This window comes from Neomonachus schauinslandi, chromosome 6, assembly GCF_002201575.2.
Source record: "Neomonachus schauinslandi chromosome 6, ASM220157v2, whole genome shotgun sequence".
NCBI classification, from domain to species: domain Eukaryota; kingdom Metazoa; phylum Chordata; class Mammalia; order Carnivora; family Phocidae; genus Neomonachus; species Neomonachus schauinslandi.
Genome location: NC_058408.1, coordinates 98,898,666 through 99,039,836, shown reverse-complemented (window position 1 = coordinate 99,039,836; position 141,171 = coordinate 98,898,666). Strand labels below are relative to the sequence as shown.

Below are 141,171 nucleotides of genomic sequence, written 5' to 3'. Positions count from 1 at the left end.
CAAATATACAATGATTTGAAATTTTTTATTTCAGATAGCTACAAAGGACCCTTTAAACCCAATTAAACAAGATGTGAAAAAAGGAAAACTCCGTTACGTTGCAAATTTGTTCCCTTATAAAGGATATATCTGGAACTATGGTGCCATCCCCCAGGTATGTCTCTGTGTGATTGCTCAAAATGTACTTTTTATCTTATAAAAAATTAACCTACTGCTATTAGTGAAAAATATTTAAACACATGCAGAAAGTTTTTGCTATAGTAGATTTTAAAAACATAAGAGTAATTAATTTAATACTGCCTCGAACAACTTATTTTCAAGATAAACTAAAAGATAAATGTTTACAATGTTTAAATTCACATTTGAAAGTTTGTTCTTTTCTGAAATCTTTATTTTTCTATATGGTCTGGTTATAAACCACGCACATGGTTCCTTTGCAGAATGAGGGGCAAACCTATTATGGAGAGCCTGTATAGCCTCGTGGTTGAAAGCACTGATGTTTGGCACCACATCCCAAGTCTGCCATTTGCTAGCTCACCTAACTTGCCTTTCTTCCTTGCCGACACCTTCTTCCTTCCCGACACCTATCTCCCCAAGATATTACTAGCACTTAGCTCTAATGGCTGTTGAACCTAACACATGTAAGCTTTTATGTTGAGAGTCCTGATTTCTTCTTAATGCCAGTCTTTTTTGTGGTAAAGTAGTAAGTGGGGTTCTGTTTTCCTAAACAGCCAACACTTTGAGGAGGGAGGATATCCGCATTGTTTACCAACTTATCCCCAGCACCATGCCAGTGTGTATAGTGGGTTCTTATTTAATATTTGAATGAAGAGTCACTAGAATCATGTCTATTATGAGTAAATGATGGATATTTAATTCCGGTTTAGCAGGCTAATGCCTGTGGTACCTAAGATTTTTACATGAAATATTCAATTTTACTTTTTTCCCTGTTGATAAATTGTTTGTTTCTATTAACCATTAAGTCTATTAAGTGGAATCTACTGTGAAACAATCTGTAAGTTACCAAAACATAGATCAAACTCCTCGAGCTTGTTAGGTAATCACAGAGTCGTTTGTCTGCCTTAATTACAGCACTTCACTTTGTACTTCAGTTGATTTAGTAGTTAGCCTCAAAATATTATCCCTTTGGGAAAACACTGCTGAAAGACTTACTCTTCTGGAGGTTGGATTTGGCTTTGTTGCATCCAGTCTTCCTTTATGCCCCTTCACTTTTATGTTTTTGCCTTTACTCCAGCTGAGTAGGCAAACAAATCTGGTAATTAAGTTCTAGACTGGGGGAGAACTAGAACAATAGCTACATTTTTAAACTTGCAGTCGAGCACAGGCCAGCTGTTCCTTTGTGAGATGCTTTACAAGGACTCAGGAAATAAAGCCAGCAATTGAAAGCTCCAGAAAATCCTGATTAAACTTTTCAGTCGTGGGCGCCTGGGTGGCTCAGATGGTTAAGCTTCTGCCTTCGGCTCAGGTCACGATCCCAGGGTTCTGGGATCGAGTCCCGCATCCGACTCCCTGCTCAGCGGGGAGCCTGCTTCTCCCTCTGCCTCTCTCTCTCTCTCTCTCTCTCTCTCTCTGTCTCTCATGAATAAATAAATAAAACCTTTAAAAAAAACCCAAAAAAACAACTTTTCAGTCTTGGCTCCTGGGCAGTGATGACACTTTTGCCACCAGAACATTTCATTTCCATTTTAGTACTATTGTCTACCTACCTTTGTTTTGGAAATTCATTCTAAGGAAAATCTAGTTAGTAGGAGATAGTGAGCATGAAGAGTTCATCAAACGCACTTTACTTTTAATGTATTTTTTATGTAAATATTTGGTTTTGCATTTGTGTTTGCATGTTGTCTCAGCTATTAGGTGGTTGGTTTTTGTTTGTTTTGTACAGGATCGTTATTGGGAGTGTGGCTGGCTCAGTCAGTAGAGCATGCGACTCTTGATCTCAGGGTAGGGAGTTCGAGCCCCCCACATTGGGTGTAGAGATTACTAAAAATAAAATAAATAAATAAATAAACTTTAAAAAAGAAAGAAGATCATTCTCTGTTTTAAAGCTTAAAGTTAGTTTAATATATGTAACATAGCATATTTAGCATAATAGAGCCCCAGCATTTAATGACAATTACTGTGTCTACTGAAGATTCTTAGATGTGAATAAAGAATTTCTTAAAGATGAGAAGAAAATAGCTGAAGATTCATATTTTTGCAGAAAGACTCATGGGATGGGACCTTTTAATGTCAAACACAATCCACGTTGTCAGTAGCATGTATAGGAGTGATATACTCTCAGCCTTATTATTGTTATTACTCTTTAGACTTGGGAAGACCCAGGACACAATGACAAACACACTGGCTGTTGTGGTGACAATGACCCCATTGATGTGTGTGAAATTGGAAGTAAGGTAATGGGCTCTGAAATATTTTTCTGTAGTGTCAAGATGAAGGTCATGAGGTGTACAAAGTTCATCCTTTAAAAAATACTGTGAATAAAATATATGAGTATTAGCAAAATAATGATGTTTCTTTGATAAGTTAAAAGCTTCTAGTTCATCTAAGCATTTGTATAATTTGTGCATTGAAACCTAGTCTAGAAAAGTGTGTCTATCTGCATGTGTGACTGTACATACATGTGGGAGACGTAGGTGTGTTCTGCATTGCTTCAGAATGCAGATGACGAGTCAGTAGGTGAAGAGTACTTTCATCTCAATGGAGGGCAAACCTTGCCTAATGATTGGGAGCCGTCAGTGAATTGGCCTATGCAAGATAACCTGATGAGCTGGAATTTCTTTATCATCGTCAGAATTTCTTTATCAAGTAGGGCTGCTCTAAGATTATGACTATAGTTATATTTCTTTATGATCTTTCTCAGGCTCAGGGAAATGTTAACTGAAAAGAAAAATGTCATTCATGTTTTTAACTCATAGAGTTAAGTCATATTGTATGATTTGCCTAATTCAGTCATTTCTACAAAGTAAAAAGCAAAGAGAGCACATTTATTTATTTATTTATTTATTTATTTTTTATTTAAATTCTAGTTAGTTAACATATCGTGCAGTATTGGTTTCGGGAGTAGAATTCAGTGATTCATCACTTACATACAACACCCGGTGCTCATCATAACAAGTGCCCTCCTTAATACCCATCACCCATCTAACCCATCCTCCACCCACCTACTCCAGCAACCCTCAGTTTGTTCTCTGTCACTAAAAGTCTCTTATGGTTTGTTTCCCTCTCTCCTTTTTTTCTTTTACCCCTTCCCATATGTTCATCTGTTTTCTTTCTTGAATTCCACATAAGAGTGAGATCATACGGTATTTGTCTTTCTCTGACTGACTTATTTCAAGAAAACACATTTAAGTATGAGTTTGAAACATTATGGAGGATTTATTCTTTGGCACAATGAGTGACAGTTCAAAAAATATGAATTGTCCTGAACCATGCTACTGCTTTTCTTAGGGCCTATAAGTAATAAGGGTACCTATTTTCAATTTTGATGGGACTGACAGGGATTTGCTTGCTTAGCTTTTTTTTAAAAATTGCTCAAAGGAACAATCTTAAGGTAAGTTTGCAGGAACTTGGCATTTTCCGTATTTCCTGTTATCTGCCAAGTAAAACTTTTCTTCCAAAGGTTCATTCTGTAGTATTGTCCTAACTGTGGTTATTGACTCTCAGGTATGTGCAAGAGGTGAAATAATTAGGGTGAAAGTTCTGGGCGTACTGGCTATGATCGATGAAGGGGAAACTGACTGGAAAGTCATTGCCATTAATGTGGATGATCCTGATGCAGCCAATTACAATGGTAAGGAAATCTGAAGATCTGATCTATATCTAAATCTTATGCACCACCAAACTTAACCTATAATGACAGAATTGCCTTCAGTAAGCAATAAGGAATAAGCCCATGCCCTCAAACTGTTCAAGAATGGAGAAGCAAAACATTGGACCAAAGCATTGTTACTTCACATAGTGAACTTCCTAGTAATTAACTAGTAATTAAACTTTCTCCTTCATTCCAGGAAAGAAAAAAACTGGTAGTTTGTGTTGACTATTTTCTCTCTTTCTTCTATACATACTAGCATTCACTTGCTCTATTGATTTATTTAAAAATATTCTTTATTGAGATATGATCTGCATACCATAGAATTTGCTGTTTTAAAGTATACAATTCTATGATTTTTCATATATTCACTCAGTTGTGCAACTATCACCACTATCTCATTCCAGAACATGTTCTCCACCCTAAGAGGAAGCCCCATAGCCATTAGCAGTCACTGCCTGTTCCCACTTCCCACTGTCCCTGGCAACCATGAATCTATTGTGTGTCTTTATGGACTTGCCTGTTCTGAACATTTTGCACAAGTGGGATCCTCTGATAATGTGTCTGTCTGGCTTCTTTCATGTAGCATCATGTTTTCAAGGCTTATTTACATCATAACACGTATCAGGACTTCATTCCCCACCTCCACTTAACACAAAATTCACTGTTTTAACAATTTTAAAGTGTACAGTTTGGTGGCATTTAATACGTTCACAAGGTTGCGTGACCATCACCACTGTCTAGTTTCAGGACATTTCATCACTCCAAAGGAAAACACTACCTCTAAATGGTCACTCCCTAGTCCCTGCTCTTCCCAGGCCCTGGCAACCACTAATCTGCTGTCTGTCTCCATGGATTTCCCTATCCTGGATATTTCATATACGTGGAATTTCATGTACATGGGGCTTTTTGTGTCTGGTTTCTTTTACTTAGCATAATGCCTAGGTGCATCCATGTTATAGCACGTATCAGCAGTTCTTCCTTTTTATGGCTGAATTCTATCCATTGCATGGATCTATGCCACATTTTGTTTATCCATTCATCTGTTGATAGACATTTGGGTTGTTTTTGGCTGTTAGGAATAATGCTGCTGCTATGAACATTCCTGAACAAGTTTATGTGGACATATGCTTTTAATCCTCTCGGATACAGATACATAAGAATGGAGCTGCTGAGTCATATGGGGACTCATGTTTAGCCTTTTCTGGAATGGCCAAACTCTTCCAAAGCAGCTGCACCATTTTACAGTCCTGCCACTGGCCATCAGTGTTCCGATTTCTCTACTTCCTTGCCCACTTGTTACCTTTTTTTTTATTATTATTATAGCCATTGTAGTGGTATGTTTTATTGTCGGGTTTAAGAGTTCTTTATGTATTCTGGATACTAGACCTTCAAGATACATGATTTACCTGTATTTTCTTCCATTTTGTAGATTGTCCTTTAATTTTCTTAATGAAAGCACTCAAGTTTTCCATTTTTGTGTAGTCTAATTTATCAATTTTTTTTCTGTTTCTTCTACTTTTGGTGTCATATCTAAGAAACCATTACCTCTAGTCCAAAGGTCACAAAGGTTTACACTTAACGTTTCTTTCTAAGAGTTTTATAAATTTAGCTCTCACATTTAGGTCCTTGATCTGTTTTATGTTAATTTTTGTATATGGTATAAAATGGGAGGTCAGCATCATTCTTTTGGATATGGACATCTACTTGTCCCAGCACCATTTGTTGAAAAGACTATTCTTTTCCCCCATTGAATTGTGTTGGCATTATTATTAAGAATCAGTTGGCCATAAATGATGGGTTAGTGCTATAATTTGATTGTCTGAGTCCTTTTTGAAAAAGAAATGTTTATACCTTGTAACTCTGTCTTGTTATCATGACTATTTTTATATTAATCATGACTCTAGTTAATGATCGAATCCATTTTAGTTATTGAATTGGTCTTCTTTTGCCTGTCTGAAATGGGTCTCACTGGACTAAAATCAAGGTGTCAGCAGGATTGTGTTCTTTCTGGAGGCTCTAAGGAGAAATATTTTTCCTTGCATTTTCTAGCTTCTAAAGGCTGCCCACATTCCTTGATTCATGTCCCCACTTAAAAGCCAGCAATTCCAAGGCAAGTCTTTATCACGTCTTCTTCCCTGACTCTTCTGCCTTCCTCTTCCACATAAAGACCTTGAAGATTAAACGCAGCCAGATAACCCAGGATTATCTCCCAGTTTCAAGATCAGCTGATTAGTAACCTTAATTCCATCTTCAACCTTCATTCCCTCTTCCCATGTAACATGACATACTCGCAGGTTCTGGGAATTAGGATGTGGACAGTCCTCTGCTTACCGCGAATTGTGACACTGTAATGGTGGATATATGATACTATGCGCTTTTCAAAAACCTATAGAATTTTATAGTAGCGGAATAAAGCCACACCCCTTCCAAAGTTGTCTTCCTCCTAATCCCCGGAAACTCTGAATAGGTTACTTTACATGGCAGATGGACTTTCAGATGTGATTATTAAGGTTAGGTCCTTGAGATGGAGTCAGTATCCTGGATTATCCAGATGGGCCCCATTTAATCCCATGAGTCCTTGAAAGCAGAGAACTTTTCTCAGCTGTAGCCAGAAGGAGATGTGATAGCAGAAGAAGAGTCAGAGAGAGTCAGAAAGAGAGAAGGATAAAGAGAGCCTGACTTTTTGTTTCAGATAGTTCCGTATCGTTAAAATATTGTACAGTGAGAATGCATTCATTCCATTTGTTTATACCCCTTGACAATGATTCTCGTGATCACTGTGTCCATTTTCACGTGTGCTGCTTACATAAGAGCACAGGCACTAAGTGGCATGCTCTGGCCACACTTAGGGAAGCCACACCTATCAGTACGTCAGCGGCATTTTGCTAGGGTGTCATTTCCCTGCGGTAGAGGCTATTCGAAGCCTGAAAACTTTCTCTGGGTGGCTGGCCCCATGGTGCAGGTGGTGTGCAGCTTTCCCGCAATGTCACCCCAAGACAGTGTCTGTCTGCCATCCATCACTGGAGTTCCTAGATGGAGAGAGCTCTCGACTGGCCACAACTTTGGGAGAGATACACACAGAGCCCTGGAAGAGGACCGCAGCAACCGGGTTGGACACATTGATCCTCTTTGTCATTGTGGGGCCCACGATAGCCAGATTGCCTTGTTGCTTTATGGGAACCGGTGAACGTGAGCCTGGGGTTCATGCACGCTGCACCACCACTGCTGCCTGGCTGAGTAGGAAAGCCAAACCCAGGAGGGAACGGCGTAGAACTGGTGCTGTTTGGTAGGATCTTGATGTGGCATTAGGAGGCAGACCGCTCTGTAGCTCTGCAGACCACTGGCTTTGTCTTTGTGTACACAGCATGCAAGATGAGGAACAAAAGTTGACTGGGTTCTTTTTTTCCTACCTTTTCTTTTCTGGGTCTGGTGTTCAGGGTTCCCCAGTCTAGATCCAGCATACCTTTCAAGGTCCTGTTCACAATTACAGAGTTGATCAGCTCCTATAGTTTTCCAGGCTGTGGTATAATACAAAAATACATTTGGTCTTTGTCTCTAGTTCCTGGTAAAGAACTTCCTGGAATTTCCTGATTTCCTGAGTGTTTCTGAGTGTATTTTGTTATTCATAATGAGCCTTTCTCGTCAAACCTGAGTTTATGCTAATGAGGTGACTTAGGTGGGGCTCCTAGCTAGCCTCAGATTGGGGCTGGTCATCAAAGACCAAGTGATTAGAGGGTAGGAATTTTCAGGCCCACCCACTGGCCTCTGGGACTGGGAGGGGAGACTGGAGATTGAGCTCTCCAAGCCTCTGGAATGATGACATTTGGAGCACTTAGGAGTTGGTGAACACGTGGGAGGTGCCGAGAGAATGGCACACCCACCCTGAGCGCGCCTGGAAGCTCTGCACGCCCTCCCCACCGCCCCCAACACCTGCCCTGTGCATGTCTTCCATTTGGCTGTTCCTGAGTTGTATACTTTATAATAAACCAGTAAACAGAAGGAAAGGGTTTTCCTGAGTTCTGGGAGTCATTCTAGCAAATAAACCTGAGGAGGGAGTCCTGGGAGCCCTCGAGGCCACTGGTGTCTGAAGTGGGGTCATTCTTGTGGGACTGAGAGCCCTTTCACTTGTGGGAACTGAACGCTGGCCCCAGGTACAGGTCATCAGTTGGACTGAATTGGACACCCAGTTGCTGTTGGTACCTGGAGAACTAGAGAGTTGGTTGTTGGTGTTGGAAAATGCCCACACTTGCATTTCAGATTTCTGGATTTTCAAATTTTGGCATCAGGTGAGACGTTCTGTGTTAATTATAAGTTCCTTGAAATTTGTCAGTGTTTAAACATTTCCCAGTTCACTTCGTAAACTTTCAATACTTTTGGTGGTACTATGATAACAGAATGCATGATATTCTTTTTTTTTTTTTTTTAAAGATTTTATTTATTTATTTGAGAGAGAGAGAATGAGAGACAGAGAGCACGAGAGGGAAGAGGGCAGAGGGAGAAGCAGACCCCCCGCCGAGCAGGGAGCCCGATGCGGGACTCGATCCCGGGACTCCAGGATCATGACCTGAGCCGAAGGCAGTCGCTTAACCAACTGAGCCACCCAGGCGCCCCCAGAATGCATGATATTCTTTAACTGCACAGATTATAAATTAGACTTAAGCAAACTTATTTTATAAAATTTAAATGCGCTTCTGTTGTTGAATGTACTCCTCCTTCCAATAATACTTTTCTTGGTTGGTTTTTTAACCCTTGTTTCTTCTGTTTGCTTGCATCGAACAGCAGCTTGGTCATTTAAAGTTTAGCTTGAGGACTTTGAGGCTAGGCATTGTTGATGGTTATACAGAAACCTTGAAAAGTTTTAAACATTTTTTAAATTTTAAAATTTTAATTTTTTAAACAAATTTTTAAAAAGATTTTATATATTTTGAGAGAGCGCACGTGACAGCCAGCGCGAGTGGGGGGAGGGGCAGGGGAGAGAGAGAATCTCAAGCAGACTCCCTTGCTGAGCGCAGAGCCCTACGAGGGGCTGAATCCCACGACCCTGAGACCATGACCTGAGCCGAAATCAAGAGTCAGACGCTTAAAAAAAAAAGAGAGAGAGTCAGACACTTGAGGCGCCTGAGTAGCTCAGTCGGTTGGGTGTCTGTCTTTGGCACAGGTCGTGATCCTGGGGTCCTGGGATTGAGCCCCATGTTGGGCTCCCTGCTCAGTGGGGGAGACTGCTTCTCCCTCTGCCTGCTGCTCTGCCTACTTGTGCGCTCACTCTCTGTCAAATAAATAAATAAAATCTTAAAAAAAAAAAGTCAGACACTTAACTGACTGAGCCACCGAGATGCCCTGAAATGTTTTTTTAAACAGGACACTTTTCTGTTGGCCAGAACTAGAGCATTGTGATATAGAATGCCTATCCTATAGAGCGAGAAGTCTAGTCTCATTTCATATATCACACCCATCAATGGATTTCAGTGTAATCCATTTTTCTTGTCTCTGGTAATTGGGGTGTGTACCTCTGAATATAGCCTCAGGCTGTCTTTTTTAGTATCTCCTGCCCTTCTCATAGACGTTACCCAACCTTGCCAAACTAGTTCTTTCATTATGTAGCCCCCAGTCATTTCTCCCTCCTCTCCTCCAATAGAAATTATTGTATTAATTGTTCCCTTAATAAAGTCATGGATGATTTCCTTTTCATGTGTATGTGCTCTCTTTTCAACAAGGTGGTTAGCTCTGTTATCTTTTACTTTCTTGATAATCCATTCCATAGCTCTCTCAAGGTATGTACTTGAGATTTTTATTGCATGAATAATTACATATGCATCTTACAATCTGCTTATTCTCTTCTTAGATATTAATGATGTCAAGCGGCTGAAACCTGGCTACCTGGAAGCTACTGTGGACTGGTTTAGAAGGTACAAGGTTCCTGAAGGAAAACCGGAAAACCAGTTTGCTTTCAATGCAGAATTTAAAGATAAGGTAATGCGTCATTTAGAAGTGTAGCTTTAATGGGGCGCCTGGGTGGCTCAGTCGTTGAGCATCTCTGCCTTCGGCTCAGGTCATGATCCCAGGGTCCTGGGATTGAGCCCCGCATCGGGCTCCCTGCTCCGCGGGAAGCCTGCTTCTCTCTCTCCCACTCCCCCTGCTTGTGTTCCCTGTCTCGCTGTGTCTCTCTCTGTCAAATAAATAAATAAATAAATCTTTAAAAAAAAAAAAAAGAGAAGTGTAGCTTTAAGCCTGTTTGTATTGAAACTAATTTAACTAGATTGGGTTTTTTGTTGTTTTTTTTTTTAACTATATTGTTACCATTTAAAGACTATACAATCATAAAACAAATGTTTAAAGACATAAGTAAGACAGCCTTGATACTCATTTAGTCATTTAAATTTTCTCTTCCATTTTTGACACAAGGAAGTGAATTCAGAAAAGACAAAGTTATCAGTCTTTGGGAAAATGTTGATAATAAGGAAAGAACACTTACCTGTCATTGTAATGCATATCTCTTCCAATTACAGGATTTTGCAATTGATATTATTAAAAGCACTCATGACCATTGGAGAGCATTAGTGACAAAGAAAACCGATGGAAAGGGAATCAGTTGGTAAGCAGTAACTCTTCTCTGCATGTTTAACACAAAAAGCAGACCAGTTTGCTCCAAAGGTTTTAATGACATAAGCACACATTCCCTTAGAAAAGAGAGAACTGGTTTTGTCAGTCAGTGCTAAAGGGAGTGGGAAGGTAGATAGGTAAGCAACTGAGAAGTACTCATAAGATACTCTCTGAACAAGTACAAACTAAAACTATAAAGGGGGCAGTGAGATCAGAGCTTTGTGAGGGTAACTGGAAAGGCTTCCTAACATCGGGGTGCTCAGAATGTAGTGAGTAAAATAATTTTGAGTGCAAGAGTTTTTCTCTGATATAAATATAGAAGATGCATTGCAGCTTAACCAGTATCTACCATGCACACAAAATTTATTACTGCTAATAATTATAGCTTATATTTATCGAGCAGTTAAATATCTGCCAAGCATGTAACAGAGATGCAGGGGGGTTGCCTGGGTGGCTCAGTCGGTTAAACGGCCAACTCTGGATTTCTGCTCAGGTCATGATCTTGGGGTGGTGAGATCAAGCCCTGCATCAGGCTCTGCACTCAGCAGGGAAACAGAAGAAAAAGTGAGCAGTTAGACATTTGTGTGAAAATGTACAATACTGTTTTCCTGAAAGTTTGATATTGAAGAAGAAAGTCAAATCACTCAGTCCTTTAGAGTTTGGTAGACGCAAACATTTTTTATAACAAAGTATTTATAAGTTTATAACAAAGTATTACGGATGAATGGTTTTGGACCCACTGGCTGTTTAGGAAGAAAACAGGCTAGATCCCTATCTGGCTCCATATACTCCTTGCCAGAGATGCACCCTGGCAACCATCACCATGTTCTGGCTGTTCTGTTTTGTTTTTAAGAGGTGCTGTGACCAGGCAGGTGCTCTAGGAGCACCCCTCAGAAGCAGCTCAGCACATTTTCTTACAGTTAGCTTCTCTACACCCTTATGTTAATTGGGTGCAGTCTGTTGGTGTTTGAGTTTACAGCCTTTGTCTTACATCAGTATTTAATGCCAGACACATAAATTTTGATGTGGAAAATTCTAGAAAAAGTAGAAGTGAATTTCTTTTTCTTTTTTTAAGATTTTATTTATTTGAGAAAGAGCATGAGCAGAGGGAGAAGCAGGCTCCCCCCTGAGCAGGGAAGCCTGACAAGGGGCTCCATCCCAGGACCCTGAGATCCATCTCCTGAGCCAAACGTGGCCCGCTTAACTGACTGAGCCACCCAGGCGCCCCTAAGTGAATTTCTTTATTAGCAGGAAAGGCCTTTCCAAACAGAGCATAAACTCAAAATCCATACAAGAAAGGTTTACTTGTGATATTTTTATGTATCAGGAGACAATTTTTCCCCGTTCTTTTTTTTTTTTTAAACAAAATACAATGAAGGGCTAAATTCTTTAATATATAAATAGCTTGTTCAAGTTGGTAAGATAAAGATTAAAGGTAGGAGAAGGAAATTTACATAAAAGAAGCTGCATAGTCTCACTCATAATTTAAAATGCAATTCAGCAAGATAATGATATCACCCATTACATTTGCAAACATTAAAAAAAAAAATCAGATGATAGCGAGGGATACCAAGAACATACATATGTAGCTGTTGAGCGTATAAATGGGTATACCTTTGTGAAGGGCAATTTGACAGGATCCAGTAGAAAAATTAAAATTGCATGTATTTCTTCACACCACCACTGCTAGGAATATATCCACAGTTCACCAAGATCCATGTATAAGGATGTTCATTATGTCATTTATAATAGCAAAATGTTAGGAAAAAAATGTAATGGTTAAGTACATCTATATACTAGAACATTTACCAGTGTATGTATGGCACATTACAAGATTATCTATATATATTGATATGGAAGGATACCAAAAATTAAGGGAAAAAAGCAAAGTTCCAAGTAGTATATTTAATATGATCCTATTTATGCAAGATAAACACCCCCCCCACACACACATAATACCAGCATCTATATATTTATATCTAAATTTTTTTTTGGGGGGGGGGAAGAACTATAAATTATAATTGCCTTTGAAGACAACCATCTGGAGAGGAGAGGAAGGCTTTCATTTTATGACTTTCTGAATTTTCTAACTATATGTGTGTGTGTGTGTGTGTATTATATTCATTTTTTTAAATGTCAAAAGTTATCTGGGCAGTAAGATTTTTTTCTGAGTATGGGAAAACCCTAATGTATGAAAATAATTCTCAGGCATCTTCTGTTCTGTGAGTCAGGATAATGTCCTATAAAGTGAAAACACTGTCTTTCCACAAACAGAAGAAAAAGTGAGCAGTTATACATTTGTGTGAAAATGCACAATCGTAAGACATTGCTTTTAAGTTCTCAATTTTTGTGGTGTCTTATTTCTATAGAAATGACCTTAATGCATGTTAAGTAACAGATAACTACAGATATTTCCTTTTTCATTTTAGTAGACTATCTCTTATCATACCCATGTTATACTAGTACTATAATAATTTATATATAGGAAATTTTGAACTATGGATAAACAAAAACAAAGCCTATATATATATATATATTTTAAAGATTTTTATTTATTTATTTGAGAGAGAGAATGAGAGACAGAGAGCATGAGAGGGAGGAAGGTCAGAGGGAGAAGCAGACTCCCTGCCGAGCAGGGAGCCCGATGCGGGACTCGATCCCGGGACTCCAGGATCATGACCTGAGCCGAAGGCAGTCGCTCAACCAACTGAGCCACCCAGGCGCCCCAAAGCCTATATTTTTAAAAAGTCCTCCTTATCAGTTTTTCCATAGATATTCCTATTAACATTTAGAGTGTTTTTGTTTTTTTTTACAGTCCTCGTGTGTATGTGTAATACTTTTAAAAATAATTAGGATTATATTGCATGTATAATTTGTTTTATGATTTTTAAGTTTTTAATTTATTTTTTAAAAAGATTTTTATTTATTTATTTGACAGAGAGAGAGAGAGCACAAGCAGGGGGAACGGCAGGCAGAGGGAGGGGGAGAAGCAGGCTTCCCACTGAGCAGAGAGCCCGACTCAGGGCTTGATCCCAGGACGCTGGGATCATGACCTGAGCCAAAGGCAGATGCTTAACCTACTGAGCCACCAGGTGCCCCATGTTTTATGATTTTTTAAACATCTAACACTATAAGTATTTCCTCATATCATTAAAAATATTTTTATAATATTATGTAACATTCCATCTCTGTATAATATCCCACCTCCTAGATACACCATTTTTAATCATCCCCATTGCTGGACATTTTGGTTACTTTCAGCTTTTCATTCTTATCAATGGTGAGATGGCATATATTGAACATTTATAGATCATTGTTTAAATCTGTTTGAATTCTGAGAGGTAGAACTTCTCTATCAAAGCACATGGATTTTTTAGAAGGTTTGGACACAGCTTATCAGCATATTTTCCAGAAATGTTTCTCCAAGAACCAAGTGTTGCTCCCACTAGGACAGTTTATCTCAGATGCTTCACCAGCACTGACAGGAACTGATAGGATTTTTTGCTTTTGTCTAATTTGGAAAGATAGGTTTCTCATTTTAATTTGCATTTCTTAGTTATTTCAGTGAGAATTACAGGGCATTCAGTCTTAGATTTCTAAATTTGAACTTGCTTAGGTACTTGAATAAAATTGGCAACAAGAATAACTATACCTTGGCAAAATAAAGAGAATATTTAATATAGGTGAGAAAGCTTTCCACTGAATCAAACTTGAATTTCATCTGATTTACCATCTTCAGCTTTCAAAAAATTATTTTTCATTGGGGTATAATTGACATAATATTATGTTAGTTTCAGGTATATAGTGTAATGATTCGATGTATTTATTGCAAAATGATCACCATAAGTCCAATTAACATCCATCACCACACAGTTAACAACATTTTTTTTTCTTGATATGAGAACTTTCAAGATCCACTTTCCTAGCTACTTTCAAATTTGCAATATGGTATTATTAACTCTAGTTACCGTGCTTGTACATTACATACACGACTTAGTTGTAACTGAAAATTGGCACCTTTGACCGCCTTCACCATCCACCCTTCACCTCACCTCAGGTAACCACCAATATGTTCTCTATATCCATGAACTTGGTTTTGTTTTGTTTTGTTTTTAGATTCCATATGTAAGTGAGATCATATGATACTTCTCTTTTTCTGTGTGACTTACTTCATTTAGCATAATGCCCTCAAGTTCCAGCTATGTTGTCACAAATGGCAAGATTTCATTCTCTTTTATGGCTAATATTCCATTGTGTATATATACTACATTTACTACATTTCTTTATCCATTCATTCATTGGTGAATCACAAACCTTTAGGTTGTGTCCATGTCTTGTTGTAAATCAGGCTGCAGTGAACATGAGGGTGCATGTATGTTTTCTATTTCATGTTTTTGCTTTCTTCAGGTGAATACTTGAAGTGGAATTGCTGGATCATAGGGTAGTTCTTTTTTTAATTTTTTGAGGACCCTTCCTACTGTTTTCTGTAGCGGCTGCTCCAGTTTGCATTTCCACCAACAGTGCACAAGGGCTTCATTGTTTTCTACATCCTACTGACATTTGTTATTTCTTACCTTGTTGATAATAGCCATTCTAACAGGTGTGAGGTGACATCTCACTGTGGTTTTGATTTGCATTTCCCTGATGATGAGTGATGTTGATCACCTTTTCATGTACCTGTTGGTCATCTGTAGGTCTTCTTTGGAAAATTTCCTATCCAATCCTCTTACCCATTTTTTAATCAGATTGTTTGCTATTGTTGTATGAGTTCTTTATATATTTTAGATCTTAACCCCTTATCAGATATATGCTTTGCAGATATTTTCTCCCATTTAGTAGGTTGCCTTTTCATTTTGTTGATGATTCCCTTTGCTGTGCAGAAGCTTTTTAGTTTGATATGGTCCCACTTGTTTATTTTTGCTTTTGCCTTTGCCTTTTGGATAAATCCAAAAATTTATCCCCAAGACTGATGTCAAGGAGCTTACTGCCTATGTTTTCTTCTAGGAGTTTTATGGTTTCAGGTCTTATATTCAAGTCTCACCTATTTTGATTTAATATTTGTGTATAATGTAAGATAGTGGTCCAGTTTCATTCTTTTGCGTTTGGCTGTCCAGTTTTTCCAACACCGTTTATTGAAGAGACTGTCCTTTTCTCATTGTATATTCTTGGCTTCTTTATTGTAAATTAATTGACCTTATATGAATGGGTTTTATTTCTGGGCTCTCTATCCTGTTCCTTTGATCTGTGTATCTGTTTTTATGCCAATACCATACTGTTCTGATTACTGTGGCGTGAAATCAGGAAGTATGAGGCCTCCAGCTTTGCTTTTATTTCTCAAAATTGTTTTGGCTATTCAGGGTCTTTTGTGGCTTCACACAAATTTTAGGTTTGTCCTGTTTCTGTGAAAAAATGCCACTGAATTTTGATAGGGATTGAATCTGTGGATTGCTTTGGGTAGTATGAATATTTTGACCATATTAATTCTTCCAGTCCATGACCGTGGACTATCTTTCCATTTATGTCTTCCTCAATCTCTTTTTATTAGTGTCTTACAGTTTTCAGTGTATACATCTTTCCCACCCAAATTGGGGTGCCTGGCTGGCTGGCTCAGAGCATGTGGCTCTTCATCTCGGGGTCGTGAATTTGAGCCCCACGTTGGACATGGAGATTACTTTAAAAAAAAATTTATTCCTAGGTATTTTCTTTTTGATGTAACTGTAAATGTTATTGTTTTCTTTAGTTTTTCTTTCTCATAGTTTATTATTAGTGTATGGAAAATACAACAGATTTTTGTATATATTGATTTTGTATCCTACAACTTGAGTAAACTTGAGATTCAGGTAAACCAAACTTGAATCTCATCTGGCCTACCATCTCTATCTGTTGCCCTTTAACTATGAAGAGACAAGTTTTGTTACTGTGACTCATGACTACTTTTGTTTTATTTAATAGCATGAATACTACAGTGTCTGAGAGCCCCTTCAAGTGTGATCCCGATGCTGCCAAAGCTATTGTGGATGCTGTACGTAAAAGTTTTCCTTGAAAAAGAACATACTTGGTGGCTAAAAAAAAAAATGATGCCAATGGGGAGGGAAAGTACTTCTTTCAACAAATATTGGAGTTCCCCTATGCATGTTATTGTGTGAAGTCTTGAAATTACAAACCATGAACACACAGAAGTGGACATTTGACTGAAGGGAGAAGCTGAGAAGGGGCCTAGTCAACTCTAAATGGGGAAATAGTACAATTGTAACTATCAAAATGATTCCAGAAGGTAGTGACTAATCCAAATCCTGTGTGCCTATCATAAGCCCTTCTTCCAAAAGAATTAATGGGAACTTACTTGACTTGGTTATAGCAAGGACTAAGAAAGTGGTCAGGTTTCAGGCACCATGCAGGAGTGGTTCATAACCCCTAGAAGACTTTCTTGTGAGGTAGTAAACTATTCATGAAAGAAATAATTTTGCCTTTGTATTATTTTTAATTATTTGATTTGGGTTAACCAAAAGACTGAAATAGATAATCTTAAATTATTCTCATTCACTATATTAAATAAGGAAAAGAAAATGAAGTCTGACTTTTTATTGCCTTGTAAGTGTGCTGTAGTCCAAGGAAAAAGAATAATTTAACAATGAAGCCAGTACATTTAGATTTATCTTTATATATGAATCCTGACAAAGTTGAGGTGAATAAGAAAAGTTGGAAGGGAAAAACCACTGGTTAACAATCATAACTTTTCAATGAGAACACTCTGCCTACTTTTTATGTATATGTGTGTGTATATATAAATTCATTATATATGCATCAATCAGTTATTTCAAACAACATTTCTTTTTATTTATCCTCCTGTGTGCAATCAAAAACTAAGGGCCTGAATTTGTTTTTTGGCAGTAGAGTGAACCTTGCCTTGTTCCTATATATTATAAATTATTTTTAGAACCTAAAAATTGGGGAAGTTACCATCTGTTCATATTCTTTTAAGATTTTTGTGTTGGTATACTTTTTTAGATTATTTTTTTTTCTGGAATTAGACTAATACATTTTAATATTTTATTTTAGTTACCACCACCATGCGAATCTGCCTGCACAGTACCAACAGATGGTAAGATCTATATTCTAGTAAAATTACACTAAACATTGTGTGTATGTGTGGGAAAATTATAGCTGTATCTACAGATTTATCTTACACACCACATCCACAGAGAAAGAGAAGGAAGGGAAGAAGAAACATTTTTAGAGTTCCATAATGTCTGTGGGAAGAAAGATGGCTGTTAATGCCACCCTTCACGCCAACCCCCATCACAGCAGTTTCCAAACCATGACCCGCTCTTCTCCTCTGGGTTCCGGGTAGATGCCTCATGGATGGTGGAGCAGGTGGGGCTCTGGATCCCCCCTCTGGCCACCAGCTGCTTCACCCAGAAAACAGCTTTCTCCCCCTTTACATTTAGAATTCTCTGTAAGGTTCTTCTGGTGAGAATCACATGTTTATTGATTAGTATCAAGAGTGAGAAAGCCCAGAAGAAAACACTGTGATAAATTACCTGTTTTTGCTGTAGTGAAACTTCAGGTGTAAGTTTGTTTTAAGGTAATCTATGGTAGGATACATTAAAGCAAGTATGGTATTCTTTGTTATATTTTGGGTGTATCTTGATTCTTTTTTTATTATTTTTAATTTTGATTCTTAATAAGAGATTCTAATTTGGTTTTCTTTTCTCTGAATGCAGTGGATAAGTGGTTCCATCACCAGAAAAACTAATGAATATTCTGTGGAATACAAGCTGATGTTGCTGCATCTTATTCATCTGGAGTATTAGATGCAAAAGTAGTAGCTTTTCAAAGCTTTAAATTCATAGAACTAATCTAACTAAAGCAAATTCTGCTGCGACCAGTATATCCAGAATGTTCTGCATCTAAAAGCATTTTTCATATCTCAACTAAGATAACTGCTAGTACATGTTTCAATATCAAAGCAGTTGTTGTAATTTGGAAATCATTTGTGAATAAATGTGCAAGACGAATGCATGTTGGATGTATATGTTTACCATGTGTTAGAAAATAAAATTATTTTGCTGAAACTTCATTTATAATATTTTTACTTTACTCTGAAGCCTGACGTTACCAAGTGGGCATGGGTGCTGTTTGGTGTTTGTTTTCTATCAATGATCTTATAATTCAATTTCATAATTATTAGACTAAAACTGACTTTATTTTTAGGAACCCGAGAATGAAATCCCTTATGTTTAGTCTTGATGCTATATTCTTACTAATTCCTAGCTCATGCTCTCTCTCGTTCTCTCTCTCTCTCAAATAAATCTTTAAAAAAATTTTTTTTTTATTTATTTGAGAGAGCAAACAGAGTACAAGTAGGGGGGAAGGGCAGAGGGAGAGGGAGATGCAGACTCCCTGCTGAGCAGGGAGCCCGATGCAGGGCTTGAGATCATGACCTGTGAGCTGAAGGCATACGCTTAACTGACTGAGCCACCCAGGTGCCCCAAAACACTGAACAGTGCTGACAACACATCCCGTGTTATCCATGGGTCCGTAGGCTTTGTTTTGTTTTTCCAGTCTATTTTCTCTCTGTTTCAGACTGGGTGAGTTGTGTTTTTCTGTCCTAGAGTTCATGGAGCCTGTCCTCTGTCATCTCCACCTACCCAGCAGGTGTTATTATGGAACTGTTAAGTTACTGTATTATTAGTTCTATAGTTTCCATTCGGTTCTTTCTTAAAATTTCTATTTCTTTGCCAAGGTTTTCTATTTTTTAATTTATTTCAAGGGAATTTCTAATTGACGATCTTAACTGCAGTTTTAAGATGGCTACTTTAAAATCCTTGTCAAGATCATCACTGTTGGCGTCCATTATCTTTTTTCACTCAAGTTGTGATTTTCTTCGTTCACGGTATGATGGGTTAGTTGTGTCCTAGACATTTTGTCTATTATGGTCCTATGTAAATCCTGTATTTCAGCAGGCATCCCCACTGAGGGCTAGTGCATGGGGCTCGGCTTACTTTGTGGACCGTGGTTTCAATGGCGGCTTAATTTTCCGCACTTCGCACTGTTACTCTGGTATGTTTGGTTTTCTCTAGTGCCTTTGGGGCTTCTGTTGGTTCCTGCAGGTGCTGCCTCAAGGTGCTGGTGGGCATCTTTTGGTCGAGGGAGGGTGTGTGGGTCCCCCAACTGGTCCTCCCCGCCCACCCTACTGAGCTAGTGCCCTGGGTGGGAGAGAGTCTTGCTTTAGGCTGCAGGGATAAAGAGGCTTCCTGGACTAGTCCACCTGCAATAGCTAGGTTTCTCCCTCGGGCTCAGCCCGCCCACCCACCCAGGAAACTCTAGGGGGAGAGAGGGAGTCTGTCTGGAAGGAGAATACCTCCGTGGTGGCTTATTCCTGGCTGGACTCCCAGTGATCCCCCTTGTCAGCTGGTGTCATGCCACCAGACTCCCATTCTCGAAGGGGGAGGAATGAGCCTATCTGGGCTGCCTTCCATTGCTAGGTCAAGGGTTGGGAAGGACCCTCCCATGGGTGGTAGGACACACATGCCCCTGCCACTGTTCTGCTCTCTGGTCCTGGTCCCAAACCAGCTTGCCTTCTGGATCACCTTTCAGAGTTTTCCTTTGGTTGTCTCTTGCCATTTCCAGGGTTTGTAGCTGTGCTTAGCCATGAAGAGCGGGCAAAAATGGGTCTATGCCATCTTGTCTGGACCAGAATCAGAAATGTCAGCATTCAGATTTTAGAATATTTCTTACTCCCTTTGTAAGTCTATTTTTAAACATTGCCTCAGTCACAGTCGTATGTGATTTCTGAAGGTGATTTATTTGTCAGGATGAGAAATAGATTTTGTAATGAAAGATTATACAATGTGCAGCACTTCCTAAGAACTGGTCCAATAGTCAGGATCAGTCATCAAGGTTTTTGCTACGTTTCAATGCAGTAAATGATTGTATTTTTCCCCGTGGACTTGGAAGTCAAATCTGACTCTATCACCATGGTTAAATTACTTAACCTACTTGAGCTTTAGTTTTTCCATCTGTAAGATGGTCATGAAGCCATCCTCACAGGGTGGAAGGAATGTAGGTGAAGGACTTCCCCGGTGCCAGGGTCATAGCAGAGGCTCAATGGAGGCTGATTGTTCATAATTGTAATCTCAACAACAGTGAGTGTGATCAGTGCATTTTTCCAGGTAAGAGAATCTGAAACATTGGCCCAGCTGTGTAAAGGGTCTGATGGAGAACTCCCATTGGAAATCCAATCCATCTTTACCATCACGGAGCCTAGGTGTGCGTGGAATGTAGCTGTAAAGCAGTTACGTCCTACTGATCCGCATATTTGCTCTGCAAGGGCTTAAATTGTGCTTTTGCACAGAATGTTCTTTACATTGAGAAAGAACTGCCCCTACTGCTTTCTGGGAGTCTGGGCAGAAGGGAATTTGCTTCTACATGGACAAGAATGCTGTGCAAATCGCTCCATAGTAGGCAAGTATTTATTAAAGAATTTGGCAACTGGAGTCCGTTGCCACAGAGTTCATTGTTCCCTCTGTTGGTCTTTGGAATCTTTCCTTTCGTTATTACAAAACCTTTAAACTAACAGAAAATATTCACCAGAAGTAAGATTAAGCAATGAAAATCACAAGGTTATGTGGCAATCTGAATTTAAAAAGGAGCCTGAGATCAATCTGGCAGTCTCTGTCAAAATTTTAAACTCACACTTACCCTTTGAGTCAGCAATTCTGCTCTGAGAATTCATTCCAGTTGACAAAAGAATAGTCAACCAAGCGCACAGGGTATGGAAGCTTTGTTTAGTGCAGCAAAACCTGGAAAAATATCTAATTGTCCAGTTGAGAAGTGGCTAAATATGTTCTCAGTACCATGTAGCGGTTAAAGAATAAAGTCACTGCATGGGCTGATAGGGAAAAGATACTCAGAATATCCGAGTGATAGTTGTACTCTAGCAGCCAACTGTGGCTGGCGGGCCAAATCCCGCCTGCTGCCCGGCTGGCAACCAAAGCAGCCCTGGAACACAGCCACGCCCATTCATTTGCGAATTGTTGTGGCTGCCTTCAAGCTACAATGGACAGTTTGGTAGTTGGGACAGAGACCATATGGCCAGCAAAGCCGAAAATATTTACTGTTCAACATGTTACTGAAAACATTTGCCAATCCCTGCTCTATCCTGTGATCCTATTTGTGTTTTTCACAAAGTGAGCATGGGGGAAAAGAGATGTATTAGTGGATATGCTTGTAAGGGCACAGACAATTTCTGGAAACAAAACCAACCACAGTTAACAAGGATTATCTCAGGGGGTGGGAACGTAGAGATAAGCGTGGAAGAAGCAGGGTCCGCAAGCAGCCTCTCTCCCTGTGGTCCTTGAGCCACCAGCACTGAATCACCTGAGATAGTTATAAAAAATAAGTAAATACATACAATATATATAATATACGTATTATATATGATAGATAACATACATAACATGATAGATACAGACAACACTTTATATTTATTTTATTATATATATATACATATATATCCTACTGAATTAGAACTGGGAGGGGCTAGGCCCTGAAATCTAATTTTGAACCAGTTCCCCTCAGGTAATTCTAACATACCTCGATGTTTGAAACCATTGCTCTAGTCATAAATCTCCCAAATTAGCGAAAGAGTTCTCGGCAAGTTGTAATACAATCAGCGTGCGATAATCAGCAAACAATTACCACAGCAACAGTAGCAACAAAAATTGCTCCCATTTGGGGGGCACCTGGCTGGCTCAATCAATAGAGCATGTGTCTTGATCTCAGGGTTGTGAGTTTGAGCCCCACATTGGGTGCAGAGATTACTTAAAAAAAATTTTTTTTTAAATAGCTCCCATTTGTGAGTACTTACGAAATAAGTATCAGGCCCTGTTCTATATGCTTTATGTACTTCATCACATTTAATTCCCTCGCAACATGGAACTAGGGAGGCCACGTGACCTGCCTGAGGCCTCTAAGCGCCTTGGGCCCAGCCCTTTTGGAAGGGCTGGGAATGTGACACCATCCCAGCCCCATGGCTCTCCCCAGTGCCAAGGTGGTCTCCTCTTTCACCTGGCAAGCCACATAATACTGGCTGCACTTTGTCAGGGGGTCTCAAGAGACTCACGGGCTGGGTCACCTTCCATGCACAACTTCCATTCTTGGGAAATAAGGGGCTTGACCTGAGTGCCCCGGAAGGCCTCTTCCAGCTGATACCCGCACCTCCACCTTAGAGCAGTAGTGTGGATGTTCCAGCGGGGTGTGCGGCTCCTCACTGCTGGCCCCGTGCACCTGGGGCCATCCTGCCCTGGCCTGCCCCCCTGCTCCCTCCCTGCGGAGGCCGATGGCATTGCTGTCCCGCATTCCTGCTTCAAGTCTACCTCCCTAGCATCCCTGTCTCTCCTCCTAGCTCGTTAAAATACATGGCGAGCACGGAGCTGGGATCCCTAAACAGCCTGCCAGCTCCTCACAGGCAGAGGCCACGTTTATGCCTTGTCACCCAGCACAGCACTGAGTCCATAGTGGGAGTTCAGGAACACCCTGATGCTTCTTGGAACGCCTTTGCAAACAGAAACATAATGGTGTCGTTGTACAACTCCAGTTGGTAGCCAGCAGCTGGTGCCTGCCCGCTTCCACAGAGGGTCTGAGAGGGCACCATCGTGGAGTGATGCATGGCCTTCCACACGGAGGCTCCGGCAGCCCCCGGGGACACAGCCTGTGCCCAGGGGCCCTAAAGCCACAGCGCAGACTCTGCGCAGGGACGTGCGGCTTCAATTGTACTGGAGGGTGAATAATCACAAGGTTACTCATAGGTTCAAAGACACAGACATGCTGTGGTTTTTGAATGTGGGCTTTCCAGGCATTTTGAAGAGAAACATGCTATTGCAGGGCAATTTGCTATCTGTGGCTTCCATCCTAGGGCTTTGGCACCAGATCCCTGGAGCCAAAGTTGATTCTCCTCTGGTGTTGGAGTAAATTCAGAGGCAGTTCGTGGAGCACTGTAGGAAAGAGCTCCGTGCCGCCAGTCCTGAGTCCTGAGTTGTGGCTCTGGCTCTGTGTGACATCGGGCAGATCTTTTTACTTCTCAGTGTCCGCATTTTGTGTAATAAAGTAGTCCACTCCTACCTTGAGCATCTATTTTAACATGGCAGATATCCTGTCTTTATGACTCTGCTATAGTCCTGTGCAGCAGGGAAGAGGTGGGGACAAAGTTTCTCTCTGTGACTGGCACTGGGCTGAGAGCTGGGGTGACAGAAAACTACAATTTCACACTCTTTGCCGTCAAGAAGTTCCCTGGTACGGTGGTACACTAAAAAAATGATCGTAGACATGGAGAAATTGGACCTCCTCATACACTGCTGGTGGGAATGCAAAATGGCGCAGCCACCTTGGAAAACAGGCAGTTTCTCAAGAAGTTCAACATAGTGTTACCAGATCACCTAGCAATTCCACCCCTAGGCATATACCAAGAGAGATGTGTCCATACAAAATTTGTACCTATGTTCATAGCAGCATTATTCATGATAGCCAAAAAGTGTAAATACCCCAAACGTCCATCAACTGATGAGTGGGTAAGTAAAATGTGGTATAACCACGAAGTAGGTATTATTCAGCCACGAAAAGGAACGAACTCCGGGCACATGCTACAACTTGGATGAACCTAGAAAACAGGGTGCTGAGTGAGAGAAGCCATACACAAAGGCCATGTTTTGTATGAGTCCATTACATGAAAGTCTAGAATAGAAAAATCCATCGGGGGCGCCTGGGTGGCTCAGTTGGTTAAGCGACTGCCTTCGGCTCAGGTCATGATCCTGGAGTCCCAGGATCGAGTCCCACATCGGGCTCCCTGCTCAGCGGGGAGTCTGCTTCTCCCTCTGACCCTCCCCCCTCTCATGTGCGCTCTCTCTCTCAAATAAATAAATAAAATCTTAAAAAAAAAAAAGAAAAAAAAGAAAAATCCATCGGGACAGAAAGTACACTAGTGCTTGCCAGAGGCTGGAGTGAGGGGGAGTGGGGCTAATGGGTATGGGGTTTCTTCGGGGGATGGTGAAAATATTCTAAAATTGGGGTGATGACTGCCCAACTCTATGCACATACTGAACATCACTGAATTGTACACTGCAAATGGGTGAATTTTATTATACGTGAATTACATCTCAATAAAGCCATCATGAAAAAAACAAAAATCAGTGTAAACCAACCTCAGAGGTGCTTTAATGGTAGAAAAGAAGTCGAGGGACAATACGAGAAGGGACCACCTGGAAAAGGCTGACTAGGGGGAGTTTGCTTGACCTGGGTCTTGAGCAACAAGGCACAGAAGAGATGGAAAGGTGTTCCAGACAGACGGAACAGCCCGTGCAAAGGAAGGGATCCTAAGGCTGAAGAGGATGTTGATGATAATATTCAACTTTTAATCAATGTTTGGATTGTGCCAGCAAACTAAAATTATATAATCTTATTTAATCTTCCTAAAAGTCATTAGTTCATCCACTCTGTCAGTTATTGAACAAACTTCATCAGACACATCCTATATGCCAGGATCTGTACTAGCCACCAGAGACGCCATAATGAGGTAGACACTATCATTATCCATTTTAGGCATATTAAGATTACATAAGTTATCCGAAGTTACAGAATGAGTTAAGTGGAGGAACCGGGATTCAAACCCAGGCAGTCTGATTCCAGAGCCCATTTTCAAAAAACGTTCTTTTATACATCCCTATAAATAGTAATCATTTAGCATAAATATATAAATACCATCACGTATTTCTCCCTTCCTCTCCCTCTTATTCTCTCTCTCTCTTTCCATCTTTTTCTTTTCCCAGTTTGGTTGAGAGAACATGGACAGATAACACTGTAAGTTTCAGGTGTACAGTATGTTGATGAGATACACTTACGCAGTATAAAATGATCACCATCGCTGCGTCAGCTCACACCTCCATCACGTCACCTCACATGATCACCATTTCTTTTTTGTGGTGAGAACATTTAAGATCTACTCTCTTAGCAACTTTCAAGTATAAAATACAGTGTTATTAACTATAATCACCATGCTCTACCTTAGATCCCCAGAACGTATTTATCTTTTTTTTTTTTTTAAAGATTTTATTTATTTGAGGGGCGCCTGGGTGGCTCAGTCGGTTAAGCGGCTGCCTTCGGCTCAGGTCATGATCCCAGGGTCCTGGGATCGAGTCCCGCATCGGGCTCCCTGCTCAGTAGGGAGCCTGCTTCTCCCTCTCCCTCTGCCTGCCTCTCTGCCTACTTGTACTCTCTCTCTCTAATAAATAAATAAAAATCTTTTAAAAAAAAAAATTTTAAAAATAAAAAAAAAGATTTTATTTATTTGAGAGCGAGAATGAGAGACAGCATGAGAGGGAGGAGGGTCAGAGGGAGAAGCAGACTCCCTGCCGAGCAGGGAGCCCGATGCGGGACTCGATCCCAGGACTCCAGGATCATGACCTGAGCCGAAGGCAGTCGCTTAACCAACTGAGCCACCCAGGCGCCCAGAACGTATTTATCTTATAACTGGAAGTTTGTACCCTTTGACCAGTATCTCCCTATTTCCCCACCCCTCTGCCCCTGGTAACCACCACTCTACTCTGTTTCTAGGAGTTTGGCTCTTTTGGATTCTATATATGAGTGATATCATACAGTATTTATCTTTTTCTGGTTTATTTCACTCAGCATAATATCTCCAATTCATCCATGTTGTCACAAGTAGCAGGATTTCCTTCTTTCTCATGGCTGACGAATATTTCACTGTGTATACATATCACATCTTCTTTATCCATTCAACAATTGATGGGCACTTAGGTGGTTTCCATATCTTGGCTATTGTGAATAATGCTGCAGTGAACATGGGATTGCAGATATCTCTTTAAGATTGTGTTTTTATCTTCTTTGGATACACCAGAAATGGAATAGCTGGATCATATGATAGTTCTATTTTTTATTTTTTGAGGAACCTCCATATTGTTTTCATTCCCACCAACAGTGTACAAGGGTGCCCTTCTCTCCATATCCTCGCCAACACTTGTTATCTCTTGTCTTTTTGATAATATCCATCTAAAAATGGATAAAATCCATTCTACTAATCTCATTATGGTTTTACATTTCCCTGACGACTAGTGATGTTGTACCTGTTGGCCATCTGTATATCTTCTTTGGAATCATGTCTGTTCAGATCCACTGCCCATTTTTTAATCAGACTGGTTTTTTGCTATTGAGTTGTATGAGTTCTTTATATATTTTAATCCCTTATCGGATATATGATTGGCAAATATTTCTCCCATTCCATAGGCTGCCTTTTAATTTTATTTTTGTGTATTCCCTGCCCCAGCCCTAGAATCAGCCATTTCTCCAAGGAGCTTTGGTTCCTTTTATTGGAGAATGGTATTAGAAGCCAAGATCTGGGTGCTAGGTGTGCTCACTGCTACTGAGTTGCTGTTGCTTCTAGGTCCTCTCAGCTGACAAAGCAAGGAAATACATGTGTGTATACCAACCTGTGTATATACATATATCTATAAATATTTCCATGTACAGCCATCTGTGTCTATATTAAGCTAAACATGAGTTCATCCTGATGCCTCCAACTCTAAACCTGCTCTTCCAAAGCCAGAACCTACACCTGGAAAGCGTCCTTCAAAGAAGGGAAAGAAGGGACCCAAAGAGAAAAAAGGGAAAGCCAATCCTGGCGAGGATGGGAATAACCCTGCAGAAAATGGAGATGCCCAAACGGACCAGGCACAGAAAGCTGAAGATGTGGGAGGTTCTGTGCTCACTTCAGCAGCACATACACTAAAATTGGAACGGAAGACAGAGAAGATTAGCATGGCCCCTGCACAAGGATGACAAGCAAATTCTGAAAACGCTGGAGGCACCAAATGAAACATGTGCATTAAAAAAAATTTTTTTAGAGGCACCTGGCCGTCTCAGTCAGAGGAGCATGCGACTCTTGATCTCGGGTTCTGAGTCTGAGCCCCACATTAGGTGTAGACATTAGTTAAATAAAACTTAAAAAATCTTTTTTAATGTGGTAAAATACGTGTATTTTACCACTTAAAAATTTATCATTTTTTTTTAAAGATTTTATTTATTCATTTGAGACACAGAGATATAGAGAGAGAGCATGAGAAAAATTTATCATCTTAACCATTTTTTAAGCGTACAGTTCAATAATGTTAAGTACATTCACAATGTTAAGGAAAAGATCTCCAGAATTTTTTTTATCTTGCAAAACTTAAACTTTGTAATCATTAAACAACTCCCCATTCCCCCTCCCACAAGCCCCTGGCAACTACCATTCTATTTTCTGTCTCTATGAATATGACTACTCCAGGTACCTCATATATAAATGGAATCATACAGTATTTACCTTTTTGTGACTAGCTTATTTCAGTTAGCATGTCCTCAAGATTCATTCATGTTGTAGCATGTGTCTGATTTCCTTCCCCTTTTTTTTTTTTTTTAATTTATTTTATCTGAGAGAGAGAATGGGAGACAGAGCATGCGAGGGGGGAGGGTCAGAGGGAGAAGCAGACTCCCCGCTGAGCAGGGAGTCCGATGCGGGACTCGATCCCGGGTCTCCAGGATCATGACCTGAGCTGAAGGCAGTTGCTTAACCAACTGAGCCACCCAGGCGCCCCAGATTTCCTTCCCTTTTAAGGCTGAACAATATCCATTGTTTGTACATACCACATTTTATTTATTCATTTATCTGTTGATGGACACCTGGGTTACTTTCACCTTTTGACTGCGTTCATAATGCTCCTGTGAACATGGGTGTACAAAAATCTCTTTGAGACGTGCTTTCAATTCTTTGGGATATATACCAAAGAAATGGAATTGCTAGATCAGATAGTAATTCTATTTTTTTAAAATATTTTATTTATTTATTTATTTATGAGAGCGAGCGAGCGAGCACAAGCAGGGGGAGCGGCAAGCAGAGGGAGAAGCAGGCTCCCCGTGGAGCAAGGAGCCCGATGTGGGACTCGATCCCAGGACCCTGAGATCATGACCTGAGTCGAAGGCAGATGCTAAACTGACTGAGCCACCCAGGCATCCTGGTAATTCTATTTCCAACTTTGTGAGCTACCCGCATGCTGTTTTCTACAGTGGCCGCACCATTTTGCATTCCCACCAGCAGTGCCCAAGGGTTCCGATATCTCCACCTCCTTGCCAACACTTATTTTCTGTTTCTGTTTTGTTTTTTTGTTTTTAATTTTTTTTCCCAAAGATTTCATTTATTTGACAGAGAGATAGAGAGAGAGCACAAGTAGGCAGAGAGGCAGGCAGAGGGAGAGAGAGAAGCAGACTCTCCACCGAGCAGGGAGCCCGACGCGGGGCTCGATCCCAGGACCCTGGGATCATGACCTGAGCCAAAGGCAGCCGCTTAACCGACTGAGCCACCCAGGCGCCCCTCTGTTTTGTTTTTCAGTCTAGCCATCCTAATGGGTGAGATGGTATCTTATGTCAGTTTGATTTGCATTTATCTGATGATTAACGATGTTGGGCATCTTTTCATGTTTCTTGGCCATTTACAGATCTGTTCAAGCCCTTTGCCCATTTTTGTTTTCTTTTTGAGAGTGCTATATTTGATTGGAATGAAATGATATTATGTAAAATCACTGGTACAAAGATAAGGCATTATTCTTAATACAAACAGGACAAAAAAGGCTTGAAAATCTCCGTCACAGTGTATATGCCTTGATCTAGTTTTTCGGGGAGTTGAAGATAATTTCACTGAAGAACCAGGGAGCTCTGATTTGCCTTTTTTTCCCTGAGTCATCTTGGAAAGAGTAAGGGAAGGGGCATTTTTGCTTATCAGGTTCCTCAACTCTTACTAGGATATAACAAGGGATGAAGAAAGTAATATACCATTCAGAAGGACATGGAGTTTATTTGGAATAAAAATACAATAGAAAAAAATAGTTCTCTTTTAGTGATTTTTCTGACTCCAAAACCCATTCAGTTTTGGAAGGATTCCCTGGCCAGGGGGAAATCTAAGGTAAAACTTATGTTTGTGTAACTATAATGACCAAGTCAATTAGAACCTAGATATACAGAAATTTACAAAAACATATTTCAGGAAAGGACTTCAAGTTAAATGCCCTTTCCCACTCCTTTGTAAACTGGGGAACATACAGTTACTTTAAGAAGTAAATGTTTTTCTAATTGCCTCTAGATGATGTCAAAGGGGAAACATTTGGAAATTTTAACACTTCATCTCCTCAAATTTTAAAATAAGATTGCTTTTTGGGGTGCCTGTTTGGCTTAGTCAGTGAAGTGTCTGACTCTTGATTTCAGCTCAGGTCATGATCTCAGGGTCTGAGATGAGCCCTGCATCCAGGCTCTGCGCTGAGCCCACTTAATATTCTCTCTCTCCCTCTACCCCTCCTCTTTCCCGCTCTAAAAAAATAAATAAATAAAATAAAATAAAATAAAATAAAATAAAATAGACTGCTTTTCAGGATGATTTTTCTAATCAACATTATATGAAATCCTCCAGATGACAAAGATCAAATGTTTATTTTCTCAAGATTTGAACCAATGTTTAAATGTTGACACAGATGGTATTCCAGTTTTTACCACTGAGCAGAAAAGAATATTAATTTTCATCATCTATGCCTTTTTGGATCCCCGGTCTCTCCTCTCCTTCACAGCCACATTTCTAATGGCATTGTCCAGGGTCATTGCCCCATTTCTTCCTCTCCTTGTCTCTCGTTAGGTCATTCCAGTCCAGCACCCATTCCCCAAAACTGCATTTATCAGGCTCACGTGTTATCTCCATGTTGACAATTCCAAGAGATGCTGGGATGGTTTATTTTACATATCAACTTGACTGGACTAAGGGATGCCCAGGTAGGTGGTAAAATATTTCTGGGTGTGTCTGTGAGAGTGTTTCTGGAAGAGATTAGCATTTGATTCACTAGACTGAGTAAAGAGATCTGTCCTCACCAATGTGGGTGGGCATCACCCAATCCCTTGAGGATTCAAATAGGCCAAAAATGCAAAGGAAGGGCAAATTCTCTTTCTCTCTTCTTGAGCTGGGTCATCCACCTTTCCTACCCTCAGACATCAGAGCTCCTGCTTCTAGGGCCTTCAGACACCAGGGCATACACCAGCAGCCCCCTAATTCTCACTCCAAGGCCTTCAGGCTTGGACTGAATCATACCACCAACTTTCCTGGTTCTCCAGCTTGCAGATGGCAGATCTGGGATATCTTGGCTTCCATAACCATGTCAGCCAAGTCCTCTAATAAATCTCCTCATATATATGTATTTATGTGTGTATACACACACACACACATATCCATATATATATGTATATGTATGTGTGTATATATATATATACTACTGGTTCTGTTTCTCTGGAGAGCCATGACTGACACATGTCTTTCAATCTCTATTTTAGCTTCTGAGTCCTGTCTACCTAATAGTATTGAGCATGTGTAGGGGAGTAAGAACAGAGTGGGGAGAATTACATAAAATTCCTCTGTTTCTATTATTGGTTTATTATCCTAAAAGACCCATTTATATTTCTTTCCTGTGAATTGTCTGGTCCTATTCTTTGCCTATATTTCTAAAAATTTTTTTGAGATTTATTTATTTTGGAGAGAGACTGTGTGTGTCAGCAGGGGGAGGGGCAGATGGAGAGGGAGAGAGGGAGAATTCCAAGCAGACTCGAACCAAGTACAGAGCCCGATGCAGGGCTTGATCCCGCGACCCCAGATTATGACCTGAGCCCAAACCAAGAGTCAAACGCTCAACCGACAGAGCCGCCAAGGTGCCCCTCCTTGCCTATCTTTCTAACAAGTTAGTATTTTTCATACTAACCTTTCACTTGTGATGTGATTATGCGTATTTTTTCCCAACTTGCTGTCTTTTGGGTTTATGGTGTCATCACTGTTATGTCAGCATTATATGTCATATAAAACTTTCCTATTTTTCTGTAGTTGAATGTGTCAACCTTTTCTTTTTTCAGTTAGGAATTACAGGTTTACTTTCTTATTTTGATGAAAACATAACAGACAAAAAACAAACAAACAAAAAAACCAAAACAACCAGACACATCAATATAGAAAACCCCGAAAAGAAAACACGTGGTTACGTATGAAAGCAAGGCTGGGCTCAAACAGCCTTCGGGTCAAATACAACTAAATGTTTTGCTTAAGTGTTTAGGCAATATTTTTGTTTGTTTGTTTGTTTTTAAGTAGGCTCCATGCCCAGCATGGAGCCCAACGTGAGGCTTAAACTCATGACCCTGAGATTAAGACCTGAGCTGAGATCAAGAGTTGGATGCTTAACTGACTGAGCCACCCAGGCACCCCTAGGTTTTCGTTTTGTTTTGTTTTTGACTACCTATTGTCCCAACCCTTTTAGTATTTATTTTTAAACATATAATTGAAACATTTATTTAAAACATACTCTGGAAAAATTGCTTACATGTACAACATCCTTCTTTCACTCATTTTAGAGTTGGGTACCCTGTGGCCTGGGGCATCTGTCAACTTGCTCAAGGCTGCCCACTTGGTAAAGAGAGTTTGCAGCTCTCCTGATAATTTTCCTATGTGCTCCGTCCTTCCTCCTGAGCCCCCCCAAGCCATCCTTGTGGTTTGGGACCCCCCACCCTGACCTCTTGCAGCCAGCCTTCTATCAGGGCCAGTAATCCAATGCAACAGCTTGTGCTAGGGCAGCCCCATGCCTCCAGGGTACACACACTGGGGGGTCCAAGCCCTATGGACACAGTTCTCCTGGTTTACCCAGAGCTGGGGAGGAGCCTCAGACCATGGCTTTCTGTGTCTGGACAAGATTCAAACTCAATGCAGAAGACCCACAGAATTAAAAGAGGGGGGAAAGTAGTGAGCTTGTCCATCCAGCTCCCTCTGAGTATTACTGCAGTTGCCAGATGCCACTTAAATCTTATTTCTGCACATATTTGGGTCTATTTCTGTATTTTGTTCTAATTGGTTTGTTTGGCTTTTCATGCACTAGTACCAAAGTGCTTTCTTTAAAGACTTTATTTAGGGGCGCCTGGGTGGCTCAGCTGTTAAGCATCTGCCTTCGGCTCAGGTCATGATCCCAGGGTCCTGGGATCCAGCCCCACATGGAGGCCCGCATGGAGGCCCGCATGGAGCCCCGCATGGAGCCCCACATCGAGCCCCGCATCGGGTTCCCTGCTCGGCAGGAAGCCTGCTTCTCCCCCTGCTTGTGTTCCCTCTCTCTCTGTGTCTCTGTCAAATAAATAAATAAAATCTTTAAAAAAAAGATTTTATTTATTTATGAGAGAGAGAGAGTGAACGAGCAGGGGGGAGGGGCAGAGGGACAAGCAGACTCCCCGCTGAGCAGGGAGCCCCGATGTGGGGCTCCATCCCAGGACCTCCATCCCAGGACGCTGGGATCATGACCTGAGCCGAAGGCAGACGCCCAACGACTGAGCGACCCAGGCGCCCCCAAACAGGGTAGTTTAAAACACACACACAAAACCTATTAATCCTACTAGTTTTTTTATGGGAATTATGTTAAATTTATAATTGTACTTAAGGAGAACTGAAATGTTTATGATATTGGGTCTTACTATCCAAAAACATTCATCTTATCACTTGACTTAGTTTTCCTATCTGTAAACTAGGAGTAATAATACCAATCTCGTAGGGCTGTCTTCAGAATTAAATGAGAAAATGCTTGGGAAGGACGGCAGAGTAGGAGCCAACGTGCTGCTCTGCCACTTCCTAGCCTGTGAGCTTGGGCTATTCTGAACCTTGGTTCTCTCATTTGCAAAACGGGGAAAATAACAGTATCCGCTTCGTAAGGGCTGTAATCAAGGCCAAATACGGGGAGGCATGCATGCAAAATACTCAGTGCACTGCCTGGAACGTAAGTGCTCAATGAATATTAGCTGTTCTTCCAAAACATAGGCTATCCCAGCAAACTGTGACTGGAAGCAAAGGCTTTCCGGGATCCACCCTAGGTGGAGGGCTGTTGGGGCAACTCTTCTGTCCGAGGACCTACCTAGCCACCTGTCGCCGCTCCGGATTTTGCCAGATCGTCTGCGACGGCAGTCGGACTAGAAGCGGCGATCCCGAGCGTCCAGGTGCACTGCGAAACTTCCAGGCTCCTGCCCTGCCCCCGGAGCCGCGGCGCTGCCACGTCTCGCGCGTCGTGCTCTCCGTACCGGAGGGAGCGGAGCCAAGTCTGGCCCGCCCCCGGGATCGCTCTGCGCGCCTGAGGCCCACCCCTCCGCGGCCCGAGTCGTCGGTAGGCGGCCCCGGCGTTTCAGAGCGCCGTGACGCTGCGAGGGGGCGGGGGCAAGCGCGCGCCCGGAAGTCCCGGGGGAGGGGGTGTTACGCATATCCGGCGAATAGCTGGCGGTCCCGGGTGCTGCTGGGCTGTGTGCTGTGAGGGAGGGTCGAAGCCGCCAGCCGCCGCCGGAGGAGGACCCTTGGCCGTGAGTCGGGGAGCTGCTGCGAAGGAAGGAGCCGAGGGGCCGGTGGGGCTGGGGCGGACGGCGAGGAGGGTCGGGGCGGAGGCCGGCTCAGGCGGGGTTGCTGTGTGTGGGGGGGGGGGGGGAAGTGCCACGCGGGGGGTTCTGTGGGGCCTCGGGGCTGGTTCTGGGTGGGGACGGGCCGACTTGGCCGGTCTGCTCCGTTCCCTGACAGCCCTTGGGGTATCGGGTCGATCTGCATTCCTTCGGGGGTCCCGCAGCTGCTGGGCGGGATAACAGTTTTCTTGTCTGTACTGTGCGCTCAGGTTTGCGGAACGGTTTCACATCCCGTCTCGGATGAGCCTCACAGCCGTTGGGCGGGTGGGAGTCCTTGATGACTATCCTTGGTTTGCATCCTGGGGAATAAGGCTCGCGAGGCAGTGAATTGGCCAAGGCCCGGCAGATAGCAAGAGGAATGTTCGAACCGGATCCCTTGACTCCCAGTCCAGTGCGGACCCCCCTCCCTGACTTTCAGCTCTGTGTTATCGTCAGATGCCCTGAGTCGAACCCCGTATTTTCTTTTTCCACCTTCTTTTCCTCCCTCTCTTCGTGTGCATTTGGTATAGAGTAGTGTTTTCTTCGTGATTCTAGCCTAGAGGTCAGGAGTGCACTTGTGAGGGTTGGCACTATAAATTGTCTCTGTTAGTATCTCCCTTGCTCTTGTCTTTTCTCCTTTACCTCGATCTTTCTGCTTAGGTCGTGACAGGGTACCTGTGGTGCTTTGCCTGGGGGCTTGCTTGACCTTTGATATTTACCCTGCAGCTAAGCATAGTTTCTTAGCTAAAAACCAGCAGCCTGCTATCCCAGATGTGTCCCAGGAATGGTGTCTCAAAGTTGTAATGAGTATGCGTAAGAAATAATGAGAATGTAGAGAGAGTAATGCATATATTACTGGCTAATGGTCAGTATTGGCTAGTGCTCCTCTTTTTTATTTACTTCATTCTGATGTCATTCCTGAAATTTGCAAATTTTAGTTTGGGGTACATTGGCAGTGCTTTTGTGGTAGTTTAGAGTTCTTAAATTTTAGGGTACACTAATTGGCCACAAGATGCCATAAGGTGGTAGAGTGGATCAAGCATAGGAAATAAATAGAATGCTAGTTATTAAAATACCGCTCAGAAGACATGATAAGTTGTAAGGAAGAAAACTTTAGAAGATTATCATCTGTTTAGCTGGTGGGTTAAGGAAGTTTTATGTTTCTTTAAAAGCAGTTTTGTGATTTGGATTTGAATTTTATGTAATATTAACAGGAAGAGCTTTGGCTTCGGCATTTAAAAAGGAAGGTTTCAGTTTTGGCACTGACACTTTTTTAGCTGAGCAGTTTTGGTTAAGCCAGCTGACCTAGGAGTGTCAGCATCCTTTCCTTGTTGAAAACTAAGGACTCCTGCCCAGTAGGGTTTGTGTGAGGTTGAAATGAGATGTATGTGCAGGCATATATAAACTGTAAAACTACTCATGAGGGGTACAAATTCTAAGATCTTAAGGATGGAGGATCCACTGAAGCCATTTCCTTAACTTTGGGTAGCAATACAGTGCAACACTTTGGGTCCGATAATGGTTTTTATTATTTTTTTTAACATCACCTGAAGAGTTTCTTGAAGCACTTTTCCATAGATCATTTTGGAGGGACTTTTAAAGCAAGAATGTCAGGGGGAGATAAATTGGAAAAATCAAACTAATTCAGTTACCATGAGAAATTCCTTAAAGGGGGGTTTTCCCATTGTCACCTTTGGAGAATTCATTGAGTTTGGAAGAATTCTAAAACGATGTGGTAAAACTCCACAAAGAGTCTATAATAAAGTATTGACTGTAACCCTGTGTAGTACAAATGAATATGTAACGGTGGGTTTTAAAGGAGTGATCAGAGTAGGAGTGATCTTAAAGAGAGGTTCTCTGTAAAGGTGAGCCTCACTTCTCCAAGTTGTAGGCTGAGAAAAGTAGGGAAAGATGACTGGTTTGGGGGAATTGCAGAGAAGAGGCACATTGTTCTTTTACTTATCTACAGAGGAAACCTAAAAACAGGAGCTTTGTAAGTGTATTTAAGTCATTAAACTTCTTAAAGTCCCGACTAAGTTACCAAATTATTTAACATGCTAAATTTGGTCTCTTCCAAAATATATATTAAGATTTTATTTATTTATTTGAGAGAGAGAGAGTACAAAGCAGGGGGAGTGGCAGAGGGAGAGGGAGAAACAGACTCACTGCTGAGCAGGGACCCCGATGGGGGGCTCCATCCCAGGACCCCAGGATTATGACCCAAGCCGAAGTCAGACGCTTAACCGACTGAGCCACCTGGGCGCCCCTGCCAAAATATATTTTAATATTACTGAAAAGGGCAAAAAACCCCCCCATAGTTAGTATTTTTTTTATAAAAGCTTTTGCCTTAGCCTCTACTTTCACCCAAACTCCCAAGCCTCATTTGGCCTTCCATGTTAAGAGCCATAGAAAATAAGCATTAGGCAGTCCCTAAGGTTTATAGGTAAGGCCTTATTTTTTTTTAAAGATGTTATTTATTTAATTGAGAGAGAGAGAGCACACATGCCCACAAGCAGGGGGGAGGGGCAGCAGGGAGTCCAATGCAGGACTCTCAGGACTCAATCCCAGGACCCTGGAGTCACGATCTGAGCCAAAGTCAGATGCTTAACCGACTGAGCCACCCAGCTGCCCAGGCCTGATTTAAAAAAAAAAAATTCAGGGCGCCTGGGTGGTTCAGTCGATTTGAGCGTCTGCCTTCAGCTCGGGTCATGATCAGGGTCTTGGGATCAAGCCCCACATCAGGCTCTCTGCTCAGGAGGGAGTCTGCTTCTCCCTCTCCCTCTTCCTCTGTGCTCTCTCTCCCTCTCTCTCAAATAAATAAATAAATAAATAAAATCCTTAAAAAAACAAAACAAAACTCAGTCACTGGATAGAAAAAAAAATAATATATATATATATATGTTTCAGTTTATTTAGTTACTTATTTAAGTAGTCTCTACCCTTAATGTGGGGCTCAAAATCACGATCCTAAGATCAAGAGTCACAGGTTCCTCTGACTGAGCCAGCCAGGAGCCCTCAAATTAACATGTATTGCCTCAACTTTTCAACTTCTTTATCTAGCATTCTTTGAGGAAAGAATATAGGTGGGGGGCGCCTGGGTGGCTCAGTCGTTAAGCATCTGCCTTCGGCTCAGGTCATGATCCCAGGGTCCTGGGATCGAGCCCCACATCGGGCTCCCTGCTCCGCGGGAAGCCTGCTTCTCCCTCTCACTCCCCCTGCTTGTGTTCCCTCTATCGCTGTGTCTGTCACATAAATAAATAAAATCTTAAAAAAAAAAAAAAAAAAGAATATAGGTGGGGAATATATAAGAATATATAAGGTCACTAGTAAAAGTAACAAAAGTAAACTTTTGTTTACTTTTTAAAACAAAAGTTCATGGAAGTTGTATTTGATAGCAGTTGGTCACATCTAGTGTAGCCTTGTGTTCACATGCTCTTGCTGATGGAGAGGAGTGAAAGTGGGGGATCTTTCTTTTTTTTTTTCCCCCACCAAATCTGAGATATTGACGCAAAAGTTCAGTGACCAGAAAATGCTGAACCTGAGAAACTTTGACACCACCACTGGCTTTAGATCTTACCCTCTTAACTCCTTTCAGAGTCCTCTTGCTCATTACCAGTGTATGTAGACCTTTCAGTAGCTTTGGGTCATCTTTTGTTTTGTCTAGGCTTATGGAAAACAGTAGGAAAAGTGGTCTTATAATATTAGTACTAATTAGTGTGTGTACTTGGCTAGGAACCTACTTCTATGCCCTGAACAAGTATTCTTATTTTAAGAAAATCCCTGTTTGTAAAATGGGTTAGGTCTTGGTTACTCACATTATGAAAAGATTCTCTTATTTCTTCATGGTTCTCCATAATAGTGATATCATTTCTTTTTATAAGTCAACACACAAATCTGCAAGAGGGGTTAAATAAGTATTGTTAAGAAACATAGCATTAGTGGGGCGCTTGGGTGGCACAGTCAATTAAGCTTCTGAATCTTCGTTCAGCTCCGGGTCATGAGCTCGGGGCTCCCTGCTCAGTGGGGAGTCTGCTTGAGATTCTGTTGCTCCCTCTGCCCTTCCTTCCTCCTGTGAGCTCTTTCTTTCTCAAATAAATAAATAGATCTTTAAAAAAATAATAGTCATTGGTAAGTGGGGCAGGGCAAATTATGTCAGCCATTAGGATTTTGGTGACTTTTTTAGAGCTGTTTACAAGGAGGGGTTAATATGCTTTTCATTCTTATTTTCTGCTTAGTGTATCGATGTGACATTTTGATCTAGATTATTGATGGGACTGATTTCGTAGAGGTTTTGCTAACTGGTATCGACAGCAGCCATGTATCTAGGGAATGTGAATGAGCAGCTGCCTATTGAGGAGAAAGTTACACAGTAAAAGAGGAAAGTATATCTTTAATTCCTAGTCCTTGGAGTATCATAGATTGAAAACTGATAGAAAATCGGGAGTTTGTGCAGATCTGAGTACCCCAGAGACTTCCCTCCGGGGTGTAGAACCCTTTATTTTCTTACGCCTGAAAACATGGGACAATAAACATCAGGGCTACCGAATAAGGGTTAACTTCTCCAGAGCTGTACTAGCATTCAGAAAGCTAATGTTTGCTGCTTTCATATTTTCTACAGGTAGTAAGCATTAATAATGTCTTTCATCTTTGAATGGATCTACAATGGCTTCAGCAGTGTGCTCCAGTTCCTAGGTAAAGCCATTTCCTTGAAATATATCATAGGTTTCGGACTTTGTACATTTCCTCCAACAATCTAAATACAAGCAGCCTTTGGTAAGTAGAAAGCAAAATTATGTTAAATTTTTTTTCTTTTTTAGGACTCTACAAGAAATCTGGAAAACTTGTATTTTTGGGTTTGGACAATGCAGGCAAAACCACTCTTCTACACATGCTCAAAGATGACCGATTGGGCCAACATGTTCCAACATTACATCCGAGTAGGTTTGAAAATACCAGGTGACCTTTTGATATTTGAAGATCAATGTCACGGTTTGGGGATGAATCCCCAGTTGTTTCATTTCTTGAGGTCTCAAAATACAGCTCACTTGAGAAAAATTCCCTGTGGGACACTCAGGTCATATACCCCTAAATCTAACCCTCTGGGACTCTGTCAGTATCTATTCTCACTAGTCCTGTAAGGGGACACATCTCCCATGTCTTCTTCTGAGAAGCAGTAGACACTTTGGAGAAAAAGAAACTTGGCTTCTTAGAATAATTTAAGAAATGTTTTCACCTTTGTATCCTTTTCTTTCCAAGGTAAAAGCTTCATTAAGTTTTGCATGTGTATTGGCTTACAGTACTGGGAGCTGGGCCTTGTTGGATGGAAGAGTTTATGTCTTTTTTCTGTTTTGACAATTTTTCAGCATCAGAAGAGCTTACAATTGCTGGAATGACATTTACAACTTTTGATCTTGGTGGGCATGAGCAAGGTAAGAGATGATTCAGTAGAAGACTGGTATTGACGTATGGTTCTTTTTATACCCTCTTTTTTTTTTAAGCCTTGTGATATTTTTACCTTTTAAATGGTGATTAAATTATGATTGAGATCTTATCACTTAAAATTGTTAAGTAAAACTTGTCAAAAGTTGCATAAATACAGAGAACTCCACTCCTTTATACCTTTTGCCCCAATTTATTAGTCTCTATGTAAGACATATTAAGTTATCAAACCTAGGAAGTTTTATTTTTATCTACTCTGTAGTGTATATTTCTCTTTTTGTCAATTGTCTCCATAATCTCCTTTATAGCATTTTTTCTCTTGAACAAGATCTAGTACAATATCAAATTTAATCATGTCTCTTTTATATCCCTTAGTCAATGGAGTGTAAGTATGTAGAAAATCATTATTATTTGTAAGTAATTTCAAATTTGTCAAAAGTTGCAAAAATAATACAGTGATATACTTGTGACCACTCTGATCTATTTTGTATACTCTATCCATATGGAGCGGTTGGTAGAACATTTCCTTCTCCCTTATTGTTCTTGTAGTACCTTTTGCCGAATGCAGGCCATGTCCATTTGGTTTCTAGATTCCTATCAGGTATCTTGTGTGGGTTTTGGAGATACATAGAATGGGGCATCTTTTTCTGATGGACACTTAACTTCACATTTGGCAAGACTTGAGGCTTAGGAGTAAAACATTTAAGATGTGAAAATAAATATTCTGCAAAGTAGGAAAAAGAAATTATTGAAATTTTGTGAGATTTATTCATTTGTTATTAAATTGAGTTGAGAATTCTCCTTTTGGAGCATTCATTATATTAGGTTGAATCTAATACAGCTTTTTAAAAGCGTAGTTAAAAGAACAGAATATTGGTAATTTTAATTTTTTAGCCAAGTAAGTTTAACCAAAAATCTAAGGAGTGATCCAAATGATTTTATAGTCAGTGATTTCATTAATATATAATTACATTTATTTTAGTCTCTTAATATTTATATCCCACAAAATCATATGTAGTATAATCACAATCACATAAAATACCTGTATAGAAAAAAGATTGAATGAATATATAGGAAAACATTAGCAGTAGGTTTGTTTCTGTGGAGGATTATAGATGATCTTGTATCTTTTTTTTTCTATAATGAGCTTGTATTGTTTTCATTTGGGTAGGAATGGGTGTATGGTGGCTTTTCTGCTTCTTTCAGAAGGATTTGTAACTGTTCACAAATTTAAATTCAGAGAGAATACAATTATAAGAACTGAACTGAGACCATTTGGCAAATGCAGCAGGAAAGATGTTTTTAGACCTCTGAACTGAGATTTAATGTATTACTTGGTGTGATAAATTTAGCTTTCAGGTTTTGATAGATTAAGAAGGGGGGGAATATGTTACATGTAGTTTTGTTTGAGGAAAATTTAATTAACAGAATTACTTTATCGTAATAACTTAGCCACCATTTTACAGAAATTACTAAAATGCTATATATTTGGAGATTTCCTTTTTTTAAAAAAAAACTTAAAAATTTTAACTTATAAAAGTAGGCCAGGCTCATGGTGCCTGGCTGGTTCAGTCAGCAAAGCATGCAACTCTTGATCTCAGGGTCATGAGTTCGAGCCCCACGTTGGGTGTAGAGATAACTTTAAAAAAAGGTAGTTCAGGCTCCATGTAACAAATTGAATACACACTCAGCATATGAATATGGAAGGTAAAAGGTGGAAGTTCCCCCAGCCTCTCCTTCCCCATCCCACTCTTTAGAGGTAACCATTATTAACTGTTTGATGTAGAGATGCTTTGTTATTCATCCCAGTGAAAGTAACTGGGAAGAAGTAGAAATGAATGGCTTAGAAATTATAATACAATTAAAGTATTGCTTCCCAAACCGTTACCACTTCATGGCATAAACAAAAAAATAAATAAAATTTATAAGGCCTCCTGGGTTAAATATGGGGGACTGAGGTAATTGCCTGGCAACTTCAACCATCTGTCAGGCCCAATCTCCCGAGGATGGACGGAGCGGGTGTGTCAGTACACGTACACATTGGTTAGTTAGGAACTGACTTGGAACTAATGGTTTGTGGACAGGTAATTTGCATCTTGATGAATTTGGCTTTAGGGGTGAGGTAGGTCATTTAACTGAGTAGAAGTGACTGAGTGTCAGACAGTAGGGAGTGGTGGAAACTTTGCCAAATGGAAAAGCCTAGACTTCCTCTAAAGGGGTAGCTACCACTCAGTTCCAGCTGATTAGTGACATGTAGGTAGGTATGTGGGATTGCCAGATGTTGCATTTTTTCCGAAAATCACGCAGAAAACCTTGATTTTTTAAATTGAAAAAATCAGATTCAGTTCATACACCATTAGTGTATACCTTTGTTCTGATTTAATACTGGTTAGGACTTGGGGAATCTATATGGAATTGAATGCTATTGAAACCTAGCCAAGGTTTGCCCATTTTAGGGCAAAAAAAAAAAATAGATACATTTTTCAAAATATGTATTATTATTTTTTGATTAATGCAACTACAAACTTTGTCTTTTAGCACGTCGGGTTTGGAAAAATTACCTCCCAGCAATTAATGGGATTGTCTTTCTGGTCGACTGTGCAGATCATCCTCGCCTCATGGAATCCAAAGTTGAGCTAAATGTACGATTATATTTTTTCTTTTCTTGGTCTCTGTTTCTTTTAAGGAATACAGGTCAGTAGCGCTAATACTTCAGCATTCCAGTTACCATTTGATGAAAGTCCTAGTTACAGTAAGAAAGTGTTTTAAAATCTAAGGCCTTGCTTTTCAGTGTCCTGAGGAAACTCAGCTTGAACTCCAGAAAACTAACTTTGTTTATATCTATCATAGGGTGACTATCCAGTTTGCTCCCACACTCCCCCGTATGTGCCTGTTGCCCCAGCATAGTGAATGCCTTTTTCCTTCACATATCATGGATGGTCCCTGTTTTTTGAAGCATTGGGAGAGTGAAACCTTAAGAGAGAGATTAAGGGTTCTTTATGTGTTTGAATCTGGGTTCTCACTCTGTGCCTGCCCACCCTCGCACTGAATGACTTCGTAGACCTTAGTTAGCAGTCTGTTCTCAGTCTTCAGTTCGGGTCACAGGCAGCATTTGATACTGTCAGGTTTTCTCCTTTCTCAACATTGCATTTTCTTGGCTTCACAGTTCTTGTCATGTTGCCTTTGTTAATCCTTACTGGGTCACCCTGCACCTCTTCTTTTTGATTTGTGACTGTCTCTGTGCATTCTTGTTCCTGGCGATTTGAACCTGTGCCACGTTTATTTGTGAGTTTGTGAGTATGTTTCTTGAATCTATAGCTCTGGTCTCATGTAGAATCGCTTATAGGGCATTCCTTCCCTTACTTGACCTCTTGGCATTGGCATTCTCTCTTTTCGTTGAATTCCCATTTGCATTCTTGGGTTTGGTATACTCTCTCTGGCTAATACTTCTCAGATTCTTTCACAAGCACCCATTCCCCTGCTTAAATCTTGGTGTTCCCTAGGGTCTGTACTGTATCCTAGGCTAGTCCAGGCTACTCTCATTCCTTCATCTGCCACCCACATGCCAGTGACTCCCATATGGATTTCTCTTGTTTAAACCTCTCTTGAGCTCCAGCCTCATACATAGTACTATCTACTAAAGAACTCCACCTACCAATTCCAGTCTCCCAGAATGGAACTATTCCCCACCATCTACCTGGACATGTGGTCCAGATCCTGTGAATGACTGTAGATTTCACTACCACCCTGCCACATTCTATAATGCTAGAAGGAACTTTTCAGACTTATCATTGGCCTACTTAATATCCTTTAATAGATCTCTATCACCTTCTGGATAAAATCCACAAATCCTTTGCATAGCAAAGACTTTGCATAAAGTCTTCCCTGATCTTTCCTGTTTATTTTTCCAGCTTCTTTTCTCTTTATTGCGTACCTTGAACTACATTCCAAACAATAGAGAACAACTTGTCCTTCCTTCAGTATGCACAAGTGGCTGTCCCTGCCTGGCTTTCTCATCGGACCCCCACCCACTTTTGCTGGTAAATTAAAAAATGTCCTTTCAGAGATCCCGGAGTTCAGCCATGACCTCTTTTAGGAAGCTTTCCCTGACCTCTTGGACTTAGACTTGCCACTTTATCAATGTCTGTGGTCTTTACTGGTTTTCTTGTAGGTCTCTTCATCAGATTGTGAACTTAGAAGGGACCTACTTTTGTTTCTTTTTGAAACCCTTGCACTTAGCAAAGCATCAGACATACAGTAGGCATCTGGTTAGTATTTAATCAATGAATGACATCCTTACTCTGATTTTATCTAACATTTCCTGGAACCTAAGATGGTCAAAAGTATGTTCCCCTTTATCCCTTCAGCTCTACTCTTCTTTCCAAGCTTTTCCTGTCAGTGGGCACTGGATTCCCAGGCTTGAAATCTGTGCCAGCTCAGGCCCCTTACCTGCCTTACCATCTAGACATCAGTCTCTTCACTTCTTTCTCCACAGTGCCTGCTGCACTATTCCTTGGATGCTGCCATCTTAGGCTAGGTCATTGTCTCTTATCCGAGCTCGCATAGAGACTATGTGTGAATTCAATGTGTTCTTTTACACAGATTGTTTTTTAAGATTTTATTTATTTGAGAGTGGGGGTGGGAGGGGCAGAAGGAGAAGCAGACTCCCCGCTGAGCAGGGAGCCTGACATGGGGCTCTGTCCCAGGACCCTGAGATCATGACCTGAGCCGAAAGCAGACGCTTCACCGACTGAGCCACCCAGGCGGCCCTTTACACACAGATTCTATTCAGTACTTTCTGGATTTGGGGTCTTTAGGATCTATTGCAGCTAACTTCTCAGACAGGCATCATAATGTTGATCATGCCTTCCCATTCTATTTTACTGCATGTCAACATATAAAGACAGGCAATTCTCCATGTGGCTTTCTGAATTCTTTTCTTACTGTAAAGCATTGCTTATATTCTTCCTTCTCCTGTCCACCTGTCCAAAACCTGCCCTTCTTTCAGAGCTTAGTTTGGGTTCCTCCACTTGCTAAGACTTTCCTTAAGTCCACCATTTTCCCTGCCATTTGATTTCCCTGAATGTCTTTTAGTATTTATATTCTGTCCCTATTCATCGTGACAGTCATACACTTGCCTTGCTTTGTTGACAGATGTGTATGAACATAGAGTGAGGATTTCTTGAGGCCAGGGATATGTCTTAACCTCTCTTTGTATCCCTCTCAGTGCCTGAGATCGTGCTTTGCACACACTGGGCACTCATTGTATATGCGGGGACTTCCTGTCGCCATCTTTGAGGCTCTGTAGCCAGAGCATTCAGTCTCCTGAGGATGGTCTGTGGCTGAGTGATTTATCTCAGAGTTAAGGTTGGGGCAGTTCTGCCTTGTAAATAGACACAGCCTTAAGTTGCAATTGTTTTGAGGCTGTTAGGGGATTTTTACCTAATGTCAAGGTAATTTTGAGGAGCTTCTTACCTAATATTAAGAGTGTTGTATAATGTGAAGATTTTTACTTCATCACTCAGGTATAAAGATGATCAGATTTTCTCTTTACATTTGTTACTTTGTAGACAAGTGAAAGTCCAGGTGGTTTTCATGATCTGGTGGGCATTCATAGATTCCTCACCTAGCTCTTCTTTTATGTTGTCTTTAGGCTCTAATGACTGATGAAACAATATCCAATGTGCCAATCCTTATCTTGGGTAACAAGATTGACAGAACAGATGCGATCAGTGAAGAAAAACTCCGTGAGATATTTGGGCTTTATGGACAGACCACAGGAAAGGTAAGAGAAAAATCATCAGGGGACATATTATTAAGGAAATTCACAGCTGTTGAGACATTCATATTTTGCTATCTAGATTTTACTTGTCTTTCAAAAGTTTAACTGGGCCTAGGATTGGTTTTACCATAGGTGATTTGTAGTCATTCAGAAGGCAGGAGCCTATTCTTTCACTGTTTCCTGATGAAATTTTCCTCAGGTATATGAGGATGAAGAAATTGGTAGGAAAGGCAAACTTACCAATTTAAGAATTTTCTGACTCTCTTTTGATTCTAATTCAGAGAAATCTTTTTTGAAGGAGGCCTTCTTAACCAGAAATCAGTTTTATTTTTGCCCAGAGATTTCAGGTTATGAAGACGAGTGATCATTCATGATCACTTTCCAAGCAGTGAAACCCAAGCATTGGATTATCCTCAGTGTTCTCTGCTGAGAGAGGTAGGACTGTGATCCCCATTTTGAAGATGAGGAAAATCTGAGCGTTATTTGTTCAGATCTACACAGCCAAGTCAGTGATAAAACCAGGAATAGAACCTGAGTCTCCCAGATCAGTAGGTTATATGCTGTCTCCAGTTGGAAGGAGAACTCTGTTGCAGAAGTGCTTATGAGAGAAAAAATCGAGATCAACTGTAGTTAAGCAGGAATTGTTTTTTTCAGCTTGGAGTTTTGGCATAGTCAGTTTTAAAAACTTACCTTTTCTGGGGTCTCTGATAACCTTCTGACTTTTTTTTATATGGTTTCTTATTTCTTAGTCTTACCTCTTCTTGATTATCTCTTTCTTTCTAGAAACATTTGCTTTAATTTAGTTTCCCCTCTTCTGCGTGAGTGTTATACAACATGAATTCTTAATTTCCTTGATATAATTTGTTATTAGTGTAGATTTCTGAATGCTGGTGCTAATGAAAATGTCCTTTTTTTTTTTTTCTTTAAGAGTTTATTTATTTGAGAGAGAGTGTGCAGAGAGAGAGCACGAGCAAGGGGAGGGTCAGAGGGAGAGGGAGAAGCTGATTCCCTGCTGAGCACGGGAGTCCCACTCGGTGCTCAATCCCAATACGCTGAGATCGTGACCTGAGCCGAAGGCAGATGCTTAATCCACTGAGTCACCCAGGCGCCCCCCCCCTTTTTTTTTTAAGATTTATTTGAGAGAGCGGGCATGTGTGGTGGGGGGAGGGGCGGAGGGAGAGAGAATCTTGAGCCAACTCCCCACTGAGTGAGGAGCCTTATATGGGGCTCGATCTCATGACCCTGAGATCATGACCTGAGCCGAAACCAAGAGTTCGACGCTTAACTGACTGAGCCACTCAGGTGCCCCAAGAATGTCATTTCAAAAGAGTCTTGGACTTCTCTCCATCAAAGAGCATGCTGGTTCTGGGGTCCTAGTGGCCTTTTTCTTGGTTAGCTGTCATAACTTTCCAGATGCTGGTGTGTTAAAAGTAAAGCCTCTTTACAAAGAGTGGGAATAGAACTGTGCTGAAAGCATGAGGCTCTGGGGAAGTTATCTGTATGGCCTTGACCACATTTCTATAATTAATTCCTACTTCCATTTGCTTTTGAGGAATGAAGAGAGTGATTTGTGATCACCCTTTCAAGCTTTTCCACCATGGGGATGCTAACAGGCCTTTCTTGGTTTTGCCTCCCTTAGGGGAATGTGACCCTGAAGGAGCTGAATGCCCGCCCCATGGAAGTGTTCATGTGCAGTGTGCTCAAGAGGCAAGGCTACGGCGAGGGCTTCCGCTGGCTTTCCCAGTACATTGACTGATGTTTGGACAGTGAAAATAAAAGAGTTTTACTTCTCTGGACTGATCCTATTCACAGCTTCCTCATGAACTTTTCTAATAGAACAAGGAAAGCTCTTCAACCGTGTCTGGCGTTGAGAAGCCACGAGTCTCTGTCAGCTCTCCCATCGCCCAGTGGTGACATGTGCTCTTCTCCACACTGTCGGGAGGTAACGCTGCCCCACGTGCTGGTGCAGGGCAGCATCCCGGGACTCGGAAGCTGGCAGGATTTGCTGGGTACAGCTGTGTGCCATCATGGGGCGCCTGAAAAGAAAAACACGTCTCACCACTGTGGTTGATTTCAAAAGAAAGTGATTCTATTTTTTAAAGAAAGTGTTGTTAATGCAATTAGTGTCCCTCCTAACTTTTTGAGTTCAAAATTTACTTGGTCCAGAGTTTTCTATTTTTTTCTTTTTGATCTAGTGAATGGCATTTAGATTCTTCATAAAATTATGCACAGAAACGTTGGAGGCCAGAGCTCAGTCAAGTGAACTCACTCCTGTTGAGTTAGCAGGTAGTGAGAGAAGCTCCCCGTCTCTCTGACTGCCTTGCAGTAGGCGGCACCACCTTGTGCACGGTGGAGCAGGGGAGGGCAGGGCCTGGCCTGGTGGGGGCAGCAGGCTTCCCGTGTGGTCAGCCAGGGTCATTCCTCACCGCCATGTGTAGAGCAGATGGTTCACTGTGGGAGGAGTTCAGTATAGAGTGGTTATTTTATTATTTTTACTTTCAAAGCTACAGATTGCAGACAGTCTTTGCTTTTATACTGTTATGAAACTATTTCTCTCCATAGCACCTCTTTCATTTTCAGTTCTAAAAAAATGACTTTTGCCTCATAAAAGAGAACATCCCCCATGTTGTCCTACACTGCAGGTGTGCGTCGGTTACTTTGCACAGCTTCTAGGGGAAAATTTTCTGAATAGGTGAGTCACACAGGACAGTTAACAGTTGAAGGGCTTTTAATTCTGTGAGTTGAGAACTTAAAAATCTGGCATTTGTAGCATTTGTTTGGATCCAGGAAAGATTCATTTAGTGGGCTTTAAAATTCTCACTTGCAGGATTTGGTCTTTTTATGGGACTGTCATGAGCTCTTTTTATAGGTTACCTTTTTTTTTTTGGTATGAAATTGCCTTTCTCCGTTCCAGAAATAAGCTGGGGAAACTCTTAAGAACTTTGTGTAGTGTTGTTCTTTTTGAGCCAGCATCACTTGTCATTAAGAGCTCAGTATAAAAAGCCTCAGCATGCCCAGTAGTGTGATGAGGATCATTTTTATAGCATTCCTTTTTCTTAGTGCCATGTGTAAAATTGGATTTTCATGATCTTAACCAATATTAGAGCCTTTCTTAAAATGGGTGGATATCTTCCTTTTTCTTTAATGCGAGATTAGAAGTAGTTTTCCTCAAAACTGAAAATTGTGATGAAGATGCAAAGGTTTGAACTAAATTCAGTGGAATTCTTGTGTCTAATGTGAGGGTAGGGAAAGTGTGGATAACATATTCCAGGGGTGAGTGAGAGTATTACTCTTTAGTGGATTTCTCATTGTTAGTCTTCAGTACTGACCTATTAGGAAAGTATACTTTCTCACTGCCAGGTACCAAATGCAGAGGCTCAGTGAAGGATAAACCTGGGAAGAGCATGCCTTTCCTCTGTTAGCAAGCATAGCTGGATTAAAACAAAATTGTTCGTTTGGAAAGGGGTGAAAGCCTTAAATGAACAAATCTAGCTTATGGTGAATGAACTAGGTAGTTAACTTGCACACTTTTTAATTTCCTTTGGCTAAAGGTAACCCATACTTCTTTATCCAGAGACTTGAGAAGTATGATCGCAGTGCTAGTTTTCTTGTTTTTTGTTTTTGTGTTTTCCTCTTTGTCCCTAATCACTTCGTAGCAAGCTAGAAAACTATGGTTTCTACACAGCTCAGCTCTTTGTGAAAGTGGTTTATTTTGGCCACTGGAGAAAGAGGGGATTGAAAAGTCAGCTGGCATCTATTTCTTGTTCCACAGAAAACACTGTTCTATAAAAAGATAGCAAAAGAAGCTGCTGTGAGGAGCTTGGCTCTTAACAGTGAGGATCAGAGCTTTGTACAGGAACTCCCATGAATTGAGATTTTTCATTCTGTTTTATCAGAGTGCATATATGTCCTATTTCAGGAAAAGTTAAAACAGTCATTTACAAAAGAAAGTCAGTCTGTATCCTAAGCATTTTAATAAAAAGTTAAAACAAACTTGCTATCTTGTGCCGTTTATTTTTTCATTTATTTGCGTTGGTTGGTTCTGAGTTTGAACATACCCTGACGTTTGTTGTGTGTGTGGTGGGGGTGGGGAAGCAAAAGTTGTTCCCTTCCTAGGGGAAGAAATACTTACAAAGGATATGAGAGACAAGTTTTGCTACAGGGAGAAAAAAAAGGCTAGGGCAATTCACACATTTCAAAGTAGTAAATTTAGTACCATTTGAGAGGCTTCGAACATGTGATCCCAGGATTGGTGGTATACTTTCTAAACAACATCTCCTATTAACATGCTAGCAAGGAATGGGTCCAGTTTAGCTGTTTACCATTCATCATTTTATACAAAATTGGAGAGCTTCAGTTGAGTGCTGCATTTGGTAAAATAGGGAAAGGAATGAAATGTGTGCTTGTACGTTTACCAGGTTTGTAGGAAGGCTTGTTTTTAGAAAACCCAAATGAGATTCTAAAACTAAAGTAATGGGGCAAATAGAATGGGAAGCAAAATGCAACAGGTCCTTTTTGACCAAGCATTAAAAGTGTTAGAGGCATCTTGTGATTGAAACTAATGTCCCTGTTACTAAAATGATGCCATGGGTTCTGTTTATAAATAATGTCTGTGTCATTTGAGTTAGAGTGGAACATGAGAAGTGCAGACTGAGTCAATGAGCCCAGCACTCAGGGGGTCTCACCTTGGCTGCTGGCTGTGACTGGGGACTCTAATGTGCTGTAAGCAGAAAAACCTGACGTATAACAAACGGTTCATGCTGGAGGCTTGAGCGTCATTTAAGGGAGTATCACGGGACTCTAGAGAGAAAGAAACTCTTAATTGCTAGGAAGTTGGGATGATTAGATTTTCCTGTGATCGAGGCATCTTCTGTGTCACAGAACCAAAAGAAGACCGTGCCTGCTATGGAAGACTGCTAATCTCAGTCCCACCTCATACTATGATGGGTCATCATTTAACTTTCTCCAGCAGGTTTGTTGGAGCAGCATTAGTTTTATTCGGAAATTGAGGCAGAAAAGTAATTTAAGTAGTAATTGAATAATTTTTGTTAATGCTGACATATGTACTCCAATAATCTAGGCGGTTGCCTGTTTTTGTATGGCCTGTGGGGGGAAAAACGCTGTCTTGTGACATATAAAATTCAGATTTCAGTGTCCAAAGGGAAGTTCTACTGGAGCACAGCCATCCATTCCTTTAGCTTTTGCCCTGCTACGACTGCACACTTGGGTATTTGAGAGTGTATGGCCCGCAAAACCTGAACCACTGAGGCTCTCTAGCCCTTCATGGAAAAAGTGTTTGGCCCCCGACCTAGATAAATCCTAGGTGTGGTTATAAATGTTATATGTGGTTATGAAATGTGCACACTGGAAACTATAGGGTTGTAGAATTGAAAATTTTGACTTCGGGTTACTGTTCATCATAGTCTTAAAGGGCAATTTTATTCTGCACAAACCCAGTTTTCATCAGTTTTGTCTTGGGCTTTGGCATCAAAAGGTCCTAGGTGTAGTCCTGTGAGCTGCATGCCAGCTAGTGGATTGCTGTAGGGTTTATTTACAAAATTTCAAATTACTACCTCGGCCAAGGGGCCAAGGATTTCCTTGCCCTTAGCATGCCAGGGGTCAGAGACCGCTGGTTTAGACTTGAGCAGATACGCAGGTCCTATCACTGCCTGGGCAAGTCTAGCCACGACGGCCCTCATTTCTATTTTTTCCTGCAGCCCAACGAACAGAAAAGGGACTCCGCCTTACCCAAGCCCGGTCTCTCGGTAAAACCACACGCCGTCCCTCTCCCTGAGCTTATCCTCCGGGACGGCTTCGGCCCCGAGGTCGCACAGGTGGCCCGAGCCAACGAGGGCGTGGAAAGGGACGGGGTCAGCCTAGGCAGCCAATCAGGGCTCGGCCCCAAGCCCAGCCAATGGGGCCGGGCAAGTTGGGGCTTAGCCAATCGGGCCCGACGAGGAAGACCTGAGTCAGTGTTTGCACCTCTCACTTCCAGCTTTGGGTGGCGCTGCGTGGGACCCGTGGGTCCCGACCGGGGTCCTCGCTCTCTCCCTCGTTCCTCTGGAAACCCCGTGTGCACCGTTCTGGAGGACATGGCGCGGCAGTGGGGGCCCTCCATGAGGGCGGCCGAGAAGGCGGGCTGCGTGGTGAGCGCCTCCCGGGCCGGGCAGGCCGAGGCGGGCTCGTGGAGCTGCAGCGGGGTGATCCTGAGCCGCTGCCCGGACCTGGTGCTGTGCCACGGGGGCATCTTCACCCCCTTCCTGCGGGCCGGGAGCGCGGCGCTGACCGCGGCCGGCGCCGCCTTCCTGCCCGGCGACAGTTGCGGTGACGACCTGCGCCTGCACGTGCAGTGGGGTCCGGCAGCCGCGAGCCCCGCAGGCCGCGCGGAGCGGGGCCGTATGGGCCTGTGCACGCCCCAGTGCGCCGGCCCGGAGCCCGGCCCGCCGGCCCGATCCGGCGGGCGGCTCCTGCAACCCCCGCGGCCCGCCGAGCTGCTGCTGCTGCTGAGCTGCCCGGCCTTCCGGGCCCACTTCGCGCGCCTCTTCGGGGGCGAGGCGGCCGAGCAGTGGCGCTTCGCGAGCGCGGCGCCGGACGACGAGGTGTCGGAGGAGGAGGAGGAAGATCAGCTGAGAGCGCTGGGCTGGTTCGCGCTGCTGCGCGTGCGGCCCGACCGGGAGGAGGAGGAGGCGGCGGCGGCGGAGGAGGAGTGCGGGCCGGTCGTGGCCGTGGCGCCTCCTGGGGCCGTGCCCAAGGGCGCGCCGCTGCTGGCCTGCGGCTCCCCGTTCGGGGCCTTCTGCCCGGACATCTTCCTCAACACGCTCAGCCGCGGCGTGCTCAGCAACGCAGCGGGTCCGCTGCTGCTCACCGACGCGCGCTGCCTACCGGGCACCGAGGGCGGCGGCGTGTTCGCTGCGCGACCCGCGGGGGCGCTCGTGGCGCTCGTGGCCGCGCCCCTCTGCTGGAAGGCCCGCGAGTGGGTGGGCCTCACGCTGCTCTGCGCCGCCACCCCTCTCCTGCGCGCCGCCCGAGCCGCTCTCGGCCGCCTGGGCCCTGGCACCCACGCCCTGGCCGCCCTCCTGCCGCCGGAGATGGGCGCCCCGTGGGGCTTGCCCCTCCGAGACCCCGGCCCCCCGTGGGCAGCTGCGGCCGTGCTGGTGGAGTGCGGCACCGTCTGGGGCTCCGGAGTGGTCGTGGCGCCCCGCCTCGTGGTGACCTGCCGGCATGTGGCCCCTCGGGAGGCGGCCAGGGTCCTGGTGCGCACCACGCCCCCCCAAGTAAGGCCCGCAAGGTTGCCCCAACTCTGCCCGCCTCCCGCCCCCTGGCTCTCAGATCTAACCGAGGATAATGGAGGCCTTCTGGCGTCATGCTGATGCTTTGAGGGTGTAGTGCGGATAGAGACCTGAGTCCGTCCCCTCATCCTCGGCATTCAACCCCAGTGTAGGGGATACTGGGCCTCCTTCCTGGCAGGGGGTGAGTGGGGCTTGGGCAGGATGCCAAGTGACTCTGGACTGGGGGACTGTGGCGAGTCCCAGCATCCCTGACTGGGCGTCTTTGAGCACCCCCTCCCAGCCTGAATTCCTTTTGAACTCTGACTGCTCTGTCTCCTAGCCCTGCACCCACACTCCACTAGGCCCCTTGAATGGAAACTTCGCTGCCCTGTTCTCCCTCCCCTGAGAGTGGTCGTGAGGTCTCAGAGGCCCAGAATGCTGCCTTCCTGGGGTCAGGAGAGGGGCCTCTTACTTGATTGTTCTCTTAGATCTTAAGCAGAACTTCCCATCCCGATAAAAATGACACGTGTGGAATGCCACCTAATTAGAACGTGGGAGTGGGGCCGAGCACACAGATGTACTGGAATGATCTTTGGGTGATCCTGGCAGCCAGGTTGGGACTTTGGTCACTTATGTCTCTGCAGGGAAAGCACTCTTGGCCTCTTTCCTTCCATTTGCCCGGCAGCAGGGACAGCAGCCTTGGCCTCCTGGCTTGGGTTTCTAGTACCCGTTCTGTTTCTGCGGCAGTCCCAGGTGCTCAACTTAGGAGCAGAGCGGTACTGCACCTTGGCGTTAATGCCTGAGGTTCTGTGCCTGGCTCAGCCTAGCCTGGCAGCCCAGGCCTTTCCAAATCCCTCTCCTGAATTTCCAGTGTTAACCCAGCCTGGCTTTGCCGTGGGGTGTCCCCCTGGAAGCCAGCAGGACAGCCATGGCTCTATAAGGAAGACTGGTAATGAGGATTTCCCGAAGGTGTGGTGCCCAATCTCCCGGCCCGGAGGACACACACACTCGCTTATAGGGAGTCCATGCGGTCTGCTGGAAGGTGTCCCTGCAGAGTGTAGTGGGGAGCCCCTGTGTGATCCTCAGCAAGCCAGTCTCTGCTGCCTCTCCCTGAGTTGACCTGTAAAGTCTCAGAACAGAGCCTGGCGTACAGTGAGAGCTACAGAAGTGCTAGCCTTTATGTAACACAGGGACACAGGATCGAAATCCTACGTCTGCCTCACCAACTGGCAGGATCGTTTGCCCGAAATGAAGCAGTGAAGGAAAACACTGGAAATGTGTGCCCTGGCTTCTGTCACTTACTGTATGACCTTGAGGAAGTTATTCAACCTCTCTGGCCCTCACATGCACCATTTAAAATGGCGATAACACCAGTGCCTGGTTCTTAAGGCTTCGGTGAGAACTAAAATGGTGTGCATAGAGCATTAACACCTGCCCTGGCCCACAGTGCTCCCCAGGTGTCAGGCATTAGGACTATGGGGAGGCGCCGGGGGCTTACACAGAAGTATGAAGCATGTTTGGAAGTACCACAGGATGGCCGAGTGCGTGCCCAGAGATGCCTGCCTGGCACCTGTCAGGGCTGATGCCAGGCCCGTTAACCCCCAAGTCCGTGGCTTCTACGATCACTCTCATCCCCTTGCTTCCTCCCAGCGCTAAAGGGTCAGAAAGCTAGCCCATCACTTTGTTTCCTTTGCTCCTAGGAGTGCCACGATCTGGGGACATGTGGTGTTTGCCACCCAGGAGACCTCTCCCTATGACGTAGCGGTAGTGAGCCTGGAGAAGGACCTACACGATGTCCCCTTGCCAGTGCCGGCTGAGCATTTCCACGAAGGTAAAGGGCAAGGGGCCCTGTGGTCTGGGGGGGACCTCAGGAGGCAAAGTCAGCGCTGAGCACTCTAACCCTCTAGATCAGGGGCCAGTCCTCTAGGCGGGCTCCCTGCCTCACCCCTGCTGGAGTAATGAGTCAGGGTGGCATGAGGCTGGGGTGAAATCAGCCTGGTTGCAGCGCTTTGGCTGGGGTTGCTCTTGGAGGCTTCCCTGCTTGTGCCCAGCATGCCCCAGGTCCTGGGGAGGGGCGGAGGTTGCAGGTGGGATCCCTGGCGAAGGCGAAGGCACAGGCACACCTTTTTCCCTGAGGCCCTGCAGTGGTGCAATGTGGAGGGGCTGAGCGTGGGTTGGCAGCTCCTCGTAACACTGCGGGCTGGCCAGAGCGGTGTTACACTTTTGAGGCTCCGGTGGCATAGCATGCTACCTTGGGAGTGCCACAGGTCTCACTGTGGGGATGCACACCGCGAGCTCTCTCAGTTGGCATCTCTTCTGCCACTTGCTAGCCCTGCGTCCTTGGACAGGCAACTCCATATTCTCTGCCTCAATTTCCACATCTGGAAAATGGGGATAAAGCTCCCTACTCCTGGGCATTATGAGGAGTGGGTGAGACGTTGCCTATAAAGCATTTAGCCCTGTGCATTCAGAGCACTTGCAAAAGGAAATTACTGGCAGGTAGTTGGTCGTCATCATTACCACCTTTTTTCACCAAGAGACTTCTTAGTCTAAGGAGGAGATGGGTGTTAATGTCACAAACATTTATTTATTTTCATTTTTTTAAAAGATTTTATTTATTTATTTGTCAGGGGGAGCTGCAGGCAGAGGGAGAAGCAGGCTCCCCACGGAGCAAGGAGCCCGATGCAGGGCTCAATCCCAGGACCCCGGGATCATGACCCAAGCCAAAGGCAGACGCTTAACTGACACAAACATTTATTGAGCATGGGGCTGGGTGCCAGGGACCCTGAAAAGTAACTCCCCGGTCCAGCAGGGAAATGAGGGCCGGAGAACAGCCTGATGCCAAGAACAAGTGGTGAGCAGATGCTGGGAGCTCAGTGGACGTCCTGGCCTCTTCCCGTGGGGACCTGGGGCAGACTTCCTGGAGGCAGGAGCCTGAAGGGCAGAGAAGGTTTGGAACTTCGGAGAGGGCAGGGAGCAGGTTGGGGAGTGTGTGAGTCCTGTCAGACAGAGGTGACTCCCCACCTTCACCCTCCTTTCTTCCCGGGCAGGCGAAGCTGTCAGTGTGGTGGGCTTCGGCGTCTTTGGCCAGGCTTGCGGGCCCTCGGTGACCTCAGGCATCCTGTCAGCTGTGGTGCGGGTGGATGACGCAGCGGTGATGCTCCAGACCACATGTGCCGTGCATGGCGGCTCCAGCGGCGGACCCCTCTTCTCCCCCTGCACAGGAAACCTCCTGGGTAAGCAGCTCCGTGGCCCTCTCCCAGCATTCCCCTTGCCAGAGCCTCGGTCCCATCTAGTGAGTGCTGGGCGTCCTGCCCCAGGAGCCACCCTGGGCCTGGGAAGATGGTGGGCCTGATGCCCAAGAGGTAGTGAGCCAAGGTTTTCAGGTACTTGTGCTCTTAGAGGGGAGAGAGACAGATGCTGAGCAGGGAGGGGAGAGATCTGCATCCCTGTTCCTTCTCTGCCAGCACGCCACCTCAGGTAAGTCACCTAATCTCATTGGATCTGTGAAACTCAGCAGTTGGATTAGTCCAAGAGTCACAGGCCAAGTGAATGAATGAGGGAGTGAAGACAGTAGGGAGTAGAGGGTCAGGGATGACCCGGGGTGAACAGCACTCCATTCCGGCACGCTGCTGCCTCCTGACACAGGATTGTGGGCCTAACACTGCCCGATTCCTCAGCTGTTCACTAGCAACTGTGACCCTTTTTTTTTTTTTTAAATATGTGGTTGTTAAATCTTTCCATTTTAAGGTTTTGGTAACTAATTCTGGTTAAAAAAATAAAACAAAACAGTCTGTCCATTAAAAAAAATAAGGCAACTGCAAGTGCACGTGGATACCTCCAACTGCACTCCCTGCCACGGCTCACGCGATGCGTCCCCTTCCCTTACTTCTGACATGGTGAGAAAGCTTGCCTTGCTCTTGCTGGCAGGAGTGGAATTCCCTTATTTCTTCAGCTGTGGGACACAAATAAAGTACTTGCAGAATCCCTACCTCACACCCTTGCGAGGCTCAGATTTACCAAGTAGAGTATAGTGTTTAAGTGTGTATGGTTCTCTTTGTCTGGAGCCTTCACATGTCCCAGCAAAACCCTGTGTTCCCAAGTTTCTTAGGGCAACTGCCTTCTTCTCCTAACCCCTGGAGTGCAGTTAGTGATTCATTGATAATATGCTTAGAGCCAGTATGTGCATATACAGAGAAGTGGGTGTAGAGATAAGTATAGATGTGTGTGTGTATAAAATCTAGCTCTGTGCACTGAGAGAGGCCAGAGGCAGTGACACCCCACTTGCAGTGAGCACACCGAGAGCCCAGATCATGGTTTCTTTAATAAGAGGCACCAGGAAGTGACTCATTCCGGGGCTTGGGCAGGGAACATTCGGGACGAACCCCGAGCACCTTGTGGTGCCGGAGGGGAAGGAAATGCCAGCAACAAAATGGAAGGCACAGCAAATGAGCAGAGAAAGCAGAGGCGACTTGGAGGAGCTCCTAGGAGGACGAGCTGAGCTGCAGAGCCAGTGGCTGTAATACCCGTGATAACGCAGGGAACGGCCGAGTCCACACTGACGTAAGTAACCAAGGATGCTCTCAAACGGAGACAAGTGGTGGCTGCTCCTTACGGGAGAATTCCAGTTTCTAAGTGCAGAAGACATGAGGGAAGTGGAAAACCACAGAAGGAATTGCTGCGGACGGGAGCCACCGATGAATGGAAAGTAGAAATGAGATCTTTGCGCCATCCTAAAAGAGTTCATACTTACAAGAGGGAAAGTAGTAAGCCCACAACAGAGCAGCCTGGCAGATAGCACGGTGGCCAAGTGGTCAAGGTTCGCTAGCATCACAAACGCTTACAGACGTCATCCACCTCCTGATAGGCCGCCCGGAAAAGGGCACGGGATGCTATTCCCAAGCACGCCGAACCTCATGCTTACCGTGAGAAAACATCGGGTGACCCCGGTCTGAGGGACATTCTAGAGAACAGCGGACCTGTGCTGTTCCAAGTGTCAAGGCCATGAACGACAGGGCAAGACTGGAACCAGTGCAGCCTGGAGAACCCTCGGGAGACACGACGTGGCCCCGGATGGGATCCGGGAACAGAGAAAGCATCGTGGAATCACTGGCTGCATCTGAATGCGTCCTGTGTTTCAGTCACTAGTGTTGCTCCAACATTACTATCCTGGTTTTGATCACTGTTTTAGGGTGACATGAGGAGAAGCTGGACAAAGGAAAGGCAGGGACCTCTACTATTTTGGCAAGGCTCCTGTAAGTCTGAAACTGCCTAAAAAAGCACATCCCCGTGTGCACACGTGTACGCACAGACGCCCACATGCCCCGGGATTCGTTTATTCGTTCAGGCAGCAAGGACCTGGTGAGCGCTGGCCCGGGCCACGCGCCGTGCTGCGGGTCCTGGGGAGCCTGGGTGGGCAGAGCCCACAGAGCCGACACTGGTTGGAGAGGACAGTAGCAAAGCCAGTGAGACACTGCGTATTAGGGGCGTGAAGGGGAAAGTAGATGCGGGAAGGGGCACGGGGCTGCCGGGGGGCCAGAGGCCAGGAGGGAAGCTGGGCGTCTGACACTAGGAGGGGGCTTCAAGCCCCCAGCACTCCTGGGGCCTCCGGGCCGGAGATGGGCCTCAGCCCCCGCCCGTCTGTCCCCTGGCTCATACCCCCTTTCCTCTTTGACTCCTCAACAGGCATCGTGGCCAGCAACACCCGGGACAATGACACAGGGGCCACCTACCCTCACCTGAACTTCAGCATCCCCATCACGGTGCTGCAGCCGGCCCTGCAGTGGTACAGGCGGACGGGGGGCCTGGGCGGCCTCCGGGAGCTGGACGGCGCCGCGGAGCCCGTGAGGGTGGTGTGGCGGCTGCGGCAGCCCCTGACGGGGGCCCCGCAGAGCAAGCTCTGAGGCTGCGTCGGTCCTGTGGCGAGAAGAGCCACCACATGTGGCCACAGCAAGCGCCCAGGGTAGCGGCCTCAGGATCCTGACACAGGCCGGCTGGGCCACCGCCCCTTCCCCCCACCTCGTTCGGCCCCGCAGTCGGGACCGCACTTCCCCTGGGCCGCACGGGTCTCCAGCCTGGCAGCCTGCCCCGGGGTGCTCTTTGGAGCCCTCACGTCTGTCTGCCCGCCGGCACTACAGTCGGCTGTATTATTTCTCCTTCGGGGGAGCCCCGCGTCAGTGCACACAGCCCTGGTCCTGACAGCCGGGCGCAGGCTGGAAGGCGGTCCCAGCCCTGGCTTTGCATCTGCCCCCTGTCTCCTGATGGCCACTGGCCACGGAGTGGCTGCTCCACGGGGCAGGAGCTTCCTCAGAAACCCTCAGCAGAGAGGCCTGCTCTGAAGACCAAAGACAAGAGGAAAAGGACGTCTTTCTGGTTTGTTACATCTCTAGGTGGAGTCCCTGAAGGTTAGGATTCGTGGGTCTTCCTGAGTCGGATGTCGCTGACCTCCAGGAGCACTCTGACACAGTGCCTTTACTTTCCAGCCCATAAAATGGGCCTCAGGGTCTCACGGGGTAGAATGTGTCTCGTTGGGGGTTGGGAATAAAGAGAATGTCTGGGAGAAACTACTTCTATATATCAGGTTCTTTTTCCTTCTTCTCTGTTTCAAAAGTTGAATTGGGAATAGGAAACCACCAGGCACAGAAATACACCTTTTCTGTCCTGCTTTCTCGGTGGGGGTGTGAGCCCGTGGGATACTCTCGTGCCAGACTGGGCCTGGCCTCGGGTCGTGGTGCCGGTCAGCACTGCGTGGGGCTCGCAGCCCCCGGAAGGTGGTGGTCTTGGCCTGGCGGTAAGTGCTTCCAGAGCATCCAGCTGTGTCCAGGCCTGTACCAGGCCCTGGGCGAGGGTTGGGGAGTTCAAAGTTATGAATGAGACCACGGCAGTCCCAAGGAGCTAAGACCAGCCCTGCAAGTCAAGAACATGCACTGCGTACCACGTCCACCCTTGAAAAATGACTGCGAGGTCATTGACAGGTTGAATGTCATGGCGGGGTGCAACTGGGGGACTAATTCTAAGCTGAGAGAATCACTGGGAGTACTTTGTTTCCGACATCTATCTGTTGAGTGCCAGCTCGGCGACCAAAAACTCCTGTGACGATTGTTCTCCCCTTTACAGCCTCGGAATGGTCCAGAGGGCAAAGCTAGCTCTAGAGAAACCCCATAGTAAAGTAATGGTGGGCAGCAGGGGGTCAGGGCTGAGGCAGGTGGCTGGGAGTGGGAGGGGAACATTTCTTCCAGGGGGTACCAAGGAGCTTGTCATTCTGGGGAGTCTGGTGCGTCAGCCCATGAGTGCGACGGGCAGGGCAGCTCTGTCCACTCAGAGGGAAGGCTGTGTCCTAAGGCCTTAGGGAGGGGGGATCAGGCAAGTCCTCCTCAAGGTGTCTTAGGAGCTGAACCCTGAGAGGAGAGTAGGTATGTACCGAATGGCCTGGAAACAGGCAGCGTGTTCCAGGTGGAGAGCAGTAGGAACCGTGAGCCCATGTGTGTTCTGGCAGTGCTAAGTGGAGGGGAATTCGAAAGGAGCAGGACGGCGGGCTGAGGGACCGGCCCCACGGGGCCAGGCCGGGGAGAAGACAGCTGAAGCAGGACGGGTGGGCATGGAGAAGACCAGGCGATGGCACAGGAGGCGGGGCAACGCTGAGAGAAAGGGCAGATGCACCTGCGTTTCTGATGAGGACAATATGGCTAACGGGTTTTGGGGCAAGATGTTTCCTTGGGGTGTGTGTGAGACCTCAAGTGGAGAAGTACAGCGAGCTGTTGAGTAAGTGGATGAGTCAGGATAAAGCAGGAAAGGATCCCCCCCCACACCCAGCTCAGCGGCTTCGGACAATGGAAGTTTATGTCAAGTCCAAAGTAGCAGACCGACCGACCAGGAAGGGAAGCGGGGCTCTTGTGCAGGAGTGGGCGAGGGACCAAGGCTCCTTCCCTCTGGTGGTTCCGTCACTGGATCTGGGACCGCAGAGTCCTTTGCCACGTCTTTTGCAACTGGCGGGTGGGTGGGGGAAGAGACAGAGGAGATAGTCCTGCTTTTTTTTTTTTATTTTTTATTTTTTAAGGATTTTGTTTATTTATTTGAGAGAACATGAGCAGGGGGAGAGGCAGAGGGGGAGGGAGAAGCCTACTCTCCGCTGAAGAGGGAACCCAACTCGGGGCTCAATCCCAGGACCCTGAGATCATGATCTGAGCCAATGGCAGACGCTTAACCGACTGAGCCACCTAGGCGCCCCCATTCCTGCTTTTCAAAAAATAATTTTATTTTGAAACAATTTCAACATGCAGAAAAGTTGCAAGAATCCCCAGACACCCTTACCCCAGACACCCCATTCCACTTTTTTCTTTTTTTTTAAGATTTTATTTATTTGCGAGAGAGAGAATGAGAAACAGAGAGCATGAGAGGGAGAAGGGTCAGAGGGAGAAGCAGATTCCCTGCTGAGCAGAGAGCCTGATGTGGGACTGGATCCCAGGACTCCAGGATCATGACCTGAGCCGAAGGCAGTCGCTTAACCAACTGAGCCACCCAGGCGCCCCACCTCATTCCACTTTTGACAAATGCCCGTGACATTCTTTGTAACAGAAAGGTCTGATTTGGGATCCTGAGTTACACCCACTCACCATGGCTTTGATCCCCCTTTGCTTGGAGCAGTTCCTCAGTCTTTCCTGGAGCCTGATGTCCTTGACCTTCCTAAAGGTGGCGGAGAATGTGCCTTAGCCTGAGTTTGTCCAAGCTTCCTCCTGATTAGATTCAGAATATGCATCTTCGGCTGGGATATCACATTAATGATGTCGTCTTTTTATTGTGACCTACTGGGTGGCACATGATGTTTATTTGTCCTATTACAGATGATAATGTTGATCATTTGAGTAAGATGGTGCTAGGTTTCTCCGCTGTAAAGGTGGGTTTTTTTTCCCCCCGCTTTGTAATTAGTAACTATTTTGTGTGGAATCACTTTGAGACAATATAAATACACTGTTCTTTATCCCACTTTCACCCACGATGTTTATCACCCATTATGTCTCTTGGCTGGATAACTTTAATCATTGTGAAACGGTCATTCTTTATTTTCATTATTCCTCCTACAGTTATTAGCTGGCATTCTGTTGTAAGAGCTTTCTGAAACTTCCATTGGTTTAATTGTATCTGTTTGGACTCATGGATTCATATTTTCTTCAGTGGATTATAATCTATTATTGTCATTATTTATTTTGGTGCTGAAATTGTCTATTGCTTTTGTCTATTTACTTTGAGGCTGAAATTGTCTGTTGGCTGGTAGGAGCTCCTTCAGATTAGCTTCTCTGTTCCTTCTTTTGGCATCTCCCCATCGTTCTTTGAGCACCGCCTTCAAAACAAAAATGTTCTGGGCTTGCCTTATACTTTTCCTGGAACCAGACATTTCTCCAGGGTTCTGATTACCGGAAAATGGTGTTCTGAAGCCAAGATCTAGGTACAAGGTGTGCTTATTGTTCTGAGGTGTAGCTGCTCCTGGGCCCTATCAGTAGACCCTACATCTATATTTGTTTCTGTCTCTGTATGTGGTAAGCCTTGAGTCACCACCAAGAGTACGGATTTGTATTAACTGCCACGAGGTTCATTCTCACTTTCCCGTCTTCCTATTTGTTTTCCCTCCTGTCGGTGAGAAACACATGCCCTTATCCTCAGTTTATTTACTTGTTTGCTCCATCCCCTGCATGTGGCCAATCTTCTGACCCCCTTGGGCTGCCTCTGCCATCATGCTCTGCTGCTCTTCTCACGCGGGCCACCATTACCACTCCCCACAAGCCTACCCAGTGATTTTTTTTTTTTTTTACTTCTTTGGTGATGTAGGAAAGATGTTAGGGTTCAAAGCCGATGGCCAAGAAAGAATTCTTGAGACGTCTTTGGTACAAAAAGGTGGTTTTATTACAGCACGGGGACAGGACCCGTGGGCAGAAATAGCTGTACCGGGGTCATGAGGAGCGGCCCATTATATACTTTCAAGTTGGGAGGGGGTTAGGGATAGTGTGAGTTTCTAAGGAATTTGGAAGCAAGGTTTCCAGGACCTTGAGAGGGCTAGCTATTGTTGGGAAAAGGTCTTTTATTACTGTCTAATAAAACCTGAGTCATGAGGCCCTTCAGATATATATCGGTGGGCCATTTACCTGCCGGGGGTGGGGGGGGTGATTGCCAACACATATCTGGGGGGTTTAGAGATAAAGGAAATTTCTAAAGGAATTTTTATATGTTAAAGTAGACTTACAGGATCTGGGGCGGGGGGGTTGGGATAGGATTGCCTTTTGCCCTTAGCAAAGTATTAACATCGAGGCAGTTGAGTCCCTAGAGGAAGGTCACTCTGCCTATTTCAAGGACTTGTCAATGGGCTGTAGTTAGTAAGGAAATTTAATAATTTTTCTTCTGCCTTCGTTTCCCATATCAATTAGGAAGAGGGAAGGAAGCCACCCTTGCTTCTTAACTGCATCAGACCAGAAGTGATGCATATCACTCCTGTTCACGGTCCTTCAGCCTTCCGCAAGAACTTGGCCCCAGCCAGAAGCAAGGGGCGGGGTGGGAAATGTCCCTGGCTGGGCAGATGCTTCCCAGTAGGACCCCCACACCATAGAATGACCTCTGGGGAGAGCTGGCGGACCCTGCCAAGCTGGATCTTAGGAACAAAGACTCACTTCTGTTACCTAAATAAAAATAGGTTCAGTGCTCAGAACCTTGTGGACAGGTGCCAGAAACCTCCTTGACCTGGGGAGGCTCTAGGGGCCACTAGGGATGCCTGAGGACTCGGCATCCTCTCTGCTTTATTCCCCCTCTTCTGGCCTCCTCTGCACACAGGGTCTTTCCTTCCTTGTAAGCACAGTTTGCATCTGGCAAACCACATTCTGGCCCTTCTGTCCATGCCCTTTGATCTCTAGCTCTCCTTATCACATGCCCCGTTTTCAAATTCCCTCAAGAAATGCCCCAGAGACCAGATGTCTGATTGGGCCCATCATCTTCTCGTGCCTTGCTATGGCTGGGGCCGCGCCTGCAGAGGTGGGTTCCTGGGCTGGCAGGAGCCCCGCACAGCTGTTTGCTTTGTCCATGAGGCTGTGGGTGCTGCCAGCTGAAGCTGTGGGTGCGGGTGCAGTGAAGGGCCTGGGGCTGCCAGTGTTGACAGGACAGAGGCAGAGCAGGAGCCTGCCAGGGGGCCGAGAAGAGACAAGCAGAGGCACAGGGAGAAAACCAGGGAGGCTGGGACCCAGCTTACCAGCGTCCCTCTTCCTCCTGGGTATGGGCTAGACTGCATTTCCTGGCCCCTCTCTCAGTGGCTGTCCGGGAGTTCCAGCTCCCCGAGTGAGAGCAGAAGGGAGGGGTAGCCCCTCCAGGCCTGGCTATAACAACCTCTGCACTCTCACCCCCTCCCCTTTATGGGAATGGAGGCAACCTCTGAAAGAGACATTGGAAGCCACTTGTTAAAGATGGCGTCTGGCTGGCTAGTTCCAGGATGACTGTGTGCAGGGGGCAGCTTCATGAACCAGTCCATTGGCCTGGTACTGATACCCAACAAGAAATGCCCATCTGTTGTATTTGAGCCATTCGATTCGAGGGTCTACTTGGCCCAGCAGTAGAACCTACCCTCGTGAATACAGTCTTTCCCTAGATGGAAGCACTATAAGCAAACCACATTTGGGGGCAGAGAAGAGGAAACAGGGAGATTCCCCCTGTCCTTTGAGGCTTATGCATGTAGCTGGAAGTACAGGAGGAAAAGGAAAGTGCTTACCAGGCTCGCCAGAGTTAAGGGTTGCCTCTTCCTCGAGTGGGGGTACTGTCTCAGTTTCTCCTGGCCCCTGAATTGACTCCAATACCTTGGAGCTCCCCCCAGCCCTGGGACCTGGCTGTAAAGCCACCTGTGGTCTGGCAGGGAACGTGGGCTCATCGTGGCTGAGAGCCCGCAATGCTTCCTTCTCTTAGGTTCTGTGATGTTAAACAATCTGCCCACCATTCCTACTAATCACTAAAGTTCCATACGCCTGCCAGGGTTTCGGCATCCAAACCATACTTTCCTACCAGTTCTGGCCCTTGCAAATTCACAGACAAAATTTAGGCAGGGAGCTCTGATTTTCAGTCCCACGGCTCTGGGCCCTGTTGGGTGGGAAGAGAGGAGTGGTGTGGGGTGAATGGCCTGGGGAATTGAGTATGGGGTATCTTTTTGGAATGATAAAATGTCCTGGAGTTAGATAGTGGTGATGGTTGCACTGTAACACCACTGAACTGTACACTCTAAAAGAGGGAATTTTATGGTTTGCGAATTATACCTTAATTGTTAAAAAAATCATTCATTTACACAAACATTAGCAAACTCCTAGGGAGCCAGGTGCTGGGGATCCACAGTCCAGCAAAGCATCTCTGCCCCCAGAGCGGGTCAAATATGCTTGTTGTCCTCTTTGGTGTCAGAGTTGAAACCTCAGCCCTACTTTTCCCTAGGGGTGTCAGGACGGAAAAGACGAGATAAAAGCTATTTGGAAGTTTGCAAAGGCCAGGACAAATGTAAGGCTTGGGGCATCCACGCTGTGGTTCTCTGAAGGTTCCTTGAAGGCATGAGCCCTCCGCGGGGTTGCTTTCCTGTGGCCCCAGGGGCTGAGAGAAGGAGGTAGAGACCCCCATACCTCTGATTGAATCCCTTTCTTCGGCCCAAATTCAGGGGGCAGGATGCCAGCCGGGATAGTAGTAGAGGCAAGGATTCCAAAGAAGCCTGGACTGTGTGGGCTAATAATGTGAGTAGGGCGCTTACCGGAGGACACCAGCTTCCCTCCGGCTCAGGATGGTTCTGGGCACCAACGTCTTCTAGGTGGCATTGATCACAACCCTCCCCTTACCAGGGGTATACCAGGGGATACAAGGTCCTTGGCCACAGGTTTTGGAAAAGGTACAGAACAGTTCACACTGCTGTGAATATTTGTGAAAACCGAGAAGATGGAGGGCAGTACTCGAAAGAGCGCCGGGCTGGGAGCCCGAAGTTGTCGACACACTGTGTAGCCTTGGGCAGGCTATGTGCCCACATGAAACAGCTGTAAGAAAGGGCTGCTGTGTGGGGGTTGCTGCTGTGGGCCAGGCACCAAGCTAAACACTTCACATAGATGATCTCATGGGATCTTTTCCACAACTCTTAGGGTAGGTGCTAATATTTGCATTAAATAGATGAAGATGGCTCATCCATCACCAAATTGGCTACATCCTACTGCCGGGTTGTAGCTTGCAGCGGTTCGATTCTCTCCAGATCCCAGTCAAGCTCCTCTGTCTCCAGGACTGCCCTCCTAACTAGTTCCCCAATTTCAGGCAGCCCTGCCACTCCCCCATCCTTTCGCTAGAGAAAAGTCAGATCTGTCACTCTTCTGCCTAAAGCCCTGCAGTGGCATCCCATTGCCCTGGGGATGACACAGCCAATCTCCACCAGGGCCTGGGGGTCTGCACACCCTGTCCACGCGGGGCCACTCTGTCCCGTGGCCGCCTCTGCAACGCCCCCTCTCAGCTCTTTGTCCTGCCTCTGCGTCTTTGCAGCCCCAGAGCACAGCTGCCTCTCTCCTCCCCCGGGCCCACCCCTTCTCATCCTTGGAGAGGGGCCTTGGCACGCTTCCTTTGCGCAACCCCGGTCTTTGGTACTGCGGTTAGCGATACAAGTTTTGTGTGTTTACCCCGGACTGGACACCGCGACCCGCGCCTGTTTGGCTCTCCATCCTGCCCCCCGGCCCTCCCCCGCACCCGGCACAGTGCCGGCTTACAGCCGGGTGCCCGGCGCGGTCTCCCGCATTGGCATTTACATGCGTGCAGCCGGAGGCTGGTGACCCGCCGCCCGAGGTGGCTCCGCCAGTGCCCCGGAGCCGCGCCGAGCTCCCGCAGCTTCCGAGGGGCCTGGCCGAAAGGCGGCGGAAGCCGGAGGCACCCGGAAGGCGTTCCTGGTTGCTAGGGCTCTCGCGGGCGGGGACGGCAGGGGCAGGTGCGCGGCCGCAGTGCCCCGGGCGCCCTCCGGGGGGCGGTGCCGGGGAGGGAGGGGGTCGTGTGCCCGGCCGCAGTGTCCGGATCGCCCTCCGCGGGGCGGTGCCGGGGCGGGGGGGTCGGGTGCACGGCCGCAGTGCTCGAGGCGCCTTCTGGGGCTGCCGGGAGCGGTGCCGGGGGGCGGGCGCGCGCCGAGCCACGCCCACGTCCAGCGGGAGGAGCCCGGGGCACGCGGCGACAGCGGAGCGGCCGGGGCGGGGGCGGCCCGGCGGGGTGGCGCACGGGGCGGGCTCTAGGGGCCCCGCGTCCCTGCGCCCGCTCGGCCCCGCATACGCCTGGAGGGGTGTCGCCGGGCCTGGAAGACGCGGCGGACGGCGTCGGAGGTCGGTGCGCCGGCGTTGGGGCCCTCGCGGGGGAGGGCGGTCGTGCGGGGTAACCGGGCCCAGGCCTGCTTCACCCCAGTTCCCCCAGCACACGAAAACTGGGAGGTTTAGTCACGGCGAGGGTAGGGCAAACTCGCCCCCTCCCCATCCGCCCCTCGAAACTTTCGCGAAGTCATCCCGGGTAAGACGGGCGGCCCCTCCCTCACGCCCCCACCCTGGGAGTGCTCGAGGGTCACCCCTGGGTGGAAACTAGTGTTACCGGGCAGGAGGAAAGCCCCCGTTTGTAGGGGGGCAATACCTGGGCTTACCCGAGTGCCCACCGACTCGGGTGCGCTAGGAGGTCCGCTTCTCTCCCCTTGCAGCCCCAGGTTCCAAGGGGACAAAGGCCAGTGGTCCTGAACTAACTCTGGCGGGTCTGGGGAAGGCCAGGAAGCCTGAAGTCCACCCGGAGCTGCTTCTAGTGGCTGATGTGGGGCGCTTTCCTACTCCCCCCCCCCCCACCCCAGTAAACACACCCGCCTTTCCCCTCCAGGAGGAGGCCCTCTGACCTTTGGATGTACAGTCAGGGTGGGAAGGGGAGAGGCCCTGGGGAGCTGATGATCCCTCCGAGGGCCGGGCACAGGGCAGAGGGTCAGACAGTTTGGGAAAGGGCTTTCAGGTGTGGCAGCTAGCTCGTACCTTGGGTTCGAAGGCCAGCAGGTAAAATAAGTAAAATATCAGGGAGGCCTGCTCAGGCTGGTGTGTATAAGTGTGCATGACCACTCTAGCACCCCAAACTCTCAGGCCGCCCTGCCCTCACCCTTGCACCTAGAGAGGAGCCCTCCAAGGAGCACTGGGCCGAAGGCAGCATCTGGAGGGCTTCCACCTCAGGGAGGAGACTTGGGCCTGGTCTTGTTCAGGACTACTTAGCGGGTATCGGGTGGAGCTGGCCTGAGCTGCTGTCCTCCAGCGCCAGACTGGTCTTTGGTGGTGAGATGAGAAAGCCAGGGTCCAGACACAGGTGGGGAGCAGACTCTTGTCGGGGTGTTGAGGGAACCACAAGTGACTTGCTCCCAGGAGGGTGTCCAAGTTCCAGGGTCTTGGTTTTCCCTGTGAGTGTGTATGTGCCACCTGAATGAGTCTGCCCAGAGCGGCTCCCTCTTCAGGCTTTGTCTTCCTTCAGAAATCAGTCTTTTTTGGGGTATATTCAGTGTGCATCCCCTGGAGGGCTGGCCATGGAATGCCAACTCTCAGCCTGCCCCCCTCTTCCCTGACCCGTGAGTGTGGCTGCCTGTCCCTCCCCCTCCCCAAGATGGTGAGGGGACGTTCAGGGTGAGTCACACTCCAGCGGCCCCCTCACTCAGACAGCCACTTGGAAGCATGGCTGTGGAAATCTACCCTTGGTGTAACTGTTATGACTCAAAAACTGCGTGTTTTATTTGTAATCTCTGTGAAGCAATGCTGGGGCCATGTCCTCGTTTTGGTTAGAGCCCACATGGTTCTTATGTCTTCTGAGGCATGACCTTTTAACAGCTTTGGCACAAATGTAACTTCCTCACTTCTCAGTAGATTCCTAACAGGCCCTCGCTTGTATTATTGGAGAAGAACCCTCCTGGAGTCAGGCTGGTGTCTTTGGCAGAGAAAACAGGATTTACCGAGAAAATACAAGTGTAAACCAGATTGTGTGTGTGTGTGTGTATTGGGGAGGTGGCAAAGGTAGCATTCCATAAGAGTTGCTGGACAATTACGATTTGTTCTCTTGGATCTTCTTTTATGCTAACATTCTGAGTCTAGACTGATGTAGTTAAGATTCTCTGGGGTCACTCTCTCTGGCTTGATGTTCAGTTCAAAATCAGGTGACAGGTCTGGCAGTTCCTGAAGAAGTTAAATCTAGAGTTACCATAGGACCGAGCTATCCCACACCTAGGCGTATACACTCAAGAGAATTAAAAACAAACGTCCACACAAAAACTTGTACACAGATGTTCATAGGAGCATTATTCATAACAATGCTCCCAGCCAAAAGGTGGGAACAACCCACCTGACGGATGGATAAACAAAATGTGGTATCTCCATACGATGGAATGTTAGCTATAAGAAAGAAAGAATACTGATATATGCTGCAGTTTAGATGAATCTTGGAAACGTTATGCTAAGGGAAGGAGGCCAGACGCAAAAGGTAGGGAGCAGGTGAATCTGTAGAGACAGAGATGAGTGGTTGCCAAGGACTGGAGGGAGAAGGGCACGGGGAGTGATTGCTAATGTAAGAGGTTATTTTGGTGAGTGATGAACATGTTCTGGGATTAGATTGTGGTGATGGTTGCACAACTTTATCAATGTACTAGCAACCGCTGGATTGTATACTTTCAACTAGTGTAATATAGGAATATCTCAGTTTATAAAAATAGATGGTAGGAGGCCTGCCCTGGTTTTAAACCTTTATTATTTCTATAAAAAGGACATACTCAGTTAAAAATTTTCAAGCAATACAAAAACAAAACAAAACAAAAGCTTAAAGAGGAAAGTAAAAATATCACCTGGTGACCACTATTAGCGTTTTGGTTTGGAGTGCAGTTCCGGTCAGAGTGTTGAGGGTGGAACTTGGACAAATTATTAAACTGGTTTCCAAGATGGGGACAAAAATCCACAGCTGTTCAGCACAGAGGTATGGATAAAAGCACAATGAATGCCAGCCGATGGAATCATTATGTGTCTATGTGTCTGTGGAGCTGGGTGTCTGTGTCCGATTGTACACAGTGGGATTAGGCTTTTTTTTTTTTTTTTTTTTAAAGATTTTGTGTATTTATTTGACAGAGAGCGCCTTTAGGGTATGTAGCTGGGAACGCAGGTCTATGGCTTAAGCCCAGGATTTGGTGTCCCCAAGTAGTTGTGGCCTAGCAGAGTCTGGCTGTCCTCAGGGCCAGGCAAGACTTGGCACTGGAAGAGCCAAGGGAGCGTTGGTGTGTCCAAGAGCCTTGGGCAGGGGAGGCTGCTGAGGAGGAAGGGTGGAATGGGCTGGAGAGCTGCCAGCCCCCATTCCCCAAGTGGGAGCGCCAGAGGCTAGTAGGGGGGAGAGAGGGACAGATTCCAGGAGAGGCCTCAGGCGGCTTGGAGTGTAAAAGCACCTCCCTTCCCCTGGCCCAGCTATGGCAGCCCCTTAGGGGCCTGGCTCTGCCCTCAGGCCCCAGTCCCTCCACTGGGAGTCGGAGAAGCAGTTTGCTTTCATGGAGGGGTTAGCTGAGGCCAGGGTTAGCCCTTTGGGGAAGCCAGCTGATGATCCCTGGGGGCTGAGGGAGCAGGGATTCAACTCCTTTGGCCAACCCACTGTCCGTCAGGCCTATGCTGGGGTCATGGGGCTTTCTTCACTGGGAAGGAGACCCTGGTGGTTACGGCCTGGGGGTAGGCCTGAGAATAGCCCTGGCAGTGTGACATGGGTCTGCTGGCCCCTGCCACCTGCCCTCCTGGCCTCCCCACCTCGTTCCCTGAACTTCCAACCCCTCCCTTCCTGCCACTGGACTTTATGGCCTAAGCTTTGCCTTCAGTGGTGAAGGCCCCTAGTTCCACTCTTTTTCAGGGCTCCTCCTTGAGCTGCCCTGGTGGTCTGGTGTGACCTGACCCATGGTGGACCCTGTCTCCCCAGCAAGCTGTGTATCCTCTCTAGTGCCCGTGCCCAGCCAACTTGGAAACAGAGTTCTCTGGGTTCTCCCCAACCTCCTTTCAGGCTGCTAGCACAGAGGGGTGTGTTGAAAGGGGCAGGTGAAATGCACCTCTTCCATAGCCCTCCACATTCACAGGCTCTGCTCAGCTCCTGGGGTCCTCTCCTGACTTCTGGCTGGGTCCCTAGGCCCTCTTGGGTCCTGGCCCCAGGAAATATTCTTTTTCTGGCCCAATTGGCAGATTCAGCCTGATGAACACTCAGGGGACCAGCTCTGGACTACCTTTCTGAAGGCCTGGAGCCGTGAAAGTGGCACTCTTGGGGACTTGTCTTGGTCAAAGCCCTACTGAGGACTCAGTTTCCTCATTTGTAAAATGGGTAGAATGTACAAGCCTCAATGCACTGGGGACCATTTAGCTAATGAGAAGCAAAGTTAAATCTCTTCTAATTTCCTCTGCCAAATCTCCACCCCCTCCACCCCGCCCCATCCCCAGGTTCTCTCTCCCCCAGGGGAGAAATGAAACAGTGGGTATTTGAATACCAATGAGAACGGTTCCTGGAGGTCCATAAGCTGCCTCTGTAAGTGGGGGAAGATCTGGAGGCCACCTTGGGGGGTCACCATGTCCTGGAAACTTACGTGTGCAAGGACATCTCAGTGTGTCCCCTCCCATTACAGAGGGTAAATCGTGGTCCAGAGAGGGGAAGCGTTGTGCCCCAGGCCACACAGATGATATAGAACAGAGTAGTAGCCTTCCCTTCCCTGTAGTGCTGTCTGAGAGGGTCCCAGATGGACTGGAACATGCTGTCTGTCTTTCAAGGTTGACCTTCCAGGTTGGGGTTCAATTTCTGGGGCACCTGGGTGACTTAGTCAGTTAAGTGTCTGCCTTTGGCCCAGGTCATGATCTCGGGGTCCTGGGATTGAGCCCTGTGTTGGTCTCCCTGCTCAGCGGGGAGGGGTGTCTGCTTGTCCTTCTCCCTCTCTGCTCTCTCCCTCTGTGTTCTCTTTCTCTCACTCTCTCTCAAATAAATAAGTAAAATCCTTTTTTTTTTTGAAATATTTTATTTATTATTTATTTGAGAGAGAGAGTGAGCAAGAGAGAGCAAGTGAGCACGAGCAGAGGGAGGGAGAGGGAGAAGCAGGCTCCCCACTGAGCAGGGAGCCCCGATGCCGGGCTCCATCCTAGGACCCTGAGATCATGACCTGAGCTGAGGGTGAACACTTAACCAACTGAGCCACCCAGGCACCCCTAAATAAGTAAAATTAAAAAAAAAAGGTTAAGTTCAATTTCTTATTTCCTTGCCCTCCCCCTCTCTGCATCCCCGCCCCTCGCCCTGAACATCCCCTCCCTGAAGCCCACAGCAGCTATCAGCTTCTCTTGCTGCTTTCTGTGCAGGGGAAGCTTTTGTTTCTTTCCTTAGCATTGCTCTCCGGCGGCCTGGCTTATTCCTGCCTCTCCCTGAAGCCTGGCACAGGCCAGGAGGAGGTTTGATTGCCTGTTGCCCTTGAGCCAGCATCTCTCCGCAGGATGCTCTCAGGGTCTCAGCTCCTCAGGCAGCGAGGCTCCCACCCCAACGAGCCCTGAGGCCTGCACCATGAGTGCCCTTCTCTGGGGCTAAGCTGGGCTGGGGATGGGGCCCCTCGCTGCAGCCCCGGGCCAGCCCCTCCGCCCTCCCTAGAGGCAGAGTCTGGGATGTACCAGATGACCCAGGCCCTCGGGAGGCTGAACCTGGTGGTGGGCAGCCTCCCAGGCTAGCTAGGAAAGCACAGGCAAACTGCTCCTGTCTTTTTCCTTTGTGCTCAGCAGTTCAGCGTCTAGTGACCCAGCCCAATGCTGTCCTCTGCCTCAGCCGTCCTTCAGCGTCCAGTTCGGGGCCAGGCAGTGGTTCTCGAATTTTAGCTCCTTAGGGGTTCAACCAAAGTTGGTTCTCAGTTTGCCAGGAACTGGTCAGGCTGCCGCAGTCCCCGTGTGAGCATGAGCCTGGGGCACACTTGGCCTGCAGATCTGGCTTCTGCCCTCTGCAGACGCTCTTGCAGGTGACCACTCCCCTGTCGCAGGCATCAGGCAGGACCCGGCACCCCACTCCCTCTGACTGGAACCTGCGTGATCAGTGCTTCTCCCCCACCCTCTTTCTTACCGGCAGACATTGCTTTCTCCCCCCTCTCCTGGGGGACGTGGCTCAGGTGCACCTCCCCTGTCCCAGGAATGCTCAGCGGAGTGACCTGCCCACCGCAGGCCCCTCTTCCCCACCCTACTGTCATGACGTTCATCGTACCACATCCTGTTTTGCGGGTTGCTCGGCATAACCTGCTAATTGATCTCCTTCAACCTAGGGCTCAAGGTGGTGGCCTGTGTGCCGGGCGGAGTCCAGTGTCTGCCCAGTGTGCCTGCCGGTTCCCCACCCCCGCCTCTTGTTACTGCACAGCTCCCATCATCAGCCTCAGCCACCCGGCCCCGCGAGCCTGCAGGTCCTGCCTTTATACCGGCAGAGACCACATCTCTGTCCGTCCGTGATTACGGCATGTCCACGGCACAGAGCATGCCAGAAAGCAGGAACCCAGTTAATGCACGTTGTCGAGGGAACAAATATATTGAATGAAAAAAATACACAACAATTTGTTTGATGTGTGCAAAAAGTAACATTGTAGGTGCAGAGACTATCTGGAGGGATTCATGTACACGGGGTAATCGCGGATGCCTCCGAGAAGGGAACTGGTGGTTGGGCAATGGGGTAGAATTGGGGTACACCTTGTTCCTTTGGAATTTAATTCACACATTACAAAATTGGAATTTCCTTAATAGACAGTTATATAATTTAAAAGATTAAGTCATGAGGCACCTGGCTGGCTCAGTCAGTAGAATGTGACTCCTGATCTTGGGGTTATAAGTTTGAGCCCCACGTTGGGTGTAGAGTTTACAAAAAATAAAAATAAATAATAAATTAAAAGATCAAGTCTTGTCATTTGAGGCCTCTCTTGCTGTGTCCCCCCCGCCCAGCGCCTGAGCCCCCTGATTCTGATGTGGTCTCTCCTCCTATCCCAGCAGTGCCTGGTCCGAGATGGGGTCCCAGGTGTCCGTGGACGTGGGAGCTGTGCGCGTGGTGATCGTGGGTGGGGGCTTTGGTGGGATAGCTGCTGCCAGCCAGCTGCAGGCTCTGAACATCCCCTTCATGCTGGTGGACATGAAGGACTGCTTCCATCACAATGTGGCAGCCCTCCGGGCCTCCGTGGAAAGTGGTAATGGACTCTTTTCTGGGGCTTTCTTTGTGAGAGTGGTCTTGTCACCACTGTGGGTGAGGGGGTGGTTTTTGCCACTTAGGGCAAGGCCTAAATTCCACCTTTAGAGAAATTCTGGAGATTCTTTAGGTCACTGGCCTTAAGCAGCTACCGTATCAAGGCTGTAGAAGTAAGAGCTGGAGCTTCCGGGGACCTGGTGAGGCCCAGGCGGGCGCTGTCGGGGGCGGTGGTATGTCCACAATACCACTGGCTCAGCTCTTTGGCCAAGGTTACCCCTCAGGAAAGGTTTTGAGTTATTCTGGCTTCCCGCAGGCAGCCCAGTTTTACTCTCTGACCTCCTCTGCACCCATTCCCCAGGGTTTGCCAAAAAGACATTCATTTCCTACTCCGTGACCTTTAAGGAAAACTTCCGGCAGGGGCTGGTCATAGAGATAGACCTGCAGAATCAGACGGTGCTGCTCGAGGATGGTGAGGTGAGCATGGTGGGGGCTGACCTGATCCTCAGCTGGCTTCAGGAGGCCCCAGGGGGGCGCAGCTGCCGGTGGGATGGGACCTGGATGTTCTCAAGGGTGGAGAGTCATCAGTAGCCCCCACATGGTGCTGGCCGGATAGCAGATTCCTCATAAGCAAAGGCCTGGCCCCAGCAGACTTTTCCTGAGCCTTTCCTATACGCCAGGCACTGTCTTAGCCTTACTTAGTTTCTTTCTTTCTTTTTTTCTTTTTTTTTTAAAGATTTTAATTATTTATTTGACAGAGAGAGATACAGCGAGAGAGGGAACACAAGCAGGGGGAGCGGGAGAGGGAGAAGCGGGCCTCCCGCCGAGCAGGGAGCCCGATGTAGGGCTCGATCCCAGGACCCTGAGATCATGACCTGAGCTGAAGGCAGACGCCCAGTGACTGAGCCATGCAGGCACCCCAAGCCTTACTTAGTTTCATTTCATGCCCACCATGACTCCATGGGGGAGGTGGTATAGCCTTTTTACAGAGAGGTTAAATGGCTTGCTGAAGATCCCACAGCTGGTAAGAGACTCAGCCAGGATTTGAACCCAGACAGTTTCACCCCAGAGTCTACACTCTGAAAGCTAGTGTCCCAGACCAGGCCCCAGCCCAGCCGGCCTGTGGGGGCCCCCCCTGCTATGTGGAATCAAAGGCTAGGCGCACACATGATCCCACATCCCCTGGATTGGGAGCTCACTGGGGCAGAGAGGCTTTCACTCATCTCGGCATTCCCCAGCCCTGGGAAGAGCCCAGAGCCTGGCATACCCCTGCAGTGACTGGGGATCTATCAGGGAGCTGCCATATGTCATGGTAAGGGCCGCCTCCAGCCTGGCCCTAGGGGACACAATTTCTGTCCTCAGTGACTTCGTGCGAATCTGTCTTCCTTGAATTAGTTTTAGGGCTGAAGAATCTCTCAGTTGGAAAGATGACCGAGTCTCCTTGTCCTGTGCTTTGGGCAGTGCTTTCCAGAGCCCTAGGAGGGATCATGAGGGCATCTTGGGCCCCCACGGAGAAGGGGCTGAAGGGCTACAGCCCCTCCGCTCCCCCTCCCACCAGAGCAGTGCTGATTTTGTCAACTTTCTATATTTAGGCTCCAAACAGAATTGCCCTCCCTCCCTCCCTCCCTTTTTTTGTGGGAGCAGGGGAAGTTTCTTGGGAAATACCTAGGAGGTTCCTAACGGACTGCACACAGGAGGCTGAGTTCTGCTGTCCACACTGCAGCCTCCCGTGCCCGGCCTGCCCGCCGCCGTGGGAGCACACCCCTCCCAGTCCTGTGTGTGGCGGCCCCAGCAGGACGGGCGCGCTGCTCCCTTAGGTATGGCCCGGGTTCTAGTGCTTCCTCTTGGCCTGCTCAGCATGATGGTTTTGCTCCTTTCAGAGGAGGGTGGCCGCGGTGTGCCCAGGCCTCTCCCCCGCTGGTGCTGCTTGCCGGGTGGGCCCGATCGCAGGCAGAAGCCCAAGCCTGCCCTCACCTCCTTTCTCCCGCCCCCCACAGGCCCTGTCCTTCTCACACCTTATCCTGGCCACTGGCAGCACCGGGCTCTTTCCGGGCAAGTTTAATCAAGTTTCCAGCCGGGAGGCTGCTATCCAGGCCTACGAGGACATGGTGAAGCAGGTGAGCGGCCTCTTGGCCTGGGGGTGGGGGATGGGGTGGGCCGCGAGGGTCAGGCGGGGCCCCGCAAGAGGGGAACCACTATGGGGACATGTGGGGCGGCAGCAAGGAGACCCCCGGGTGCAGCCATGGAGATGGAGAGTTAGTAGGAAGAGACTCCCTGGTGGGGACCTTTGTCTCTCCTCGAAGTCTGGATAGGAGCACCCCAGGCCTCATGTAGTGACTGGTGTATCCCCGACTTGTCTCTCTTGGGGTCCCGTTTGCACAGGCCTTTGTGTTTTATGGAGCGGGCGTGGATCCGTGACCTCAAGCAGTTTTCAGTGAGGGGTGGGCAGGGTCTGGCACTGCTGAAAGATGGGGAGTGGAGCCCCAGAGAAGGATCCCACGGCGAGTGCAGCTGCGTGACTATGGCCAGGTCCTGCCCACCCTGCCAAGCTTCTGAGAAGCCTGGGGAGCCTCTTGCACCGTCATGAACGGATGTGAGTGTGGAGGTTAGGATCCTGGCTATGAACTCAGACAGACCTGGGCCGTGGTCACCTGAATGGTGGATGGTGGGCAAGCGAGAACATGCGGGGAGACGCCCAGCACGACCTGGCGCCGAGGAAGCACGTTTGGACCCCAAATTGGGACTCTTCTTTGGCCAAGGAGCCCCCACCCTGGCTGAGCCACAGGACAGGCTGGGTCTGAGGGTGCGTTTCACGCTTCCTTCCGCTCCAGGTCCAGCGCTCACAGTCGGTGGTGGTGGTGGGAGGCGGCTCTGCCGGAGTGGAGATGGCAGCAGAGGTTAAGACCGAATTCCCCGAGAAGGAGGTGGGCACACGGCCTTGCCTTTGGACTCTCAGAGCCCGGCGTCTCTGTGCAAGGAGCATGGGGGATTGGCTTGGGGCCCGGGCGGCGGCGCTCCACGATCGCGGAGTGGGATCACGTGCTTCCGGGGCCCCCGCTCTCTGCAGTGGGGAGTCCCCTGATGTCCCACAGAGCTGGGGCCGGTCCTCATTCAGGGAGGGGGCCTGCCCTCCGGTCCAACCAGGGGCAGTGAGCCCAGGAGGGCTACCTTACAGAAGGTGAGCTCGCGTCCCCTGCGGTGTTCAGCTTCTTGAGACATAAACGTAGACTTTGATTCCCTCTGTTTGGTGGCAGCTGGCCTGGTCAGAGACACCTGCAGGTGGTGTTTTGTCTGGGGCAAGCGGCGGCCTTTTGGTCTTCACGAGACGGTAGCCCTTGGCCTGAGTAGCCGCAGGGGGGTCCCTGCCGTGCAGCCCCCTCACTGCCCGTGCGGGGGAAGGACTGGCCAGCGCCCGTGGCAGGAGGGCCCCTTGAATGATGGGGGGATGGAGGACCTGCCTGGAGCCCTGGAGAGAAAGAGACCGTCCACAGGAGGTAGAGGCTCGGCAGAGGGCTGAGTAATGAGCGGTAATTATGGGTCCTTGAGGCAAGAGCTTGCTTGCAGCTGATGCTAGACCGGCTTCTGAGAACCCCATGGACACCGTGTCTGGTTCTTTCTCCCGAGGGAAAGGCAGATTGGTTTTGAAAAGATCAGAATGGGCTAATTTAATTATATGGCTGTTCTCTGACAAAGTATTGGACATTATTATGAGTGATTGATGTAAAAGTTTTTAAATTTGGATGTATGGGGTGAAGACCAGGCTGAAGTTGTAAGCCACTCAGTAGGACTTGCATATGTCTATGGACAGATACAAGTAATAGTGTCCACCCTTTATTCAGGACTCAGTATGTGCTGAGTTATGTGCTTTCTACATGTTTTCTCAATTCGTCGTCACAAATTGCCTAATTGCCTGTGGGTGGCACTGGATCCCTGTTTGACGGACTCTTCGGGGGGTGTCCGAGTGAGTATCTGAGAGGAGACTTCAGCTCCGACAGTCTGGCTTTAAAGCCCGAGCTTCGAGCCTCATGCCAGGCTGCCCCCGCTTCCCAGTGCTAACCCAGATGGCAAGGAGACGTGCTGGGAGTGCCAGTGTTAGAGCTGGCCGTAATGTGAACGCCAGCCTGACTTGCGGCCAGAATGGCCATGGCTTATGTATAGACTGTAATCATCAGTGCCCGAGACGCTTGGAAATAATCCCCCCGCGGCTCTGGGGTGGGTGGCTGTGGACTGTGGAGCTCTGGCTCCTTCTGAGACAGTCTCTGACCAGATGTGGGCTCCGGCCCAGCTCGCCTTACCTGGTTCTGGCATTGGGCAGATGACTTCTCTGGGGCCTCAGTAAACCGGTGGGTGGGGAGGAGGTGGGGGAGAGAGACCGACGCGTTTGTGAGCCTCTCTTTGTAAGACTCAGTGGCTCCTTCTCTGCCCCGTGGTCGCTTGTCCAGGTCACTCTCATCCACTCCCAAGTGGCCCTTGCCGACAAGGAGATCCTGCCCTGCGTCCGGCAGGAAGCGAAGGAGATCCTGCTCCAGAAAGGCGTGCAGCTGCTGCTGAGTACGTGCCCCCCCTGCCCACCCCTCCCCCTGGCCCGGCGAGATCGGGCTCAGAGGCTCACTGCCCCAGCTCGAGGGCCCTCTGGGTCCTGGGCTTGAGCATTTGAGCCTTGTCCAGCTGGGGGGTGTGCCTGTCTGCAGACTGGGCAGAGGCCCTGGTACTCACGGCACCCCCAGGCCAGGAGGCGGCACACTGTCCAGCGGAGGTGGGACCACTTCGCTGAGTGCTTTAAAAAATCACCTCAAGGATTTGACCTGAATTATGACGTGTCTGTGGTAGACTGGGCTTTTTTTTCTTTTTTGGTTTGTATTTTTTGTTTGAGGAGTGTGAGCTTTGTGGAGAGCAGGAGGGGAGAGCACCACCCAGCTTGTCTAGACAGTAGATCCCTAACCCTGGCGCCGTGGCTGGCACACTTCACGGGGCTCAGCCTCTGCGCTTTCCACAGGGAGGGGTGACGTGTCTGCTCTGTGCAGACCCCTCCCGGCTCTTGGTCTCCTTGTACCTGGCCGTGCAATACTGGGACCACCTTTACTCTGGGGCAGTGCAGAGTGTGGGCGAGCTTCTGGACTTTTCTTGCTTTCACCTTAGTCGGCGGTGCGCCTGGAGGGTCTTGCTGCCTGGTTAGGGTGGTGTGGCTGACATTCCAGGATGTGTGGTTGAGGTCCCCTTCAAATTGCTTTTCCCAGAACTTCTTGAGAAATCCAGCTTCACTTTCCCACACTGCTTCTGGGAACTTTCCTCCCTTTGGATCCTCTCTGGGGGTCGGATGGCCACCTTGTGCTTCTTGGGGCAGCAGGGTGGACTGGCAGAGGGGCGGGGAGGAAGGCAGGAGGGAAGGATCGCTTTGTTGGGTCCCTTGATGCTGTGCCCACCCCCTGCCGGCCTCCCGCTCATGGATCTCACTTGACAGGTGAGCGGGTGAGCAACCTGGAGGATCTGCCTTTTAACGAGTATCGAGAGTGCATCCAGGTGCACACGGACAAAGGCACAGAGGTGGCCACCAACTTGGTGATCGTCTGCAACGGTATTAAGATCAATAGCTCGGCCTACTACAGTGCATTCGGTAAGCAGGGGCCGGGGCCCGCTCCCCAGGCCGCCTCCTTACTGTCCGGCCGCCGCAGGCCCTGCAGGCCTCTCTCCGCTGGAATCAGCGTTGCCCTGCCTTCCTCCCCCCTCCTTCCCAACAGCTCAGGTCTCTTCTGAATGGTGACATCAAACTTTACATTCGGGCCTGGGTCCACTCTTGCTATGCCTTCCTGCATTTTGGCCATGACTTAGGCCAAGGTGGCCCAAGTGACCAGTCTTTCAAAAATCAGAGCCCGCCCCCTCGTGGTGAGAGCTGGGAACAGGTTTCAGAGCGAAGGAAAGATAAATTGTTTCACTTTTTGTGAACATGGAGGAGACAAAATTCCTGAGTCAGGCTTTTTACTGTTTATTCACAGGTGTGCTGTTCTCCCCAGACCCTGATCCAGACCTTTGGCCACTGAGCTTGGAATGACCATTTGGGGAGTAGAGGAAATAATGTGGCCTCAGGTTCAATAGTGAACTCCCCAGCTAACTGGAGGCTGGGGGGCGGGGGGTGGAGTCCTGGCCTCCGTGGGTGAGCTGGAGACTCTGTGACTCTTCGTCAGGCCCCATGATTGCTGTGTCCCCAGGTCGCTATCATTTACTCCGTAGCACCCTCCTGGACGAGGAGCACCTGTGTGGGTCCTGCAGGAAAGAACTGGCGGGTCCCAGAAGAAGGAAGCGAGTCCAGGCCGTGCGTGGGGGTGGGATCGAGCGCCTATAATGGCCAGAGATCCCAGAATTTTACACCCCTTTGTCTTAATGTTATATTTTCAAAAATAATTCTTTTAAGTCCCTTAAAAAGTTTATCATTTACTAGAGCCCTGCATTGACTTAAAAAATCTGCTCCCTGTTCAAAGGGAAATTCAAGACTTGGCAGAGGCACAGCACAGTCCCTGTCAGGCAGTGACTTTACAGGGTCGTGCGTGTTATAGAAAACGGCACGTGCTACCGGTTTCCATCCCGGAATAGTCACCTTGACTTTGCAGGAACAATTCTGAGGTGGGGGCTGAGGCAGAACTAAATGAGGTGGATGTGTGCCTCTGGAGCTGTGCCTTTGGAGGGTGGCTTACCCAGCCCCAGACGGGTATCTTCTCCGTGTTCTCCCGGCCACGTGACAGGGTTTCTGGGTTGGCTTTGCCCGGCAGAGAGTCACCTGGCCAGCAATGGCGCGCTCCGAGTGAACGAGCATCTCCAGGTGGAAGGCTGCAGCCACGTCTACGCCATCGGCGACTGTGCAGACGTGAAGGAGCCCAAGATGGCCTATCACGCTGGCCTGCATGCCGGCGTTGCCGTGGCCAACATCGTCAACTCCATGAAGCAGAGGCCCCTCAAGGCCTACAAGCCAGGTAAGGAAGCCCCGCGTACCTCAGGGCCTCGCCTGTCTCCCCGAAAGTCTTACGCATTTCCCTGTCCTCACACAGGAGGCCCCGGGAGGGTTTGCGCCCTGGGACTTGCAGGCCCACGGATGGCGAGCGGGGGTCTGGTTTGTGCGCATGTGTCTGCTCCACAGGGGCGCTGACGTTCCTCCTGGCCATGGGGAGAAACGACGGCGTGGGCCAGATCAGTGGCTTCTACGTGGGGCGGCTCATGGTTCGGCTGGCCAAGAGCCGGGACCTGTTCGTCTCCTCAAGCTGGAAGACCATGCGGCAGTCTCCACCTTGAGCTGGAGCGGGGCGGGAGACAAGGTACTGCTGGGGGGGCAGAATGCTTGACGGGCGGTACCCGCCTGACGAATGCCAAAGGGCAGACGCCCTTTTCCTAGAGTAAGACACCAGGGATGTACTGATCAGACACACAACTTACAGAAAGCCAAAACCGGGAGAGGGAGAGAGAGAGCCATTGGAAAAAAGACACCTCCTAGAGGATTCTTTCTGGGTTTGGAGAGTTTGGCCTACAGCTGTGCTGGCTGAGGGTTCACTTGGTCCTGGGGAGGGTATAGCGGCCTTCTCTACCCCAGGCTTCTCGTGCGTGTGCCTGCATGTTTGTGTGTGTGCGCATGTGTGGGCATGCACATGTGTTGGGGTTCAGGGCTCTCAGAGCAGGAGAGAGCAGAGTCTTCTGGTGGCTGGCATGCTGTCTGTTAGGGCAGGAAGGGGAGCCTGCACGGTGAGACCAGCTAAGGAAGGGGAGCTGGGGTCGAGATGGCCTGCATCCTGAACCTCTCCCGTCCCATCCTGGGAGGGAAAGCTCATGCATTCTGCAACACTCAGGTTGTTAATAGGAGCCTAATTTCAAACTATTCGTCCCTACAGTCTTTCATTTTCACGAGACTTGCTATATTTCCTTTTCTAGGTCCTGATTATATACCATAGGTTACATTTAAGAAGGAAGAATTAGATAGACTCCCCTCCCGGTTAGCCCGTCCTAACCGAGAGTGAGTTTTTACAAAGCTAGTGGGTTAAGACTGAAGCCTGGCCTGCCTGCCAGCCGCTGGAGAAGTTAAGGAGAGGCAGCTGAGCTAACAGGACCCTTGGGTGGGTTGCCATTGGGCTCACATTCAGGGAGCAGAGGGGGGCTTCCCGGTGAACCCCTGTGTGCTTCTAGGCTGCTGTCTCAGCCGATTTTGTAAGGGACAAAACTCCAGCTGATGGGGGGGGACCCTGTGGGAACCTCTGGGGTTCTGGGCTTCTGGTTTCCTGGCCAACCCCAGGGACACTTGGGGGGGCCCAGCCTGCCACTCTCTGTGTTTAGGTACATAAATGACTCTATCTGGGAGAGGACTTCCATCGGAGGGAGTCTATTTTGGAAGACATAGGTTAAATCTCCATAGTGGAAGTGGTTGGTGATTTCATCCGAATAAATGCAGGCCCTGCTCACTTTTGATGGTGTCCTCTGGGTCCTTGGCCAGAGTCCTGGGGACCCCCGCCTCACTGGGGTTCTCAGTCCTCCCTGCCTGGGCTGTGGTCCAGGTCAGTTCCATTTGTTTCCTAGGCCTATGTGAGACCTGTGCCTCTCTCCCGTAGGATGGCTGCCCTGCCGGAGGCTTCACCCAGGACTCCCTTCCTGTGGACCAAGGCCAACCAGGCTCCCCTTCTGGAAGCAAGAGCACAGACCATCCCGTGCTGTCTGACCTGGGGCCTAGCAGGGTGGGCGTCTCAGCCTGTGTGTGACAGGCCTTGTTCTGTTTATAACATTTTACAAGCGTCCACTCGTGGGGACACAGTTTTCTAAACTGAGGAAAATGTTGCAATAAAAGACTATGGTGTTGTAAGAAAAGACACTGGATCTTCTGGTTTTTTTTCCTTTCATTTTCTTTTTCTTTAAAAAACAAAACAAAACAAAAGCCTGAAGCAAAATCTTTTTAGGAATAGATACAGATGTCATGGGGGGGGGCACTAAAAACAGAAAAGGAAAGCACCAGTGAGACGCCTTTCTCATTTTCTTCTCGCCGCCACTGAACACAGCCAATAAAAGCCCAAGTCACTTTTACGCCCTCTTCCCTTGCAAAAAGGAGAAACAAGGTTTTAAGAATTTTGAAAGGATTTTTTTTGTGTGTGTGTAAAAGTCAATGCTATAAATCTAAAACGAAGTCTGTCTTTTAAAAAAGTTCTAAAACAACAGGAAGAAAACACATGGAAAGAAACCCCTCGTGGAGACCTGGTTAATTACAGACGGAGGCTCTTTTAAACGAGAATAGAAAAGGCAGAGGGCTCCTTCCGTGGGCAGGCCCCGCTCCCGCGGCCCCCGTGACCCTCTGCCCTGCCAACTGCCCTCCACTCCCGTGCCGTCACCCTTCCTCTCTCCTTTTAAAAAAGAAAGCCCCACTCCCGTGACTTGGATCCTGCTCTGAGGGCCAGCGCGGCCGGCCGGGCGGGCGGCTACTTGGTGTCGAGCTTGGCCATCTCCTGCACGTAGATGCCAATGCTCTCACTGTCAAAGAGCAGGAAGTAGACATTCTTCAGCGAGGACGCGCTCGAGTCGTCAAAGTGGGCCGAGATGGCTTTGAGGGTCACCTGGGCGGCCGTCTGTTTGGGGAAGCAGTTTCTGTGCCGGAGGAAAAGAAGAGCTGATGTCACTTGGGTTCCCAGGACCCACGGGGTAACTGGTTCCTCAGTCCGGAGCGGGGGCAGCGCGGTGCCTTCTGATCTCGGCACCAGGCCTTTTGGTTCTGTCTCACGGGGTCACTGTGGGCAGGCGGGGCCCCGTGCCACCTCCTTTGCCCTGAGGCGGAGGGGCAGCCTGGGAGGGGGCAGGCAGGCCCTGCTTTACGCGAGCCACGCTGGCTCGGACAGGCACGCTGCGTTCAGCCCAAGTCATGGGGCTGCCCGCTGAGCCGCGCTCGTGCTCGGATGAATCACTGTCACCTGCCTCAAGTCGAGCCGGGCTTTAAAACCACGACCAGCTCAGCATCTGAAATCGCTGGTGTTCAAAAACGCACAGCTCCCTCGAAACCTCTGTAGGGTGGTCAGGTTGTTGGTGAAAGGGGAAAAATGTACGCTCAAAAGTGCGTCCCCTAACTCCTTTGTGAGCGCTGAGTGCCCCTCCCACCGACCCACAGGGACGTGCCGCTGTGATCTGAGTGTGGGGGACTCTGGGCAGGGTCAGGGGGCTGGGCCATGGCATCCGCCTCCGGGGACACAGCCAGCGTAGTCCTCTGGGGTCGGCCACCGAGGCCCCTCGGGCGGGGGCGGGACGAGCCTGCCTGACAGGAATTCTCGCTCGCATGCAGTGTCCCAGCTCAGCACCCACCAGGACACGTGGTCCCGGCTCCACGAAGAACTCAGCCCACGGTGCCTCTGGGCCAGGCTGCGGAGACCCCGCGCTGCTCGCTCAGCTTGAGGTGGGATGACAGCAGGAAGCTAGGCCTCACGATTCCCCTCCGAGCCTCCCCCTGCGAGAACATCTTTAGTGTGTAAGCCCTATCTATGTTGCAGAGGGGCACCTCTTAAGAGACAGCGTGTTCAGAATGGAAGCGATAGCTCGCTTTAAGTACGAGTGTGACGGGAGAGGACAGGCAACCTGTGAGGACAGACAACCTCCTTCCCCGCCTGCTGTGGCTCTCGCCCTCAGCCGGGGTCCCTGACAATCAGAACCATCGCTTCTCCTAACTCCCAGAGCAGAGCCCTGGTGAGAGCCTGTCATTCTCTGGGCGTGTCTGTGAGGGCCTCAGCCTCCAGGCCCTCCTCCCCTCCACCCCAGCACCACACGACCCCCGGGCCTTCGGAGGCAGGAGTGCTGGGGTGGGGGGGTCTGGGATTCCGTACTCCAACATTCTAACACAGCCGAGTCACCGAGGCCGGGCCACGGACCCCGCTCGGACTAACAAGGCCTTTGAGCCTGGTGTTTCCTTTTCTTTTAAGTAGGCTCCTCAACCGCGTGGAACCCAAGGCGAGGCTCCCGACCAACCCTGGGGTCATGACCTGAGCCGAGATCCAGGCTCGGATGCCTAACCGGCTGAGCCCCGAGCCTGGGGTTTTCTGATCACGTGTTCTGACAGGGGCAGCCGCTGGGAATGTGGGCACTGACCATGGCAGCCTCTCGGAGAAGCTCTGCCCTCCGCTCCTCTCCAACACTGCCTTTCTCTGTGTTTCCGAGACTCCCGGCCTCCCCCGCCCGCCTGGAGGAGCGCATCTTACCTGCCGCTGGGGAATGGTGGGAACGCCACGGACTTGAGCTTCTTGTCCTCTGCTGCCGACAGGCAGTTTTTGATGGTCTCTTCAAGCTGTTCTTCACATTTGTCGGAGCCCCACTGAGGGATGTGACAGTGGATGACAAATTTGGCGGCAAGTCCGCTGGATTGGCTGACAGCGGCTGGGACAGGAGAGAAACACTGCGGGTTAGTCCCCACACCTTCCCCTTCAGTCAGGGGCTGAGGCCGGACCTCACGGAAGCCTCTCAGATGTGTGCGGACGGGGACGCGGAAGGAGCTGGCTGGGCACCTCTGATGCGACTGGACGTCTGCCGGAGAGCGGGAGCCCTGTCGGGCTTGCTGGGGCCAGTGGGCACCCCAGACGAATGCGTTAGCGGCTCTCACATGCCCCGCCGCCTCGCCGCCGGGTTCGGCTACCTAGTGACCATGGTTCCCAGTGAGAGGTACCCATCAGAATCATCTCTGACGGCTGAGGAGTGGCCTCCCCCGGATGTCCACGTCCAGATCCCTGGAACCTGGGAGCGTTGCCTTACATGGCAAGAGGGGCTTTGCAGAGGTGATTTAGTGAAGGCTCTTGAGATGGGGGGATTATCTGGGATTATGGGGGCGAGCCCTAAATGTAATCACCTGGGTCCTTCTAAGAGGGGCAGAGGGGGGCGGGCAGGAAGGTGAAAGGTAGGAGCAGGTGATGGGGGGACAGAGCATAGCGTGGAGCGACACGGCCAGGAGCCAGGCCTGGCCCAGCCCAGCAGCCACTCTGTAGTGTTAGTAACACTGACTCATCACAGCGGTGGTAGGAAAGGACCGCAGCACTTTCCGCAAATAGACAGGGAGGCCCTGCCGCCCGCACCCGGCCCCAGGGCCCTGCTCGGTGGGTCTGGTGCAGGACTTGTGCGCATGAGTGCTTTAGGGCCCTCCGTAAATGGAGAAGCGCTGCGCTCCTCGGTCGCACCCCGACCCCCCCACGGCTGGGGACTGTCTTCTGGTCGCCTCGACATACCTGAGGAGCCCCCCCCTCGGGAGCAGGGGTTCAAAACGGGCTGTGCAGTTCAGTAATGCCAGCCTCGTCTCATTGTTCCAGTTCGTACTCCTTTCTAGGCCCCCAAGCCGGTCCCGAGCAGTCCAGTTGGATCCACTGGCCATTCTCCCGCTGCCCGGGGCCGTGGTGGCCACAGCCGAGCGCCGCTGCCCTACGCCACCCTCCTTGCGGAGCTGGGGCTCTGTGCCCCTCAAGGGACCGGGTGTGGCGAGGGTCCCGGCCTTGCTCTGGGAGCCTGGGGTGGTTTGGGCAGGCCGTGGCCGCTAGGGACAGTGTTTGTAACACAAATGGGTGTCTGTTGCATTCCGGAGCAGTGTGTGCGGTTGGTTTGAAAGATTGATTTGAAATAATATGACGCCCACCTAGTCTCTGAGAAGTGTTTCCTAGCGACGTCCGGTGTTGGAGAAGTTACGGTTGCACTCGCCAGGGTGGGCGGGAGGACACCCTTTGTGTACCCCTGGGTCAGCTGCCTTCCCAGCACCGGCTGCTGCGGGCTGACGCGCACGTGCGTGAAGTTGGTCCGAATAAACACAGGAGGCCGCGGGCATGACGGGCTTGACTCTGACCGTGTACAGGGGCACACCAGGGGCACAGTGTCCCGGGGCCTGGAGTCTGGGCTGTTCTGCAGAAAAGCCGGGACCCTGGGGATTGGCCCCACTGCTGGCTTTGACCTGTCCTGCCACCGCTGCCTGCCGCCCTTCTGTCCCTCCCCGCACGTGCGTTTGTCTTATCTCTCAGTGCGGCTCTGTCTCCCAGTTTTACATGTGAAATTCTGTCATTGCTATCTGTATGGGGAGTGGGATGTGCAGATTATAAAGTGTGGACTCATGTTTTCTCTCGACTGGAAACCCCGTTACTTTTCTAGCAATCAGATCTGAGCACAACAGTCCCCGGCTTAAACTCTCAAAGGCGCCCCTCTTGTTTATACAGGATCTCCTGCCTGCTGCTGGCCCCATGCTGGCTCATGACCTGGGCCTTCTCACACACGATAGCCTTACTGCCCACAGTGTCCCTGCCCCCAGGCGGGTCTTACATCTTCACTGGAGCCTCCCGAGCTCCCCTGAGGAGAGGGCGGGGCTCCCACCCTGTGCCCTTCTGTTGTCTATCTCTCCTCCTGGACAGTCCCGTGCTTGAGGGCAGGAGTGGGTTTCATTGTCTTTAGAGCCCTGGCATCTGGGCAGCACTTGGCACCAACTCCATGTGAGGTGGTGTGTGTGCATATGGGGAGGACACAGATCTGAAGTTGGAGCCACCTGCCAACAAATTACTCAAAAGCCTTGATGGGCCCCTGGGTGGCTCAGTTGGTAAGCATCTGCCTTCGGCTCAGGTCATGATCCCAGGGTCCTGAGATTGAGCCCCACATCGGGCTCCCTGCTCTGCGGGAAGCCTGCTTCTCCCTCTCCCACTCCACCTGCTTGTGTTCCCTCTCTTGCTGTGCCTCTCTCTGTCAAATAAATAAAATCTTAAAAAAAAAAAAGCCTTGAAAAACTTATGCGCAAATATTCATAGGCACTCTATTCGCAATCGCCCAAGGTGGAAACAACCCCACTGGTGAATGCACGAACAAAATGGACTATTAGCCATCAAAAGGAATGAAGCACTAAGGCATCTACAACATGGATGGACCTTGAAATGATTATATGAAGTGAAGGAAGCCAGGCACCAAAGGTCATAAAGCCTAGGATTCTGCTTACGTGCAATGTCCTGACCAGACAAATCCACAGAGGCAGAAGGCGGACTGGTGGTGGCCAGGGGCGGGGGGAGGAGGGAGGGGTGTTCACCGGAGGTGACAGGAGCGCTCCGGATCCCGGCAGTGGTGATGGTGGAATCCCATGATGAGTGTAAGTTACCCAATAGCTTTATCTCTGGCTGATCGTGTGCAAACTGACCTGAACTACCCAGACACTTTGTCATCCCCAGGGTGTGTGAAATGGTGTACACAGGCCTGCTCAAGTTCTCTGGGAGAAGCACAGGTGGGTCTCATCTAGGCTGCGGTGTATTTTGCTCGGCACACTGTGCATGAAGTGAGTGACGCTGGCGGGGAGGGGGGTGAGGCTGTGTTGGAACACGGGCCCGAGGCGACGCTTACCTTCAGCAACTTCCAAAGGGCCTTGGGATTTACGAAGCTCCTTTACTGTTTCCAAGAACTCTTTGCCGCCGGCCTTTTCCAAGGCCTTCCCTGCGGAGAACAAGGGAAGCCATTGCTGTCGTCCTTTCCAAAGTCATTAGCTACACTGTTCCACATAGTTTTAGTAGGCCAGAGAACTAACCCCTCAACCACACTGAGAAAGTAGGAATCACACTTCGCAGTGGGAATCCTGGTTGCCAGTGGTCACTGCTGGCCGGGGTCTCTAGGCTTCTGTCCCACAGGACTTGGATTCTAGCAAACTCTCTCTCTTTTAAGATTTTACTTATTTATTTTAGAGAGAGCTTGCTTGCACGCAAGTGGGCACAGGGCAGAGGGAGAGGGAGAGAGAGAATCTCAAGCAGACACCTCACTGAGCTTGGATCCCGATGCAGGACTCGACCTCACAACCCTGAGATCATGGCCTGAGCTGAAATCAAGAGTCAGATGCTCAACCGACTGAGCCAATCAGGTGCCCCTCTAGCAAACTCTTTTAAGGGACCTTTGAGGGAGTGATTTGGTCATAAGCAGTCTCAAGACATGAATCCTAAAGGTGATTTTTACAAAATGGAAGTACAGTGGACACACGAGGTTACATGGGTTTCAGGCGTACCACACAGTGCTTGGACAAGTCTACACGTTACGCTGTGCTCACCACCAGGGGATCCACCGTCTTGGACCGTATGGCGCCGTTATACCATTGCCTATGTTATTCCCTATGCTGTACTAAAGGTGAGCTTTTAAAAAAAATTGGGGCTCCAGTGTTCTGATCTCTGGGTTCAGTCCCCCCACTGGGTTGGCTAAATTCAGTGTCTTGGTGATTTGAAGGCAGTGCCTTCTCACAGACCCTGCAGCCTGTCTCTTGTCACCAGGTCCTAAGCCTGGCCCCAAGTCCACGGTGACAGATGACTCAGCAGGAACCTCAGGGTGGAGAGCTCGGGGGGCTTACTCCAGCTCACCACCTGTGTGTGGTAAGTCTTGCGGTCAAAGGACAGACACAGGCCCAGGGCAGCCTGCAAGGGCGTTCCTCCAAACTGGGCTGTGGTTTTCAACAGAAAAATGTAGATTTGAGAGGCTAAACTCTAAGGACCTTCCTGCTGGGAGATCCCTTGAGTCTCTGACGTTAGGACAATCCTCTACTCGATATTTCAGGGTCGTGCTTCCACAGAGGCCAAGAGGAACCCCCAAGGGATGGCAGGACGCCAGCAGGAAGCCCACGTCCGCATACCGGGGCTCCTCTTGCCTCTGAGATGGCATATGGGCGCCGTGTCTACACTAGACGGCTGCCACTCTTGGGTGGGGGATGAGGCCTATCCCCCCACATGTTTTTATCTTCTAATGGATTTGGTGATCTGGTGTCTGGGGCCGGTCTCAGCTCTCTCTCTTCAGAGTTATTACGATGGTGGTTAGTATTCGGTTGAGGGGCTTCCCTGGGGCTTCCCCACTCCCCACCGGGACACTCAAGCGTCTTTGGAGAGCCACAGGACGGCGTGCGGATTACTGTGCATCATGTCTATTCCAGCAGCCACCGTCCCCTGGGGTTGGGAAGGTGAGGGCATCTCTTCACGAATGTGCTTGGGGTTCAGTGACATCATTTGGAAATGCTCATCTTGGGCCTTCAAGTCTCCTTTCTGTCCCTCAGACTCCTGGCCGGTGCTGATCTGCTGGGTCACAGAAGCCCGGAGAAGGCCAGGAACCACAGCCGACAGCCCTGTTCACGCTGAGCAGCAGGGGAAGTAGGCGTAAGGGGCCAAGTGGGAGTGTGTGAAGGGCAAGGCGAGCCCACCCTCTTCCCTGAAGACTACCAAGAATAACGCAACCTGAAATGTTGATGAGGGGGACTTTCTCCCTGTGGGAGCATTCCAGTGAAAAAAGGAAGGAGGGCTGGAATTAGGATAACGCCACCACCCCATGCCACCCCCAATGAACGGACAAGCCTAGACAAGGAGCGTCAGTGAGAGACAACCGGGCGTCACGTGCCTCCTGATGGAAGAATATTCCATCACCAAGACCAAATAGTCTTGCCAAAAAAATTTGAGCCTGAATCTCATTGAGACTCTAGATCCAACTACCGATTTATAAGAAAAACAGAGAAGAAACATGTTTAACGGCATCAGGAGGATGAAGTCAGTACAATCCAGACTTGGGAAACCCTACAGGACAAATGGCCCAGCTTCCTCAACAAAATAAATTGGAAAAAAAAAAAAAAGACAGAGAAAGGAGGAAAAGATATGAAAGAGGAACCTATAGGTTATAAGAGACTGATCAACCAATTGCAATATGTGGACTTACTTGGATCCCGAATTAAGCACATTAAAAAAATAAGTTGATATTAATGACATGATTGAAGTTTGAACGGTGACTGGTATTTTATGACATGATTTTTTCCAGTTGTGATAATGGTATTGTGATGCTGTCAAAAAGCTAGCCCTTATCATTCTGACACATCCACGGATTCGACGGTGTGAGGTCTGGGGGGCTGTGGGGTGGGTTGGCACCGAAGCAGCCTTGGTCGTGGGTTGATACTATTATAACAGAGGGGTAGGGTTTTGTCAGTCTCTGCTGCTATTTCTGTGTATGCTCGAACTTTTCTTTAGTAACACATAAATCAAAGGGGCGCCTGGCTGGTGCAGTCGGTTAAGTGTCCGACTCTTGATTTCGGTTCAGGTCGCGATCTCGGAGTTGTGAGATTGAGCCCTGCATTGGGCTCTACACTCGGTGTGGAGTCGGCTTGGGATTCTCTCTCTCCCTCTCCCTCTCCCCACCCCTCAACGTACATGGGCATGCTCTCTAAGTAAATAAATACAATCTTTTTAAAAAAAGAGTAAGTCAGGGCCTCATCTACAGGGAATGATTAGTTTGGGTGATGGTCATAGAAAATGGAATCATGACGGGAGGGACCCCTTCTAAACAGCACAGCAACAGTAAAAAAGACGAGCATTTATCGAATGCTGGTGAGCTCAGCCCTGTGCTGGGCCTCATCTGTGTGTGACCCTGTTTACTCTTCACAGCACCCCTATAACACAGGCGTTATTGCTACTGTCACCTACAGGGGAGGGAACTGAGGTTCAGAGAGCTTACGAAACCTGCCTAGAGTCACACAGCTAGGAGGTGATTTGTAAAATCCGGGACACAGACCCATCCTGACTCCAGAAGCCTTACTGCTGGGATCTGGGCTTGAGTTTTTGCTCCAGTACCTGTGTTCTTTCTACCCTATCACCCCGCTGCCACTTAAAAAAATAAAAAAATCATGATTACTTTCCTGATATAAAAATGCCAACTATAGAAATGATAAAGTAACACACTGCTACTCGTTTTTTTTCGAGAAGCTAGGATACACGTCAAAACAGAGCTTAAGGCTAAGGCTACTGGTGGGGGGCATCTTTCCAGAGGGGAAGGGGGTTCAGGGCAGGTGGTAGGACCGGGGCTGGGTCTGAAGAACGAAGAAGAAATTTTCACTGTTTCTGTGTGCAAGAGAAGTCCTGTTTCTCCGCATTGTGGTTCACCCGCCCCCACCCCTGAGGCTGTCCTATCTCCTTTTCAGCAAAGCAAGTGGCCTCTGATGTCACAGGGGAAACCTGAGGCTGCCCAGAGTCTTGGGGTCCCCGGTGCTGCCCCCTGAGGCTGAGCTGCCACCATCTGCCTTAAATCCCGACCTCCGAAGCAAGCCCAGAACCCCAGGGACAAAGCCCTTTCTTTCTTTGCTCACTTTACTTTTTCAATGCAAGTTTAAGGCACTTCTGTCTTAGAAAAAAAGGATGAGATGGTGACCATCCAGTGTGCTATCATGTCTAGTGCCCTTGATAGCTTGCCCTCCTAGGTTCCTCCACCCAGCCCGGAGCAGCTCCCTCCACTACCCGTGAGGTAGGTGGCAGAGTCCCTCGGTAAAGTGACTCAACTAATAGCCTTACAGACAACTTCGTCCCGGTGTCCGTTTCCTTTTTACCAAAGGTGTTCTTAATTTTTAAGCTCAAAATAAATGTGGAGGTTCACCCAAAACACGTACAGCAATGTTTACAGCCACACTACTCATCGTGGCCCAAACTGGACGCTATGCGAATGGTACCAGTCGTGGGATGGTGGGCACACTGCCGTATGTTCCCACGGTGGAATACTACACGGCCAAGAAGATGAACCAACTCCTGCCACGCTCGACAGTACGCGTGGATCTCACGGTACAAAGTTGGGCAAAAGGCACAAAAGAAGACGCACTGCATGATTTCTTTTATATAAAATCCAAAGCAGAGGACAGCCATCTGTGCCGTGAGCAGACAGGACAGGGGTGACGCTTGGAGGGAATGGGGACTGGGACGGGGCAGGAAGGGGGAATTCTGGGGTGCCGGGGAGGTTCTGCCCCGTGATCAAGGTGCCCGTTACACAGCTGTGTTAACTTAGAGGAAAAGTCATCAAGGTGTGCACGAATGATCTGTTTTTATAGAGCACCTCAATACACATTTCAGAAATGTATGCCGATTAAAAAGAAAATTCGTTATTTTCTAGTAATGCTGTTCGGTGACATGCAGAGTGTGACACGGTCCCCCCAGCAGAGGGTATTTGGTCGACAATGACCCACTTCAGAAGGACTTGCCCAAGCAGTGGGTGATTCTCTGGCACCTCTACCCAAGTCTCAGGACCTTACCTATATCTTCCTTGAGGTCAATTTCGGCTGTGGTTGGGTGGACAATACCCTCCACTCTCATGGAGCCAATATGGCTGATGTCACTCTGAGTCAGGGACAGCTGCGTCAGGAAGGAAAGATGGAGAGGGTGGGAAAGATCAGATTCAATTAAAAAAATCTTCACATTTTACCTCCCCTTTGTTAATTCTCTCAGTTATTTATAGCGCATGTCCACACATAGGGCTGTGGCATTGAGTGACTGTCAAGTTTGCCAGGTGTTTGGTCTTCGGCGGGCTCTTCAGAGCTCAGTGGATTTGATTTTCACTGTGACTCGGGCCCTCCCCTCTTCTTCCTTTCCCTAGAGCTGCGCCTCCGTCTCCCAGGCCCTGGGCCCTTGGTGTGGGGTGACACACAGTCGGAGCGTCTCCTAGGAGGGAAGCCCGGGCTGGATCTCCACCCTCCCCTCAGCACCCCGCATTCTTCCTGGAGCAACCCAGACCTCTGGGGGCAGGGGCGTGCGGCCGATGGACCTTGCTCGAGACACGTGATGGGCTCTGGGATTCCGGCCTGCCTACGTCGGGCCACCTTGCCTTTTGGGGACCACGTTCTTGGGGCTACACTTGTGAAATGCTGCCCTAGGTGCTCACAGCTGAGCGGAATGCAGAGCATTTTCCATAGCCTCCCCTGTGAGCACGACAGCCACGTTCCCCTAGGTAAGGGAGAGAAAGCTAATCGTCATGCAACTGTGGCCAACCCCCAGAGGGGACCTCAATCCCACCTCTTTGTTTCCCTGTGTTCATCAGTGAAAAATGAGGGACCTGCCCCATGTACGCTCTTCCCTAACACGCTCTTCCCATTTGCTTCAGTAGGGGTGGGTCCTATTACCAGGCTGTAAACATTTCGCTACCGGAGATGAGACTCTCTGACTGTTTTCCTGTGTGTGTCTTACATCAGCCCCGTTTGACATGGTAGATAAATGGTCTGTTCCGTAAACTTTATGCTAGTGGGAATGAATTATTTGCATGTCTGTCTGGGCTGCTGCAGACTATTCAAATGTATAGCCCTGTTTGTTTTCTTTCTGCAATCTAGAAAGGCAAGCAGACAATTATTGGCAAATAATTCATTTCTAACACCCGGGATGTTCAGGAAACATATATCTCTATTTTCTTTCTCTGATAAATCACATCGAACCATGTCAGGCTGGCCTCCCAGAGCTGTTTGAGAAAGTTAGCGAAGGATGTTTTGGGGGGGGCCCAGGAATGAGGGGGGCATGGGGAGTTCCCGGCAATGATGCTATTCTTTCGCCTGACCAGGAAGGTTCTCTAACCTTACCTTTGTCTGACCGATGTCAGCATGAATACTTCTTGGCACTAAAGAGCTTGTTGACGCTCACAATGTAGACCCTGTCAAAGCTCTTTAGTCTAAATGTGAATAATTTAAGACCAGACTGAAAGTCTTTTTAGGGGAGCAAGGGATGAAGGAAGCATGGTTGCTTGCAAACAGGAGGTTATAAAAGTGCAATAGCATTTTTATGACAGCACATTACAGTGGTCTTTATTACCTTCTGCCCTAGAACAAGGCTCTTAGAAGACAGAATGGTGAATCCATCCCCTGGCCCATCTTCAGAGGTGGAATTTGAAGTTCCTTCTTTGTCGCTGTCCTTTGGTTTGGACTGTTGGTAGAAATCAGAAGGACAGATGGGAAATAACCCAGAAAAAGCCCCAAGTGGCATTATTAAGTTCTTCCTATGGCTACCACCACCTTGGATGTGAAAGGAAGTGGTTAGGTGTTACTGCTCTGCTGTTCTTGATGGAGGGAAGTAAGGGACAGCAATACGAGGGAGAAAAAAAGGGTGCCGCCCAAAAGAAAGAGTGTTAAAGAGTTTCACAGGTACCTGTATTCCTCACTCAAACCTGGACACAGGTATGTTATTCTTGTCCTCTGCAATGCCTGCAGCTTATGATGGCAAACATCAGAACCAAGCAGGGTCACTCCTAGCCCACTGTTCGACCCCCCTTCTCCCCAGGATCTCCCTGGGGCACAGAGGCAGTGGAGTGGACTCTTACAAATCTTTTGTGTTATCACGGAGGTCTGTGGAATGGAAATTTGACAACCCCTGAAGCAACGTTGTCCAGTAGAACTTTCTGCGATCATGGAAATGTCTTATGCCTAGTGAGCACTTGAAATGTGGGTAATGCAACCAAGGAACTGAATTTTTAATCTGATTTAGTTTTAATGAATTCCAATTCAAAGAGCCACATGTGGCTAGTGGTTATCGTACGGGGCCGCATATGAAAGTCTTACCCTGCAAATGGCATCTCCAAGCTGTGGTTACCTAGCACATCAGGCTATCCACATCCCACTGGCTGGACCCAGGGGACTGTCTACGGGAGACACAAGTCTGGGAGACAGAGACGTTTTTGTGTGCGATGCTGAGCTCTAAAGAGAAATGAAGAGCTCCAGGCTATCATCTCTCACTTAAGATTTTGATGGGAGCAGGGGAAGCATCTGGCAATGTGAAGACCACCCACGCTTTGGGTTTGGAAACCTCTAGTAGACCCTGCTTGGTGGTTTAAGCTCTCGTCCCAGAGGCCCTGTGCCATTTTCTCCCAGCTGGGAGAGTCCCCAGCCCGTCAGCAATGCTCACTACACCCTCATCTTCTGATCGTTCAAACTTCTCCTGTTCTCTGAGAGTCCCTGGCTCACACAGGCAACCCAGGCTCACCTTTTTGGACGTCCGTGGCTTGGCAGCCTTGGATTTCTTGCCTCCCTTCTTGCCTGACGTCGCCTTCCTTCCCCTTTTCTCTGGGGGAGGGGAGAGGATAGTTTCTGACTTGCCTTTGGTCCCTCGCTTTTTGGCCAGCAGTTCAGGATGAATTCTGGGCAGGACACCTCCACTGGCGATGGTCACTCCTTTTAGCAGCTAGAAAGAGAAATGTGTGAACTCAGGCAGCAAAGAGCTTGCTGGTTCTGGATTTCATACAGTTCTAACTGATGGCAAAACAAGTGTTAAATCTGGTCTTTGCTTTCCCAGAGGTACTGCATGATGGGTGGTTTAATTGGCTTTCCTGTTTCACCAGTAGAGTGTGTCTCTGTAGGGAGCAAGGCGTCCCATGGTCTCGTACAGAAAGCAAAACGAGTAAGGCACGATGAAAGGATATAGAGGCTGCAGCCAGGGATGTTGCTGGGGCTGTGGGATTCCAGACAGAACAGAGGCTACAGAGCTTCCCAGGTGGGGAGCATAGCTTGACAAACTGGGTTCAAAGGTCCATGCTAGGGCTAGACCCAGTTAACAACAGACCAGTGGTCTCCACACTCTTGTGATCACGCATTCCATCAGTAAAGTATGTTTGGCCATGTGCCTCTCCATTAATGTTTATTTTGTACATAATTGACATGTGCTACTACATTAGTGAAGTGGGCACGTCCCGAAGCAGCTCGGGTGCTCCAAGTGTGGGCTGCAGCTGGGGCTGGTCCACGGACAGGCAGTTACTGTCCGGGACAAGAGAAATACAGAAATGGCAAGGAAGAGTCCAGAAACTTGTAGAGCAAGCTGGCAGAGGTATTGTATATCTATTGGATCAAATAGCCAAGAATTGTGGTTTGTATGTATTTGTTTTTAAAATTTTTTCTGGCAATTAGTTTTTATTGTATTTTTGGAAATTACCAGTCCATGATGGACTGGAAATAAGAACTGATTCTTTACCACACACAATTTGAGAAGAAACAGATTAGAATAAAAATTCTTATACCCTCCTCTTATATCCCCTCTACCCTGTGGGAGGCATTCACAACACTTGGGAATTAATTCTATGCTATGAAGAAGCTTCTCCTACCCTCATCAGAATAAATCATCAACAAAATTCGGGTGAAGAAACCGTGAATAACATCTCTGCACTGCACCTTCCCTAGCCACACACAGAGCTCGCTTCTAGAGAGGAAAAGAAGGTCTGGCAAGACTCAGAGTAGATAACAGGTCTATTCCAGAGGCAATTTTCTAACTGAATGATAGAGCTAGCAGAATTGGTTCTTCTCTTACAATATCTGAATAATTTTTTTTGTATTAATATGCTTGGGAATTGTAGCAGAATGATTCATAGCCAACCGGGTCCACATGCAGTCATGTGTCTGGCAAACCCATTCTGTGGCTGGTCGAGATGTTTCAGACAGACGTACCTGATTGAGCTCCTCGTCATTGGCCACTGCCAGCAGGATGTGTCTCGGAGCTATCCGGGCCTTCTTGTTGTCCCTTGCAGCATTCCCAGCCAGTTCTAGAATTTCCGCTGAAATCACAATGGGGAGTTAATAGGCAATCACAGCATAGGGTCTGCGCTTTCTAGAGCTTTTCTTTGGAAATGGTCTTTGAATGTAATCACATTGATTCGTTTGTGAGTTTTAATACCGGGGCCTGGAAAGAAATCCAGAAAGCTGGAGAGAACTCAGGTTACAGATGAGGAGGGTGGTTTAGCAAGACCGGGTCTATGATCCCGTGGCAGTCTTCTAGCAGCCCTCGACATTAATTCTCCCTCACCTTCCTTAGCGTTTGGACCTCTGAGTTTTTTGTTGAGCCCATCATCACAGGAGGAAAGGGTATTTCCCAACCTGCCTTATTGATAACTGTGGTCACGTGACTAGATTCTGGCCAATGAAAGGCAGGTGTCCTCCTGTAGGACACTTCTGGGAAGTGTCCATCAGTGGCGGGACTGTGCCCTCCTTCCCTTTCTGCTGGCCGGCTGAGGACGTGATGGCTGGAATTCGGCCCAGAGGAAGAACAACAAGATAGAAGGAACTGGAGTCTCTTATGATGGTGGAGGCTCCTGACTGGCCTGTCCTTACTCCTGGACTGTCTGCTGTAGACTTCTTTTGTATGAGAGAGAAGCAAACTCCTGTGTAAGCCACAGTGAGCAGGAGTTCATGCTGACCAATACGGAGCCCTAACACAAGACCTGTGTCTCTTCCAGTCTTAGGAGAGCAGGGCCATCTCTGAAGAGAACAGTGACATAGGCAGAGTCTGTCTTTGGTGCCCAATGGGACACCTTCCAGAATCTCCTTTTCCTCTTCACTTAATGCCCCAGGTCCCTCCTGTCCTAAAGGAAAGTGGATGGGAATAACTAAATTGTGGGGTGAGGAAATGCTTAACCCGGAAAGTGAATTCGGAAGGAAGGAAGGGATTTGGGATTTGGGGGTTTCCACATATCCCTCAGGATCTGACTTTAACAAACATGTCATTTGATAAATGTAAAAGGGCTGATAAAGAAGAATTTTCCTAAAACTATCTTACATGTCATCAAAATTTTTAGTCAAAATTAAAAAAAATCTATAGAATTGGTTCATGCCATCTATATGCTTTCCCCTCCTCCTCTGTCTCTTTCTTCCTCAATTTCAGAGGGATGTTCTGCTAATCAAATTTGTCCACCTTCAAAAGTATTAATGAGGCTTCAAAGAAAAATTCCTTCCCTTAGAAAGCTAGAGGCAATGTGCCCATGTGCTGTCTCACTGATAATGTGGTGGCAAAGTGTGTGTGTGTGTGTGTGTGTGTTGGGAGAATTTGCTGGTACAACGGCATAAATACCAAGCTCTAAAATTAACAGGCAATTCTGTGTGAGTCTTTACAATCAACCTAATTTCAAATAAATAGCACATGAAATTGCCATCACTCATAAAAATCTATGGCAATAAAAAAAACTGCGTAAGTATGCCATATTAACTAAGCAAATGTGATTAACAAAAAATTAGAATAAAATATGCATTAGAGTTAAATATTTATATAGAATTTCCATAATGAAAAGTGCTAAATCACTGCAAATTCATTCTCACAATATCTTTTCCAGGTTATTAAGCAATGAGTATCGTGTTTACCAACAATCCATTTATACGGTGGTTGTGTTTTTGGAATCAAAGGCTGGGGGACTGTAGTTTGTTGGGACAATGGGATAGAGTATTTGAAATTCATGCCCTATTAGGTCATCTGGTTGGCTGCATTCAAGCTGCTGCCCAACCCTTTCTTTCCCTTACAAGAAGGGTACCCATCACAAAGAAATGTAGTTATAAAGCTTTCACTAATAGGCTGGCTTTTTCGACTCTAGGTTAAAACGTACAGCTCCCCATTGTGCACAATAAAAAGGAGTTGCCTGCACCTGCTCATCTTGGGGGCCCCACACCTGGGAGGAAGGAGCACTCCTCTCACCCTTTTTTCTAGATTGGATGGGGGGGTCAAGGAGCCTCCCACTTTTAAGCTTCTGAGCAACAGAATTTAATTTAGCACCTCGGACTACCACCTTCCTGCCCATGTCACCGGCACTTACAGGACCTTAAGCGTCCTGCCAAGTTCCGCAAATTAGCTATCAGCATGAGAGGCTGGGCTAAATGGGAAGCCCTACAGACTTGGAGCCTTCAGGAAGCGCCTGAGGTCGGGTTATTTTCAGCTTGACAGACAGACAGATGCATGGACATTGGATTCACAGATGGACAGCCCGCCGGAATCCAAGGCAGCCTGGCCAGAGACTGAGGGAGTGATGCAGTGGGCAGTCCCGTGCGGGGCACACAGGCTCGGCTCGGCCAGCATGCCACTGGGCTCCCGTACTAGCCCTTCCCAAATCAGTTAGAGGAGAGAAAAACCTCGATTCTGTGCTCTAGCGCAAAAGCAGAGGTAGACTTTTGCTCTAGAAAGAGAAAAACTTCTTAATAATACACAGCTGAAAATCTAGACCAAGGACTTCTCTGTTGGATATTTGGTCTGACCATTCCTTGGGACAAGGACTTCATGGTTTAAATGTCTGAAATAGCATTAATTATTATTAATATTTTCAAATGTTATTATGACCAATATATTCACACGAACTATAAATGTTTGTTACATTCTTGAGTGATTTTATTGATCTTGAGAACATAAGTATCCTTCTATTGGCAGTCAGTAGCAAAAATGGATGTATACAGCACAAATTTGTTTTGCTGAAAATTTTGTGAGAAGATTATTATTCTGTTAAGTGGTGGAGACTTCCATGGAAGTCTATAGACTTCTATATTCTCGGAAGTCACACTTCCAGCAATAAGAACCATCTGAAATACAGCTTAGAATCTGGTCGTAAAAAAAATGATTTCTGTAGCCAAAAGAGAACATGTTGGAAAGCTCATCATGCACATAATCTTGGAAGAGTTGGGTCCTCTCATTTTGTCCACAGTCTAAACCAACATTGGATACCCCAGCCCGCAGGAGATGGGAAATAGTGCAGTAACTGTCGGGCTGGGACAGAGGGCACAGAGTGGCCACACCTTCAAGACTGTCTCCTTCCTCAACCCCTTCTTCCTTGCCCATTTGCCCATGAGGTGATGGTGCCCCCAGGGGTCTGTCTGGGCCCCCTGGTCTGCCCAGGCCATGCAGTCTTCCAGGGAAACCCCATCCATTCACGGCTCTAGCTTCCCACATGCCCATGCCACCAGATCCACAACTCCAGTCCTGATGTGACGTCACCTGGACAGCCTCCCTTGGGTGTTCCACAGGTAAATCGAACTCACCACGTCCCCAAATCCAAATCATTTCCTTGGGGGTGGCAGCTCTATCCACATACAGCTCCTCCCAGAGACCTGGGAATCCTTCCCTCCCCTTCCCCATCTCACCTCCTCTTGGCCTCACGAGTCACACACATTTGCCCCTCTTCTCCGCACCTGCTGCCATTACCTGAGTTGAGGCCCTCTTCTCTTTGAGCCCAGATAGTTGTCATGGCTGTCCAAATGGTTTCCCCGCCCTCATTTTTGTCTTCCTCCAGATCCATGCCAACAAGGCCACTGCTGGCCCATAAGCACCTCTGTACAAATTAGATGACCCTTCTGCCAGATACTTTACTTCCCTGATTTCCTTAGAATAACACCCTTTACTGCCATCTGCTGGCAGTGCTCATAATAAATATACAAATCTTGGAGGTCTATGAGTGGAGTGATACTCCCTTTGCTGCGGGTCCTTGCACAGTGTACAAGCTGCACAACCGTACATGCGGCCCTGGATGCCAAAGTGATCTTTTCAAAACATAAATGTAATAAATGAAAATTAGTAGATAAAGAAATGCTTGCTGTTAAATGGAGAGACCCGATTGTCTGGAAATGATGTAAATGATGGGTTTCTATGTGACACAATGACTGAAGATGACCTGAAATTCAAGCTTTTTTAAAAACCTATTTGTCCTATCAATTAAAAATATGTTACAGAACGTTTCCTCACTACAAAAATGATTTAAATTATTCATTTTCAACATCTTACATTTATGTTATATCTACTGTTGGTAAATACAAAACTATTTTCCAGAATTGGGGGTTTGCTTTTTCAGTCCATCTTCCCTCACTTTTATTCGAGATGTGAACTGGACCAACACTTACAGATTGACAAACTGAAGTATGAATGTGATGTCCATTCTGGGAGGCTTGAGGCTCTCAGGTGGAAGGGACATTCTAGATGAGCAGTTCAGCATACATCTGCCACCAGGTTGTACAACTTCCTCCCCCTTTCTTGGGACTAGAAATACTGCATGGCTCTAACATTGTGGTGACGTGTGAACCCGGGTCCAGTCCGGAGAGATCACGCAAGGCAGACTGCTCTCTCTCCCCCAGAGTAGCTGAAAATTTGTGCAACTTTCTTTTTTAGCGAAGTAGCCCCCAGCCTCCTCTTACTGGCCATGCCTGTGACTCCAGGTCCCCTTTCCAAGGCACCGAGTGAGGAGAGAGGACCTTCAGAGCCCACAGTCATGAATCTGAGGGGAGACGTAAGCTGGCCACAGGAAATCACCCACACAGGCCCGGCGGGTCCCAGAACATCAGCTGTTTTATGAGGAGACAGCGAAGGTGATGCTCTGTGCGTGTAGGAGGGTGTCGGCCAGAGGCTGATGTGCCTATATGGGCTCCTCTCCTTCTGGAAGCCAGAGGAGGGACCTACCCCCTTCAACCAGAACCTCCAGCCAGCTCCAGAGGCCCCAGGGTCCCCACTTCCCCAATGGGCCACTTGTCTCCAGCATCTCTAGCTTCTCTCCCTCTGCCAGGGATGCTGCATCCTTGTTGGTGCCAGGAACTCCTTCGGTAGTCTGGTGAGGCCTATGGACCCCTTCTCAGGATAAAGCGTTTTTAAAAATTGTAATAAAATATACAGAACATGAAATTTACCATTTCTAAGTGAATAACTCAGCGGCATCAATTACATTCCCAGTATTGTGCAACCGTCCCCACCATCCATCTCCATCACTTCCGCATCCTAAATGGAAGCTCCGTGCCCATTAACTATAATGCCCATCCCCCTCGGTCCCTACAACTGCCTCTCCATGCTCTGTCTCTATAAATTTCACTACTCTGGTACTGCATCAAAGTGGAATCGTGTAAAATTTGTCTTGTTATGTCTGCGTACTTCGATCTCATTTTGCAGAAAGTCTTCAAGGCTCAGCCACGTGGAGCAGGTTTCGGAACTTCCTTCCTTTTTAGGGCTGAGTAACATTCCATTGCATGGACAGACCACGTTTTGTTTACCATTCATCTGTTGATGGACACTTGGGTTGTTTCCATTTTTTGGCTACTGTGTATAATGCCGTATGAATATTTGTGTATAAATATCTGTTTAAGTCTCTGATTTCAATTCTTTTGGGCGGGCATATACCCAGGAGTGGAATTGCTGGGTCATATGATAATTCCACGTTTAACTTTTTTTTTAACTTAAGCATTTTATCTTTAATTCCAATATAGTTAACAGAGTGTAGTATTAGTTTCAAGTGTACAATATGGTGATTCAACACTTCCATACAACACCTGGTGCTCATCATGTAAGTGCACTCCTTAATCCCCATCACCTATTTCACCCATCCTCTCACCCACCTCCCTTCTGGTAACCATCAGTGTGTTCTCTGTAGTTAAGACTCTTATTCTTGGGGCGCCTGGGTGGCTCAGTTGTTAAGTGTCTGCCTTCGGCTCAGGTCACGGTCCCAGGGTCCTGGGATCAAGTCCTGCATTGGGCTCCCTGCTCAGCAGGAAGCCTGCTTCTTCCTCTTCCACTCCCCCTGCTTGTGTTCCTGCTCTCGCTTCGTCTGTCTCTGTCAAATAAATAAATAAAATCTTTTTTAAAAATTTAAAAAAGAGTGACTCTTGGCTTGTCTCTCTCTTTTTTTTTCTTTTGTTCATTTGTTTTGTTTCCTAAATTCCACATATGAGTGAAATTATATGGTATTTGTCTTTCTCTGACTGACTTATTTGGCTTAGCATAATACTCTCTAGCTCCATCCACAACATTGCAAATAGCAAGATTTCATTCTTTTTGATGGCTGAGTACTATTCCCTTCTTTAACCATTCATCTATCAATAGATATCTTGGGTTGCTTCCATAATTTGGCTATTGTAAATGATGCTGCAATAAACATAGGGGTGAATGTATCCCTTTGAATTCATGTTTTTGTATTTTTTTTGGTAAATACCCAGTAGTGCGATTGCTGGATTGTAGAGTAGTTCTTTTTTAATTTTTGAGGAATCTCCATACTAGTTTCCAGACTGGCTGCACCAGTTTGCATTCCCACCAACAGTGCACAAGGGTTCCTTTTTTTCCACATCCTGGCCAACACCTGTTGTTTCTTGTGTTTTTGATTGTGAGGTGATATCTCATTGTGGTTTTGATTTATATCTCCCTGATGATGAGTGATGTTGAGCATATTTTCATGTGTCTGTTGGCCGTCTGGATGTCTTCTTTGGGGAAATGTCTACTCATGTCTTCTGTCCATTTTTAAATTGGATTATTCGTTTTTTGAGTGTTGAGTTGTGTAAGTTTTTTAAAATATATTTTCTTTTTTTTTTAGATTTTATTTATTTGACAGAGAGAGACACAGCGAGAGAGGGAACACCAGCAGGGGGAGTGGGGGAGGGAGAAGCAGGCTCCCAAGGAGCAGGGAGCCCGATGCGGGACTCGATCCCAGGACCCTGGGATCATGACCTGAGCCGAAGGCAGAGACGCTCAACGACTGAGCCACCCAGGTGCCCCTAAAATATATTTTCAATACTAACCCTTTATCAGATATGTCATTTGCAAATATCTTCCCCCATTCAGTAGGTTCTCTTTTAGTTTTATTGATTGTTTCCTTTGCTGTGCAGAAGCTTTTATTTTATTTTATTTAAAAGATTTATTTATTTTGGAAAGAGAGAGAGTGTGCACACAAGTGCACAGGGTGGGGGAGGGCTAGAGGGGAGGGAGAGAGAATCTCAAGCAGACTCCCGGCGGAGCATGGAGCCGACATGGGGCTCCATCTTGGGGCCCTGAGATCATGACCTGGTCCGAAATCAAGAGCCAGACACTCAACTGACTGATCTACCCAGGTGCCCCACAAGCTTTTTATTTTGATGTGGTCCCAATAGTTTAATTTTGCTTTTATTTTCCCTGCCTCATGAGACATATCTAGAAAAATGTTGCTATGGCCAATTTTAGAGAAGTTATTGCCTGTGCTCTCTTCAAAGATTTTTATGGTTTCAGGTCTTACATTTAGGTCTTTAATCCATTTAAAGTTTATTTTTGGGTATGGTGTAAGAAGTGGTCCAGTTACATTCTTTTGCAGGTAGCTGTCCAGTCCTCCCAACAGCATTTGTTGAAGAGACCATCTTTTTTCCCATTGGATATTCTTTCCTGCTTTGTCGAACATTGACCATATAATTCTGGGTTCATTTCTGGGTTTTCTACTCTGCTCCATCGATCTTTGTGTCTATTTTCCTGCCAGTTCCATGCTGTTTTGATGACTACAGTTTTGTAGTAAAACTTGAAGTCTGGAATTGTGATGCCTCCAGTTTTGTTTTTCTTTTTCAAGATTGCTTTGACTATTCAGGGTCTTCTGTGGTTCCATACAAATTTTAGGGTTGTTTGCTCCAGTTCTGTGAAAAATGCTGTTGGTATTTGACAGGGATTGCATAAAAGCTATAGATTGCTCTGGGTAGTATGGACATTTTAACAATACTTGTTCTTCCAATCCATTTCTTTTTGTTATCTTCAATTTCTTTCATCAATGTTTTATAGTTTTCAGAATACAGGTCTTTCACCTCTTTGGTTAGGTTTATTCCTAGGTACTTTATGATTTTTGGTGCATTTGTAAATGGCATTGTTTTCTTAATTTCTCTTCCTGTTAGTGTATAGAAATGCAACAGATTTCTGTACATTGATTTTGTATGCTGCGACCTTACTGAATTCATTTATCAGTTCTAGTAGTTTTTTTTGTGGAGTCTTTAGGGTTTTCTATATAGATGTCATGTTGTCTGCAAATAGTGCAAATAGTTTTACTTCTTCCAGACCAATTTGGATGCCCTTTATTTCTTTTTGTTGTCTGATTGTTATATCTAGGACTTCCACTACTATGTTGAATAAAAGTGGTGAGTGGACATACTTGCCTTATACCTGACCATAGAGGAAAACCTCTCAGTTTTTCCCCATTGAGTATGATGTTTGCTGTGGATTTTTCTTTTCTTTTTTTTTTTTAAAGATTTTATTTATTTATTTTGACAGAGAGAGAGACAGCAAGAGAGGGAACACAAGTGGGGGGGGGTGGGAAAGGGAGAAGCAGGCTTTCCACAGAGCAGGGAGCCCGATGTGGGGCTCGATCCCAGGACCCTGGGATCATGACCTGAGCCCAAGGCAGATGCTTAACGACTGAGCCACCCAGGCGCCCCTGCTGTGGATTTTTCATATAAGGCTTTTATTATAGTGAGGTATGTTCCCTCTAAACCGACTTCTTTGAGGGTTTTTATCATGAATGGATGTTATACTTTATCAAACGCTCCTTATGTATCTATTGAAATGGTCATATGGTTCTTATCCTTTCTCTTACTGATGCAATGTATCACACTGATTGATTTGTAAATATTGAACCACCCTTGCATCCTGGGAATAAATCCCACTTGATCATGGCGAATACAGTTTGCTAGTATTTTGTTAAAGAATTTTGCATCTATGTTCACCAGAAATATTGGCCTGTAGTTCTCTTTTTTTGTGGTGTCTTTATCTGGTTTTGGTGTCAGGGTAATGCTGGCCTCACAGAATGAATCTGGAAGTTTTCTTTCCTCTTATATTTTCTGGAATGGTTTGAGAAGAATAGTATTAACTCTTCCTTACATGTTTGGTAGAATTTGCCTGTGAAGCCGTCTGGTCCTGGACTTTTGTTTGCTGGGAGTTTTTTCGTTATTGCTTCAATTTCTTTGCTGGCAACTGTTCTGTTCCAACTTTCTATTTCTTCCTGCTTCAGTTTTGGAAAGTTATAGGTTTCTAGGAATTTATCCATTTCTTCTAGGTTGTCCAATTTGTTGGCATATAGTTTATTTTATTTTATTTTTAAAATTTATTTAACAGAGAGAGACAGCAAGAGAGGGAACACAAGCAACAGGCAGAGGGAGAGGGAGAAGCAGGCTTCCCCCTGAGCAGGGACCCCGATGCGGGACTCGATCCCAGGACCCTGGGATCATGACCTGAGCTGAAGGCATTCGCTTAACAACTGAGCCACCAAGGCGCCCCGACATATAGTTTTTGATAATACTCTCTTATAATCCTTTGTCTTTCTGTAGTGTTAGTTGGTATTTTCCCTCTCATTTGTGATTTTCTTTATGGGAGTCTTCTCTCTCTCTCTTTTTAAATGAGTCTGGCTAGAGGTTTATCAATTTTGTTGATCTTTTCGAAGAACCAGCTCCTGGTTTCATTGATCTGTTCTAAAGTTTTTTTAGTTTCTCTGTCATTTATTTATGCTCTAATCTTTATTATTTCCTTCCTTCTGCTAGTTTTGGGTTTTGTTTGTTCTTCTTTTTCTAGTTCCTGTAGGTGTAAGGTTAGGCTGTTTATTTGAGATTTTTCTTGTTTCTTGCGTTAGGCCTGTATTGCTATGAACTTTCCTCTTAGGACCACTTTTGCTGCGTCCCAGAGGTTTTGCACTGTTGTATTTTCATTTTCATTTGTTTCCATGTACTTGTTTATTTCTTCTTTGATTTCTTGGCTGAACTCTCTGTTTAACTTTTTGAGGAACCACAAACTGTTTTCCACAGCAACTACACCAGTTTACCTTCCTGCCAGCAATGCACAAGGGTTGCAATTCTCTACCTCCTCATCAACAATTGTAATTCTTTTAATAACCACCCTAATGAGTGTCAGGATAAGCTTTTGAATGCATAAAATAAAATACATAGGATGACAAAGAAAACCAATGATACTGAAATGTAATTTCCAAAGTATTAAAAAATCTGGAATATAGCAGTCTGTGTGCTTCTTTATTAACACATTAAGTAACAAGATCTAGTGGCAGGTCTAATAACTACTGTGATTTTGAAGTAAGAAGTGTAAATGATATTTCTATATATCTGTAACAAGGTGACTGTAATAAGAAAACATTAGTGATTTCAATTGGTCAAAAAGCCCCAGGTGTTGTTGACACGCTACTGTGGTTTATTGCCCACATTCATAAAGGAAGGAAATGCTGAAGTTCAGGTTTGGTTAGGGAAGCTGAAGATGGAATGTGAAGACCCCAGGCTCAAGCCTCTTCCATGTCACACCTTCTCCCACCTGCCACATCACCAGCTGTCAACCTCTCTCTTCCCCTCTTCTGAGCCAAACTCCCTAAAAGAGTCCCCACCCCCTTTGCCTCCTGTCCCATCCAGCTCCTCAACCCACTGCAGTTTGGCTTGGATCACCCACACCAACCCCATCAGGGTCACCATGACCTTGAGGTGGCTAGATCTGTTGTCCTTGTCTGGTTTTATTGGCATCCCTACTGATGGTTACCTTTCCTTGGTTTCCCAGGCACTGACTCTCCTGTGAGCCATTCCTCCTTAACGCTGCTGCCCTCCTCAGCCTCCCTCGCCACGCTCCCCCCTACTTGGCCCAGAAACCTGTGCAACGTGGGTGCTGCTCCGGCTGGTCCCAGGCTCCCCAGTCTTGTCGCCGCACTCTCTCTGGGTGGCCTCACTCGCTCAGCCGGGCTTTACTGCAGTCTGCCCACGATGCCCCCATCTGTACTTCCAGACATGCGCAGTAGGGCTTCACTCAATAACAGCACTAGCCCCAGGGGTGAGTTGCTACCATGTACCCCAAGCAGTGCTAAGCCCCTTTCGTGCATTGTCTTATGTAGTCCTCACCATGACACTATGAGGGTAAAACGACACACCTCATAGTCCTCAGCTGATAAGTGGCAGAGCCAGAATTTGTCCTCCAGGGCACCTTGCAGAGACCCGAAACCTATGGGCCCCCCGCTGATCCCCTCACCCTGCACCCTGTTTCTCCCCCATTGTTTCCTGCTTCAGCGACAGGTACCATTCTCATGGACCAACTACTTTCCTCTTCTTGTCCCCTTGGCCAGTCCTCTTAGAGTGAAGTCCCCATCTCCACTCCTCAACCCATAGCAGCTTGGCTTGAAGAAAGTAGCCAGCCCAAGCCTCAAAGATTCATGCCTTCCTTGATGCCCTTCCCCCCCATCCAATCCATCACTGAGCAGAGCTGACTCTAGCCCCCCATGTATCTCTCCAATTTGTCCATTTCTTCTCATCATCCCCTCTGCATACCCCTGTCCTGGCCACTATCAATTCTCAGAAGTGACACAAAAACAGCCCCCAATGGTTTCCTGGATTCTGATCTTGCTTCCTACCAACCGTTCACCTAAAGCCCAAGTGATGTCTCCCAGATGCTCCCTCCTCCTTTCTATACCCATGTGTACATGTGTGTGCATAACATACACATTTTCATCACGGCCCTCAAGGATCCGCCTGCCCATTACCCATCTCGTCTCTTACCCCCTCCCATTTCCCAGCTCTGCTCCAGGTAAGAACCTCCTCCAGGTTCTGGAAGGGACCACACACTTCCTCTAAACTTCGGGTCTTCACCCTCGTTTCTACCTCATCTGAAAATCCCCCCCTAGCTCAATCCCCCATCAGAATCTACTAATGCCTACTAATTCTCCACCCTGCCTGCCACCAAAATAATTTGGGGGAGCTTTAAAAAAATCCTGATGCCTAAAACATACCCCCAGAATCTCTGGAGGTGAGACTAGTCCTCAGGATTTTAAACCAATCAATATAAGAAAAACCAGGGTTGCGAACCTGGTTTTGGCCCTAACAACTCTTACTTTACAAGAGGCAGCCCCCTGCACCCCACCTCACACACGCTTTCCAAAGCTCTCGTCACTTCCCTGCCCAGCATGCATGCCAACTTATTGTGCTGTGCTTAATGCTCCTCAGCCCAGCTCGTCAGCAAGCCCTGCCTTCCGAGGCAGGACCCAGTCTCTCTGTTTTCTTCTGCATCTTCAAGGCCTGATCCGAAGGAGAAGCTCAGTTAAGATTTGTGTCATGAATGTTGACGGTCATTTCAAGGGTGACAGGACGCTCTCATGCTTTGAACCTCCTTTCATAAACAAAATCAATTGATGGCCACCACCCCACCCCAAAAGTAACAACCCCCCCCCTTTTACTTACTCAACAATGGCCTGCAATTCTACTAATAATGATTCATTCTTTTGGCTTAAAACTTTTTGTTTCAGTAAAATGAAGTACAGCCCCAAAATATAACACCTTAATGGAGTTGGTCATTATCTTTGCCCTGAATGATTTCATCAGCTCTTAACAGAAGGGACAGCAGAAGAATGACCATTTATTGAGTGTATCCTATGCACCGGGCATTTTATATACCTTAGTTCATGAATGGAGTTAAATGAGTTAGGTCTGGAAACACCTGAAACTCAGAGAGGTTCAGGAATTAGCCCTAGGTAACAGAGCTGGTAAACCGATACACCAGATTTAAACTGACAGGAAGGGAAAGAAGGGACACAGAAAATAAGCCTGGGCTTCAGAGGACCCACCTCACTTCCTCCTCTTGGCCCAGGACCCTGCTGGCTGTTGGGACTGGCCCCGGGGACGCAGCGTTAACGGCAAAGGCCTCCTTTCAGGTGCTCATCCTCTCTCCTAGTTCATGTCCAACACATTGGCAAACTCTGTTGGCTTTGCCTTCACAATATACTGGTACTCTGACCGCCTCTCAGTACCTTCGCTGCCCACTCACTGGATCTCTGCAAGAGCCTTCTTGCTACTTACCCTGCTTCCGCCCTGGTACCCTCTCCCCACAGGGTCACATCACTTCCACCTCCGCTAGAAACCGTCCAGAACTCCCACTGCAAGCTCTGCTCCCCCACCCGCCCATTCTCCTTGGGCCTCCTCTACAGGCCAAGCCCCTCCCTCGGCCCCAGCGTCCGGCCCACTGGTGCTCCTCCAAATCCCTGCACCCGCCTTCCCCCTGCCTGGAGCGCCGGCCGCAGACACGCGCATGCCCACTCCCTGCCCCGCACCCAGCGGGGCCTCTGACTCGCTAGCGCAATTCACACACCCCGCTCGCCTCCCCATTCCCGAACATCTCTCTCTCCTTCCTGGCTTTGTTTGTCCCCTAGCTCTTGTCACCATCTGAGAATCACACACACTTCACTTATTTGTTTGCTGCTTCTCCTCCCCAGAATGCACCTGCTCGAGGGCAGGGATTCCTGCCTGTTTGGTCTGTGCTGTAGCCTCAGCATCGAGAGCACCGGGCATATAGGAAGTGTTCAACAAAAGATTGTTGAGTGAATGGAGGATGATGAGTAATCAATTTGAAAAATTGGTTCTACTTTGGGGGATATTATAAGTCTTTAAAGATGTACTGGCTCCAAGTGCAGAGTGTGCCGTCGGGGCTTTCGTATGCATTGCTATGGGGTCCGGTGGCTCTAATCCGAGATAAATTAAAAATCACATCAGTGGTCTGATTCTAATACCGGGGAAGAGTCTAAGGAATTGCTGTGTACACTGACATGTTGATGCTTAACAAGTATTTGTTAAATGAATGAACAGGAAAACATCGCTTTTATCGGAACCATAGACTAACAGAGATGCCAGTGATTCAAAAGGCCAAAGTTTGTTCTGTTATGCACCAAGTTTAGACCTTCACCGAGTGGGGGCAAGGGATATACTTAACTATTGTTTGAGTATACCAACATTATAATGGGGCAATGTAGTGTAGTAGAAGTACGCGGCTTAGGGTCCAACATCCTCAGGGAACCCCCACTCCCTGCTTGGAGGCTATAGGATCTCTGGTTACTCCATGTCTCCCAGTCTCACTGGGTGATATGCACCTAACAGGTAGTTTTAAAGCTTCGTTCACCTTTCCTTCTCTGAGCCGGCAGATTTTTCCATCAGATTCCCAGGTCCCATTCCAGACCCAGGGAATCAGACCACAGGGTGTGTACGTGGGGTGGAGGTTGGGGGGGGGGTGCAGCCAGGATCCTGCCTTTTAAACAAGCATCCTCAAGCGTTTAGGCTGTTGCTCCTACAAGCCTGGCTAGAGTCTCGCTCCTCCGAGTGGTCCCTGGACCAGCATCAGCATCTGCTGGGACCGCATTAGAAAGGCCGGGTCTCAGGCCCCACCCCAGACCTTGTCAACAAGATCCCCGGGATGGTTGGCGCTTTGAAAACACTGCTCTCTCAGACTTGATTGGACCAACTTACGGAGCCTTCCCCCCCTTCTCTCCAACCTCCTAAAGGGTGCCAGTGAAAAACTTTTAGCCCAGGGACAAGCCTTTCATTTCACAATAAGGGACAGGCTTAAGATGCCAAGGTCTGCCTGAGGAAGCTCCAGGGAGAGAAGGCTTCCACGGGTGGATCAAAGCAAACCTTTCATTGCTAACATTGCTTGGTGACAGATGGGGGACCAAGAGGGCAGAAAAGGATCGAGCATCAAAGAGCAGGAAGAGATTGCTCTTGAGGGAGAAGCAGGAGGGGAAGAGGGACCTGGGGCCAGAAACGGGTCCAGCCTTGCCACACCCATGGGTGCTCATGCTGTGGCTACAGGGGGCTCGGTTTCTGGGGGAGATAGTTTGGGGAGGTTTGCTTTGCCCGGAGGACTGCCCAAGGGATTTAAACCTGGCACCTGGGGGATTTGTTAACCTTGGGCAGAGTCAAAGACATTGTTGCTCATGGCTAAAATGACCCGTCAAGGAACTAATCACACTTACTTATTCATATTTTTATTTTTATATATTTTATTTATAAATATTTTATATATTTTTATATCTTTTAAAAGCATCCTTGAAATTTTGAAGTATGGTTTTTGTTTAACTGTGACAGACCAACAATAAGAAAGCTAAATGGTGGGGGGGTTGCCTGGGTGGCTCAGTCGGTTAAGTGTCCAACTCTTGGTTTTGGCTCAGGTCACGATCTCATCGAGATCGAGCCCCGTGTCGGGATCTGCGCTAAGCGGGGCGTCTGCTTGAGGCTTCTCTCTCTTCCTCTGCCCCTCCCCCCACTTGTGCATCTCTCTCTTTATTTAGAGAAATAAATCTTAAAAAAAAAAAAAAAAAAGAAAGCTAGGGGCACCTGGGAGGCTCAGTCGGTTAAGTGGCTGCCTTTGGCTCAGGTCATGATCCCAGGGTCCTGGGATCGAGCCCCGCATCGAGCTCCCTGCTCAGCGGGAAGCCTGCTTCTCCCTCTCCCTCTGCCTGCCACTGCCCCTCTTCCCCTGCTTGTGTTCTCTTTTTCTGTCATATAAAAGAAAAAAAAAAGAAAGCTAAACAGGAAGTTACTCAACTATATAAAGACCACACACAGCAAAAATCTCATCTTAGTAAAAAACCAATGTTAACAACCAATATGGGAAATTATTTCTCATGGACCATTGTACACAAAGGAGAGTGCAACTAGAACATTATGGGCTTCATGGACCTGGCTGGAGCTGGTTCTGATGTGGGGTCCACACTATTTACGGACAACAAGCCCTAGTTCCTATACACCAGGACACCCAACGCTCAATCAGGACCTCGAAGCAAAGTGAAGGCCCCCTGTTACAAAATGAGTAGCACCCCGCATCCTCCATGCCCAATCTTCCCTGGAGTTTCTCTTCTGCAGGAACCTAGACTTTTACGGGCTGTGTTAGCCTAAAGCAAGACACACCTTTTCCACGGCTGGTCTAGAAAAGCCATTTGATGGAGCGTTCTCTTCTTTCCATTTTGATTACCTGTCATTATGCTCTCCCCTAAAGGCTGCAGAACGAATCTTAGCCAAGCAGGCAAGCGGAAACCCCATTAGCACCCCCGGGAGCCTCGAGCCAGCTGCTGAGGGAAGCGATCCTCCCTGTCCTGGGTGGCAGGGGCGGGGAGCCGGGAGGGGTGACACGTTACCTGCCAGGTACTCGATGACTGCCGCCATGTAGACGGGAGCACCCACGCTGATCCGGTACTTGAAGGTCCCTTTCTTCAGGTAACGCATCAGCCTCCCCACGGGGAAGATGACACCGGCCCTGGCTGAACGGGACAGCTTGGACATTTTCTTCTTCCCGCTCCGGCCCGACATCTTGCCTCAGTTTCCCTCTCAGCTTGCTGACACGGAGGCCTCCCGGCACTAACACGATGCTGAGAAGGAAAGAAGGCAGGGTGAGGAAGGTGGGTCGGCAAGCATTTGGGGAATGGTGATGGGGCACCTGGACACCGCGTGACACATTTGGTGGTCCTGGGGAGGCAGCTGAGACCTGGCTGTCACCACAGGCCACTGAGGGCTGGGAGCTGGGCATGGGGCCTTCACAGGGCATCGGCAGCCACCCTGCAAACATCTCCCCACCCTGCTGAGTCAGCCCGACCTCAAGGGGAGAGGCCAAAGAAAGTCACTAGAGAAAGGGGTCATGGTGCTGTTGTCTGCAGGACAATGGCCCCAAAGATGCCCAGAACCCCTGCATAAGGCAAAAGAGACTTTGAAGATATGATGAAGTCGAGGATCCTGAGATGGGGAGATTATCCTGGAGTATTTGGGCGGGCCCAGTATAACTGCAAAGGTTCTTTTAGGAGGGGGCAGGAGATGAGCGAGTAGGAAGAGGTGTAACAGGAGAAGCAATGGATTCTCCCCTCAGAGCCTCCAGAAGGAACCAGCCCTGCCAACTCCTTCACTTTAGCCCAGAGAACTTGATTTTCACCTTCCGACCTCCAGAACTGTCAGGTAATAAATTTGTATTGCTTTAACCCCTAAATTGGGGCTAATTTATTATAGCAGCAGCAAGAGAATGAATAGGATTCCTGACTTCAGAGGACTTAGCTAATAGTTAATAGGGCAATGCCTGTCATGGTTAGCTCTGACCGATGACTCAGAGGGGCTGTGCGTTTCTCGGATGGAAGTTTTTTTCTAAATTCTCCAATCGTATAGCCTTCTTAAAAACAGAAATACGTCAGAAGATGCAGTTTATTAAACATGCTAATGCAGAGTAACCAAACCTAGCAAATTAAAAGCTACAAAGCAGCCCAAGCTTTTGCTCCTTGGAATGAGGAGTCCAGGCTGATTTGGGGGAGAAACTTCAGAATCAGCCTGAAGAGGAGACTTCAAGTACAATGCACCGAGAGACACGCCTATAGCTCATTGTTATTTCAGGAAGCTATCTTCTGTAGGAAGATAAGATAATTATATACTTCCGAAAAGCTCATTCAGAGAATCATGATAGAGCTTCACCCATTGGTTGAGGGAGTATTGTGACCAAAAGATGGGATATAGTCCAGAATAAGTAAAAGCAAATGAGACAGGACAAACAGGCATGACCAAAGGGCGAAAAAAAAGGAAACAAAATTTCTAGGAAATGCGTTAATGAATCAAAGTTCTCTGCTCCAAGGGCAATGTCATTTTCACTGGCTATTTCGTTTGGGAATGCAAAATAAATAAGAAAGTCAAAAAGAAATTGAGACTGGTTCTGTTGCGGAGGCTACCTGTCTCACACACTAGCTAGGCCAGTTTACCAACAGCCAAGGTGGCCATGAAAAGGCCCAAGAAAGTGGGGGAAAATATGATGGAAGAAAGTGTGACACAGAAGCATGGCTGATAGGAAAGACACGAAGCTGGGATTTATTTAATCTGGATGGAAAAATGAACAGAAAGTTCGGGTTCCTAAAGTAGCTGATTACCCTTTACGACTGAAGAGTTTTATATAAACACTATGGATTTGGCAACCAACCCCATCCTCGACATCTTCTTATCCCCGAGGTGAATAATGTGCGTTTGAGGCATTTTATTACATACTTCACATAAATTATTTTTTATATGCTCATATGTACTTACTATACTCCTATTTTATGAGTCGTTTTGCCATCAAAAGATGTAGGTATTCATCAAAGTTAAGTACAAGCAAAGAGGAGCAAATAGCCTTAGAATATTGTCTCTTTCATAGAAAGGCACAGAGATCAAACAATATCACCCTTTTTATAACTTCCACATTTTCTGTGCTTCCGCTGTCCCAGGCTGCTACCTCTCAGCGAAGCCACTCAGACGTCCTCCCTTGGAGGAAGGAAGCGACTGCAATATTAAGGTCCTAACCATCTATTTACGTTAAGGAAACTGAGGTCAGGCATCCGCCAATGTCTGCAGTACCTGCTGTTGGTCATCACTGACCCAGGGCACAGGGGACTCATTAAGCAATGTGAACTGGTCCTGTCCCCAGAGAGCGCTACACGACAGGTTTGTTAGCCGGTGGTGGTGTCCAAAATGGAGGTGGCTCCTGGTACAGTGGAAAGTCCCCAGGATCGGGAACAAGAAGCCCCGGGCCAGGTCCTGCTTCTACATAACTAGCTGGGCGAGCTCTGTGTGTCATTGGTGTGGGCCTCATCTGTAAGATGGGGAGGTGACTCATTGATCCCGAAGGTCATTCCGGCCTTAAACACCCCAATGTTCGTGAAATGCACTTTCAAATGGTTCTGGTAAAGAAGCTTTAGTCCCTTTAGGAAATGAATTCCAAAGAGTTGAGAGCTTGTACAGGTTCATAAAGATGTATTAGTATTGGTGACTCCACTAAGCCAATTATGTGCTTTTTGCAGTTACGGGTAAGTTGGGGGAGGGGGAAGATTAGTAGGTCTGGTTGCCAAGGAAACCACCTGAAAAGTCCATCACAGAATGGACTTGTCCTGTGGATACTGTGCACGCTAGATGGTCATGATCTCTCATACCGAGAGACAGAATGACGCACAGGGCACAAATACCACAGGGCCAGGACCCGCTCATCCCTCCCCACCCCGCCATATTTTTCTCAAACGAAAATAACCAGAGAGTGACTAAGTATGCAGGATAAAGCTACCTAGAGATTCCCCCAATGCCAGCCAAGAGGAGTCACAAATTTCCCTAAAAACAGGTGACTGTAAGGGACCGATGCCTAAAATACTCATGAAGATAAAACAGCCAAGTAGGGAAAACCAGGGTCAGATCAAATAGAGGAGCATGCTAGCTGCACAGTGTAAAATGTAGGGATCACCCCACGCATAGCGTTTTGTAACCAGACTTTCTTTTTTGGCTTCCAGACTTTCCTCCAGGTTAGGGCCTTAGAGCTGGGGATGTGGCTCCGTCTGAGGTCTCAGTGGGAGACCGTGCCTGGGGAACCCATCTTTGTAGACACTGCACTGAGCTTAAGCAGCAGGGCACCCAATTCCTGGGCCCTGACGCTGGGAGGAACCGGACATTGTAAGAATCAGACCACATCCGGGAATCCCTAAGGATTCAGAGGATGCTGACGGAGCTGACATGTCACACCTACTGGACCCCACAGGTGGAAGGAAGTGCTTGGCACCCAACATTGCTCCAGAGAAGACCCTGCTTTTACAGACCACCCCTGCCCCCAGCCTGTGCTGGACTCTGCCTGGAGCAGTGAGACATTGTAACCCCTAACTTCTTCGTTCCCAGGACACCCTTTCCCCTGACTCTATCCAGTCTTGGGAAGTCAGGAGTTAAAAACCTGAACGGGTTTTTATCTACTTCCTGTGAATCTCTGAATCTCTGTGGAGGGCCACTCGTTTAAAGAGAAAAGAACTATGGCAATGTGAAATGTGTTTCCATCAGACTAATACTTAAATGTTTATATTTATTTACCTTCTGCTCTAAAACAATTTCTTCTCTAATTAGGCAAAGCTAAGGACTACAGTACATTATGTTTGTTTACAAGTTTGAAGACAAGAATATGGCTGAAGCTCTCCCAGTCGTTACAGGCGCCACGTGGGCGCCCCCTGGAGGCTGCACGTGGCCAAGCTCTACCCGCCCCACCCTCCAGGCCAATCCTGGGGTATCCTGGAGTCCTTAAGAGGAATTGGGACCCAGACCAGAGATAACCTAGATCTGCAATATATCTGTCCTTTCATCTCGGAGAGACCAAGAAAAACCAAGATATAAAGTCTCGTGATTACTTGCAAAGCAAAGAGGAGAGTTTTCAGCATGCTAACAGTGGGGACTCGGGGAAGAAGGCCAGAGCATGCCTTGCTGCCTGCTCATTTGCCTTTCCCTCCAAAAGCACAGTTGGAAGGACAAAACTGGTTTTGTGTGTGCTGGGCAGAAGGCACATTCAGACTCCGTTGTTTTAGGATTTATTCCTATGATGGGCTTTTAAGCCCATAAGGACACTGATGAGCTAGATTTTACAGATATCACAAGAGTAAATATTAAATTGTGGCGTTGACTCAGACACGGGCAATAAACTCATGCCAGCCTATTCAAATAACTACTGTATTTCATTGATTTTATGATGCTTTTTTTTTTTACATTTTACTATCTCTAGAAATCAGTATGCATCTTCCAATCTATGACATCATCAATTCAATGAAAGATAGTATTTATGAAGCATTTATTATTGAACAAGAAACTACATTAGTTGTGGAATATACACAGCCCTTGTCCTCAAATATTTTCCAATGAAGTTGCAAGATAGACCATGACAAAATTTCAAATAGATGCTAGAGACATTGTTCCCAAACTGTGCACCAAGGTACCCTGGGACAAGTCAGCAAATGTTTAAGCTTTCAAGGGAAATAGAGTGATACTCAACCTCTGCAACTACCAGGTCAAAGTGTTCCTACCAGGGGTTCATGACAGATTGTACTATCTTCTTTCTCATGATTCCATATCCTACAAAGCTGAGTTTTTGGTTGCTGCTGTGATTAAAGCAAAAGCCAGGGAGAAATCAATGTGGAACAGAAAATGAGAGTGGCAGTGTCCAACCTGATCCTAAGGTTTGAGAAGTTGTGCAGTGCTCAACAGGTGCACGCACCCTACTTGTAATTCATTGTGCTATTTAAGAACGGGATACAAATACTCTTTTTTCTTCTTATTCATGTATTAGTTTTTTTTTTTCAAGTAGCTCTTAATTGTTAGGATATAAATACTAAGTTGTTCGGACGTCACCACTTCATAAATAGAACTGATAGGCATTTCTTCTGGCCTAGGCGCTCGGAGGAAAAATGGTGGAGACACTAATTTCTCCGTGAACTGAGAAAGTCTGGGAACTTCTCTGTTAGGGCCCATCACCAACAGGCTGAAACATAATTATGCCTTGCTCAAGGTCACTCTGAAGCAAGGAAAACAAAAAAGTTAAACAAGTTATTTAAAATTTTGAGTTTAGGGGTGCCTGGCTCGCTCAGTCAGTAGAGTGTGTGATTCTTGATCCCGAAGTTGTGAGTTCGAACTCCACACTGTGTGTGGAGATAGATGACTTAAAAATAAAATCTAAAATAAAAATTTGAGTTTATTTTATCTTTAAATCTAAGTAATATTTGCACAAAGTAATATAAAGCAAAAAGGTAAAGAAATGCATAAAATGAAAAGCAATAGTCTCCCACCCCACTCTTTCTACCCCAATCTCACTTCCAGAGGTTATTCTGTAACAGTTTTATAATTTTAGTTCTGGTGGTCACCTCCCAAGCTCTAGTGTTTATACTTTTTTTTTTTTTTAAAGATTTTATTTATTTATTTGAGACAGAGAGAATGAGAGAGAGAGAAAGAGAGCACATGAGAGGGGGGAGGGTCAGAGGGAGAAGCAGGCTCCCTGCCGAGCAGGGAGCCCGATGCAGGACTCGATCCAGGGACTCCAGGATCATGACCTGAGCCGAACACAGTCACTTAACCAACTGAGCCACCCAGGCGCCCTAGTGTTTATACTTTTACTTTGTGATTTATTTCCACTTTTAGACAGTCTGTCAATGCCTAAGAAGGGCAAGAACTTTCTCCTCCCTTTTCTAGCTGTTGACAGCACACTGCTGTTTTTATTTCCTCTGCTGATTACCTTGGGAACTTTATTTTTAAAGATTTTATTTATTTATTTGAGAGAGAGAGAGCATGAGCGGGGGGGAAAGGAGCAGAGGGAGAGGGACAAGCAGACTCCATGCTGAGCGCAGAGCCCGATTCGGGGCTTGACTTGGGGCTCGATTCCATGCCCGTGAGATCAGGACCTGAGCAGAAATCAAGCTGGACCCTTAACTGACTAAGCCACCCAGGCGACCCTACCTTGGGCACTTTAAATAACACAGTTCAAGCTCTGACTGCCCCAACTTCAGGTGTTCCCTCCTGAGCCACTGTAATGTAGGATGGGGCTGTGCAACTTGATCTCTCCCTGACCCTCCACTCCCTGCCTCCCCTCCCCGCCGCTGTTGTCCCATGCACAACCTTTATGTTTGGTTCCAGAATCACAGTGAAATCTTCATTTTGGCCCTAGGCTGATTTTGAAAATGAAATGCTCATAGGCAGCATTTATATGATTAAGACTTTGTAAAGACTTGCCCTTCAGAATCGAGTGGGTGCTGGCTCTCATTTGCTTTCTGTGGTCCGGCACCGGGCGCCTCGTGTCTCAGTATCAACGAGTGGATTCTCTTTGTTCTGAAAACGTGTTGTTCAAAAATCATTCCACATTTCACTTGGCTTCACATTTAGATCCTGTCTTTCTTACACAGCTCCCCGCCGCCCCCAAGTTCCGAATCCCTGTCGGCTCGGGGAGGAGGGCAGTAGCAGCCGGGAACACCGAACTAGTGAATAGTGAACACGGCTCCTAGGGGAAACAGGGTTAGGTGGCCGCGAGCCTCTGGTCACCACTTTTTCATCAACAGAATCAATACACAACCTTGTTTTATGTGTGTTTCTGTTTAAAGACACCTTATATAATATGTATTGTTGATTCATCAACACTGAACTCACGGGAATTAGCGACTATCACTTAAACTTGAACGAACCTCCTCTAACACACGTATTTCCTCCAGAAGGCACATTTATTTGCAGCCTTCTTGTGCTCAGGAACACTAGACGGCACTTCAGGACGGTGCCTGGGGCCATTTTGAACAGTGGAATCACCCATGGCAAGCACATAGATGTGCAGACCATGGCACTAAACAGGCCATGGAAAGGGCACGAATTTACTGAGTGAGAGATGAAAGAGGAAGGCCAGCCTCGGTAGAACTCAGCTGGGAAGGTGAGTGAATCGGCTCAAATGTTTTGCTGCCCTGAGTGTGTCTTTGCAAGACTGAAAAAGCATGGATTTGGGGATGACAAATAGTTTAGCAAGCAGGCAGACTCCCTAATATGGAATCCGTGAATAACGAGGGTCAACTGTGCTTTCCTTTGTTCTCGATGACCAAAGAGAAGTGTGGCTTTGCCATATTCTAAAAATCACCGAGCTTCTCGGTCATCGTTCTTTGCAGGGGCCACTTTCTTCCCAGAGACTTTTATCCTGAAGTCTTCTGACCTCTGACCTCATGCTCCAGTTTGGAATGGTTGCTTCACCCAGTGGTCATCCTGGGACTTGTCTTCCTGGCTCATCCCTCACCCAACTGCTCCTCCTTCTCGGTTTACTGCCTTATTTGCTTGGGGTCAGCCTCCTGTCATTCTTCAGAGACAGTACAGAGAAGGACACTTTGGTTTCTTTCTTTTTTTTTTTTTTAAGATTTTATTTATTTATTTGTCAGAGAGAGAGAACAAGTAGGGGGAAGGGCAGGCAGCGGGAGAAGCAGGCTCCCTGCTGAGCAAAGAGCCCAATGTGGAACTCGATCCCAGGACCCTGGGATCATGACCTGAGCCGAAGGCAGACGCTTAACCAACTGAGCCACCCAGGCATCCCTACACTTTGGTTTCTTACATAAATGGGACTGTCTTTACTGAATGATCTTTGGATGATCATTTGGTAGGGAATATAATTTTTAGCATCAAAATCATTTTGCTTCAACATTTTGAAACCATCAATCCATTGTTTTTTTTCATCCAGTGTTACAGATAAGTGTGGTGCCCCCGACCCCCCAAGCTTTTAGATTGTCTCTTTCTGTTCTAAAATTTCACAAGGGTGTATCTAGGTGTGGATCTTCCCCGACCCCATTCACCCTGCTCAGCACTTGGCGATAAGCCTGTTAAATCAATCAGAAGACTAGTGTCTTTAATAACTCCAGGCATTTCCTGTTACAGACTTGATCATTCCGCCCCATCTCTTTATTCCTTCTGCCGGTCCCTTCTCTTACTGGAATGCCTGTAAACCAGAGGTTGGATCTCCCGGATTGCTCCTCCAAGTCTCTCATCTTTTTCCTTCCATTTTTTTTTTTCAGGCCTCTTAACATCTAATTTTGGCAATCATATTATTCATTTCCAAGAGCTCTTTCTTGTTCTCTGGTTGTTCCTTTTTCACACCAGCCCCTTCTTTTATGAGTGCACCATGTCTTCAAGTCTCTCTGAGACTAGTTAGGGTGTGTCTACGTGATCGTCTGTTCTGGAAATTATTTGATTTGGTCGGTCATCCCATGTATTTATTTTCATCTTTCTCTTTCATGTCAGCTTTCCTTCAATGTCTGGTGAGCTCTGGTCATGGCTTCATGTTTAAGAATGAAAGACAGGCTGATCATTACAGGCAGATAGAAAAGCTTTCCTCAGCTGTTGTCAGCTAGGCATGGATCCTGCCTGGGACCTCTGGGTGCGTGCCTAGGGCCTGCCATACAGCAGACATTGCCTGCGTGCCCAGTCAGGGACTGAGAGCCCCCAAATGCCAGAATGAGAAAGCATTACTTTGTGGAGCTGCAGGCGTCCTAGAAATTCTAGACCTGCCCTGTAGTTGTTCAATTTCTCTCTTTTTAAAAAAATAAGCCTTAACAGATTTCTTTTTTTAAATAAACAAATTTATTTATTTTGGTGGGGGAGGGGCAGAAGGAGAAGGAGAGAGAATCTCAAGCAGGCTCCATGCTCAGTGCAGAGCCCGACGCAGGGCTCGATCTCGGGACCCTGAGACCACGACCCGAGCCGAAATCTAGTTGGACGCTTAACCAACTGAGCCACCCAGGCGCCCCACATAGTTGTTCAATTTCTTTAGAGAGGAAACCTCAGATTGTTAGTTGGGGGGATAAATGCGGGATTGCCAGAAACTCTACTGGGAGGAGGGGAGGGAGAGGGACCAATTCAGCTGGTCGTTCTGGAAACAGACTCTAAGCAAGTCCCCGTCTCTCACCCTGCCCACCTGCAGTGCAGCTCCCTCTTGCCTTTACTCTTACCCATGGCCTCCCGTGCGACACTGTCTGCATGGTCCGAGGCACTTTCAGTCTTCCAGAAACTTGTTGAAATCTCCCACCTGCTGAAGACCCACACCAGCCCCCTGCCCCTTTGTTGTTTGGTGTTTATTTTCCTTGAAATTCTTTACCATTATTTTTGGGGGCTCCAAGAGAGGGAAAGCACCTGCGCTCTGTCCATCATGTAGAACTGGAAATGGAAGGTGTCATTTTAACTTAACATCTTAGCAAACATCATTCGGGAATCAGCCTAGAAAGGAGTATGCTGGTAAGGAGAAAAAGCTCAACTGTTTTATAATTGAGTAATAATGTCATATTGAAAAATTTAGATCACTTTCATCACCAGGTGAGTCATTGGTCTTGAGATAATTGAGGAATATAAAATTTCATATCAAGAGATTATGTAAGACCCCTTAGCATAACCGAATCAAATTCAGTGTGTCTGTATTTGCCCGACTGTAGCATATGGGATTCCTATAAACAATATTTATAATTATACTGTAATCCCAGAAGGGAGGAGAAGAAAGAAAAGAAAAATCCCAAGCATTTGCCCTTATTGAATGAATTGCTTTTGGTGGGAAACAGCAAACTTTGCTTAACACCCTGACTGCCTGCCTTCATGAAAAGACAAAATAGTCTGGTTTCTTTGGACCAGTATTTCCTTTAATTTAAATACGTTCTTTCTCAAGCATAAAGCTGATCAAGAGGAACCCATTTTTTTTCTGCCTCAAACAACTTCTTGAAATTTGTATTACATCTAAACTGGTGAGGAATATGACACTTTAGCCAATCCGCAAGACGGTCCATTAGAAGCCGCCAGCAATCCTGATTTCAATGACCATTTTTCTGCTGTTAAGCTGCCGCAAAGCGGCTTTTAAAAAGAGAGAGCAGTCATTTGAGATTGGGAAGAGTCACTGTGGGCCGTGTGTCACAGGTGAGGGTTGGCTGGGCTGAAGAACCACCTTGACAAAGGATCTGGAATTACAAGACAGCTTATTTTAAAGTACTCTTTCGAGCTTGTTCTCTTCAGAAGTATACAGATCAGGGGCTGTAGGGAGGGAGTGACGGGGAGCTGCAAATGCTCACGGGGCGGGCTTTGGCCCCCCATCTGCCTGAAGGCTGCTCCCGGGGGGTGGAAAAATCTGAGGCAGAGCAGGGGTCCAGCTGCCTCTTCTTTAGTGAGGCGGGCCCCTGGGGGTGGCAGGGAAGAGGCGCCTGACCCCTGGACGTCAGCAAGTCTGGGACCTTGTTCTATCCCTGCACTAGCACAAGCCTTGGCTCCTAGAAGATTCTCCTGAAGTTTCTGTTGAATAAGTGAGCAGAAGAGTGAGTCCCCATAAAAAGGTATATGAATCAAAATGCTTTCATCTATATATTCTTTAAAACTGGAAATAAGAGGTCTTGTAGCTTTTTAACGATGGGAATGATTTTTTTTTAAACTTTAAGTACTGTTTTAAAATTGCTGAGATGTATTCATTTTTTCATCCCCATGATATTTCTCTAATCTGTAGTATCGTGCTTTGGAATATCTCATATTGTAAATATTTATGAAAAATGAAGTAGACACCGCAATGAAGCATCTTCACTCTGTCAGTTCAAAACTCTCCTTTGGGAGAATAAAATGAGATGAAATAAAACTTGGTAGGACATAAGGGAATTCAATACAAATGTATTAACTATATGTAAAAATATATTTTTAAAGGACATTAAAAAAAAACCCTCTTAGCCTCACACCTAATAAAATTCTAATGTATTCTGGTGTGTTATGTGTTACCCTACTATGTACTGTATTAAAATAATAATAGTTAGTATTATTTTGTAGCTGTAAAAACCATTCTCAGTAACACTAGCTAAATCACCTGCTCCATTATATTTCCATTTATGAAGTCCAAGGGCAAATCATTATTGCACAAGTGATACTTTCCAAACCATTTTCATCCAAGGCCATCTTTAAGTGAATGAGAAGAGTCAATAATTTTATCGTCATATATGTTAGAGCACATTAACAATTTATAATGTAAAGAGCTATATCAAATGCAATTTCATCAAAATGACACACGGATCAAATTAACTAAATTAACCAACCGTGGACGTTAGAACCAAGCATTAACCCAATTTATTTAAATTATACTATTGGGTTACAAATCATTCCCTTTTTATTTATTTATTATTTTTTTTAAAAGATTTTTTTTATTTATCTATTTGAAAGAGAGAGACACAGCGAGAGAGGGAACACAAGCAGGGGGAGTGGGAGAGGGAGAAGCAGGCTTCCCGCAGAGCAGGGAGCCCGATGCGGGGCTCAATCCCAGGACCCTGGGATCATGACCTGAGCCGAAGGCAGTCGCCTAACCGACTGAGCCACCCAGGCGCCCCAAATCATTCCCTTTTTAAAAAGTCTTTCAAGTCATGTCCTGGAATAATCTAGGAGGAAGTCAACTGCCAGTGCATTCTTTATAATCCAGAGTTAGAGCATGTGTGCCCAACTCCTTCTAGAGGGGACGGGGAGAGGAGAGCAGAGCATGGGGGCGTGGATTTAGGGTATATGCTGCCAGGGCGCTACTCAGTGACTTTTAACAGGTTTTGTTACCTTTGTTAAACATGAGCTCAAGTTTCTTTTTAAAAAAGACAAAAGGACAAGTTGTTGATATACATTTAGTCTCTTCGTTATTAGCCTGCCATTGTCTAATGTAAGTATATTTGGCTACCTATGGTATCGGCTGGATGAGAAATGAATATAAGTGAATGAATAAAAATAACTTTTATTCTTATTGGATCTTAGTCATGCAGCCCAGAAGAAAATTGTCTTCCTGAATCTATTTATTCATGGAAAACAAAATAAAAAACAAACCCTTTACTGGGTCCAGCCTGGCCTCTTATCTTTTTGCTCTTGGGAATTGACAAACAGAACAGTGGGCAAGTTGTCCTGTTGCTTGAAAATCGAATAGTTTCAAATTAGTAGTGAGGTTTATTGTTATCAATGGTGGCCTCTTGCTTCTCTGAGCAGGGGACCGACTTTGAGCCAAGATGAGCTTCTCAGGTGAGGGGTGAGGAGATGCGGGAGTTTGCTTTGGGGCTGGGAGTGAGTGTTACCAGTACCGGACAGCAAGTAGACTGTAGCCCCCGGCGCTGCCTGATCCACCAGGGGCTTCCAGAGACATCGATGACTGCTGGGCCCCTGAGTACATGGGGGGGGCGGCTGTGGGTCTCAAGGCAGAGGCAGCTGCCCGGGAAGCCCTCTTCCTCCATCCCTCCCTTGCTTGTACCTCCCACCCTGTTTTCCTTACTGTCAGTCCTAAGGCAGCGGCTGCACTGTGGGCGCAGTGGGACTTGGGGGGGGCTGTGGCTCCCGCCAACGTGTTCTATGCTGGTGATACGCAGCGCCCTTCCCTGGTTATGGCTGCGGGGGACTGGGTCTTGGCAGTCTGTATCGCTGCACCAGGTGAGGGCAGCCATGAGGTGCCTTTCCATCTATGGGTGGAAGCTGCTAGACCTTGAGGGTGCAGCACAATGGCAGATGGGAGGTACAGGGGACCAGAGTGGGGAGGGGGGTGTGGTGTGAGGGGGTGGGGGGTCCAGTCTTGCACCCACCACCTGTGGCCTTTAGCCAAACCCACTGATTTTTCAACACCTCCCCTCTCAACCCCGCCAACTTTGCTCAAACAAACAAACAAACAAAAAAGAACAATCTTTCAGGAGCTCCAACATATAAAACAGATGGAAGGAAGGGGAGCAGTCCTGGATGGAGTTGGGATGTGCCTGAGAACCTTGATGGCTGGGTTCCCACCTTTCCTGCTTTGGGCCTCTGAGAAATGACAGCCATTACACCTGCTGACCTGTGAGGTCCTTTCCGCCCTGAAAGATGCTCCTATTCTATGAAGATGCTCAAAAGGTCCCTCCTGACCCCCCTCTGTTACATCCACAGACATGGAACAACCCGGTAGAATGAAGTCATATCCAGATGATCTTCCCTTTGAAGTGACTATCTTGTCATCCACAATAATTGTAGAAAAGAAAAACCAGACTTGAAAATTCTACTTTGCTTTGTTCCGGAACTGCCTCTTCTCCACCCCAAGACAATAATCTACAGTGTTCACTGAAGAGCAGCGGGGGTGAAATCCAGTTTTGGAGCAAGGGGACAACGCTGGAGTTGGTTAGCACGGCAAGGAAATTCTGGAAGACTGGTCGATTTGCAAGTTTAGCATACTGGTGGGGGACCCCGTGAATTATCATCTGATCTAAACGTTTATGTTGTATATTATAAAAGCTATTGGAATTTGCCTTTTCATATTCTACTACCACTATTTAATTTTAATGGCTTTATTGAACAGTGAAAGCAGCACAAAATACACGTCGCATAATATATGCCGTTATTAGGGCCAGGCCAGTAAACGCAGGGCCTGGGTTCCCCAGGATCAGTTTGATTTTACTTTGTTATGTTTTTGTCCAGTTGTTATGGAAACACCCCAAATCTAAGCATCCAAACTATATCATCAGGACTGCCTCTTTTATCCAGAAACAAGCCCCAGATCTCTGATCAGATCGTGTGTTGCAATTTTGGGTTAAACAACATTGTCGCCGTAGCTAATTCTGGCGTTCCCGGAATGAGCTGGAGCGAACGTCCCTGTGCTGGGGCTGGTGGTCCGACGTGGATTTCCACACACACTTCTGTCAAAGCATGAGAATTCTGACTTGAATTACTTACTCCATTCCAAGTCCAAATTGGCAACGCCAGTCAAATAAATCGGGCAAAGTATGATGGATGGTGGGATGGATAAATGAACAGCAAGGGCTTCAGAGAAACCACCAAATTTATCTTATTTAATACTTTGTGACAAGACAGTTTAAAGTACAGTGTTGTGCGGCTCAATCGGATAATCTTTATCTTTCATCGGACAGAGGCAGGTAAAATGGTGATGCAGAGAAGAAGTTTTTAAAATAAGACTTTGCATAATGAACATAATCTGAGAATCGCTGGGATGGCAGCAGCCCCTTGTTCTCACCCCAGGGAGGGGAGGATGTGGGCTGCAGAGTGAGGGTGCCTGGGTTGCCGTCCCAAGTCTACCTCCAGCTGTGGGCCCCACTTGACCTCTCTTTTCTTTTCCGTGAGATGGGTCTAATAATAGTAGCTACCTATCGCGCTGTTGGAAGAACGGAAGGGGTGAATACACAGCATGTGTCTGGAACAGTGCCTGGCAGGCCGTAAGGTGTTTAATAAACATTAGCCATCGTGACTTATTTCCACAGAAGAAAACAGTTCCAGAGGACGATTTTCATGGAGTGCAGCCTGGCATTTCCCCTCTATTTCAAAAGCAACTATGACAATATCGTAGTGCTGGGTGTGCTGTGTACACCACGAGGCTTGAGCTCAGCAACATCTTCCTAGGAGCTTATGTAAAGGGGTGGTGATGAAATTTCCACCCTGGGGAAACTCCCAGAGCTACCCAATCTACTGAGAACTTCAAGACAGTGAGTACTTTTGTTTTTTCCAAGGCAGGGCACTTTGGGGCCCCTCCTCGTCTAATCCCGTATTCCCCAAATTCCATGTGTCTGGAAATTCACAATCATCACATGGTTAGAATCCTAGGATTTCATAAAGTCATGATCTAAGACTGAAAGGGACTAGAGTGATCAAGTATTTTTAGTGCCCCCTCCTGATTTTAGCCACCATAGAAGGTGTGGCATGGGAGGGGCGGTGGTCAGTAAACAGCTGGTCCATGACCACACAAGTCCATGTGAGAGAGACCAGACCTACCACCAGCCCCCGCACCCCCACTTCTGGAATCCTGGTCTGGGGCTGTTTTTCCTGCACTCGGTTATACCTGGCAGTGTTATGTAGTACACATTGGACCTTCAATAAATGTTCCTTGAATGAGTGAATAAGGGAAACCAGCCTTAAATATTTCCTTCCTTCCTTCCTTCCCTCCCTCCTTTCGTCCTTCCTTCCTTCCTTCTTTTGTAGGATCCACGCCCCGTGTGGGACTTGGATTCATGACCCTGAGATCAAGAGTTGCATGCTCTACCGACTGAGCCAGCCAGGTGCCCCTTAACTATTTGTTTCAAAAGCATTTGGGGGGCTCCTTTTGTGACTTTTTGGGGGGAAGAGAAATGAATTATCCTCTCAAACTTTCCCTCCAACTTAATTCCCAATATACATTCCAGTGTGCACCCAGGAGAAAAAAAAAAAAACCCTCCATCCTGAAGCTTTCAACTATCTTCCTTTTTAAAATACTACTTTCCAATATCGTTGTTAGAAGTTATGTCTTCTACTGGCTCATTTTTTTTTTTTTCTCTTCTAAATCTAATTTAAGATATTCACAGAAGCACAGCGATCAAACAAATTGTAAACTGTTGGTTCAATTCGCTCCTCAACTTGAACCTCAGCAGCCCAGGCCGACCTCAGCCTCGCGAGGGAATATACGTGATGATGACGTGATGACGTTGAAGAAAGAGGAGGAGCTCTGTGTGGTCAGGCTTCTTTGCGCCTGCCTTGGACCCTTTCCCCTTCTCCTCCAATCCTCCTGCGTTCTCTGTTGAAGCCTACTCCCAGCTCTCTTCCAGATTAAAATTCTATTCTCCCTTTAAAAATTGCTGTAGCATTTTATTGCGGCTGTTATTACACATTATCAATCACTTGTAACTTCTTCATTGTATTTAGTTATGCAAGTAATACAGAAATTAATTCAAATTGTAAAATTTCAAATGTTGTAACAATGGTTACAGATGGGTATTAATAATTGTATGACTAAACTCTTCCTTGACAATTCCTCCAGTGCTTGTCTCTTTCAGTGGGTGTCTTTATACCCTTCCTATCTATTTATGTGTGCATTTTTACTTACAGAAATGCATAGTATTATTCTGGGTTTTTTTTTTTTTTTTACATAAATAGTACCATACAGTAGGTATTGTTCTGCAATTGCCTTTTTCATTAATAATATGTCTTGGTGACCTTTCTGTCTCACTATATACGGGCTTACTTCATTCTTTTTAACTGTTGCCTAATTTATCCAGAAGATAGATGTACCGGATTTTATTTAGCCATTCCCTATGATGGCCATTAGGTTGCTTTCAGTTTCAAAACTACCAAAACTCTACAATGGGAGGGAATTACCTAATCTGAGCATACGCGTGCCTGTTTCCCTAGGATACATACCAAGAAATGGAACTGCTGGGTCACAGAGTGTGCACATTATTAATTTTAACAGTGCCCTCCAAATTGGCTGTACCAATTTACACACCTGTTAGCAGTGTAAGAAAGTACCCGGTTTCCCACTCAGCTTGCCAAGATTAATCACTTTTTACCTTGTCTTACCTGCATATATATTTTATCTCCTAGGCTTGGAATGTAAGCTCTCTGAGAGCAGGGCCCATGACCTTCCCACATGTGCATTCCTCACCTCCCCCCTGCCCCAAACAGAGGTGTTTAATAATTGGTTCTCAGTAAATACTTGTGGAGTGATCTCCAACCACAATCTTTGCTCATCTCTGTGCAAAAAAAAAAAAAAAAAAAAAAGCATTTACCCAGAACGCATCTTTTAGGCGATTTCTTAAGAATGAAAAACGTTTTTAAAAAAGTTGGTTGGATTTTTGTACATCCTTCCCCCTGGACAAGTTACAGATATCTTTCATCTAAAGTTGCCTGCAGAAAACGGGATTCCCTCCTGCTCTGCTGGTAGGAGGCAGTGAAAACAGACCTGGCTGTCTCAGACAATAGCTAGCAAGGTGTCCCACCCACTGGGAAAAGCCTCAGAATCCCTGGGAACTAGACAGAAGATGGGATGGGGAGGGAGTAAGGTCAGACTCTTTGGAACATTCTGGATCCAAGGAGGGAAATTCTTTTACAGAGTTTTGAAATAGAGGAAACCATTAATAATGTCCAAACCCCGGCAATAAATGGATCCAGGTGAGGAAGACCTGTGACAGGCTAGCAGAACTGGAGTGGAGAACTGGAAATAAATGTATTTTCAATTTGGATCCAGGAAAGGGAGGTTTTAGAGGTGTGAATTACTGGATGCAAGATAAACTTTTCCTCCAGGCAGAGCCTATATTTATTTATATGATAATCTTGGGCTAAAGCGATTCTAAAAATCCATGAGCGTGGTTCCAAATCTTGCCGTCTGAACACTCATTTGAAAAAAAGGAGTTTTCCAAAGGGGCTAGAGATAACTTTCAGTTAAATATGAACGAATTGAGAATTGCGTGTCGCTAAATAAGAAACAGCACAAACCGAGGCGCATTTCACTCTTGATAACGTTTCTGTATCTCTCGCCTATTGAACCGTTTCAACTGTGCAGCCCAGGTCGGGTACAGTTGTATTTCGACACAAACACAAATGAGAAAAGTGAGGAAACCGTTTGCTAGGGTGGACTGACCGCCTCCAGGGGAGTGGGGGGCGGAGGCGCGGGCCCTGTCTGTAACTCCCCTGGGCTGGACGGGCACCGCAGTTCACCTGCACCGCTGGAGTACCGGGACCCCCTTTACCGTCGGGGCTGCACCGCCCCAGACACCCAGGGACCCGCGCTTTCGTTTCTCAGCTCGCATCTTCTGGCCCTTTTCACCCCTTCGCGCACCGTGGGACCGTTGCCACTAAATCCCAGCAGTGACCGGGCCGAAATCAAGCCCGCGGTGGCCCAGGTCGCGGCCGCAGCCATCAGCGACTGGAAATTCCCGGAGAGGGAGGCGCATTTGGCCTTTTGGGGGCTCAGGGTCCTTTGGCCATTGTTGGGAGGAACAAAGAGGGCAGGAGCGGAGGGCGCCCCCATGAGGCAAGGCGGGGAAGGACACCGACCGGCGCGATTTCGGCGGCTGGCGAGACTGGCAGCGGGTGCTCTGGGAGAGTGGGCTGCGAGCCGGGGAGGCAGGGCCGGCCCCGCCCGCCGCGCCCCGCACGCGCCTCGCGCGCCGTCTGGCGCCCGCCGCAGCCCTTTCCTTCGTCGCGGCCACTTTACTTTTATCCCCTTTTTTCCTTTTATTATTATTATTATTATTATTATATATTTTTTTCCCGCGCAAAGCGGGAAGCGGGGACTGCCCAAGCGAGCGGCGGAGGGGCCGCCATTTCCCCGGGAAAACGCAGCGCGCGCGGCGGCACCGGGCGCCCCGGAAAGGGAACCGGAGGGGAGTACCCGGCCCCGAGCCCTCCTCCGCGCCGGCCGGGAGCTCACGGGGCTCACGGGGCTCGCGGCGCCCGGCTTACGCGCAGCAGCTCCCGGCCTCGCCCCCGCCGCCCGCGTCCCCGGCCTGACCTTCCGCGGCGCGGCCCGCCCCCGGCCCCCGGCCCCCGGCCCCGGGCCCCTTCCCTCCGGCCCGCGCCCCCGCGCCCCTTCCATTGTCAGCCCTGAGCGGGCCGGTGCGCAGCCCCGCACCCTCGGAGGCCCCCCCCCACCCCCCGAGCGGCCCACCGCCCCGGAGCAGTCCCCGCGGCCGCCGGGCGCCTCCCTCCTCCGCTCCGGCGCCCCGAACTCTGCATCCCGGGAGCCCTCGGCTCCCTCCCGGGCGGGCCTCGCCGCGGCCCGCCGCTGGACCCCGCATCCCGCCGCCTCCTCCCTCCTCGCCCAGGATGCCCCCCACTCCTCGCCGGCCGCGGCAATTTTACCGCTTCTTTCGCACCCCCCCGCCCCCCGCCTTTATTTCGCGAGGAAGCAAGTTGGGCAGCTTGATTTATTAATTCTTCTGTCTTTCTTTTGCGGGGAGGGTCGGCTATCGGGGTGCGCCCGCAGGGGCCGGGCGGCGGGAGAGGCAGGGGTTCTCTCCGGCCCCGGCACTGCCCCCGCGGCGCGTTTTGTCTCCAGCCCCCGGAGCCCCCTGAACAATAATGCCATCGCCATGGCGGGCTCACCTGGTGCTGCGCCGCCTGCTCCGGGCGCCCGGTGCCCTCGGCGCGCCGCTCCCGGGGCGCAGGTTCGGCCCGCGCGGCGCCGGTGCCGGGCAGGACTCTTTGCCTTTCTTTGGGTTCTATCGGTGCTTGTCAATGGCGGCAAGCGGCAGTTCTCCGGGCCGCGGATAGTAGCGGGGGGAGGAGGAGGAGGGAGAAGGGATTGCTCCTTCTCCACATAACCACCTCTAGGAGGAGTCGCTCAGCCTCATCCCCCGCCAGCCCAGGCTCCGCGACGGGTCCGGGGCTTTCGGTGGGGCTTGATGAGCTATTGTCCTTCAGGAGCATTAATGATGAAACCGCGCGGCCTCCGCGTCGCGGGCGGATCAGCCGGATGCGCTGAGGGCCACTTGCTAAGATGAGGCTTTCCCCAGAGCCGGGGACAGAAGCACTACGGTCACGATCCGGAGGCTCCCGATAGCAGGATCCACCTTTGGTGGAAGAAGACGGCGTGGGCGTTCTTCATCGGGCAGTTCTGGGCAGAGCCTTAGAAGGTGAAAGCCCAAAACGGCCCCCTTCGATGGGCTCGTGTCCTCAAATAATAACAAATAACTGTACAGGAACATTCGTGTCTGCCACTGGGGCTGTTGCATAGGGTGGCCACGGCCACGAGAACTGAGAATGTGTATCCATGCCTGTTGGCTTTTTATAAATTCAGACCAGTTTAGATTCCAGCGTTGCATAATATTCGCAGATGTATGTTTTGGTGGGTGAGACTGTGTGCGTGGACATAATTTTTAATTCGGTTGCTTTCCCGTGTGTTAATTTGTAATATCGAAGCAGGTATTGAGATTGGCACGGGGCTATTGTCTTAAGGACCAAATGTTAGTTTCCAGGAAATGTATTGTTATAGGGATATGGCGGACAATATCAGGTGTGATCATGGGATTAGAAGTAGCTCTGTTCTACTGGAAGCCAGGGCTGTCCTTTGTAACTGGAGATGCAAGCCCGGGGCTCCATGGCTGGGGGTGAGTCAAAGGAATGTGTTTATTGCTGGGAGAAATGTTCACTTGCTATGGGCCATCCATGCTTCCTCTGGTTTCTCATGGATGAGTCAAAGGATTGTGAGAGGCAAAATTTTGACCTCTTTAAAAAAGAGAAACCGACAGGAAAACACAGTTCTCCAGCATTGGTCAAATGGGTGCTTTTCAGAGCCTTCTTTTCAGAGCCTTTCCCATTTGGTAATATTGTGTACATTTGCCCCTATAAACCTGTAAATGTTTAGGCAGTGGGAAATATTGGGGTGACTGAGAGCCTCCAATTGTCTGAGTGGGAAAGAACCCAAATGCCCAGCTGCTCTCTGGATTTACACTAGTCTGTGGGGGCTGTTGATGGAATTAGTAGATAGCGCTTTAGACCATATGCATTTTGAACAAGTGTTTTGCTGAGAAATCTATCGACTTCCCAAAAGATCATGCATGTATCAGAAAGGTATAAACAAATCTCCGTTTGTTTAAAGCTCATATGGCTTCTCAAACTCTCCTGGACACAGTGGTCTCAGTTTATGGAGACTTCCTTCACTCTTCTTCCTATCTCTTTTACCCTCTCTGTGTATGACCTCACTGTTCTTTGTCTTTGAAGGTACTCTCCAGGTCAGAAATCTAGTCAGGATAAAGTCCTCTTTTCCTGAGACATATATTTAAAGGGTTTCAAATGATCCCTTGGGGCATCTCAAATGATTTCGACTTTCCCGTTCTAGAGGAAGTGCCTATCTCCCTTCTTATATAGATTTCTGGTGTCCATTCTTGGTCAGAAATAACTTCCAGGCCAACATTCAAAAGGGTTCAGGAGCTGTCTGGGAGTGTTTGAAAAATAACTCCTACCCTGTGACCCACTCAGCCAGGCTGACTGAGCTATAGTTGAATAATTCATCAATATATATTAGATTCACATTCTCCCTGTAACTTTGCAATAAAAATGGTACATGTGGTCATTTTTATGTGCATTTTATGTAACTCATTTCATCCTAGCATTTTGTTATGTGCTATCTTACACAAAGGCTGGTCTAAGTATTTACTGGTCGGCATTCTCCCATTTCCTACTGGTTGTTTTCTTCCAATAGATGATGTAGTCACAACTCAGGGAGTCAAGGGGGTGTCAGCTTCATAAGGCTCTTCTTGTTCCTTGAATAGAAGAGATCATAGAGTTCACCTGCCTTTATGTTATAGGAAGAAATTTGATATTCAGGTGCGTCAGGTGACTTAGTCAAGGCCACGTGGGTGAAACTCCAGTGCACTTACGGATACCCAGCCTAAAGTGGTTTCCCCCAACTCCAAACTTCAGAGGATGTATAGGGGACAAATAAGCAACCTAATATGCAGATCTAGTTAAATTATACATATTTATTAGTGGACATTTGACACATGAACAAAAACCTAAGCCAGATAATATTGTGTAGTTAAAATACATTTAAAATGGTCAACATTATTAGAAATTCATCAGTAATTGTAAGTTCTGCAGTGGCCTCTAGCTCAGGGAACCTCAGACAAGGGGAATAATAAATAGTAATAACGAGAGTTTACACTTATGAATTTTTCCAGAGTGCACCATACTTTCACCCTTACTAATTCATTTAATCCTCACAACAACTCTGTGGGTTGGGCACTATTTCCTTCTCTGTACGGATGGAGAAACTGAGGCAGAGAGTGTATGCAAAACTTGCCTGAAGTTATGGAGTTAGAAAGTGGTGGTATCAGGTTCTTAATCCCTGTGCTAATCTGGTGCGAGGGGTGTGTGCATTCACTTTAGGCAAAGAACTTTTGTGATTGGTCACAGGATGGAAAGTCCCTTGACCATTCCCAATACATATCCTCGAGGAGTCAGCGAAAAATCTAATTTCAGGAGGTTCGGTTGATTACCACTGCACTGAAAACATTTTCTTAAACTCCGACCTGTATGTATGGATAACATTATGAATAAACGGGTTGATTGTGAGTTGACTCCATCAGCGACAAGGATGTCTAGCAAACATTTTATTGAGATGCAGGATGAACTGCTTCTCCACGTAGGGAGTCATGTAACATGATTTAGAGATGGGGGGAAAAAAAAAGAACCAGCCGTGTAACTAGATTCATATTCTGTGGAGCCTACTAGTCATTCGTTCACAAAATCATCTATTTTAAAGATAGCTTCATCGATTTTGGCCCCCCAGTTTTATTTTCTCATGATCCCAATTTATGTGAATTGAGTGGATGTTTATTTTCTATGATTTGTTCTAATCTAGTTCATGACACCTATTATAATTTGTGATCATTTTACCCTTCTGAGATCTTGGTATGCAATTACCCTACTAATTTCCTGACCCTCGCCTCTTCCAGAAGGACTGTATCATGTGGGTACATATTTATATCTGGCCTACGTGAGTGTATGTGTATTATGTGTATAAGATTTATATATCCAGATTAATTTCATTTGAGAATTTCTGATCCCCTTTGAAGTAACTTGAGATTCCCGGGGAGTAGCATAAAAACAGATGGAAATCATTGGTTTAAGCTCTTCTTTGAATATAAGTTAGGCAATTCTAGATGCTCTATTAATTCCATCAAGGCACCAACTGGCATAACTCGAAATAGCAACTCGGAGGCCTGAGGTTATGAGTTCAGACAAAGCACCAGGCTAAAAAGTACTCCACCATTCTAGGAAATGAACACAGCTTTTAAATGTACCCTAGAACCTGAAAAATACTAGGCAATCTGAATTAAAATTTTTTATTAGCTAGAAATATGCAAAGTCTTCCCCGGTGTTATATTTTGAATAGTGAACATTTGATTAACATTTAATTAAACATTTGATTTCCTTAATCAAAACTGGTGGCTTTAGGATCTTAATCACTTATGAAAGGGAATGATGTCTTTAAAGAAACACATAGGCACTTATTATGCCAACAAAGCCTATTCTTAGTAGTTCTGGTTAAAATGAACATCTTCGTCTCCTCACAAAAAGAACATCTTAATAGTCCAGGTTTTTAAAAACAGCAACAAAATATGTCCTTTTTGATGCTAAGCCCTGGCCATTTGGTTCCGGGAGAAGGGGATTTATATGAGTGAGTGTGTGTGTGTGTGTGTGTGTGTGTGTGTGTGTGTGTGTGTAGATGAGTCTCTATGTACACACATCTCTCTATAAATTTATAAACATTTGGTGTGTGTGTTACGTGTGGCTATGTTATGAGATGGGTATGACGGCTACTGCAGTAGGCTCAGAGTTAGGGGTGATTTGGATTTTAAAGGACTCTACCAAATGTTTAGCATTTAACCGATGATGAACTGTCCTGTAAAAGAAAATTAAATGTTGCAGGTTTTTAAGAGAAATATGTTATCAGCCCTGATGATGCAAAGTTGTGGTTAGGAAGAGAAGGCGCAGGGTGTCATTATTAATGGAAACAGAACCCGGAGCTAAGGGGAGTGTGCCAGTTGGGATGTTGCTGTGTTCGGTGCCAGAGCTCCTCTGGGAGACCATCCCCTTACCTCCAGGCAGAGCTCTTTGCCACGATTGTGATGGGAAGTGGCAGCATGCATCTAGAGATTGGACCTTAACATCTGTGTTGGGAGATCTATACAATGTGGACCCACACCCAAACAAAATTGCTCTTTGCAATTTAGACCCATTCTAGAGAATGGGGGCACAGATTTTCCAAATCCACAAAAGCAGAATACCATAGTAAAACTGTAATTTATTTATACAAATGGTGTGTTTTTACAAAGGCCATCTGTCAGTTGACTCTCTGATCTAAAACAAATCTGTTTGTTCCCCCAAAAGAAATAACATGTCTGTTGAAAAAGGATTTATGGACGACAGGCTGCCCAATCCACCAGCCATTGGTATAATAGTAACTATTTATGATATATTTACTTCTACAGGAGTGCTGTGAGTGGAAACTATTACTTGTAAAGTATGGTAATTAATTTTCATTACCTCGAAGCCAAGAAATGGAGCCCAGTTGCATTTATTAAGATTATTGCATGAAGAACACATGTGTCTTCTGGGAAAAAAAAAAATCCAAATAAAAGTACGCAGAGAGCTTTGGCCACGTGGTAGCTCACTGCTCTGATGGGTGGTGGTAGGGACATGGGCTTGCACTCAAGCATTGGATTCCTTTTTGGAGGACAGGGGGACAAATCATTATTGAATGACCCTGGCCACTCGATCTCTAGGCACCACTGATGGCCCTTATGGGAAATTAGATCTCACTAGTAATACTAAAAGGAACAAGGTCTCTAGGCTGAGAGAGAGGGATATGGAAGAGGAGGGAAGACCCCCTGCTCCCATCTGCTGTACACAAAGGTGACACTCAAGTGAATATTTATTAATATTTATTCCCAAATGGAACCTAATATTTTTTAATGGGCCCTCTCTGCAAGAAACCGGGCCAGGTCACACGAGAGGTACAAAGAGGCATCTTCTCTTCTCAGGAAGCTTGCCATCTATCTGATAACTGAGGGAATGGCAGTAGGTACAGAAATCACCTTGAAATTATCAATGCAAAACTGTTAACAAGGGTTAGGGGTTACCTTGTCTCTGGACACCTTTCTTAAATTGACACCAGTTCCTACAAGCATTCTTCCAAAGCATTCTTAAAATTAGCTAAACCAGATTCCCCCCCAAATGTTTTATTTTATTTTACTTACTTTTTATTTATTTTTTAGGTTTCAAAGATTTTAAAAATAGGTAATATTTGAAAAAATAACAAAGTACCTAGGTCGACAATCCATAGGGTCCATTCCCCTGTACCCCCCCCAGGCAGCCAGCCAAAGGAACGTTCCTTTGGTGTCCTTCCGAGCATGTACTTTTCTCCCTGTTTGTGGACAGAGGTCTTATCTGTCTTCCCTGGACTTTGGAAGAGTCTTAGTATTCAGTCCTTCAGGGGACAGACTCCTAGCACATGCACTGCTCTCTGCTGAGGTCTCAGGCAGAAAAGTGGACACAGAGGCTCAGAGACAAGACCCTGGTGAAGGTATAGATCTGGGATCTCCCGTCAGTGCTGCAAAGGGAAAGACGCTGCTCTCCAGACCTAGGAAAGCCCTCACATGGGATCAGTCAAAGCTCAAGGACACAACTGGCACCAAAATGCATTTTGTCTCTCAGGCTGACAGTCCAGAATCCCACCTCTGAAGATGAGAAGATAAGAGGACTGTCCCTTTACTTCCTGATGGATCCTTGGAGATGCCCAGATGCCACTCAGCTTTATTTCCCACAAATACCTCCCAGTAATGGTGCTAGAGATCAAGTGAGCACTGCCTTGGACCCCCATTATGTAGACCGGTCTCTCAGGATAGTTAGACTGAGTCTGTTTGCCTCCAAGCTCCACACCGCAAAGGACATCAGAAATGACGAGGTGGTTTTGGTTGGGATCACAGCCATGGGCGTTTCTACTTGGGACCTCTGCAGCTGGGGTCCACGGGCAGGGTCGCCTTCACTTAGGGCTGCCGCTCTCTGGTTGGGCTGCCAAACTTGCCATTGGGAGGCTGGCCTCAGCCCAGCCCTTGGGGGAATCTGAGGGTAGTGGCCCGGGCATAACACTGCTCTGGGGGCTGCATGGGCAGGAGGTTGATAGAGCCAAGGCGCTCTAGGACTGTGGGATAGTGGGGCTGGGGGCAGCTCATGGCTTCCTACAGCTGTTGAACTGTGGCCTCCTCAGCTCTGGCTTTCAGAACTTGCCTGCGCCTCTCCTACCCTTTATAGAGGAAATCCTGTGTCCACTCCTGGGCCTCAACACCACTTCGTGCCTCACCTAATTATTCCTTCGGTTTCATTTGTGCTGGGAAAGAGTACTCAAGGCAAGAAGGGAGGGAGTTCACGCTAAAGGAGACTCAGTCACTCACACCTTTGCTATTCATAGAGGTTTCCACCTCAATTTCTTTCTTTCTTTCTCCCTCCTTCCCTCTCTTTCTTCCTTCCCTCCCCTTTGAAGCTCTTAGCTTAGGTTCTTGGACACTTGGAGGTCCACTGGGAGCAGTTAGAGCTCTTGGAAGAAACTGGGGTTCTGGAATGTTTTGTGTCAATGTGCATTTCTTTTTTTTTTTTTTATTCTTATGTTATCAATGTGCATTTCTGTTGAGAAGATCCATCTTATGTTGTTGGCAGGTTCTCAAAGGGAACAAACAAAACAAACAAAAGTTAGCTAATGCTGACTCAGTTTTCCCACATCGTCCCAGGCTCCTGTCCTCACCAGCTGAGCTCTGGTTCCATTGTTATGAGAAAATTGCATTCCTCCCTTTATAGTAGAGGTGGACAAACCTATTCCATAAGCCTGATAGTAAATATTTTAGGCTTCTTCATCATGAGGCAAAATGGAGGTTAACATGTAGGTACCCATATAACAAGAGAGAAAAGAAATTTCCATAACATTTTTATTGATAAAATGTTGACTATAATGACAGTAGAATACAATTTTTTTTTTTTTTTGTAACACAGGTCTCCAAATGAGAAGAATGGAATTCTATCTTAGGGGTGATAACATTTCTCATAACAGGGGTTCAAAGTTAGTGTTTGCAATTAGCAAAACCGATTGCAAATGTTCATCTGCTAATGCATCCTGGCTAATCCACTGCCTGTATTCGGAGTGCCATATTTAACTGGAGGAGATCCTTCATTACATGCAGAAGAGATTTCTTTTCTTTTTCGCATAAGGGGAATAAATGACTTAGGGATGGTCGGCAGGTGGAGGAAGAAACACACTTCTCCGTGGGGTGAGGAGATGAACTGTTGGTACACCACCACGCTTCCAACTTGTTTTATTTGTGTCCATATCATTCATGGAAGGAAAATGAGCTTGGAGATGAAAGGTGTGGCCCAGTCCCAGCTCCTCCACTGTGTGACTTTGGGCAAGTGATGGAATCTCTTTGAGTCTTAGTTTCCTCATATATAAAATGATAATTGCAGTTAAGAATGGGGCTGGGGGTTGGTTACCAAAATCTGCTTTTGGAATTATGTCTTTAAAGATTTGCTCTAAAGTGAATCTAAAATGAATCTTTTGAAATGAGTGTTACTTAATATATAAGCTTAATGTATTATAATATCAGTAGCTTTTATTTACTGAACACTCTCCTTGTGCTTGGGACTGCAAAGCACTTCAATAATGGTAATGAGGTTAATATTAATAAACCCGATTGCATGCTTATGATGTGCCATGTACTACTCACTGATTTATAGGCACCAGCTCATATACTCATAATAACCACTCAGGACAGTTCCATTACCAGCCCACTTCACAGATGAGGACAATGAGAGGTTGGTGGTACCGCAACTTGCCTACTGCAAGGGTTTACACCTATCCCTATGCGGACTCTGACGTCTTTGCTTTTTGCTATTTTCTTCATTCCTTTCCACTTTTTCATAAAGTGTTGTATCTGATTTTTTAAAAAGATTTTCTTTATTTATCTGACAGAGAGAGAGGGAGAGAGAGAGAGAATAAGCAGGGGGAGCGGCAGGCAGAGGGAGAGGGAGAAGCAGGCTCTCCAGTGAGCAGGGAGTCCCGAGGGGGACTCGATCCCAGGACCGTGGGATTATGACCTGAGCCAAAGGCAGACGCTTAACCAGAGCCACTCAGGCACCCGATTATCTGATTTTTTAAAAAGTAAGCTCTATACCCAACTCGGGGCTTGAACTCACAACGCGCAGAACAAGAGTCATGTGCTCTGCCAAATGAGCCAGCCAGGCGCGCCCCCTGGGTCTGATTTTTTAAAAGAAAAATTAAAACCAAGTAGGTGAGATTAGAAAACCTCAAATGGACCTTAAGCAAAACTTATCTCTAACTTGAAACCTAACGGTTTTGAACCCATGGCCACAACGCGGTTTAGGATCATGGAAGGGGACATGGGGTCATCCACTCTAACCCCCCGCCCAGCATGGGAATTCTCTATGTGACAGCCTGGGCAAATGGTCACTCAGCCTCTCTTCTAACACCTCAGTGGCAGAACTTCCACCACTTTATTAGGCTGTCTGTGCCACTGTTCAAGAATTTTAACAATGTGGGTTTTCAGACTCAAGCCCTGCATACGCTTGCCTTTGCCTTGCTAAAGCCATCGAGTGCTGGCCCATCTCTCTGTGGCTCTCATCTCCCTCCCTTCCCCTTTCCTCCAACCCCTTTGGTAAAGAATTTAATGAAAATGGCATCTGAGCTGAGTGAGGAAGGTGGTGTGGGGGGTGTGCGTGGGGGCGGAGCTGAGGGGCGGAGGATCAGAGGCAGGGTGGAGGTGGGCCAGGCGGGGCGTGGCCAGTGTCCTAGCCTGTGGGTGGAGGCCTTAATGCAGGGAGCCTTGGACACCAGGGTGAGGGCTTGGTCTTTCTGTGTTAAGCAGGGAGATCTTGGAGCTTCTTTTTTTTTTTTAAAGATTTTTTTTTTTTTTTTTATTCATGAGAGACAGAGCGAGAGAGAAAGGCAGAGGGA

At 47.0% G+C, this 141,171-nt stretch overlaps 5 protein-coding genes and 1 non-coding gene across 12 annotated transcripts in view; 5 read left to right on the top strand and 1 right to left on the bottom strand.

The window, feature by feature from the left end:
- The window catches only part of PPA1 (inorganic pyrophosphatase 1), a 35,359-nt gene extending 16,852 nt beyond the window's left edge, over window positions 1-18,507 (top strand). The window contains 8 exon segments of the mRNA XM_021700253.1: window positions 35-154; window positions 2,328-2,414; window positions 3,685-3,811; window positions 9,675-9,802; window positions 10,339-10,424; window positions 16,385-16,454; window positions 17,492-17,534; window positions 18,157-18,507. Of these exon segments, the coding sequence (XP_021555928.1) occupies window positions 35-154; window positions 2,328-2,414; window positions 3,685-3,811; window positions 9,675-9,802; window positions 10,339-10,424; window positions 16,385-16,454; window positions 17,492-17,534; window positions 18,157-18,188 (693 nt within the window). The 3' untranslated portion in view covers window positions 18,189-18,507.
- An 8,698-nt stretch (window positions 18,508-27,205) lies between these two features.
- Window positions 27,206-27,314, top strand: LOC123325178. Its single transcript, XR_006540284.1, has one exon. It is a non-coding gene; the product is annotated as a U6 spliceosomal RNA (small nuclear RNA).
- A 6,452-nt stretch (window positions 27,315-33,766) lies between these two features.
- Window positions 33,767-49,168, top strand: SAR1A (secretion associated Ras related GTPase 1A). The gene is made up of 7 exons (XM_021699459.1): window positions 33,767-33,877; window positions 38,568-38,641; window positions 38,767-38,886; window positions 39,313-39,378; window positions 41,927-42,030; window positions 45,042-45,173; window positions 46,810-49,168. The coding sequence occupies exons 2-7, from the start codon at window positions 38,584-38,586 to the stop codon at window positions 46,924-46,926; spliced, it is 597 nt and encodes a 198-aa protein (XP_021555134.1). The 5' UTR covers window positions 33,767-33,877; window positions 38,568-38,583; the 3' UTR covers window positions 46,927-49,168.
- A 2,011-nt stretch (window positions 49,169-51,179) lies between these two features.
- TYSND1 (trypsin like peroxisomal matrix peptidase 1) lies at window positions 51,180-58,982 on the top strand. 5 transcript variants are annotated; one of them, XM_044916485.1, is made up of 5 exons: window positions 51,180-52,444; window positions 53,604-53,605; window positions 54,142-54,269; window positions 55,489-55,674; window positions 58,124-58,982. In XM_044916485.1, exons 1-5 carry the CDS (start codon window positions 51,263-51,265, stop codon window positions 58,339-58,341), a joined length of 1,716 nt encoding a protein of 571 aa, XP_044772420.1. In that variant the 5' UTR covers window positions 51,180-51,262; the 3' UTR covers window positions 58,342-58,982. The 5 variants fall into 5 exon arrangements, 3 of the variants coding, with proteins under 3 accessions (XP_044772420.1, XP_044772421.1, XP_044772419.1); XM_044916486.1 differs by lacking the exon at window positions 55,489-55,674; XM_044916484.1 differs by lacking the exon at window positions 53,604-53,605 and having other exon boundaries at window positions 51,180-52,458; window positions 54,139-54,269.
- A 7,693-nt stretch (window positions 58,983-66,675) lies between these two features.
- Window positions 66,676-82,477, top strand: AIFM2 (apoptosis inducing factor mitochondria associated 2). Of its 3 annotated transcripts, none has more exons than XM_021699600.2 (10): window positions 66,676-66,774; window positions 73,450-73,643; window positions 74,001-74,116; window positions 75,637-75,756; window positions 76,471-76,563; window positions 78,082-78,190; window positions 79,101-79,253; window positions 80,404-80,604; window positions 80,769-80,943; window positions 82,222-82,456. In XM_021699600.2, exons 2-9 carry the CDS (start codon window positions 73,466-73,468, stop codon window positions 80,918-80,920), a joined length of 1,122 nt encoding a protein of 373 aa, XP_021555275.1. In that variant the 5' UTR covers window positions 66,676-66,774; window positions 73,450-73,465; the 3' UTR covers window positions 80,921-80,943; window positions 82,222-82,456. The 3 variants fall into 3 exon arrangements, with proteins under 3 accessions (XP_021555275.1, XP_021555274.1, XP_021555276.1); XM_021699599.1 differs by lacking the exon at window positions 66,676-66,774 and adding an exon at window positions 73,048-73,091 and having other exon boundaries at window positions 82,222-82,477; XM_021699601.1 differs by lacking the exon at window positions 66,676-66,774 and adding an exon at window positions 73,048-73,091 and having other exon boundaries at window positions 79,101-79,214.
- A 599-nt stretch (window positions 82,478-83,076) lies between these two features.
- On the bottom strand, window positions 83,077-112,958 carry LOC110589322 (core histone macro-H2A.2). The gene is made up of 8 exons (XM_021699866.1): window positions 112,787-112,958; window positions 96,807-96,913; window positions 95,356-95,553; window positions 94,192-94,302; window positions 92,652-92,751; window positions 87,977-88,066; window positions 84,835-85,009; window positions 83,077-83,242 (listed from the first exon to the last, which is right to left on the bottom strand). The coding sequence occupies exons 1-8, from the start codon at window positions 112,956-112,958 to the stop codon at window positions 83,077-83,079; spliced, it is 1,119 nt and encodes a 372-aa protein (XP_021555541.1).
- Window positions 112,959-141,171: the final 28,213 nt, after the last annotated feature.

Excerpts from the sequence above, each read along its gene's own strand:
- AIFM2 (XM_021699599.1), top strand. Across the intron at positions 74,117-75,636 it reads TGCTGCTCGAGGATGGTGAG|GCCCTGTCCTTCTCACACCT; the intron begins GTGAGCATGGTG and ends CGCCCCCCACAG. Across the intron at positions 78,191-79,100 it reads AGGCGTGCAGCTGCTGCTGA|GTGAGCGGGTGAGCAACCTG; the intron begins GTACGTGCCCCC and ends CTCACTTGACAG.
- SAR1A (XM_021699459.1), top strand. The coding sequence starts at position 38,584 with ATGTCTTTCATCTTTGAATGGATCTACAATGGCTTCAGCAGTGTGCTC. Across the intron at positions 38,642-38,766 it reads CAGTGTGCTCCAGTTCCTAG|GACTCTACAAGAAATCTGGA; the intron begins GTAAAGCCATTT and ends TTTCTTTTTTAG. Across the intron at positions 42,031-45,041 it reads AATCCAAAGTTGAGCTAAAT|GCTCTAATGACTGATGAAAC; the intron begins GTACGATTATAT and ends TGTTGTCTTTAG.
- TYSND1 (XM_044916484.1), top strand. The coding sequence starts at position 51,263 with ATGGCGCGGCAGTGGGGGCCCTCCATGAGGGCGGCCGAGAAGGCGGGC. Across the intron at positions 54,270-55,488 it reads GGCTGAGCATTTCCACGAAG|GCGAAGCTGTCAGTGTGGTG; the intron begins GTAAAGGGCAAG and ends CTTCCCGGGCAG. Across the intron at positions 55,675-58,123 it reads CTGCACAGGAAACCTCCTGG|GCATCGTGGCCAGCAACACC; the intron begins GTAAGCAGCTCC and ends ACTCCTCAACAG.
- LOC110589322 (XM_021699866.1), bottom strand. The coding sequence starts at position 112,958 with ATGTCGGGCCGGAGCGGGAAGAAGAAAATGTCCAAGCTGTCCCGTTCA. Across the intron at positions 96,914-112,786 it reads AGTCATCGAGTACCTGGCAG|CGGAAATTCTAGAACTGGCT; the intron begins GTAACGTGTCAC and ends TTGTGATTTCAG. Across the intron at positions 94,303-95,355 it reads AGCCACGGACGTCCAAAAAG|TCCAAACCAAAGGACAGCGA; the intron begins GTGAGCCTGGGT and ends TTCTACCAACAG.